The sequence below is a fragment of the Ursus maritimus genome, unplaced genomic scaffold, assembly GCF_017311325.1.
Source record: "Ursus maritimus isolate PB19 unplaced genomic scaffold, ASM1731132v1 scaffold_11, whole genome shotgun sequence".
NCBI lineage: Eukaryota > Metazoa > Chordata > Mammalia > Carnivora > Ursidae > Ursus > Ursus maritimus.
In genome coordinates, this window is record NW_024423453.1 from 40,857,745 (window position 1) to 41,001,923 (window position 144,179).

General features: G+C 36.4%; 1 protein-coding gene, 1 long non-coding RNA gene and 1 other non-coding gene across 6 annotated transcripts; 1 reads left to right on the forward strand and 2 right to left on the reverse strand.

Moving 5' to 3' along the window:
* Positions 1 to 16,654: 16,654 nt before the first annotated feature.
* LOC103658023 lies at positions 16,655 to 26,394 on the reverse strand. Its single transcript, XR_567024.2, has 3 exons — positions 25,902 to 26,394; positions 18,945 to 19,052; positions 16,655 to 18,209 (listed from the first exon to the last, which is right to left on the reverse strand). It is a non-coding gene; the product is annotated as an uncharacterized LOC103658023 (long non-coding RNA).
* A 2,212-nt stretch (positions 26,395 to 28,606) lies between these two features.
* FBXW7 (F-box and WD repeat domain containing 7) lies at positions 28,607 to 119,727 on the reverse strand. 4 transcript variants are annotated; one of them, XM_008685479.2, is made up of 11 exons: positions 119,194 to 119,727; positions 58,099 to 58,181; positions 54,993 to 55,134; positions 45,540 to 45,674; positions 40,821 to 40,944; positions 38,830 to 38,966; positions 37,519 to 37,632; positions 36,124 to 36,305; positions 33,697 to 33,922; positions 31,674 to 31,884; positions 28,607 to 30,575 (listed from the first exon to the last, which is right to left on the reverse strand). In XM_008685479.2, the coding sequence occupies exons 1-11, from the start codon at positions 119,689 to 119,691 to the stop codon at positions 30,307 to 30,309; spliced, it is 2,121 nt and encodes a 706-aa protein (XP_008683701.1). In that variant the 5' UTR covers positions 119,692 to 119,727; the 3' UTR covers positions 28,607 to 30,306. The 4 variants fall into 4 exon arrangements, 3 of the variants coding, with proteins under 3 accessions (XP_008683701.1, XP_008683702.1, XP_008683703.1); XM_008685480.2 differs by lacking the exon at positions 119,194 to 119,727 and adding an exon at positions 60,617 to 61,377; XM_008685481.2 differs by lacking the exon at positions 58,099 to 58,181 and having other exon boundaries at positions 119,194 to 119,565.
* On the forward strand, positions 77,682 to 77,786 carry LOC121101911. The gene has a single exon (XR_005833950.1). It is a non-coding gene; the product is annotated as a U6 spliceosomal RNA (small nuclear RNA).
* Positions 119,728 to 144,179: the final 24,452 nt, after the last annotated feature.

The window sequence follows — 144,179 nt, forward strand, 5'->3', positions numbered from 1 at the left end:
CATGTGCCAATGGGTCTGCCCTGTTCTGAGCTTTGAGGATGGGCACCTGGTTCAGGCCCGGCCTTGTCACATGTTCTGTCCTCCTGGCTACCATCACTGGTTCAGAGATGGACACATGAACTAACTGGTCCCAGAACTTTTTCCTAAATCTATTGATAAAGACATGCTCTTTTCACTGGAGTGGCTTAGCTGCTTAAGTTATAAGCTCAGATCTTCTGGGAGTGAGATAAAGAAAGTCTGGCTGAGAAACAAATCAACACTAAGAGATAGAGAAAGGAGACCAAGCTTTGATGACACCGTGTGATTCCCTGGATCTAGCCATTCCTAAAACTTCACTACTTTTGGACTCTGCAGCTAAATGAGCTAAAGAAATCTTTTTCTTTTTATTGTTTCTTAAACTGATTTGAGTTGGGTTTCCTGACACTTGTTCCTAAGTCTTCAAGTCCTGACTTGCCTCAATTCGCAATGCTAGACTGGGTAACCAAAAGAGGGTAATGGTAGTTCTCCTCTTCCTGAAGGTTTACATAAAAATAAGTACATAAAGAGGGACACATGCACATACATATATTTTTTCCCCACCTACCTTCAGAAACTGTCTACCTAACAGTGTCAGGCAATAAGCCCAAGAAAATGGAATAAATTCTCTTCTTGCCCTCTCCTTTGTTTGGGGTTTTCCCGTACTTGTGACAGAGCTTCCAGATCTAAATAAAATAGTGTGGACATTCTTCATTGCTGAATGCTTACAATTGTAAGACTGGTTTTACTAGGTCAATTTTGAGCGTAGTAACTAGGAAGGCTGTAGAGAAAGCTGTAAGATAAACACCATTCTCAGAGGCTCGCAATGTTATTTTGACCCCCAGGGGGGTTCCAAACCCCTCTAAGTGTCCACATCGTCATGCAGGTAAGTGCCAGCAGATCGATGCATTTCCCTTCTTGAAAGAATGGTGTGTGTGTGTGTGTGTGTGTGTGTGTGTGTGTAATCAATCAAATAGGCAAATGAAGCCTCCAACATTAGAGCACATAAATGTGGGTATTTTCATTTCCCTGGGCATAGACAAATACAGCCATGAGAAGTTTCTTGGCAATTCTGTCATCTGCCATTTACAGAAAGTGGGAAGTTGTGCAGCCATTAGCCAAGGAGGGGGAAGCATCACCCACCAGCCCGTGAAGACCCTTCTGCAGAGTTCACAGAGGTCAGAAAGTGCCAGCACATGTGAGCACTAGCCACCCCCAAAATGCACAGATCTGCCCAGAAAACAACTTGAAAAATGTAAAAAATGAGTTCTACATTGTGAAATTACACTTTGTTCTTCTGCTTGCTCTAAAGAGCAGTCATTTGGCTGCTATTGTGTTTTTGAAACTCACTGTAAAGAACATTTATGCCACCGGAAACTTAATTGTGGTCTGTTTCAAAGACTTGTCCTTTTGTGGGAAATTATAGTGAAGCTTTCTGAGCCCTGTTTTCGATGGGCCGCCACTTGCACTGGGCCTTCGTCCTCAAGTGAGCAGTTGGAGCCCAGACAGCCAGGCTATCTCAGCCGTAGTGAGGGGCACAGGGCCCGAGGACACCTGCACCCAGCTTGGCTTTGCCATTGATATGTATTCGTGTGTATAATCATGACCCATCGCTTATCCTTTCTGAGCCTTGGTTTTCTTACATGTAAAAAATAATAATATCCATTTCACAGCTTTGTGATTAAAAATAGATCATAGATTCATGATCCCTTTGTAAACAAAAAACGCACCACAGACATATGAGATATAATTCTGCAGACTCTACGGTCATTTTTTAGAACACACACACATACACACACACACACACACACACACACACACACCATAAAACCAGCCATATGTGGGGAGAATGTGATTTTCTGCCATGGAATACGTTTAGTAAAAATATAATGGGTAGACTTGAACGCTTCGGGGTGTAGCCATTGAAAACAATCAGAAGGGATCCAATTTTGAAGTAGGATAAGGATGCAAAAGATTTTAAGTCCCTCAAAATGCTGTAGAGTATAAGAAACTTGCTGGAAATTACCCTCCTGTGCCTTGGTATTGGGTAAGCATAGAATCAGAGCGAGCACACGATTTTGGGAACCAGCACAACCAGAGTTTGACTTGTTGCCTATGTGGCCTCATTCACATTTCCTCCCTCGCTGCCTCCGAGTCGTCTTCTCGTCTGTAACACTGGAATTCAAAGACATCCCAGAGAAAGCTAGCGTGAGGATCAAACGAGATAATGCAGGGAAAGCTCGTAGCCCCATGCCTGGCGAGAAGTGAACACTAAGAATGGCTATTATTTGAGCAAACTTGGGATTCCAGGAGAGTTAAAGAAAAGTATTTTTTTTCAAGGCAGGGGAGAAAATAGAGACATAAAAACTATTCAAGGTTTGTCAGCAGCTTAGGCTCTATCTTTTCTGCTTTCAAGGTACTGACGATTTTCTCTCTCTTTCATTGTCACCTCAACTGCATGTTGCTCTGATTTTCTAAAAACCCTGGATCCCAACAGGGAAACCCTGTGGAAATGAAACACTTAATGATATTTCCAACTTTCGGAAAGATTTCAGTAAGGGCAGCCGTGCTCTGGGTGATGCTTTGCATTAATCCAATGGATGAAGAGTCTATCCGCAGCATTGAGACGGTTAGGGGAAAGGTTTGAACAGAGGGGCAGGCGAGGGAAGCTGGATGGATTCCCAGACCCAACTGAGTCAAGTCTTTCCAGTTCTGCTTCATCATGTTGTTTGAAATAAATTCCCAGAACATAAAATTCTGCCATAGTCAAAAAAAGCTCCAAAGCCCCATGTAAACGTTATTTGGGCTGATCAACTTCTTTAAGATGGTCAAAGCTGTTTTCCTCGCCATCAGTACAAATAATCAAGAGCTGACACTGGTTAAATGAGGAATATTTTAGAAATACCATATGCAGCATCTTTGGCATTCAATCACACCTCATTTTCAGATGTCCAAGTACCATCCCACTTGCTTGCTTTCTCACTCCAAGTATGCGTTACAAATCACAGTTACATAGGAAAATGAGGGATCTCCTCATCGGTTTGGAGGAGAACTGAGGACTCTACCTTACTCAACTTTATGTGCCCCCAGCACAGCTGCTGAAATGGCCAACAAACGGCATAAGCAGATAAAAGTAAGATGTGTCGACAGAACGGTTCTGCCTTGGACAAAAGTACTAGCAAGTTAGAAAGAGTTGTACACGGGTCAGCCCATGTAGACGGCCAGCACATGAACGCACGTCCTCCATAAGCAGTTATGGCGCGCCCACCACGTGCCGTGCACAGTGTTCAAGGCCCAACGGGACAAGCACGGAGCAGTTCCTGACTTCACCAGGTGCAGTGCGATAGCAAAAAGGCAGGTAGGGGCCACTGTTCTTGGTTGCAGATAATAGCATCCACTCCAGCTACTTTAAATTGAAAGGAGTTAATTAAGTTACAAACATCTCACAAAATCAATGGGGAGAAATAGGCTCTAGGCTGCGCTTCCAGGATTCCACCAAGATAGTCCACCAAAAGATACCATGGGCCACAGACGGGAATGTGTGGACGAGGCAGCCACCGTCCCCACCACCATTGGCTCCGTACGTAACCACACCACAGCGGCCGCTATCGAGGCCAGTGCTGGAAACGAGTGGCCCATGTCCGGCTTCCTTTCCCGCGAAGCTTAGATCCGAATCCATGTCCTGCAGGAGTGTATCTGAGAATACGAATCCGTATCTGCACTGCGACTCGAGAGACTGGGAACTACAGGCATTCTTGGATGGGAATTTGAGCTTTAGATCTTGGGGAACTATCAGACTATGGAGAAACGATTCAAATGATTTCGGGCTGCCGCAAATGGCAATTGTTCGTTACCATGCTTAAATGAACAACTACAGCATGACATGAGAATGCTGGGACAGATGCAGACCCGGAATGCTCGTGGAAGTGAATCTCCAGATTTGGCCCCTGACTGAGGAGGATTTAGCCAGGCAAGGAAGTGTAGGGAGAAACTATTTCAGCAACATTCAATATTCCAAAAAATATTCAAGTTCATGTAAACCAACTGGCTTTGTCCTCTGTACTGAGGAGACAGTTGTGAGCAAGAAGACCCTGTTTCTTGCCCTGATGGCGCTCACAGTTCAGGCCAACAGGAGAAAATCTGCAAGCATTTCGTTAGAAGGCAGAATGTCCCTGACTGGTCCTTGGTATCATGATGCTGTACTTAGGGGGTTGCCAAAGGTGGCCTTCTTTCTTCTGTCCTCAGCCAGGGGCCTCTGGGTTGGCACGGAGCAACACCTTTCCCAAAGAGGCAATGGTGACCAGCTGCTGAAATCTGGTTCTCTTTCTATGGATTGACCTGGGCGTGGGGAAGGGCGTGCTGGGATGAGATCATTCATCAGTTGATGAATGGAACCAAAGGCAGAAAAGACTCACCCTCGCCTCACGGAGCAGGAGCTAAGTGGACCAAGGGAGAATCCAACAGAAGACAAAAGATCTATGAGGTACAGGGACGGTGTCCCGGCCAGAGGAGGCAGCTGTTCATTGGAAAAGCAGGAAGGAGAAGTTGAGGCAGAGCGGGACTGAGTCTCAGTAATGGCAGAAGATCTAAACTCCTGCCAAGGAGCACAATGAGAGAACCCGGTTCCAAGAGCTGCGCTCGATCCTTCCATTTCCTGGACTGTGTTTCACTCTCTGTGAGGCCGGCTGTGTGCCTGCCCCTCTGCTCCAGGGAGGCCCTGCCTTTTGCTTTCCCACCTGCAACCTTCCCCGGCCATGCTGGGAGCTAGCTTCCCAGCACGTCTGTTCCATGCATCAGCTACCACAGTGGAAGTTGAAAGGTGTGGAACTGGGCCCAACCAACATGGAAACACCAAAATATTTTTCTTCAAATGAACAAGAAAACCAGAGTCTAACATTTATTGACAACCATTCAAGTTTAGATGTCATTATATTTTTAATTTATACCTCTATGCTTATTTCTAAAATGCTATATCGTTTATTGACTCGAGTTCCTATGAAATGTACGAAAATGTTACTAACAATGAGTAAAATAGCGTGTGCTGTGGTCACCTCCTCCCACGCCAATATCCTCTGACCCCCGGGCTCCCTTCCTGGAGATGAAGCTTGAGTGCATAAGGGACCCGGGTCACCAGGAAAGCAAAGAGCAGGAATGCATGTTTTATTTTATAATTGTAAAGGAAACCCACTTGATATTCAAAGCAAGGCAGTCCTTCTTTCTTAGCCCCAGCATGCAGTAAAATGCTAAGCACCTATCTGGTGCTCTTAAATGCACATTGATTGATAATGTTTAAATCAAAGGACGTTCAAATAAAAGTTTTTGCCTCGGTGTGAAGTTAGATTGGAGAAAGAAAGGCTCTGGGTGACCGTCTGAAACAGGACAGCCGTATCTCATTGCTGGAACTCTTCCCTTAGCGGAGGCAGCTTTATTGACCCTCTGCCATCAGTGAGCCTCAGCCCGTGTCTGCCTCAGCTTCCGCTGCTCCTGCCAACGGAGGGGCGGGCGGCTCCAGGTGGGAGGCTGGGGGGCAGATGGGCACCCAGGACAGAAGAGAGTCCCTCGTGCAGGAGGACCCAGAGTCACATCAAGCGGGGACCCAGCCGGAGTTGGAGAGGATGGGGAAATATGACTAGAGCTGGAGCAGGGTCCTTTTTGCATTCATTCATTCATTCATTCATTCAGCAAAGATTTATTGAGAGTGAAGATACAAACCTAGAAGACATAATCCCTGTTCTCAGGTCGTGACAAGCCAGGAGTCCTGCCCTCAGGGTGTTCAAGGTGTGAGAAGATAGTCGGGTGCTTAGGGGACAAGTCCAGCCTCCAGAAACCGTCTGGGAGGACTCCCCAGCGGGAGCTGGGTTCATGTATGGGCTTTAGTGCCATCCATTGGGAGCCTGTCAAGTGCAGCAAACAACAAAAACACAGGTACTGGGGATCCCAGCAGAACATCAATTAGGATAATTGATAATCATTATAATTATTAGCCAAGCGCTATCTTTCATTGGGTGCTCTCCCTGCTTCTCTTCTTCAGTCCTCACAACCGCCCTTTGAGGTGGGGATTTTCCAGGAGAGGCCACAATGGGCCATGGGCAGCTGTGCTCCAAGTCACAGTCGCACAGCTAGTGAGCACCCCGGCAGGGATCCAATCCAAGACGGCCCCCGTCGGCTGTTCTCCCAGACCCCAGGGCTCTGTTCACATCCAGGTGCATGGGCATCTAGAAACACAGCTGGTTCTGACCCCACTTGCTGTGGTGGAAGTGACTAGAATTTGAATGGCTGTTTTCACACAGCTTAAGATCAATGGCAGCTGCGATTGGGCAGGGACAGGAAGAAGGGGCCAGCTGTCACATCTGGAGAAAGAGAGGTGAATGGATTCTCTGAGGTCTCACCTCCCACCAATAGTCTATGCAAGACGTTATGGACATTCAGAGGGGGGAGGACAAACCGAGGGGGTGAGGCGGAGCTAGAACAACAAAGGTCATCCTAGATTTCTGGGATCTAGAGTTTGCTTTCAGCGGTTATGTTCCTGAAATGAGCGGTGCAAATGTCAGAGAAGGCTGGGGAGATTAGATGAACCTTGCGAAATGGAGCGTGGTCAGGTGGTAGAAAATTAACTCATTTTTAATCACACAAAGGAGCAACCCGTGCCAGTAGCAAAAAGAAACATAGGGATGGATGTCTTTGAGACGAGGGAAGTAAGTCTTACAGAGATAGTTTTATGGATGCAGTCAGTTTTACCTTTAGTGATTTCCCATCTTCACTGAGACTTTATTCTTTTTCTCCTAATATTCTGTTCCATAGGGACATTTTATTGAATGCCCACTGTGAAGAAATAGGCTCATTTAAATAAAATTTAACATTAATGTGATAATCAATCTTTAAACTGGAAACAAGGGGCCCAATTTGTCTTGGTCGGTCATGTCACCATTTAGATGCTGATTTATTTCTGTGGCTTTTCATTCTCCTTCACTCCAAGTCCTCCCCACCACTCTTCGCTGTGATTTCTTACTCACTGCTCATGGCATGCTCAGAAAGGGGGGGCTTCTCTTTCCTTCTGGCACAGGCACGATTGTGGGGGTGACAGAGGTGACTGCCACGCAGAGCTTGCTGTCCTGGGGCTCCCAGGGCTTCAGTATACTTTGGACCTAATGCCATGGGAGTTCAGCCGAGGGAGCGAGGCTTCCCATGGGGGAGAATCAGGATAGGCTTCATGGAGGGGGTGGCTAGTCCCTGAAAGGAGGCATTCTTTAGGATGGAGGGGACATCCAGGGGCAAGGAAAGAAAATTTAAGAGTGGGAAGAGAGGGATGGGAGAGATGGTGGGGAACTGGGAGAGAGGGAAATGGGGCAAGAGCCAGGGAAGGCTGAGTTTCTTTTAGAAAGATGAGCTATTAGAGCTGCCTCCGGCGCCCCACGGTATTCTGATTGGGCACTTGGGTTCCCATGGGGGTGTGAGCAAGGTCTTTCTCCCAAGTCTTCCCAAAACGAAACTCCATCAGAATGGGCTTTGCTTGCAGCCACTCATAGTCACATCCTCGGGAGCATGTGATCTAGGCGACGGTCCCGTTGGTCTGGGGGGAGCCGTAACTTGCATGTCTGTCCCGCTGATGCGGTTGTCTGGGACCATACTTTGAGAACCGCCGCTCTCAAGTATTCCTAAGGAGCGCTAAAGGCCCAGTAAAGCATCTAAGTAAAAACTACCTTTGTTTTTGTCAGGATAACACCTTTATTATTCCTTTTAAAGAAATCTTATCCCATCGGATGAGCCGACTGCAGTTCTAGAAATCCTTGCAATCTTCTGGGCCTGCCAACCACCGAGTTAGACCCAGAGCTCATTCTCCTAAGTAGGAAACACTTGTGGGCAGGACTCTTTGGGCCACATGGGGTCAGGAGGTGGGGTGTCCCGGTCTACAGGAGCTCTTCAGCGGCCACCATAGCGGGGGCTCCCCCATCTGTCCCAAGGGCATCCTCGGTAAACTTGCACTGAACTACCCCGGGGGGCCAGGCAGTGAGACCAAAGAAGCTACCAGAATAAGGGCTGCATCTGGGAGCCAAGGCTCTGGAAACCGGGTGGGGTCCTCCTGAGCCCGTCCGAAAACCTCCCTGCTCGCTTCCCGCAGAGGGGAGACCCCTCACCTCGGCCCCATTACGTCTGCTCCTGTTTGCCTCCCATTCTCCCAGCAACCGCTCAGCCTCCGGACGAACCCAGCTGGAGCTTATTTTCCATTTATGATTGTTAAAGAAAAGAAAGAAAGAATCTCTTTCACAATAACTTCCTCGAAGCTTGGGAAGCTGGGGCCATCTGACAGGTCATGTTTGTACAAAAGAAAACCTTTGAAATGTGTGGCGAGGTAGTAATTTCCTTCACGCGCACCACGGAGAATCTGTAAAGCAGTAACCTCGCTCGCTCTCTTTCTCCGATCAGCTCATGAGTCTGTGGCACACCCTGTATCTGGAGCAAATGGGGAAAGGGGAGGTCTGGGGAGGACTTGGGGGAAGAAGATGCCTTCAGAAATCACATTTCGAAAGGATTATATATTTATCTACGCCAAGGAAAACTACTAGATGGTAGAATTATCACGTTAGTGGTCACTATCTCGGGCGGTAGAAGCAAGCACAGTTTGTGTCTATTCTCTGCTCTTGTGTGGATTTTGCAGTTGGGAAAACAAAAAGCAGGAGTTTTTAAAATCAATCTGAGGTCCCATCGCCTTTGGGGTGTGGTACATGTGCAGGACCCAAGAGCCACAGGCAAAGGCCAGTAAGAGAGAAAGGTTCAAATAGGAGAAGAGAGTCCGCAGGCCAGCCAGAGAAGTGCAGGAAAGATGGGGGTTGGCTCGTCCCTGGGGGGATCTGTTCTGCAGGCTAACGACGAAAAACAAACAAACAAACAAAACCCATATAACTTTATTCCCAAAACGAGAATCAGCATTTAATCTAAAGAAGCATTCTCAGGGGGCACCTGGGTGACTCAGTGGGTTAAGCTTCTGCCTTCGGCTCAGGTCATGATCTCCGGGTCCTGGGATCGAGCCCTGAACCGTTATAGGGCTCTCCGTTAAGCAGGAAGCCTGCTTCTCCCTCTCCCTCTGCCTGCTGCTCCCTCTGCTTGCACGCGCTCTCTCTCTCTGACAAATAAATTTTGAAAAAAATAAAAAAGTTATTCTCAGTCCTGGGCAGGCAGGGTGGCTCCCATCCCAGGGCATGAAGCCCTCCCCTTCCTCCACCCCTTCCTCTGAGATGGGGTGAAGAGCCTCGACAAGCAGTCTAACAACTTGGCTGAAGTAAGCCCTGACTGGCATCTCCCCCCCCACACCGCTTCTCCACCCCCACCACCCCCATCCCACCCCCACCCCCGGGAAGGATCTGAGTTCCTTTTCCTCTTTCCTCTCCTATGTCTCCCTGGAAAGAGGAATTTACCTGTGATGCAGCTGGGTCTTGTAAAGCCTCCCCTCCCTCTGCACCCTGCTCTTTCCTCTTCGGCTCTTTCCTTCCACATCCCAGGCCAGGCTCCAGACCCGTGGGAGGCCATGCACCTGCCTGACTTCCTGACTCCCCCTCTCAGCCCACAGGGTGCCCCACACTGCCCTGCGGCCTTCAGGGTCTGGCTCATCTTCCCCAATCACTTGGGGTCGGCGTTCTTCATGGTCCTATCGATTTCTCGGACTAGAAATAACCCATACAGGTCAGTGATGGCCACTTAACAATAAAATAAAGGCACGTTAGGACAATGAGAGCGTATTTCCTGCCTATCAGTTGGCAGAGATTTTTAAGTGGCCACAGGCCTACGTGTTCTCATGCGCACGTACTGGGAGTGTGAACTGATGCCACGCCAGTCCTGGAGAGCAATTTGGCAGTGGTGTATAAAGCCTCAAATCCATGCCATACCACTTCACCTAGCAAGCCCACCTCCAGTAACCACTCATAGGGAAGTGATCAGAGAGGAACATGAACAGCGATGCCAAGATGTTCATCGAAGTGTGATTTATATTATTTTTTAAAAGAATAAGTTAGGGGGTTGATCAAGTAAATGCATACCAAACGCATACGATGGAATACGATACAAAGATTATAAGTCATGTTATAGAAGAGTGTCTAGTGCCGTAGAAAATCGTGCTCAATCGTCCAATAAGATCCTAAAACGTACACCCAGCAAATACTCATCAACAGCTGCTAGCACGTGTGACATGGGCACCTCGTCCTGCCACCCCCACTACCTTGGGCCAGAGGTCTGTGGTCTAGAAGATGAAGACAAAAATCAGTTTTCCCCAAACTAGATTTTTTTCTTTTTTTTTTGAGCTGTAGGTGAAAGAGAACCCAAACCAAACAGGCGAAGGTGTGTAATCAGCGAATAACCCAAAGTCAGGGCTGGACTCAGTTGAGAACCCATCCCGTAGTTCGACAATGTCACCAAGGACCCAGTTTCTTTCGGGGGCAGTTATTTATCTCTCCCCACGTTTTTCCTTATGAATGGCCTCTGAGTTGGTCATTGACAGGGATCATTGCCAGTTTTTTGTCCTCTGCCAGGAGTAGTCTCTCATTTCGTGATCCCCCTTGGAAGGGTAGGGTACAGAGGCCAGAATTTCTTCTCTGCACTCCAGGGAACCAATGGCAAACTTGGGTTTGTTTTCACTTTATAGCAGCAGCAATTCCATCTTCACCATGCATCTTCCGGAGGAGAAGAGAGAACCTGTTTGGTAGTTTTTGTGCAGGCTCTGGGGTCAGTGCTCTCCTTTCCATCACGGGACCATCCCTGACCCAGTGAATTCAAGGGGATGGGTTGGGATGCCCCAGTTGGCTAGAGCCAGGTCATGAGAAGTGAAAGAAGGAATCCACATGGAAAGAGAACCCAGTCATTAACTATGGGAATCTTGAATAAAGTTACTCAAATCCTTCCTGGCTTCTAATATGCTAATGTGTACTGTAAACCACCAAAAAAAGAGGTGTGAAGAGGAAAGAGATAATATATAGTGGGACAGTCTTGGTTTATTTACACCTTGGTTGCTCCGGCTTAACTACAATTAGCTTTCATGTCACTCTCAAAAGGTCAATTTGAATGACGAATTATATAGTCACCTCCAGTGACCCGGATTGAGGATTCCATGGTGCTCCATGTTGGATGTGAGTCACTGACCCAGTCAGATCTTCCCGTAGAAGGTTGTAAATTTAAGACTTAGAAAAAGAGGGACATTAGGAAGAAATCCAAAAAGACCAGCAGAAACAGTAATAGCATAGACAGAGAAAGGCCAAGTCCTGAGTCTGGTGGGTCACCAAAGTAGGAGCAGCATGGGAATGCTTCTCCAAGAATGGCAACAGTGGGAGAGGAAGGGACATGTGTGAGGGAGATCTGGCACTCCATACAGCCTGACTCCCTGACTGTTCGGCTCCCAGTTCAGTTACTCAGATGCTGTCCCGTGGCAGCTTTCTCCCAGGATGTTTGTGTAATCCTCATCCCCACAGCTCATCTGAGCACATCTGCACAACCCAAGATGGCCTTTCTCCATGTGGTTCTCAACTATGGCTGCACATGAGAATCACCATGGAGTTTCTAGGATACACAGACTGTCCGAACACCTACACCCCCTGCCCCAGGTTTTTGCTTTATAAGAAAAAGTATTTCAGAAACTTTTAAAACTAGTTTTCAAAAACCTGGTTTTCTCTAGATGATGAGACTACAGCACATTTTAATATAGTTTTTGTGGTTGTTGTTCTTTGTCATATTTTTTTTAAACTTCTGCAATAAGCAAGTATTTCTTCGCAACAAGCAAGTATTTCTTCGCAACAAGAAAACAATAATTATTAAAACACGAGGAAGTAGAACTAAACCCTTACATTTATGGTGAGTTGGTCATCAATAAGCCTGGCAAGGTAATTCAATAGGGGAAAGAATAGTTCTTTCAACAAATGATGCTGAGACAACTAGATATTTACATACAAAAGATGAATTTCGACCCCAACCTCACATCATGCACAAAAATTGCCTTAAAATGGATTATAGACCTAAATGCAGGATCTAAAACTATAAAACTCTTAGTAGAATACATAAGAGTAAATCTTTATTACCTTGGGTTAAGCAATGGTTTCTTAGATATAACACCAAGAGCATGAGATTAAAAAAAAATCAATTGGATTTCATTGAAATGAAAAACTTTTGTGCTTCAAAGTACACCATGTAAAGAGTGGGAAAAAAAGAACCCATGGAAAAACTATGGAATTGGAAAAAATATTTGCAAATTGTATATCTGATAATTATCTATATCCAGAGTACATGAAGAACTCTTATAACTCAACAACTAAAAAAGCAAAAAATCCAATTTTAAAACTGGGAAAGGATTTCAATAGACATTTCTAAAAGGAAGAAACACGAATAGCCAATAAGCACATGAAAAGGTGCTTAACATCTGGCCTGATGGATATGTTAATTAGCTTGATTGCGGTGATTATTTCACATATATACACGTATCAACACATCAAGCTGTACACCTTAAATATAAACAATTTTTGGTTTCCAATTACACCACAATAAACCTGGGGAAATAAGAGAAAAGGTGCTCAACATTACTAGTCATCATGGAAATGCAGATTAATATCACAGTTGAGATTCCTGACTTCACACCCACTAGGATGTCTACAGTGAAAAAAGCCAGACACTAACAAGTGTTGGTGAGGAGAAACTGGAACCCTAATACATTCTTGGTGGGATTATAAAATGGCGTATCCGTTTGGAAAACAGTTTGGCAGTTCCTCAAAAAGATAAACACAGAGTTACCATACAACCCAATTAATTCCACTCCTAGGTATCTACCCCAAAGAAAAAACATATGTCCACACAAAACTTATACATGAATGCTCATAGTAACATTATGCATAATAACCCCAAAATGGGAACAACCCAAATGTTCATCAACTGATGAATGGGTAACACAAAATGTGGTATATCCATACAATGGGAAATTATTCGGCCATAAAAAAGGAATGGAGCACTGATACATATTACAATCTGATTGGATCTTGAAAGCTTTTTGCTAAGTGAAAGAAGCCAGTCACAGAAGATCACATGCTGTAGGAGTTTGTGTATATGAAATGTTCAGAATAGTCAAATCCATAGGGCCAGAAAGGAGATTAATAGCTGCCAGAGAGTGGGGGTTGAAGGAGTGACTGCTGATGGGTATGGGATTTCTTTTGGGAGTGATGAAAAGGTTTTAAAAATTAAATAGTGGTGATGGTTGTGCCACTCTAGGAATACATTAAATACAACTGACTTGTACATTTTATAAGGGCAAACTTTTTGGTCTGTGAATCGTATCACAATAAAGCGGTTATTAAAAAACAAACCAACAATTGCTCTACCTCCTGGGGCACCTGGGTGGCTCAGTCAGTTAAGTGTCTGACTCTTGATCTCAGGGTCATGAGTTCGAGACTCGTGTTGGGCTCCATGCTTGGTGAGGAGCCTGCTTGAAAACAGCAACAAGGATCAAGTAAGTCAGTGGCGAGACTGTGGGGTGAAGCAAGGGCACTTCCAGAGGTGCTGACATTGTGGGAAGACCTGGGAATGAATACAAATGAGTGGAGGCGAGAGGGTGGGGGTCCCCATCCTGCCTCGTCTGGTCCACTGGTCCACTGATCTGAACTTCTTTAACTGTCAGAGTGTTCTGGAACATTTTTAAAAATCAAAATATAGTTGACATGGCAATTCTATCTTGCTAATGTATTTGCTCCTATTTTTTAAAATACATTTTGTTTTTTTAGAGCAAAATCATGAAGCTAGTACAGAGACATAGTCCACTCCCAGTTTCCTCTATTAGTAACATCTTACGTTAGTATCATGGGGTGCATTTGTCACACTTCATTCAGGTTTCCTTACCTAATGTCATATTTCTGTTCCAGGATCCCATCCAGGATACCACGTTTGGATTAATCACCAAGTCTCCTGAGTCTCCTCTGGGCTGGGACGGTTTCACAGACTTTCCTTGGTCTCGATGACCTTGATGGTTTTGAAGAGCCCTGGTCAAGTATTTTGGAGAATGGCTCACTATTGGGATTTGTCTGATGTCTTTCTCATAATTAGACTGTGGTTATAGGAATTTGGGGGAAGATCACAGAGGTCGAGTGGCATTTCTAACATATATCAAAGGAACCTGTGATCAACATGACTTCCCACTGTTGACGCTGACTTCGATCACCCTCAGGCTGAGGTAATATTTGCCAGGCTTCTCCACTTGGAAAGGTAGTCCTTCCCCCTCCTTTCCATGTTCTTTGGAAGGAAGTCACTATGCACAGCCCACACTGTGACATTCCTCCTCCTTGGGGGCAGAGTATACACGCACACAAATTATTTGGAATTCTTCTCCACAGAAGATTTGTCTCTTCTCCCCAGTTTAATGATTTATACAATCATTCTTTATTATCAGTATGGACTCAACAAATATGTATGTTATACTTTCGGTTATATTTAATGTGACTTTTGTTGTCATTGTTGTTCAAAACTAGTCCATCGTTGGCCATTGGGAGCTCTTTCAGTTGGCCTGCTCTCATAATTGTGGGGGTTTTGATTTGTTTTCTTTTTTTGAGCCCTTCTTTACTTTCTGCAGCATGAGATCCCATATTTTTTTATTACGAAAATATCTCATTCAAACAGAAAAGTAAAGAGAATAGTATACACTTCACTTACTCATCTCTGGATTTAAAAACTGGTAGCATTTTTTTAACATATCTACCTCATTTTTTGTTTTTGCTTTTGTTTTTATGTCTAATAGATACTTTACAAACATAGCCACGATATCACTATCACACCCAATGAAATGAATACCAATGCCTGGGCATCACCTGTTATAAGCCATTGCTCCATTTTCCCTGTTTAAAGAAAGCCATTTTTTCAGTTGGTTTATTCCAATCAGGTTTGCACTGGATTTGGTTAATTGTGATCTTCATGGTGCCGCATCAAATATTCATCGATCTTCAAACTGTTTCTTATAAATAAGAGTTATACCTAGGAGCCTGATTATATTGCCCCCAGAGTTTAAAACACCTAATAAGGCAGCCCTCACATGACTCGAACTTTCAATTTAGATGGCTCTTACCTCCAGGGGAAGCGAAGGCCCTCGGGGACCCATGTTTAGAAGGAGAAGGGGAGGGACAGCCAGTGATGCCGAGTGCAAATGCTGGGAGACTTACAACCAGGCTCCTCTTTTATTAGGGTGGTGATTGTTTTTGCTAGTGTTCTGGTTACCAAGTTTCAGAGATTTTTATGGACTGTCCCGGCTCTATTTTTCCCACAAGCCCTATTATTTTTTAGCATGCTATTTTGTAGAACTCAGAGTTTTTAGCAACGTGTATGTGACATTAGAGCAGAAATTAATGGAAAAGAATGATAGGGCATCAGGACAGTCCCGGACATCTCAGAACAGTTGGTGTCTGTATGTGTGAGGCCCCGTTTCTATCTCTGCAGCTCCTGGCTGTCCTCTTGAGGGGACTCCTGGGCTTCCCTGCTGTCCCCTAGGAGGGCTCCAGGCTGAAGACTTAGCTCGAGTCTTCTTCGGTGCCTGGCGGGGCCTTGCCTCTGTTCCTGGCCTCTCTCGAGGCTCCTGGCTCTGCTCTGTTTACTCCCACAGGCCCTGGGTCCTCAACTATGGCAGCAGAAACGGTCTCCTTTACAAAACATCGGGGATCAGCTGCCTGATGCCCGGGAGAGCAAGCTAAACACCCTCAGCTGTCACCCTGGAAGGGCCTTTCGGAACTGGTCGTGGATGAGGAGGAGGCCAGCCACCGACAGGCCCAGCCCAGGAAACGCTCGTGCGTGCCAGGTGCTGCTGTTCCCAAGCGAAACAGCAGTATCGCTGCTTTGGGAGTTTTTTAATGATTCATTTACGGTGCTGGCAGAAAGGACTTTTTTTTTAGTTTTCTCTATTTCCCTATTGCATTCTCTCTCCCTTCCCCCCTCAATGTTTCAACAAATGAGGGTCCAAAGTCTGGTGCACGTATCTTAAAAGCCATTGAAAAAATTCAATTTAAAATGCACACTTTATAAAACAAACAAACAAACAATGCACTATGGTGCTCTCAGGAAGAAGGCCTTGGGGGAAAGACAGATGTGAAGTCAAACAGCCATGAGCTGACAGAACTCCAGAAAGAAGCGCTTTGTGTGATCTGGCCCTGGCATCGCACCTGTCCATTTGGGGCGCCCCATCTCCTCCCTCTTCCAAAGGCCAGTGAGGCCCCACCAGCACCCTCCTTTGGAACAGGGATTTAAGTAAACAGAGACTGGGTGTCAAGACTGCTCCCTACTGCTCTGAGAGAGTGTCCCCAAGGAGTGTCCCTAGCTATCCTCTGGGCAGGGGACATTGGGGGTAAGGGGGTCTCAGGCTCCAACTGAGGTTTTGTCACTAGGCCAATAGCTGCCCCACTGCCCCATATTCCATGACGGAAGGACCCTCCAGAGTGGTCTGTCCCTCCACGTTCCATCTTGGCTACGGTTCCCATACTCAAGGTCCCAGGAAGTTTCTGAGGTTCTCGACTCAAACAAAATGGGGACAGAAGTGGAGAGCCTCACTGCTCACTGCCCAGAACTTGGGGCCATGAACTCCCTTCCATTCCTAATGCCCTCTCTCCCTTCTTGGGATCCTTCTTTCTTTTTGCTTCTTCCCTGCTCTCCCCTATCTTCACTTCCTCCATTTTTCTGGACATTCTACTCCCTCCCTCAGAAAGAACATCCCAAGTTTCTTCTTGTGTCTTACACGTTTCCCAGCTTCCAGAACACCCTGGAACTGGGCAGAGAAGGAGGCCAGCTTTGGTTTCCTGTGTGGAGGCTAATCTCCAATCCCCACCACCATCTGTTTAGGTGACTTTAGGCAAGCGGCAGACATGCATTTAGCTTCTGTTTGCTCACTGGTAAAGAGAGAGAAAACTCATCCATTTCTCAGACTCACTGTAAAGTCACAAATGGATTCGAGTGAGGTGCTTGCCGTGGAATCATCCCTCAAAAGATAGAAACAACAATTATAAACAGGCAGCTGGAACAGCCTTGCTGAGAGCGTCCCCTAAAACTGTGGGTGATGGGTTTTTTTTCTGTATTTAAGGCCAAGTCGCTAATTTGACTGATTCCTCCCAGTAGAGAATAATGAGAAAAGATCCGTCACTGGACACTCTGGTCCGCAACATCCGGAAAGAATTGACGCTATAAATAGTCCAAAGCAGAGAGAGAGAATAATGTAGAGGTGGAGGTTAGCACTTTTATGAATTATGCTTCTGTTTATTCATCAAGTCTTGAGTCTGTTTAAATCCGTCCTTTGATTATTGCTGTGTGTACGGGAGGTATTTGCTGAACCCAGTTCCTGCGGTGTCAAAGCAGGACCGAAATGCAAACACACTTGTAAAGTGGAAACACACTTTTATTTCCTAAGGGTCCCATCATCAAGGCAAAAGCTATTACTTGATCACATAATTAACCTTAGGAATGGAAGTGTAAACAGCGCAATTCATGAATTTGTTAATTGGTCTTCCTGCTACTGATATTAGCCCAAGTTGATCTGTTGTTCTCCTCCGTTGATTATCTTAAATAGGAAGTTTTCCAATTTGGATTTCTCCAGGGTAAGCAAGGGAAAAGAGTGAAGTAAGGGCTTTTTAACAATTCGAGAATATGCTGTAGGTAAGTGGTGTTTTTTTCTTAGGGGCGGACACACTGGAGGGAAGAAACTCTTGCAGTGGAGTGGGAGCCCTGTCCCACTGCTGCTCTGTGCACCGATTAGCCAGATTGCTGGTTACTGATGTGGGAGCCCCCCGCCAGTCCCCCTACCAGGCAGCAGAGACATAAAACAACCAGTAAGGCTTATCGGCAGTCACGCTTCCAGGACTGTGAATCTCAGTCTCATTTAGTTCTAATTTATTTCCCCCATTGCAATGACTCCTTAGCTGAGGGGAAATGAACAGAAACCCTCGGTGGGTGTCGGCTCAGGCCCTGCACAGGGACGGGCCTGTGTGTTCGGGGGAGGTGGGGAGCCGGGGGAAGGCCCCAGGGAGCGAGTCCTGAAAGAGTCTCCTCGGAGTCTGAAAGAACTCTGTTCCCCAAAGCTGGAGAATTGCATTCTGAGAGAAGAGCCAATGTCCCGGCGTTTCTCTCCTGCCAACACGGCACACCTGGGTGGGAACTCGGGCCGATTTCCAGAAGCAGCACATCAGTACCTAAGACATTCTTCCATTGGAGCCCTGGTTATGAAGCAGAATCGTTTAATTAAATTAGACCCTGAGCCTCTGATGGCTGCTTTAATTAAAAAAAAGGTACTGAGGATGGTGATACTAGGCCCGATCTGTTCACACAGACTTAAAACTTGAGGATACATCTTACAAATAGTCACTGAGGGCTGGAAAATGAAGAAGCCACCCACTTTAACAGATAGCTGATTTCGTTTGATAAAGTGATGGTGAAATAGCTCTCGAAAAAAGAAACACTTGCTCATGGTCCCCCAGGTACTTTGCAATCTTCAGGAATCTCACTGGGTAAGAGCCTAGACGGCCCACGGAAGCCACAGTGCAATGAGCAGCCAATGCAGCCGAACACCACCAAGTGCCACGGCAGACGCAGACTGTCTGATGTTTGGGGGCTTCCTGGCACCCCAGGATGTGTTGGGAAGGATCGGGCGGCTGCAGTGGGTCTGTCATTTAGACCTTAGGAGTCAGTCCAGACGGCTGAGCTGGCTGCGGCAAGCCCCCTCCACCCACCCGCCCCTCCTGAGCCTGTGGGCCTCTGAGGCTCCCCCGGGTTCTAGAGCCTTTAGAGAGAGCAGCCGGGGCACATGGTGATATCGGTTCCAGGTAGGTTTGGAAGGTCAGGAGCAACTCACAGTGACAGCCCACGCCGTCACGGCCGCACCAGGTGCAATAGGCACCGCGGGGTTCCCAGGTATGACAAAGCCTTTGGCATCAAGGGAATTACACACGTACCCTCGGCACTCCGTTTAGCAGGACCCCACACAGGTACAAAGGACATTCTTCTGACTCATTGCTCCTGTTCATCCACTTGCCCCACTCTGGCCTTCTTGCGATTTTGGTCTAGAATTTCAAGGAAAAAATCGTTTCCAAAGAGATATCCTGAACTTCACTTTATGAAACTTTTAGTCCTTTTCATTTGCTGAGAAGTATTTTTTTTTAAAAGATTTTATTTATTCATTTGAGAGAGAGAGAGACAGAACAAGAGAGCACAAGCAGGGGGGCGAGGCAGAGGGAGAAGCAGGCTCCCCGCTGAGCAGGGAGCCCGATGTGGGCTCCATCCTAGGACCCTGAGATCATGACCTGAGCCCAAGGCAGGGCTTCACCGACTGAGCCGCCCAGGTGCCCCTGCTGAGAAGAGTTTCTAAATAAAGGAAAAGTTCAAGTACCTGGTGGGAGAAATTGGAAGTAACACCCAGTGCCGGTTAGAAAGAGAGGATGGAAAGACAGGTTGGGGATGGGGAGAGCGGGCTCTACCTTGGGGGCTCCAGAGGCGGCTCCCGCCCTCGGTCCAGCATACACAGGGCTGCAACGCCGTCTATCCGTGTCTACACGCTCAGATCAGAACCTGAAGTCAAGAGCTCTGGATCCTGCTAGTTCCAGATCTTAGTGTCAGTTAGTTTTCACTCTGGGACTGAGGGATGGTGGTTAAACAGAAAGTACCCTTTATTAAGAACCCATTAGCCAGAGACAGTGCTATGCACATTGCGTGGCTCATTTAGTCAGTCCTCCAATGGCCTAATGAGGAGGGATTGTTATTGGGCCCCTGTTACAGATGGAAAAAAAAACCAAAGATGAGGAGAACCCTGTAAGTTGCCCCCACACAGCTGTCATCTGAGCCTCCGCTTTGCTGTGGACGCTTCCAGAAGGAGTGGCCCTAAGCCCCTCCTTGTGCCATAAGACTTAGTAACTTCTGGTGACTAGCTAGAGCAGAGCCCTGTCAAGAAGCACGCTGACTGGCCTGGGCAAAGAAATGTCATTTCTGAATCTCCCACATCGACTTTTTTGATCTTGCTTTAAAAATAAAGTTTTAGCAAAGGAATGCAAAAATGGAAAGCATATGCAAATGCTGCATCCTCTTCTTCGCCCAGCCACAGAGGAAACATTGGTAACTAGCAAATTCTTCTGTGTATCTCCTATCTTTCTATAAAATGTGCTTATCCTCTATTTTGATTTTTTTTTCATTTTAGACATTGATAACTTCTAATTATGGTAGATGAGAATTTAGCTCTCTTTCCCTCTGCCCCACTTCCCTCCCTTCCCCCCACATACATTTTAGCAAAATCTTTCATCAGTATTTACATTTTTATGGCTAAACATGGTTTACTGCAGGGCTAAATAGTGCACTATGCTTATGTTTTTTTCACAGACTATTTTGAATTAATAATTGTTTCATTTTTATATGTTGCATTGCTTTTAATATATTGAAACGTCAAAAAAAATTTCTAACTTTATCATCAGATGTCCTGAATACTGAGGTCTTTTTTTTCTTCAAATGATCTATCATGATAACGACATGGTGTTTATCACTCTGTCTTATATTCGTGGAGGACTTCCTCATAAGGCCCTCCCTGCTCAATCCCCAAGTGATAATTCCTGAGTCCCAATGCTTATTATCATCCTAGAAATCCTCTCCTGTACTGAAACCCTTATTTTCTGCCATGTTTCCCTCTTTCATGGCTCATTTCACTGTTTTGTTGGATGGTATTTTCCACAAGCTTCTTAAGACAGATTTTGTGAGAGGTAGTGTTTGCTGTCCTTATATGTCTGGAAATATCTTTATTCTCCCTCTCACTTGATCAATAATTTGGCTGGCTGTGCAATCCTAACTTGAGCATAATTTGCCTGTAGAGTGTCTCAGACCTTTGTCTTCTAGCAGCAGATGTTGCTACTGAGAAGTCTAAAATTGTAATTCTCATTTTTTCTCCCTGATCTTCCCCTCTCCAAAAGTTTTGAGGGCTTCTTTTTAGCCCAAGTGTTCCAAAATTTTGTAATGATGAATCATTATGGTTTTTTTTTTTTCCCATTCATTTATTCAAAGGACATTCAGTGGGCCCTTTCAATCTAAGGGTTTTCTTTCAATTCTGTTAATTTTTCTTGTATTTATTTTTGAATAATTTATTCTCTGCTATTTTCTTGCTTGAAACTGTTATGTAGCCGTTACATGCTCCAGACTGATCCTCTATTTTTTTTCTCTCTGTTTTCTCTACTAATTTCCATCTCTTTTAACTTTTGTTTGATTTCCTCAATTTTTATTTTCCATTGAAAGTTTTTCTTTTTCTTTTCAAATTCCCACCACATTTTAGTTTCTATGAGGCCTTTTAAAAATTGTATCCCATTCCTGTATTATAAAAGGCAGTATTTTATCTTTCTGAGGTTGTCATTATAGTTCTTTTTCAAAGTTTATTTCATGGATTTTTTTTTTTTTTTTTTTTTTTTTTTTTTTGTTTTTTAAAATTGGGGTTTTTTTTTTTTTTTTTTTTTTTTTTTAGCTTGGTCATTCAAATTGGAGATCTTTCTCAGATACTTGGTGATTCTTGACTATTCATATTTAGGAAATAGACACTGAAAAGTGGATAGAAAGCTCTCCATTTGTGATTGAAGCTCACCAAATGAGACATTTCTCCTTTGATTGGGTGGGGAGCCAAGTTTCACTGGAGCCAGTTTTCATTTGCCTCTGCCTAATGCCAGTATATGGAGACTTTTTTTCTTGGGTTATTCAGTTCACTGGGGAAGAATCCTCTGGTAGATGCCAGATTGTTGGCATTCCAGAGAGAGTAGACTGTAGGGAGAACGGCAGACTGTAATTTAATCTCCATCATCATTTCTGAGCCTCACCCCTGCTCCTTTCTTTGGCTGTATACTCAGTTTGGATCATACCCCTTCATAGTTCTTGTAAATGGTGTGTGTTTGGGGAGGTTGGGGGGGCTCACAAGGTATGCAAGAAGATGAGAAAGGGAGGTAAATTTCATCCTTCCATGTACTCTTACTTCAACCAGTTTCCTAGTTTTCAGCCCCACGTCATCTTGCCTTCAGAAAAACAAGAGCATTAGCTCACTTCTCATTGTCATCCTCCTCTTCATGGGCACTTTAGATTGTGGTTCCTCTAATCTACTCATCTGAGACAACTTCTTCATCTGCTTTCCTTCATCCGAAGTTGTTGAAATATTTTGTCTACTTGGTTCCCCTGTCCTTTTCCTGTTTTAGGGTTGTGCCTTTTTAATTTCTGTACTATTATTTAAGTAGGTCTTTGGAGAGAAAGAGGTAATTTGTCATTTTAAACTGGATTACATATTACTTTCTAACAGAGGGAGACTGTTCTCAGGTTCCTGGCACATTTCAGGAGGTGGTTTGGGCATTGTGTTCTGTCAGTCTCACAGATCTTCTCTTCCAGCTTAAGTTTGAAATGATGGCCTGAGACATGGTCACCAATACTATTGTTGGTGGTAGCAACAGTACTAAAGATGGCTACCATTCATTGAGTAGGCTACCAGCACTATACCAGGTGCTTCATGTTATTTCATGCAACATTCACAAGTTACTTTCTCTTTTACAGATGATGAAAGAGGTTGAGAAAGATTTTTAAATTCTCCCAGTCACACAAATGGCTGAGACAGAATTTGAATACAATCGTTTTTCTCATTGCAGCAGCAGCTGCTGCTACTACTACGGGCTGCTAACACTTACTGAGGATTTACTGTGTATCAGTCTAAGTTCTGCAAGGCCTGCTTCTCCTCATGACTGTAATAGACTGCAGGTCTCGCTCCTTATTAGCCTAGTTGTCTGAGACAGGTACATCAATGGTGGTTTAAATGGGTGATTTAAATGGGTGGCTCAGTTGGCTAAGCATCTGACTCTTGATTTCGGCTCAGGTCATGATCTTAGGATCATGAGCTCAGGTTGGGCTCCCACTCAGCGCAGAGTCTGCTTGAGATTCTCTCTCCCTCTGCTCCTTGCCCTGCTCACATGCACACTCTCTCTAAATGGATAAATAAAATCTTTAAAAAAAAAAAACAGAAAAAAATTTTCTTATATAACTAAAATAACTCTCCCCCTCCTTCTTCTTCTTCTTCTCCTCCTTCTCCTTCTCCTTCTCCTTCTTCTTCTTCTTCTTCTGTAGAAATAGCATATTTTTACCCCTGAATGATCTGGAAACAACCTCTCTTTTAATAATACATTATTTTACCCACCTTGCCTACAGTCTCATTGCTATGTGAACCTCTTACAATAAATCCTGTCTGTACAGGTAACTCACTCTCTTTTGACTCTGCAATTGGAAAAAGTCAGAGGGGATTCAATGCAGCCCAGCCATGCCAGGAATTGCTACACACATGTTCTGCAAGCATCCACAGCTGAAATCCAGGACCTGGCCTCCTTTATGGCTTCATGTCAGCTCCCAGGTTGACAGGCTATGATCCAAGACACACGACATGTTCCCATACTTGCAGGGCAGTTGTGAGTCAATAATGTCATATAGTAGTTGAGAGCCTGGGCTGTGGAGTCATAATGCCTAGGCCTGAATCCCCGTTTCTCCAAGTTTTTTCTTCCCCTTAACTGTGTGGCTTTGAGCAAGTTACTTGACATCTCTGTATCTATTTCCTCATCTGTAAAATGGGGTTAATAATAATACATCATGAGACAGTTGAGATTAAATGAATAGTAAATGATTTTAAAATCCTTATAACCATAGGGATGCCTGGGTGGCTCAGTCAGTTGAGCCTCCATTCTTGTTCTTGGCTTGGGTCTTGATCTTAGTGTCGTGAGTTCAAGCCCTGCATTGGACCCTACCTAATAAATAAAAATAAAATGCTTATAACCATACTGAGTTCTAGAAAGTGTATATAAGTGTGCAGTGGCAGCTAGCTACCACACTTCATTACTGGTAATAACTACAAAGCTTTAATGAATACTTACTACACACCAGGCACTCTGATAAGTGTTTGACATACAACATCTCACATAATCCCCATGACATGTTACCCCATTTACAGATGAGGGAATTGAAATTGAGAGAGGCAGAGATGGATTTTCCTTGAAACTGATGAAGCTAAGCTTCAGGGTCCCTCATTTAACAGATCCCTGTGAGAGCTAGGGGAGGCTGGGAGTCCTAGAGTGTTCCAGGTGGGAAAGAGGAGGCAGGCTGCAATTAGAAGCACTTCTCTTAAGTAATTCTGGCAATTTTCTAGAGAGATCTCAGAAAAGAGGAATCTGCAGTATCAAGCCTCTGGTAATTTGTTATATTCTTTATTGTTCTAAATGCTCACTTTTGGATCTGATTATGTGAGGTCTTTTCTTTATGAGGGTCCTTAAGTTTATAAGCTTTATGTCCCCCAAAACCCACATCTGCCTCTTCCCAGAAGTGCATATGGTTTTACTTTTAACCTCTATACTTTACTGTGTCCTTGCTGGATTTATTTAAGCTGGTCAAACTCACTTTAAAGAGATAGAAAGCATCCTCAAATTGAAAGGCCCGTGGTAGCAGGGGATTATACTGTCTTGCTGATTGCATTTAGCAAGGCATAAGAGTTCAGTAAAGTCTTAACAGACTTCATCGATATAAGTTTAAGAAGTCTTGCAAGTAACCTTCCTTTTATGGTGAGTAGTGGTTTGACGTCTCTTTTGTCATCCCTGAACCTGCTAGAAAAACGGTAAATTGGCAATATATTTTTGTGGTCTATTATATTTGAACCTTTGATTTGCAAGTGTGATTTCAACATAATTTTTCTTTTGCAGACCATAACTACTAAAGCAAAACAAACCCCAAAGATAAACAGCTTTCATAGGTTTTTGCCACGATAGATTTTTCAAAGCAAGGAATGAAACGTCAAAACGTCCACTCAGTGATTCTTTGTCCTTAAAAATCCTGGGGAGAATCAGATCATCTGAAATAGAAACTCTGCTATTTTTATACCCAATTGCAAATCGGGACGTTGCCAGGCTTTCATTTCAGCAACGAGTCTTCCTAGGAACTGGATCTAGAATTTATTTATACTTTACACTTTGGGGAAAGGTACATTCTGAGTCCTTTCAGTTTTTGGTGTTCCCTTTCCCTGAAGAACCTTTGAAATTACCTTTTATATTTTTTGGTCTCCTCTACCTAAATAGAGAAGGTGGCAGAAGGAGAAAGCTGGCGAGACCCTCACTCATTTGGGCACCCCTAGTATTAACCGAATGGATAATGAAACACGTTGGCTAGTGAATGATGCCATGTTATTTTTGTTTGTAATTTCAGTCAATGACTAGGCACTCCCAATAAAAGAGAACTGGGTGCAGCCACTTTGGATCTAACTCAAAATCCATCTCCTGGGGCAGGAGAAAATGCCAACATCAAAAATCAGGCATCAACTTTTCAAATAACCATACGATTGCTTACTGCAGGACTCCAGGAACATTGTGTGAACACACACACATCCTCTTTAGCCACTGATCTATCCCGGAAAAGACTTAGGAAATCTACTCTTGGCTACCAACACCTTCCCTTTATATGGCCCATTCTTTTTTTCATGGATGAAGAGGGAAAAGGCTCATGGGAAATGATGTTATTATGACCGCGAACATGAGGCTTATTCAGAGGTTCCAATATATGTGTATGTGTGTGTGTGTGTGTGTGTGTGTATGTGTAATCTTCAAAATGCAGTAAGGCAGGGAACATAAAACCACCTGCGCCAAAAGCATTTATTCAAATTAATTCATCAGCAACACTAAATCCCTTGACTATCAGTAGAACGGCCCCACACACAGGAGGCTCTTCTAGAGCTGCCATAAGGCACAAGGCTGAATCCTTTACTGGCTGATGAACCTGGTGGAGTATAGGTTATAATCCCGACTGATTTTTATCGGGGGTGGAAGATGGCTAAAGAAGGAAAATGAATAAAGCTGTGTGTGAGAGAAGGATTCAGGAAAAAAATGTACCGTGAACAACTCCTGCCACGCAGACCTGCTGGTTCCTGGTTGCAGTCTGGAGTGGGAGGCGTTACAGAAGCCGGGATGGAGTCAGGCAGGCTCCTTCCAGGTGTCCGCTCTCCTCGACCTCTGCGCCTTTGTTTCGCCAAGTGCAGTGAGCGTGTCAGGGAGAAGTGTGCCGAAAGCAAGGCACAGCCTGGGTCTGGGGAGGCTGCCCTTGATTTCCTGTTTCACTTGGGGAAGAGAAAAGCAGTCATTTTTGTTGTTTGATTGTAGCTTCTGGTCAATTCGGACAAATAGAAAGGAGACTTTATAATAACTAGCTCAAAAGGCACAGAAAAAGTGGCTCAAAAATAGTACATATAATTGAATGTCAATTACTTTTTGAAATTCAACAAATAGGTAGGCTGGAACATTTACTTAACCATTTGGTATGCATTGGCTGTTGCCGATTAATGAAATAGATGTGGTTATTGACTCTCAGTAAAGGAGTTTCAAAGCATCAAAATTATAAACAATCCAATAATAATTTAAAAAGACAGTAAGCTTCCTTTGCTCAATTCAACAAGTACTTACTGAGCACCTGTTATGGTGCTTTATGGCCTTTATGGGTTATTTCTGTGTCCGAATTTTAGCTTTAGTTTCAGGCTGTGTTTGATCTTTAGGAATTGTAACACCTAAATGTGGGAACTGCCTGTTATTCTGGTGTGAAGATTTAAAAATTCAGTTATGTAAGGTGCTGAACTTCTTCACTGAGGAGGCCACAAAGCAGGGTTCCCTTCGTGACCTTTCTTACCACACTGACAATAATTTAATTCCTATAGCATGAGGTTAACATATTCCCTTTCAGGAACAGATCCACTGCAAGAAAGATTATTCATTTACTCATAAAATAGTATTTAATGAACACCGAAGTGTGTATAAAATCACTGGTAGTTGCCCCATACCAGTCTACCTCACACTGTTTCTGTAGGACTCAAAGGAGAAATCTATGTGACGCCACTTAAAAAATGTAAATTGCTATATGTATAGAGAAATGCTATTTTTTATTACGTACCTGAATGAGTCACGAACACATTCGATTGTTCCCAAATATAGAAAGTTACAATTATCTGGGTCTCTTTTCCTGAAGTTTTAATAGGAGCTACCATTTATTGAGTGTGAAGTGTCACTGGGGTCTTACATGCTTCATAACATTTCACTTCATCCCTCCAATAACCTTAGCAGGTGGGTATTCTCTACATACTAAAAGATGAGGTCAAGAAATCTGATGAAATTCCTATAACTAGACAGTATTACAAAACTGGGATTTGAATTCCCACCTATTTGTCTGCAAATCCTGTGAGCTCAATTCTATAACGTACGCTTATTTTTAAAGATGATGTTTTTCTTTAATTATATTACAGGTAAGCCACATTTGTATTATGAAAAATCTAGCAAGTTCAAGACTACCAAACAGAATTACAACTTCTTGATCCTTCAGGACTGTCGGTGTGAACAGTAGTAATGGCTCTGGGCTATGCCCTGGTTTATCCCAAAGCAGGCAGAGCTGCTCGCCCCTGCACTCCAGACCTAATGTGATTTTTGCCTATTTAGCCGTGTGGTTTTTCTGTCTTTTCCTTTAACCTGTCACTTCTCCCTGATGGTCCTGGCCTGTATTGTGCCGGGGACTGATAAACCAAATGGCCAACGGCAGGGATCTAAGGGAGTGGTTCTTAAGCGGTGAACATGACTGGCCGGGCGAGCTGGTTTACATGCAGATTCTTGGGCCCCACTCCCTGACGTTCCGCTTTAGTAGCTCGGGGAGTTTGAGGCCCAAGCACTGCTGCTCGAGGAGTAAAGAACACATACGTTAGGACTGTGAGAAATGTAGTCTCTAAGCAGCATCTGTTTTTATTAAGTTTTAGATTTTCATCTGTGGCCTGGGGATTAAATGTAGGGATTAAATAAAATGTTAAATATACAGACGAGGTGAGTGGGAGACAGAACCTGCTATTTGAGAGGCTACATAATGAGAATAACTGAACTTCATTTTTTCACTCATATTATAAAATGTTAGATTTACTGACTAAAAAAACAGCAACAGAAGAGCCTGAAAGTACCACCAGAATGACTTCCTTTTTCCAAAAGTCTGCTTTTGGAAAGTCTGTCAACATTCTAGGTCTCTTTCTTCTTCGAGAGCATGGGTTTTCCTGAAAGCTGGCTCTCTGCTAGTTACCCGACTTCCGACAAATCCCCTAACCAGTCAGAGCCAGTTCCGCCCTCACCTTAAAAATGGAGAGAACAGTACCTACTTCTCAGGGAGGGTGGGCACTTTCGAGATGACACACAGAACGTTCCCGGTGAGTACTCAATATGTGGTCAAATTTTAAAAATGAACTTTTTTTTTTTAATAGGAATTCCAGTTGTAATGATCACAAAAGTTTTGTGACTCTTTGAGGGACCCAGATTTCATATTTACACATCCAGTGTTATACAGAGATAGGCAAGTGGAGTGTCCTCCTTTATAGTCGAAGGCGATAAACCAAATTTACATTCTAGGCACATTATTCTTACTTAAGCTGTATGAAACGGGCCTGGAAGTAGTGATCTCTATGTCACACTACAGGGAATGCAAAGAAACCAACCGAGACTTTGATATCTTATATATTAGAGGCAAACCCTAAATATTTATAATGAAGTATTATTTACTTCAGTGGAAGAAACAGGCATACTAACATGAAAAAACACATTTTATTGCACTTAAGTTATAAGAAAATAAAATTTCTAAGTGAATCAAACCATAGACACAATCCCTTTAAAGGCTGTTTTCCTCCATCATGTCAGGTTGTTACATAACTAAAATTAACGAACTTGAATCTGATTGTTTTAAATCAGACTATAAATAAACAAAAAAAAAAAATAAACAGGAGGAGGAAAAAAAGATCACCTAGGATACAGTGTTAAACCACTTTCACAGTTCAGCTTGAGTTGTGGCTCTTGGAGAATGAGGCAAACCATTTGACTTTTTCATTCATTTCGCTTGTTTGCATATGACGCCTTTACTACAAAAACTGAATAGTTTCTGCTTTGTCAGTTTCTCAGAGCAATAAAACTGTAACAGTTGTTTTCCCAAATACTGTAAAACACTAAGACTGACCAGCAACTTTATTTTGTTTTATATATTTTTAAAATATTTTGTCAGTTTTATTATGTACGTTCATCCATTCACCACAGCCCTCAAAAAGAAAAGTTTCTCCACAGAACAGGCGGCAATAGCTCTGTTCCAAGGAATGTGTTTTAATTTTTGCCCAGATAAAAGAAAATAAGCTTTGCACACACTCTCAATTCTTTACTTGCAGGCAAACTTCACTCTTTATTATCTGAAACTCTCCCATTCTCAGCCTCTTAGAGGCACAGATGGTTCAAGTTTCAGTGGCAAAAAGTCTTTTTTCTGTAACCAAACTAGAGCAAATTTGGAATTCAGTCTGGGACTAAAACGTCACAGCAGAAAAAAAATAAAAAAAAATAATTTGCTTTTTTCTTTCTTTCATTTAGCAGCATAAATAAGTTTGGCCACTGGGAGTACAGTACAGGGGTGGGACAACAATCCCATATTTGAAGACCTACTTCTAGCACCAGCATCAAGAATTAAATCCATCTCAGGACTCACGGAACCCAGGACAACTTTCCACCTTTGAGCAACATATGCATTGAAGAGTGTATGTGGAAGCGACAGTAAATAGATTAACAGAGGCTAATACTGTGATTGATTGACATTGGCAATGGTTGGCAAAAAAAAAAAAAAAAAAAAAAGCTTTTCATGATAACTGTACAAAAACAATTCACAGTAATTTTTTTTTTTTTTTTTTAGCTTTTCCACTCCAGAAAAATGACTTTTTGTTGCAGATGCTCTCTACTGAGAAAGTCAGCCAGTCCTTGTTTGGGTGTTATTGCAGCCCCTTCCTAGGTCTCAGTGGTGAAAGGACAGGCTAACAGAATCTGTAACGAAGCTTCAGCGTTAACGCTGCCCAGTGACCACTGGAGAAGAAAATAAAGAAATAATTGCACCTGGTTTGATTTAGAAAGTCTCATTTTGCAAAGCTGCCCTCAGTCAAAAGTGAAGCCTTTTATGTGATGAGACGGCAGACGCCTCTCTTGTCAGTTACGGTTTGTCATGTCTTCCTCTTTTCCTTCTTAGTCTGTAGATCTTTTCACTCTGTTGCCCCAAGCCAACATCCTGCACCACTGAGAACAAGGGATTTTTTTTTCTTTTTCTTTTCTTTTTTCTTTCTTTTTTTTTTCTTTTTTTCTTTTTTTGCTTTTTTCTTCTGTTGTTTTTTTGTTTTGTTTTTTTTTTGTTTGTTTGTTTTTCAGGGGGAAGGGCAGGGAGTATATCGTCTACACATTTGGACAAATTTGTCTTTTCTTCTCTTCACTTCATGTCCACATCAAAGTCCAGCACCAGCAGCTTGGTTTCCTCAGTCCCATTCCGACTCCCAACTGCACACACCAGCTTTGTGTTTGAGGCTCTGATCCGCCACACAACTCCCCCACTCCCCCCACTCTCCAATGTGACTAGGTTTCGAATAAATTCACCCGTTTTCAAGTCCCATAGTTTTACAGTTCCATCATCTGAGCTGGTAATTACAAAGTTCTTGTTGAACTGTAAACAGGTCACAGCACTCTGATGCTTGTTAGGACCTAGGCAAAACCAAAGGAATTAAATTACTGGTTAGAAATCATGGGTATGGGCAAGTTACATTGTAATTGTAGCCTTCTACATTAGAACATACAATAAATGAAATATTTAAAATGCTGCATATTTAGAAACTGTGAGTATTTTAGGATCGGCAGGGTTGCAAGAAAATCTGGTAGCTATTTGTAACTGAAACATTAACTTTCAAGAGTTCTGTCTTCCAGGAAGCTTGGTTAGCTACCAGGCACACGTTTTGCTTTCCGGCTGTGTAAATAAGAGCTTTCTTTGTGGTGATGGAGATAGCTCTGCTTCATGTATTCTGCTGATGGATGAATGGGCACGAAATCTACTACCCTTACCACTTGGAACTGACCGCTCAAGGCGAAGGCTGAATGACCACAATTCCAAAACTCTGAAGAACAGACACAACCAATGAGTAAAGAGTTGCAGTAGAGCCCACCAGATGGCCTCACTTAAAAAAACACTTTTCAGGGCTATGACTGAAAAAAAGAAGTTAATCATGACATAAAATGTTAACACTGGTGTGCCTCATTTAATATTAGTGACTTTCACATGTTTCTTTCTTCACTTTACTGGGTGCTATTATTCCTTCCAACCTAGTTAAGAAGATGGTTAAAGGGTCTAAGTTGAGGCCAAAGCAATTTTCTATCAGATTAGAGATGCTTCTTTTTTTTTCCCCAGTAAGGTAGGTCTTTAATTTAGAATTGGACTACAAATTAAAAAAAAAAAAAAAAAAATCACACACACACAAAAAAAGAGTCTGTTGCTTCTATGATATAGCCTAGATCTTTCTTCACATTGTTCTTTAAGGTTAGGTTGAGTTAACTGTACATGTAGGAAGTGATTAAACAATTTTATATTTAAAAACACAATTATATTTAAAAACACAATTTAAAACAATTTCTCAAGGGTAGCCTAGTTCTGTCAAGTTAGAATGAAAATGCTCAGAAACTTATCCAAAATAAGCATTTTCATTTTGTATGAGGTTAATTCTTTCTGTGACATAAAAGCTCCATATTTCTCTTTGGACGAACAATCCCATTCTTAACGAACACAACTAAAGCTGAGTAGCCAAGACTTACCTTGCAATGTTTGTAAACACTGTCCTGTTTTGATATCCCAGATTTTGACTGTAGAATCTGCATTCCCAGAGACAAGAATATTGTCTTTGAGTTCCATTCCACTTGTTAACGACTGGTGTCCCGTTAACGTGTGAATGCAATTCCCCGTCTCCACATCCCACACTCGGATTGATGTATCAAGAGATCCACTCACCACATGGATGCCATCAAACTACAACAGACACAGCTTATTAGACTAGAAGTGTAGATATTCTTGATATTATTTATTGACCTTAATCCTACAGGGGAGAAAAATAAAGCATGGAAAACAGGTAATGCCAGGAACAAAACGAGGTAACAGGATAAAGTGCAGGTAATCAAGCAAATCTACAGTGTTATGTTCTCAGAAGCTTCTATCAGAATTGCTAATTTTTTTAAAGATTTATTAATTTATTTTTGCAGGGGGGTGGAGGGAAAGGAGAGAGAGAATCCCAAGCTGACTGCCTGCAGAGCAGAGAGCCCAACACAGGGCTTGATTCCATGACCCTGAGATCATGACCCAAGCAGAAACCAGGAGCTGGATGATCAAGCAACTGCGCCACCCAGGTGCCCCCAGAATTGCTAATTTTTTATGGCCAGTGGCTTCAAACTAGATGCAGAAACAATTAAAAAGAAACAAAACACCTAAAATGAACACATTACTTTCAGATCATCTGGCCACAGATGATCAGTTAAATATCATGGATCATTCAAGAAGGATTGCCATTTGAGTCTTACTTCCCAACAGAAAGTTGAAACTACTGACATAGCTCATGATAAAGGGTATGTTTATTAACACACCTCCGGCACAAAAAGACTAGAGATAACTCTCATAATGTTTAAAAGTAAGTTCCATTAAAAACTGTATGTAAAACAAAAATTTCATTTACAAGAACCAAATGCTAATTAGGAAATGCACCAACAGATAATTCCACCTGGAATTATAAGAAGTGGCATTCTGATAACAAAAGCAAGCTTTATAGCACCTCTTCTCCAGCTTCCCAGCTATACCAAAAGTCAATAAATATCAATTCCCAGAAGATCTAGAATAATATTGCTACCTCTTTTCTCAGTCTAATGGTTTACTTAAATGAGAATATTATATCGTTATTATATTGTGAACATATCACAAAACAGAAAAACAACTTCAGCCAATTCCCTCTCCTCCAAATTCATAACCTTTTCTAAGTTAATATATCTTTATTATATATCAGTATTTTGTGACAAAGGTAGTATTCCACGAATTAAGAAACAAATATTTCAAGAACAGAGAACTGTCAGCACTGGGACTATGTACTAATCTGCTGATCATTAATGGGCAGTAACTGGTAAACAAACTATGAAGAATGGAAAAATTTTCAAGCTGAAAATGCAGTCTTGCAGGAAATAAAACAAGACCTATTTTCTAAATTTGCTATTAATCCAGCTATCTATTTCAAAATACGACAACCCACTCAAGAATATCATGTTCAAATGTAAACAAACAAAAATAAGGTTGGTCAAATTTACATCCTATGACTACCAATCAGTAACCCTCTGACGGGAGAGCAGCCTGATGCAGAAAGGCTCCACTCCCACTTCGAATGGGAATGGACCACAATCACAGGGCCCAACAACTGTCAGCTATCAAGGCAAAGGGGCAGCTTTTGGCCAAATTAATCCTCTGCTAAGGAGTTTCTTAAAATCCAGGTTATTTTCCTATGAGACTATCTACCCGTTAATCAATATAGTAAAACTCAGGGTTCCAAAGTTTCAGGTTCCAAGAGAAATATTTGTGTTTTAGAGGAAAAACAAATCACAGAAAAATTGAAACAAATTATTTAAGTAAGTTAAAAATTTATGCTTTCTTCATGCCAATTTTAAAGCATGTGTAAACAACAGGATAATTTGATTTGTCTTTTTTGGATTGTATTGAATCAGCAAGTTGACAGTGATCATCCGAGTAAAACAATCTCATGATTCATCAGTAAAGCATCTAAGGGATAGGAGAGATACCATCTCTTACCTGTAATGAATAGACTCTATTAGTATGCCCCTGCAACGTGTGTAGACAGGTCTCCGTCTCTGGATCCCACACCTTCACCATAAAATCATATGCTCCACTAACAACCCTCCTGCCATCATATTGAACACAGCGGACTGCTGCTACATGACCCATCAGAACATGTAAACACTGGCCTGTTTCAATATCCCAAACCCTAAGCGTGGCATCTCGAGAACCGCTAACAACTCTGTAGGGGGAGGAAAACAGAAAAAAAAAAGTATTAGAATTTTTAATAGCATGAGAAAACATGATATATAAAGTCAGTGATTATTGAACTTTTTTTCTTGAGCAGGAACACCTGTTTTCAAAGAAATCCTATGTAAAACCTTGATATATAAACATACAAAAGTCAAGTTACTCTGGTTGGGATGGGAAGTTGGGAAGCCTAGAAATCCACCTGCTTGGTTCCCACATTTATAAGCGGCTGTGTAGCACCCAGGGTTCTGGGGGGCGGTTTGAAAACTGCTGTATTGTATTTGAGGCAGCAGCTGCCAGCTCCAAATATATACAATAAGATCTTGATTTTAGAAATAAAATGATCAATGTGGGCAACATGTATAAAATGTTAATGGGAGAACTCTGGTGGTAGTATTTTGAAGAATTTTATATTTTTTCTTTATTCTTTCTCCATTTCCCAAAATTTTAATTATGAACATACCTTCTCTTTGTGACTAGAGAAAAAATTTAATAAATGTTACTCAACAAAACAAATGTGAATTTGGAGTTTAAACAAAGATATGTGCCTTATATAATTATAATTCTGGTAAAATTAACCAGTTTTAGAATATCTTCAAACACAGGCTGCTTATGCTTATAATGATAGTTAATAGGCTATGGAGGAATTAAGATATGCAGATTTTAGAAGATACACACGGGCAGGCAACAGAATTCCCGTAAAAATTTGGCCCAACATTATTAAAGCTGTGCTCTTCTGAAGACCGGAGTGATACAAATATCTCAATCACCTTTGGATTACAAAGGAGAGCTGAAAACTCAGGTATCTTCATGTCATTCTTTTTTTTTATTTTAAAGATTTTATTTATTTATTTGACAGAGATAGCCAGCGAGAGAGGGAACACAAGCAGGGGGAGTGGGAGAGGAAGAAGCAGGCTCATGGAGGAGCCTGATGTGGGGCTTGATCCCATAACGCCGGGATCACGCCGTGAGCCGAAGGCAGACGCTTAACCGGCTGTGCCACCCAGGCGCCCCTCTTCATGTCATCCTTAAGAGAGAAAGATAGGCCACAGTTTCTACATTGGAAGAGTAGAAAGGAGCATTGAGAGATTTAAGTCAGAATATAATGGAAACTGAAATACAAGATCTCTTAATATCACCCCCCCCAAATTTTAATAATAAAGCACACTGTTCAAAGTAGATTCAAATTACAGATGAAAAGGTACTTTTCTTCACATATTACAAATCTAGTGTGAAATCTGCTTAATGTAATGGTTCTCACAAAGAAGATGTTGTGGACAGAATTAAAGGTAAGGACCTGAGCGGATTCGTGGTAAGGACCGCCAGAGAGACCTTTTTTGACAAATGAAATCAGAATCACATTTGTTGAACGAGGTACTGTGAAGACATGCCAATAGAAGATCGGAAGGACTTTAATAGAAGGGCTTTGTAGGAGGAGATCAAAGCAACAGCAAAGGCACTGAGAAGAAAAAAAGGCAAGCAGTCTGGTTTGGCTGAAACTATTTTGAAAACTGGATTGAGGATTTCTTCCTTGATTCGATAGACAACAGAAGGCTCTCAAAGGGCAGTGATACTATCATAATGAGAAAAGGACTCTCTGTCAGCTGTGTCACCGGTGAGAAAACCGAGTGTGAAAGCTAGATCACTAGTTCAGGTGATCAGTAATGAGAGACTCAACAAAAACCCAGAGACCTCAGCTTTTGTCTGATATAAAGGGATATGATGGAGTGGGGGGTAGGGTGGGTGGGTAATTAAAAAGACTCAGAAGCTTGAAGTCTGATTAACTGAATTTGTCCCGCTAGCAGATATATAAATGTAAAAAAAAAAAAAAGAGAGAGAGAGAGAGAGAGAAAGAGAAAGAGAAAGAAAAAGATGTTTTTGGAGATGATGAGTCATCAAAGATACAGAACAATAAATAAAATGCCACCCAAGATTAGAGAACAGAGTTTCAAGGAGGAAGCCAACAACGCCATTAAATGAAGAAGGAAATTTAAAGATACTCCCCCAATTTTAAGCCAATACACTACTGCTTTGCTAGTACAGAAACATCTGAAGTCTAATAATTAAAGTCTAATTTAAGAGCACACTATCTCTCTAATAAACACTGTATTATACAAATGAATTCTGCACAAAAGCCTCGAATTCACAAATAACAGAGGAAGAATTCCCAACCACTGCAGGATTTTCCCTTACCTTTTTTCATGGAGATGCATACAGCGGACAGTGGAAGTGTGCCCGTATAAGGTATGTATACATTCTCCAGTCTCTGCATTCCACACCTTTAGAGTCCGATCTGTAGATCCGCTAATGATGATATTGTCTCTCATCTGTGATGACCATACTCCACCTGTGTGTCCCACTAATGTTCTCAGACACTGGAAAAACACTTAAGATGATTACTTTTGGGTAGAAAGAAAACCGATTTACACAACATTGCAGTAGCTCATTAAAATTTGGGGTAAACTTATTTACAAAATTTGGCATATCAGAAAACAATTTTTCACATCAATATAACACGATACCATCCCTATTTATTGCTTTGCTTATGCAGTAGCGTTACATATTAAACACACAGATGCAACTGAGGAACAAGGATGTGGAAAGTAAAACACTTCTCATTCAAGTATGATAGCTCCAGCCTGGTCTCTTTGATGAAATGACACTAAAATTGCAACTTGGTCCCTTCCATATGAATGGATTCAGTGAAAGAATGCCAACCGTGTTAGGTGTGGCTACATACCACATTTCATCTGAATCTGCCCCAAGGCACTAGTTAGGAGCCAGGCAAGGTACTTCTAGACAAGTAAAGACAGATAGTAAAACGCTGAAATAAATCCAAAACTACTATTACACTATGGAAATATGAAGCTGCTTTAAAAAATTTTAACAGATGACTTGGAATATTTAGAAGATTCTTGCCCAAGAATCAGCGTGCTGTAAGACATTTTAAAAGACAGTTTTTTTTCCCTCATATTTTCCTCTGTGTTTTTTAGCTGGTCAATTACTTAATTTATGAAAACATTCTCCAGTGGACAGATAAAAATAAGTACTCACCACAGAACCATTAAAGTATAATATTGCATGCAGTGAAACTGATTGCTTGGACTGCTTTTTTCTTCAAACTCCTATCTAAATACTGTCTCTGCTTTATTTTCATCTCACAGGGCTTGACATAAGTCTAAATTAACATGATTTATTTAACTGCTAAACTATAGGTAAGTTATCAACAAAGCAGTTTACAAAGAAAAACAAATACCCCTCAATCATAGTTTCGAAAAAGATTAAAAAGGACAATATAACCGAGATGGTTAATAAAAGTGGGAAAAATTAAGCCAAGAAAAAGACAAAGCACATCTGTAAAAATCATACAACAGCTAAGTCACAAAGATAGACGAACTGTTTACAGGAAGAAACTAATGACATCCCTATCCTGAGAAACATTATCTTTGTGCCAGGAGAAAAACTAAATTAGAAGCTCTGATATTTGTTATCGAAATAAGCTGCGGTCAAAAATGAACCCATGTTTTCCCTGGTTGATCCTGGCAAAGACATATACAAAAAGTGAAGTGTAGAAAGAAGTAAGCTTACTTTGCCTGTGACTGCTGACCAAACTTTTAAAGTGTTGTCATCAGAACCACTAACTATTCGGTTACCACAAAACTGCAGGCATGTGATCACATGATCATCATGTCCTTTCAGAACCTACAAGATAAATGTACAGATTAGAAATATGTTATTAAATAATGTTTTCAAAATTCTGGTGAAAAGAAAAATTACGCCATAAATAGCAGCAATCTACAGTCTATTTCTAAAATTATAATTTATAAAAGACACAAAGTATCATCCTTCCCGAATGATGAATCAAGTATTAAACATTTTATTTTTTCCATATTCTATGACTTATACATGAGATATCAACTATTAAAATTGACTGAGTCAGGACTTTTATGAGTCAAGACCTCATAAAGATGGTTCAAATACAAATGTATTTTATAATAATCTACCTGTTCAAACCAAAAAAATATGCATCTATGTTTTTGCAATTTTCACACACAAAAACAAAAGCACCTACAAACTAGAAAGACAAGAGTAACAATAATTATCAACTTTTTCAACCTAAAACAAAAAAGGCCTCAGGGTGCCCAGATGGCTCAGTTGGTTAAGCGTCTGACTTTCTTGATTTCGGCTCAGGTCATGATTTCAGGGTCATGAGATCGAGCCCCAAACAGGGCTCCAGGCTAGGTGTGGAATCTGCTTGAGATTTGCTCTCTCTCCTTCTCCTTCTGCCCCTCTCCCCACCCAGCCCACTCGTACCCGCTCACTCTCAAAAAAAAAAAAAAGCCTGTTAAAATCTATACATATTAATATCACAGTATCTCCCCTAAATGCTTTTTTCCAGTTGTATAAAACATCTAAGAATTTCAAGCATTTTGCCACTATTTACATACTTGCAGTAAGACAGAAAATCAGTATTATGCTTAAATTCATAAAAATAAAACTCACAAGAAACACCCAAAACACAAACTATTTACAAGAGACAGCCAAAACACAAATGGGCACGCCTCAAAAAATCATGTTCTAACTACATGGTTAGAGAGCAAGCAAGTTCTTAGGTAAAACGTGTATGACATAAAATTCAATAGGATATTCAGAAATTTTCATTTACCTAAGGTGGGGCAACATACAAGTCAACTCATCTTTTATTCAAGTACCATCAGTTGTCAGACTGGAGAAATTAGTAATAGGGAACTATTGACCATTACATTTTCAGTTATTTAAAAATATACTGTTTTCTTTCTACAGGCGATAGGTGTCAAGTTATACTGCTGGCCAAGAAGAGCATACTAGGTACCAACACTGATCAGTGGTTTCTGTTACGTCGTGCAAGAGTTCAGTTACCTTAGGAGATTTGAGTTCTCCTCGCCTCCAGTTAGTATCAATTCTGTGCTGCCTGATATATGCACTTTTCCATGGACTGTGTATGAAACCTGGTTTTATCACTTTTCTTCTCTTGATGTGCAATGGTTCATCAATACCTAAAGTTTTAAAGAGTGAGAGTATAACTGCTGTCACCAGTAATAAAAATTACACATTTTATAATATATCTTTCATTTCCCCCTATGCTCAAAACCACTGAAATGCAGGACGCTGTCCAATTTCTAACACTGTTATTATGAAACAATAATGTAAAGTTTGTATTCTCTATGGCATGTTTTCATGTTGACTTTTCATTTCTTTCTCTAAATAATTCTATAAAATGTTGGTGAGGATGTGCAGAAATTTGAGCCCTTATGCAATGCTTGTGGGAATATAAAATGGTATAGCAGCCATTGGAAACAGTACGGTGGTTCATCAAAAAAATTAAACATAGAATTACCATATGATCCAGAAATTTCAATTCTGGACGTACACCCGAAAGAATTAAAAGCAGAAACTTGAACAGATATCTGTACACCCATGTTCAGAGCTACAATCATTCATAATAGCTGAAAGGTGGAAGGCACCTGTGTCCATCAATGGATGAATGAATAAGCAAAATATTGTGTATATGTGTATCTATATAGACTGTATATAGAATAGACTATTCTATTATAGACAACTGTAACCTCCTTGAAAGGGAGGATAACCTATAGAGTATCTGTCTCATGCTCTACGATTGTTTCTAAAAATTTTTGCTTATTAGACAAATCACATTTTTATATTTTTTTCAAAAATATAATTTTTCTATATGCCTGCTGGGAAAAAAAGTCATTTCTTTAATTAATATGGATGATACCTTCTCCTCTACTAAGAAAGGAGATTTTTTTATTTTTTAAATTTTTTTTTTACAGTTTTCAAGGACGTAAGTTCCTTGATGGAAAGAAAATGGGAGTTCACTACAATATCCCCAGCATTTAAGAATGTCTAGCCCGTTGGAGGTGTTCAATAAATATTTGTGGAAGGAAAGAACAGAATATGGAATATTTGAGTACTGTTAATATAATTTTGGGGTTTCCCTTATTCTATTTTATTTACTTAATGAATGAATAAGTAGTCATTTATTAGTGTGAATTCCAGTCAGTGAGTTTCTCTCCCAAGACAGTTTGCAATTATAACTTATCTCTAATTGTAAGTATTGGAGAGGCAGGACACCTTTCTCATCCATAAAATCACTGGTAGAAATTCATGTATAATTTTAAGCAAAGGTTTAGGTCTTTTGTTCGTCTTTTTTTAAATTGAAGTGTAACTGACATACAATATGAATAACGGGTGTCCAGCATAGTGATATGATGCTTATATACATTGCAAAATGGTCACCACAATAAATCTAGTTATCCTCTGTCAACTTACCAAGTTACTACAATATTATTGACTATATTCCCCATGCTTTCATTACATCTCCATGACTTACTTATTTCATAACTGGAAGTTTGTAGTTCTTAATCCCCTTTACACCATTTGCCCCCCCAAACCTCCTTCCCTCTGGCAACCACCAATCTGCTCTCTGTATCTATGGGTCTGTGTTTTGTTTCGCTAGTTTTGTTTTTTAGGTTTCCGTTAAATCATCCTCATCTTGACCTTTTCATTGTTTATTAATTGTAGTAGAGACTGGGAAGTAAATCAGATATATTTGCTATTAAGGTATTAGTGCTCATTAAAGGGGTTAGCTCCAAAACCTGGCTCATTTGAATGTGCGGAATAACCAGTGGATTTTTATATAAGTAGGTGAATGTAACTGAACACTCATTTTTGATTCTTTGATAGGCTGCCGAAGTTCTCTTTTTTCAATTATCCACTACTTTATTCTACATGCACATAAAACTTCTAATTTTTACTTTTTCTATTTGTTTTCAGAATCACTTTGCTTTTTCAAAGTGTATAGATTTTCTCTTTGTGATTTTGAACCTTACCCTCTTCTTTGCATTTCTCTCTCCAGAGAAGGTTGTCTTCAGCCAGAATTCTCCAGTAGCGACACGTCTGAGCCGCTTGGAGCAGGTCTTTGGGTTCCAGGAATGAAAGCACATAGAGTGCCAGCTGTGGAAAGGAAAAAGCATAGTATACCCATCTTTTAAATATATATACGTGTGTGTGTGTGTGTGTGTGCGTGTGTATATATATTTAACACATAAATAATTAACTTCTATATAACTATTTTCTATAGAATGAAGTACAAGATCAACATAATATAATTCTACATTCTAATTTTTAAAATTATAAAAAGCAGTACTTTCTAATAGTCAATCTTAAATATGTACCAGACTTCAAAAACTTACTTTATTAGTTTTTATGAACTTCACTCCACCAACCTCACCTCTTCAAGGAATACTTATTAAGACTCTCTGCCTCTGCTCTTGCCTTTGCTCTGTGAGCCTCAACTTGAGAATTCTACCATTTCTGTGTATCGGTATACTTTATTAGTTGTTTAGAGTCTGTACTTTTCTCTCCCCATGACCATGTAAATTCACTGAAGACAGGGCTTATATTAAGAAATGAGATTTCTAGATATTCTGTGTGGTATGATTTCAGATCACTTCTGATAGGTATAATTAATAGTTCTTTATCACATCGAAGTGTTTATTATCACAATGATGAACTTTTCAAACATTTATACCCTTTACTATAAATGATAATAGGGGACAATTACTAAACTGCTCCATAGACACATAAAAGTAATTAGGTTCTAATTACTTTATATTGCTTACAGGGATTTTCTTGATGGGCCAGATAGATTTTTGTATGTTTGAACTAGCTCTTTAGTATATCACTGATTTTAAAATTTTGTTTCCAATACTTGCAAACCATCAATTTTTTTTCAGCATGTATAGTCAATTCAAGTAAATAAGGGAAGAGGAAAGAAGAAAGAGGGGAGTGGTAGCTTCAAGTATGCTTACCCAAGTAGCCTCACCAATCACATAAAAATTTAAGTTATGATATTAGAATCAAAATGAGCTAAATAAAGCAATAAAGTTTAGTTTTTACAGAAATTAAATTGCAAGAATTAAAACAAACTATCATTCAAAGGGCCAAAGGCCATATGGGGAGTAAAAGCACAATTTGAATTATTTTCTGATGCTGAACAGTAATTACATGACATAAATTATGCTTAGCCAAGAACTTTGTATATAGAGAGTTCATCATTAATCATATATTTATTGAGTACATTTCATACAGAAAGTACTCCAACCAGCCAGTACTCAATTTAATACTACTACTAATAATTGACAGTGAAAGGCTTTTTGCGGAATAATTATTTGATCAGAGAAGACCATTCAGTCTGAGTCATTTTAAATAAAAAGGCATAGCTATATTCAACAACCTACGTATGTATGTATATACATACACATATACAAGTACACAAACACATATATATCTCAACATTGTACTTTTTTAATGGATACTCCATAAGGCACTTAATTTTGAAATTATCAATCAATCAAAGCCTGGGCAAGTTTGCTCAGTGTCAGTATAACAGTACTGGGATAACACCATATTCTTCTTCTATGTGAAATTGATATTTAACATAGAAATTATCAGGCACAAAGTTATACTGGTGGAAAAGAGATGTTATTTAGTGCCCAAGATATTTAATATGGTCATATGAAAAAGTCTATGCTTTGCTTTAGTTATCCAACTGAAGTAGAAATCAGGTAATTCACAGAAACAGTCAATGGATCTTAAAGGCTAGAAAACAAATCCAGAGCACCTTAGATTTCAAAGGTACATCCCAAATCATAATACCCTTCATTACTGGTGATTGTGAGATCACCTAGTCCAGTGTCTGCATGCATTAAAGAGTAAAGAAACACTTAGGTGCTGAAGAATGTTGAAGTGCTAACTCCACAGGTAACTGGCACACCTTCCTTTAAAATAGCAAAGACCCTAACTCAACCATGAACTTCAACTTATTCTTTCGGAAATCTAATCAGTTCTATTCAAAACATCTAAGTATTTCAGAAAATATACACAGCAAAATAAAAAATATGAATAAGAAAATCAGAACCAGTAAAAATATAAATCAGAAAAGAAGGTTTAAACCAAGGGAAAGTAGAACACAAATATACTGGCAACAGTATCTTACAGGGTTTTTAAATTAAACTGCCAAGCAAAAAAGGAACGACAATTAGTTACACAATTCTTAGTGTTTACTATGGGGGAAGTATACCACCAGTTCCTCAAAGGAAGCAAGGTCTTGTCACGTGGGGTTCCTTAAAGGGCACAGAGAGTGGGCACTGTCCTGAACTACATCTCTAGAACACCAAAGCAGGGGCTTACAGGTTTCTAGCAGCCAAGTAAAATGGTCTGGCTAATACAGTTTTCTATCCATTTGTCTTAAAGGTACAATCTAGATTAGTAATTCCTCCTAAGGACTTCCACTGGACAGAAGCTCTTAAATTGAAAATCTATTTCATATAATTAACTTTTCCTTGGCCAAACTTGAAATTTCAGTGAGAGTTGCTAGTTTTTGTTTTTCTCTTATATAACCTATATGAGACCCACCATGTTATATTCGAGAGGTAGCTAATACTTTCCCAGAATCGCTATATTTCCATGGACTGAACTAGTGAAGGGCAGGGTGGGGGGAGGGGGAAGAATAAAGAAAATGTTGGGTGATCCTATGTTAAGAATTTAGGTTTTACTCCGGGTCATCTACTGTATCATGATGCTTTTCTCGGTATTTACTTACAAAATAAGGATAATGCTGTTTATCACAAGCCTCCCATGTGAGACTAGTGAGATTTTTATCAAAGTTTTGAGATTAATACATGTTGGTAAAGAGCTTTGAGATCTGTTGAAAGGAATTGTAAGAAATTTTTAAATAATAATAGTACATAGTCTCTGATAATAGTTTCCTTAAGGATTTAGATCTAAACCATTATTTTTCCACATATAAAATAAAGCATTTCGTTTCCTAGTAGAAAAAAAAAGGAAAGGGCAGATGATCTGCTAAGTCAGGGCCCTGTCTCATTCTATCTAGCCTCCCTTCTTTTTCCTCAGGCAACCTTTAAAAGAACAGTTAATCCAAGAAATCTTTATTGCATTTACACCAGTTATCGATAATTTGTGCTTACTTCTTAGACTCTTAGAAGTCTTTCATATTCTCCTGACTTAAAATCACATTTTTGTGTGTTCAAAAGTTACTATGGAAATACAAATAAAGTAAAACAAAACAAAATACTCACCATTCTTAGAGATAAGGGGACAAGTCTATATTTTAATAAAAATACTACCTTCTAAAATAAGGAGGATATCTAAGGAAACCATGAAGAATATATTAGAGGTGACTAACTTTACTTTCAAATACTTATAAAAGTGCTACCTATTATGAATGTCCTTCTGGAAGCAAAGAGAGCTTATGTCATTTCCTAAGCCAATTCTATTCAAAGCATTCAGTTTTAGAATGAGCGAGCAAGAATTTAAAAAAATTGTTCTGGGACAATGCAATTTTTTTTTTTTTTTTTTTTTTTACCATTTAAAAAAATCATTCCAAAGTAGAGACATTTCAGTTTGCTTTTTCCTGGAGTAATGCTTAGTTTCATACATTAAATATGATAAAACTATTTTATTCATATCCAATGTGAAATTATTACTGAGACTATGTTTAATGCCCATAGGATATTTAGAATGGTTATCTTAAAAAACTGACTCCTTTTCATATTTGAAATTTCAAGATCATTTCAGTGGTATATTATCGTTTTATATATTGTCTTCTTAGCTGATACATAATTAGTGGCACATATATAATTTGTGAAAATATAAACCATGGTGACATTGATTATTTAATCTTACATTATTTGTTTGCTGACAGAAATGAAACTGTGAAGCCTCTAACATCAATAAGAGAACTACATCTAAGTTATGCCTCATTTATACTGCCAAGAATGCCCATATGATCATAATCAATTTATGATAAAAAATAATGTCAGTTCACATAAAGATATAAAAACAAACGTGCGTAATTCCAAAAGAAATGCTATTAAGGATGTAATCAATGCAGGAAATCTGTGATTGTGAGTGGGTGTGTGTGTATGTGAGAGAGAGAGAGAGAGAGAGAGAGAGGGAGAGACATGGCAGCAAGAAGAGGGATGATTAGTAGAAAAAGATATACATGTGAAATTCCATATATTTCAAAACAATTACACAATGTAAGTTAACAGAGAACTACAATTCATAGAATCACAAAACTATTAGGGACTAATAGGGACTTTGGATAAACAAACAGCAAAATAAGAAAAAAATTGCTGTTTCAATAAAATCAGAATTTCTAACAAATCTACTACTATATATAATAAATGTATCATGACAGCTAAAGGTTGGACTTCAAATAACCTGGGGAAAAAATCGTGATAAAGAAATAATCAAATTAATGGAACTCAATAGATTACTCTCATATATGACTTATTGCAATGGTGGAAAGAAGTCACTTAATCAGTCCAGAAATATACTTTAATCTGAAAATGATATTATTAAGTCATGGCAGCTTATCATTTACAGCTCTCTTTAACACTAATTAAGAGTGTTAGGCTGACAATACTGAATACCGTAATTAGCATGACCATATTTAAAGGTGGTTGCTGTTGAGTTATATTTTCAAACAGCACCCAATGAAGAATATAATTGACAGCCCTTACCTCTTTAGGGAGCAAGGAAATGAAGTCTCGTTGAAACTGGGGTTCTATCACTTGCATCATATGTTTTACTTGGGTTGGTTCACAACTATCAATAAGCTCATCTAAAGCAAGCAATTTCTCTGGTCCACTCCAGCTCTATCAAAAAGGAAGTAGAAATTTGTATTATATTAATAGATGTATCAAATTATAAGCTCATAAACGAAAATCCACATTTATACGGAACATAAAAGGTGGCTGCTTATTGTGCAATTTTCTCCAGAAGTCACTGACGTGAAATCAATTGTCTCATCAAATTTACTAGCAACCTTTATTTTGTAAAATAAAAAAAAGCCATGGTTTTGACAGACAAATATTTTTGCACCATGTTATTTATTATAAGTGTTGCATGTTTATCTACCATCAAGATACTGGCTGAGAAACCGAAGTTTTACTTGGAAACATCAACTTGGCTACTGAATAAACAGGATATTTTGAAAGATGATTTCTCCTTTCTCTATATTCTTTCTAGTGGGCACCATAAAATTTCATTGTGTTAATAAGGCACTCATCTGAGAGTTAAGAAACTGGCAGCATCATGTAGAGAAAAATTAAGAACTGGATATACTGCGCGTCTGATAAGTGCCTTCCACAAAATAAAAGAGCTTTGACTTATTAGGTGAAAATAATTTCAGATAAAAAACAGCAAAAATATAAAACAGTAACTAAGTAATAAAATTAGAGTCAGAACAAAGTACTACATTATGGAAAAACAAAAACACATCATAATACTTAAAAAAATATGAGCTATTTTAAACTAGACTAGAGAATTATTTAAAACATCTTTTTTTCTTTTTTGCCAGTGAGGAACATCTGCACAAAAGAGTCATGATTCCTAAAAGGAAAAATTAAAAAGCCATGTGAATAATTTAGAATGTTAGAAATTCCCCTCACAATAATCATGTAAAACATTTAAATAACCTTGTGATATTTAAGTGAAAGGACATCCTTGAGCAGGACGATTTAAGTATATTTGTGAATTATTATGTCCATTTTGGAAGCAGGTGAAAAGAGAACAATAGGTAGGGTTTGGAGCTAGAAAGATCTGGATTTTGACATTCCATTTCTTGCTCAAACCAGGAACCTGAATTTTGTAACATGTGAAATAGATAATAACTGAAAACTGAGATATACATACTGAGGATACAGGAAGCCTTAATTAGAATACTTTTTAAAGTACTGAAAAAATTTTTACCCCTTTAGAATCTACAATGAATTTCATTTCTTCTTTTCTATCATAAAGTGTAGATTATGTTAATACTATCAAACATTTCAGTAGTATTCCTCCCACAGTACTTACCACAAACATTATCTTATTTAATCATAAAAACCCTAGGGAACATTTCCATTTTACCCCTAAATATGAGGAAACACAGGCTCTAATACATCATATACTTTCATTTCTACATATACATGCCCCTAGAACATTCTCCTGGAGTACTCATCTTGTATCCTTTTCAGTTAGGGTGAGGACTGATACATAGAAATAAAAAATACTCATATACGTGTATGTGCATACACATGATCAATTAAAAGCAGTTAATTTGAAGTTAGATTGTTTTGTTCAGTTTTCCTCACAACAACTTCAAATCCTGGTTCAAAACTTAGCTCTTTGACAAAACTTACACTGATCAATCTCCACTCATCTCTGATCATTTAGTATCAATACTATAAACTCTGATTTATTGATTTACATTCCTCATAGGACTGAAGGTGGGTTTCATAACATGTTGTTCCTCTGCATCTATATTATAAGGATTCATGGACACTAGTATAAGGATATGCCAATTTGGGTGATGGACAACTTATGCTGACTAAATTAAAATGCAGCTTTAATTAAGTCATTTGATAGCGTAATAATTTTTTAAGACTTTATTTATTTATTTGAGAGAGAGCAAGAGAGAGAGAGAGAGAAAGCAGGAGAGGGGGGAGGGTCAGAGGGAGAAGCAGACTCCTAGCTGAGCGAGGGAGCCTGATGTGGGACTTGTGCCAGGTCTCTGGGATCATGACCTGAGCCAAAGGCAGACGCTTAACCAAATGAGCCTCCCAGGTGCCCCTTAATGCAAACTTTTTAAACCCCTTTGCATATATGAATGCCTGCCCTAGAAATAGTTTTTGGAAGTTTTTATGGTTAAATTTTGATATAAAAATAAGGATATCATATGTAAACATCACTAAAGAGTGAAAAACCTTCTAACATATTACTACTCTATATACTTTACATAGATTAATGACATTAATAGCTATGATGAATATTTCTACTTTAAGGTAATATACATGTTTGATGTTTTCTTTTACTTTTTTTTTTTTTCAGTTAATGTGCTGTTACTGGTTTCTTAAGAAAGAAAGGAATAGGAAAACCATTATCAATACATGATATATAACCGCGTCTTTTATCAAGGATTTTAGAGGATGGGGTGTAGAATGGAAAAAGCCAAAACAGAAGATAAATACTAATTCAGATCTTAAACATTAAAAACTGTGTCCAAAATTTCTATATATTTCAGGAAAAGTCCATGACAAAAATTATGCCTGTATAGCACAATGTTTCTAGGACTTTAAACAATGTTTTGTTTTTGTTTTAAGATTTTATTTATTTATTTGACAGAGAAAGAGAGTGAGAGAACACAAGCAGGGGGAGTACCAGGGGGAGAAGGAGAAACAGGCTCCCCGCTGAGCAGGGAGCCCGATGTGGGGCTTGATCTTGGAACCCTGAAATCATGACCTGACCCAAAGGCAGATGCTTAACCAACTGAGCCACCCAGTCGCCCCAACAATGTTTTTGTTTTAAACACTATTTGATTTAACAAGTCAAATAAAAAGCATACCTTGATTTAAATTATACATACATTCAGCAGATGGTACTTTGTGACATTTTATTGAAAAGTACACGACTGACAAGGATTAGCAACATAGGCTATAAACCAGATAGTAAATGAGACTGTTTCCACAAGCACACATATTCAACAGTCTCATTACTCATTAAAATCACATCTCTTAGATGGTTCCAACAAAGGTATGAGCCATATAGACATTTTCCTCTCTCCAGCCTGGATTTCTTCCCTGAACTCCAGACCATATATAAAATTGCTTACTCAATATGTATTCTTAGATATGTAATAGAAACTTAACATTTCCATGATCTTTCTCTTCAAATATGCATGTCCACAATCCTCCCTATTTCTGTAAAATGTAACTCCATCCTATTAGTTGCTCAGGCCAAAAACTCTGGAGTCATCCCTGACTCTCCCATTCTCACCGCTGTCAGAAGGTTCTGGTCCATCAACAAATGTAAAAGTCTTAAACTTCAAAATATATCCAGAATCTGACCATTAACTACATTGCTCTAGCTACTATCATCTCTCACCTGGATTATTCCTACAACCTCTTACCCAGTCTCTCAGCTTCCCACCTTGGCCCTCCTTGTTCTATTCTCCACCAAAAAGTGATACTCACTCTTCTGCTTAAAACCCTCTAGTGGCTTCCCACTTCAAAGCAAAAACCAAAGTCTTTAGGTTGGCCTACGAGGTTCTAATTTCCTACTCCCACCCCTCTTGTTTATTCGCTTTAGCCAGAAACACATCAACCATGCTCTGCTTCAGAGACTTTTCACTTGCTGTTCCTGGAACATTCTTGCCCTTAATATCCACATGGCTTGCTTCCCTACTTCCTTCTGAGACCTACTCTGGGCAACCTTTCTAAAACTGCAAACCAGTTCCAACCCCCTGCATTCCATCCCCCTTGACTATAATGTAAATTCTGTGAAAAAAGGGGTTTTGGTCTGTTTTGTTCACTACTGTATCCCAAATTCAAAGTAGAACCTAGCACCTGACAGGTGCTCAGTAACTATTTGTTGAATAAATAAATGAATCCCCAAAGAGTCAGGAAATACTGCACCACCATGATCTCAAAATTCTCTCCAGAGAGTATTTCTAGTATTTATACTTGACGGTATTACTAGGACTTACTTGTTTAGTCTGGTTCCAAGACAGGTTCCAAATTTTGTATACATACATGATTGACCAGAAAGGGAAGTATGTATTAACTTGAAAACCTAGCAGTTAATGACCATATTAAAACAAAATAACAACCCACACCAACCTTTAATGAGGAACAGTAGAAAGAGTACTGAATTGGGGATCAGAAAACCCAACTTTTGGAGAAGATACTGCCACTAATTAGATTACAGTTTAACCTCTGTGGGTCATAGTTCCTTTACCTGCAAAGTGCTGTGTAATTCTGTAATTCTGATAATTCTTTTATTTCTGTTTATTTCTGTTCTGAAAAACAGTTGTCCTGGATAAAAGCATCTTCCTTTGGTCTTTCATGGTAAAGTTACGTGAGAACATATTTAAGGGGATAGGAAAAACATTCCAAATTCAGAGAGGATCAAGAGAAACAAAACTTACTTTGTGGACAAAATTGCAAATGCAAACTTGAAAATTCCCCATGGAAGTGGTATTTTATTTCAGATAATTAGAGCATGCAGGTAGGAGAAAAGAATATAAGGAGCACTGAACTGTAATCAGGAGCTTGGATTTCACCAGTAAATTCACCACGGAACCATATGAAAGTCCCTTAATTAATCTGAGTCTCAGAGACCCCACCTGTATAATAAGGGGCTTGGTTCAGATCAGTGTTACCCAAATGCTGGTTGAGGAGTGTAAGATCAGAGTCCTATGACTCACCATCAAAGAGTCTGATTCAGTGGTCAAGGTGGTGCTGAGGACATTTTATGTTTTAAATAAACAACTCATTCCAGTATTGATGCAAGTGATTCATAAACCAGTAGTGGTTAATAGTTTGGATGATCCCTGTAGCCCATTCAGACAAACATTTTATGACTTTGGGCAGTACTGTGCCTGAATTTCATGTGGTCAATAACTCACTTCTCATGACTTTCTTAAACTCCTCCTCACACAAGATTTCTTCCTCATACTGCCTCAAATACAATTGCAAAGTAATACTAAATTCATTTTCTTTTGGCATTATCCTGGTTTAATATTTTGTTGACTAGCAAATAAAAAAGACCTAAATAAAGTAAGTTAGAGAACATGTACAATTTCTAAGTATTAACATGGAACTTAATTAAATCCTTCAAGAGAGTATTTTTATTCCACTTTTAATTTCAAAACACGTATTTTCTGCTTTATCATTTAAAAAATATTTTGAGTATAAGTATTTTCAAAGTACATTCACAGTTTTAATGCAATGCAAATTTGTTTTGATTAAAATAATGCTAATAATGTTAAGCTAATAACATTTGTATAAAGCGGTTTTTAATAGCCCCTTTTTAGACCTGAGAAAACTAAGGCTCACAAAGGCTATTTCTTGACCAAGAGAGGAAACTAACATTTATTGAGTCTCCACTATATTTCCAAATATAGCTTTAAGCACATTTAAATGTTGTCTCCTGTTTGACAACTTTTTAGTGTTACATCTGTTTTACAGAGAATGAAAATAAGGCAAGAGTGGTTACACAATACCAACAAAATTCCCCAGTATTAGGAGGCAAAGCCAAAATTTGTTCTAAGATCTTTTTCTTCTAAGTCATATGTGTTCTCATTATATCAGCATACCTCTAAATATAAATTTCAATATAAGATAATGTTAATGTAATTGGTGCCTTTACTTACTCAAAAATTTTCAAGTGACAAACCCATATATTAACACCCAAATGCACAAACAAAATGACCAATCCTCTGCCCCGAAATTAACAACCTGAAACATCAATCCAGTTGCCAAAAAAAGCAGAATCAATGGTTACTAAAAATTTAAACAGTACAAAATTTCTGGTTTTTTGTTTTGTTTTGAATCTCCACTTCTATGTTGCAGTGGCATTTTGTTTCAATTTCCCTTTATCCAAAATGGTGTATCATTTGTTCTCATTCAATTTATAAATTGAGTACAAAGTACTTTGTCAGAATAGATGGAGCTGGACCAAAACAATGCTGTATCACTGCCTTAGGAGCAATAGCAGAACAGTAAGGGGACAAGCGCTCCCATTTTGCTTGTTATGCAACGGAAAAGTCCTCATTAAATACCCCCACAGCACATCTGCAGAAATCATGCCAGCTTAATTATCCCTCAACTATAGTAAGGTCAACTCATGACTCCCCCACTTTACTATGAAATTATATCTCTCTACATGTTAGGCATGAAAGCATTGTAAGCTTTTAGGCAAGTGATTCATCTCTAGTTCCTTTGGTGCCAGCCCTGAAAATAAAGGGCAATGCCCAACAATGGGGCCCTGGGTGTGTCAGAGATGGATACAGTACTCAAAGGATTAAGGTCCTGATATACCTGTCTAGTTGGCCTTTTGTTGCTAGTAGATTTCTTTACTGCAGAATATTTATCTGAAAAAATACATAAAGTACTATAACTGCAGGGATAATTCTACCTATTATTCCTATTAGCTAAGAACAAGTTTTCTTCCCTGCATCTACTTGTCACATGAAAAGCAATCAAAAAGAAAAAAAGCTAACCTAATATTCTTTAGTTTATTGAATCTCATTAATTCTAAGAAATGATTTTTTTTTTTTAACAAATAACACTTCTGAAGATGGACTGCTTCTAATAACCTATGGTATCTCAGATTTGATGACATACAATATGTGGTAACATGTGGACATTTCATTAAGAAAAGCATGAGCGAGGGGTCCCTGGGTGACTCAGTAGGTTAAGCATCTGCCTTCAACTCAGGTCATGATCCTGTCCCGAGATTAAGCCCCACATCGGGCTCCCTGCTTGATGGGGAGCCTGCTTTTTCTTCTGCCACTGCCCCTGCTTGTGCTCTCACGCTCTCAAATAAATAAATAAATAAATAAATAAATAAATAAAATCTTAAAAAAGAAAAAAAAGAAAAAAGCATAAGCTAGCTAAATAGGCAAGCATTATACAAAGAACTCCCCAAAACATCCTCCCTGCTCAGCAGGGGGCCTGCCTCTCCCTCTGCCCTTCCCCTGCTCATGCTCTCTAAATAAAAAAATAAAAATAAATAAAGTCTTTAAAAAATGCTACGAAATCAGCTTCTGCATTACTCTCCCGGGCTGTGCTGCTCGCGCTGTATGTGACTACAAGCATGACAACATGTACCTATACTCCCATCTCCTTGGCTTAATCAAAGATGATAAAAATCTTTAAGGTATTTCTTTAAAAGTGTGAATGTCTGAGTCCTATTTTCACCTCTTACTGATGGATAGATTTCGTATCAAAAGGATATGGTAAAAAAGAAAAAAAGAAAATTCTGAGAGCATGCATTGGAAAAAATTAAAATTTTTTAAAAATCAGGAACCTAAGGTAAAAGAACTGGGAGGAAAAGAGGTAATATCCTTGGGGAAAGGTAAGTTTAATCAATTTGTGACTATGAAAACAGAAAAAAAAAATTTTTTTGTAATTTTAGTTGTTCATAACATTACAGTAAGAATAATACACAACTTTAATTCCTCTAACCCACAGATTGCCAGTCTCACACTGGTGACATTTTGGGCCTGAGAACAGTTTGCTATAGGAGGCTGTCCTTTACATTGTCCCTACCCACTAGATGCCAGCAGTGTCCTGCCCTGAAACAACCAAAAATGTTTCAACAGAGGGAAAAATCTGCCTCCTGTTGAGAACCACTGCTCTAACCTTTCCGTTACCAACTGAAAAAAAAGGTTACCCTAGTTTCTCTGAAATCACCTGAAGGACAGAAAACAATTTTAAAAATCCATTTAAAAGCAACATTGATTCAAGTGAATTTTCTAGCTACAGAAAAAAAAGATTAGGACATTTATTTAGTTTTTGCCCAGGAATTTAAGGATTTACATAATGGACATCTTAAAAATCTGAAATATCAAATAGTCAAATAAAGTATCTTCTTTTTCCCTTATGCATTTTTATTCCCTTATGCATTCATAAAATACCGGAGTTGGAAGAAGCCGGAGTTGGAAATATATTCATTTTACATTAGTGCCATGGTTAATATAAGAGATAGCTTCACTTTACATAATTTGTATTATTTAGTATTTACAAAGAATAATTAAGCAAGTGTTTAATCTAGGTTAACTATTTTGCTAAATACTTGATTTATATGCATTATCTCATTGGAAGAAGAAATAAATCAATTTACTATCAGGAATTATAAAATTCATAACAGAGATTTGGTTGTAGCCAACCTTCCCGGTAAACTTTCAAAGAATTTAAATGCCAGTAAAATACAGTAATCAGTATTGGAACACAATAAGCCATACACAAGCATGGCACAGATGAAAAGAAGCTGTATCGGGGCGCCTGGGTGGCACAGCGGTTAAGCGTCTGCCTTCGGCTCAGGGCGTGATCCCGGCGTTGTGGGATCGAGCCCCACATCAGGCTCTTCTGCTATGAGCCTGCTTCTTCCTCTCCCACTCCCCCTGCTTGTGTTCCCTCTCTCGCTGGCTGTCTCTATCTCTGTCGAATAAATAAATAAAATCTTTAAAAAAAAAAAAAAAGAAAGAAAAGAAGCTGTATCAACTCTTGGAGACTACTAGGGTAACAGTGATGGGTAGGTCACCACCAGTGACTAATTAGCAGAGTCCCTACATTACTCTTAAATGCTTAACTTCCAAGCACTATATTTATTTTTCAAAAGATTTATTTATTTGAGAGAATGCATGCGTGTGCACATGAGTGAGGGGAGAGGCAGAGGAAGAGCGAGACAGAATCCTCAAGCAGGCTCCCTGCTGAGCATGGAGCCCAACAAGGGGCTCAATCCCAGGCCTCTGAGATCATGAGCTGAGCCGAAACCAAGGATCGGCTGCTTATCCAACTGAGCCACCTAGGCAACTCCCAAGCAATAAATTTTAGAAAGCAAGTACATTCTGCAACCCCAGAAACCCAAACATAAAGGGGAAAAGGAAGAAAAGTCTTATTATCTAAAAGGCAATAAAAAATGCAAATGCATGCTAATACAAAATAAGCACTGGATTCTCTCCATTGATACACTTAAAAATTAAAATGAGCTCCCTTATTTTCAATAGCATTTTTTGTTGTCACATGCTTCACATAACATAAAACTCACCATTTAAAATGCACATTTAAATGGTTCCCAGCACACCTATCTTGCTGTGCAACCATCAGCACTAACAACTCTAGAACACTTCCATCACCCCAAAAAGAGATCCTGTACCTATTAGCAGTTAGTCCCAATATCTCCTCACCAATCATATTGCAATCACTCATCTACATTCCGTCTCTATGGATTTGCCTGTTCTGGATATTTCATGTAACTATAATCATGCAATATGTGGCCTTTTGTATCTGGCTTCTTTCACTTAACATGATGTTTTCAAGATTCATCCATGGTGTAGCATGTAACAGTTCCTTCTCATGGCTGAATAATCCCTTATTTTTTGCAGCAATTAAGTGAAGCATTTCAAGTACTATGTTTAGACAGGTCACCTGAAACATTTTCAGCCATTCCTGGAGGCCTGAAGGTGGTTGGACAGATGTAATTCGGCGTCGTTGTTGCCCTTGGCCATTGGCTGCTCTCAGGTCTCCAAAAGTTGTTGGTGTTGCTGAACATGGTACAAGCCCAGTGGTACTACAAAACAAAACAAAACAAAAAAACCACAAGAGTGGAAACAAAGATAGGCATTTATTAAGAATAATGGACTTTAATAGGAATATGATTTGGCATATTTCAAACATCAAGAGAATTATTACTTTTATTTGCTTATTCCCAGAGAGCAAGGATACACAAAATCTAGTTAGCTATTCTTAGAGTAGGTTTCCTGCCTCCTACATAGCCACCTGTTATTATCCCGGCAATGCTAATTGCAACCAAATGACAGAATCTCTATGGCAAAATTGCAACTTGTTGATACATATAAGTAATGTTAAAATATATCCTTAGAAGATATAGGTCCCAATCTATTATGGCCACTCCTCAGTGACTTAATTAAGTAAAGGTTTAAATATCCTTAATAAAAGGAGTTGTAAAACTTACTAATGCTTTGAAAAATTCATATGTAGAAGCAGTATGCTCAAATATTTTGGACATTTCACTAGACACATTCTAAACTATTCATAATACTTATTTCTGTCCAACTTTCCACTATTGTTTACAAAGCTTAGCCTAGATGACATTTGACAGGAACAAGCCTTGATTAGACATATATTTACTCAAAATAGTTAAATATTGAAAACTTACTATATTATATGTAAAATTAAATAAAATGAGACAATCACCTTTATCCAATAATTTAAACTCGGAGACATTGAACAAACAAACCTGAAATTCAATTCTGCCACTAGTAAAAGGAAAGAGTTAAGACTAGATGATCTATCTCTAAAACCGTCCAACTTTCTTAAAAATGACTAATAGCAGGAAAAGGATAGTTATAACCATGTTATTAATATTTTAAGCTTTACTTTCTAATTTCAATAATAATTTATTTAATCTTGAGGTAAATACCGAATATCTCTATTTTAGAGACATTTGGGGGAAAAGTGCAGGAAGACTCATAATTACATTTGTAAAATAACTTCAATTTATTGGGCTATGATAATAAAGTTTTTAAATCCAAAGAACATACAAACTGTGTCCTAAGAGCTCAATATCTAGCTCTGATAAATTACTAATGAAACAACTCCCCAATTCTTCACTATCCAACGTATCTCATTATTTTGTTAAAAAAAAATGTATCTTAGTCACCCGATTTTACAGAAAATCTACATATCTACCACCTTCAAATCTTTTAACATTATACATCAATGATAATCTCTAACTACAATAATCAAATCCACCTTCCTATCTATCAAATTTCAAAGGTAAGCTCTATTTTCTTCTCCAAAATGAAACAGAATGTGATCATAACTTAAATTTTCTAATACAGAAGATGGAAAATCAGTTTCATTCTTATTATTACAAAATCTGTCAAAAAAATTTAAAAAACACCAAATATATACTGACAAAGTCTCCGAAAAGACATGGAAATCAATATGTTGCTTGGTTTGCTTTGGTAAGGTTATGTTAAAAGGCTGAAAATAGAACTTGTACCTTTTTAGGTGTTTTCTCAATATAAAAAGTGAGCAACTAAAGACCAAATTTTATTAAAATGTGTTCTGTAGTAAAAATTCAGCATTTGTTTACAGGCGGCCTTAAAAACAACTGAACAATTCAATACCTTTGTCCTGGTATCAGCCATATTAATAGAAGACCAAAATGATATGGCTCACTGGAATCTACACATTAAAAATAGTACATTTTTAACATTAAACTCAACTTTCTCATCTAAGAAATACTTTATCGAGACTAGAAGAAAAAAGCAAAAATGAAGTGAAGAGTTTCACTGTCTATCACTCCACACCCTCTGGTGGAGGTGCCCAAACACACTGAAATTGTGAAAAGGCAAAGGGGAAGTAAGAGAGGGGGACGGACGGACAATTAACATGTGGAAATCTCACAGAAACCATTTCTTGAATAAATAGGAGATAGTTTTATTTTTCTCTTCTGTATGATCTCTGCATTTTTGCATATAAAACTAATTATTATGATTTCTAAATTTCATGGAAGAACATTTGAAAAATTTTTTTTCTACAACTGAATGAAATAAAAATATAAACTCTTTGGGAAAAAAAGAGATGCAATCTCTAACAGTGCTCAATCACAGAAACTTAAGTCTGAACAATGTTAATTTTATTGCATCTTATATAATAAGCATAACTTCAAATCACAATATTTAGGGAAAAAAGAAATGTCACCATCATGAAGTTCTGACGGCTTCCGGAGCTAATTTTTAATCAGTAATTTGAAGAGGTGACAATTATGCAAAGAAGACCAAAAGAAGCTCTGAAGATACTTTTGTCATTTAAATTTTAAAATACCAAATTCCAAATGACATCCAAAGCTATTTTTAATTGACTGGGTAATAGATATTGTGCTTAAGTTAGCCTAATTAGCGTGAGAATGGGAAAGTTTTATATTGATGCAAAATCCAAAAACGATGGAATCGTGCACAAAACAAGACTACAATTGTATTTAGTTGTTATGGAAACTATTTTACTGGTGTGGAAATGTATGTGTTAAAAACATGAGATCTACTAAGCAAATAAAAGGGGATTTCTAAAACAGTAAGATTTATTTAGTAACTGTGAGGTTTATTTCACTGCTAATAAATGTATCTTCAGTTTTGCATATATAAATATCTACCCTAGAATAGCTGTTGCTATAGTAACAAGATATATTTGCTCATATTCATATTTTAGAATTTACTTTTTAGAATTCCTTAAAATTTGTCATTTAAAAATTTTGTTCATAAGAGAAATTCTGCTTTTGTCTTATTTCAAAGTATTAGTAAGAAAATACAGGCTATAGTGGTAGTCATTCTTCTTTAAAATTATGTATTTCTCAATTTTTTAGTATCTCAAAATGTGTTACAGAGTCAACAGTACTAGTGACATTATAATTCTATGAGAATAAACTGGAAGAAATGCTTTTGGAATCATCACCTCTTTGAAGAAACATAAAAATCATGAGAGAATCCATTATTATACTTAATATTACCTTGTATATTCTGAGACTTTGCATGGTTTCTTTCCCAAAGAAAAAGAGCGGACCTCAGAACCATGGTCTAATTTTCTTTTCATCTATAAGGTAAAGCAAATAAGATAGATTTAAGAAAAAAATCACTTGTCCCCACTATCAAATCTTAACATTAGCACTGGCAATAGTGAAAAAAATTCTTAGATTTTCATATGCCTAAATTTTCATTAATTAGGCATAGTCAATGTATGTAGAAAATAAATGCTTCATGGTTTCTTCTATTAGTTCTACTTTGTTTTACTCTAAAGACTAGAAAGGTGAATTTCTCTCTCTCCAATATTTTGTCCAGAAGAACAGCATATGGTGATTTAAAAATTGATATTCATCATACATATTCCTTGAGAGTGATATACCTTTCACATTTTCCAGTTTAAGAACCAACATAGGGGAAAATGTCATGTTAATACACATATTACAGAACCATATTTAACATGTCTCTCTTAGTGATCATCATTTTCCTTTAAAAACATATTTCAAGATAAACAAAATTCAAAATTTCAAAACCTGAATGGAAGTAACAGTAACTGAATTTAAAACACACAGATTATTACAAAAGTGTAAAGAGAACAATGTAAATAAAATGATCTGGAAAAGTAATTATAATAGGACATAAAGCAATGAATATGGGCAATGAGGGGAGTAAAAAAGTAAATCTATAACAGGAGAGAAGTCTGGAGATGGTATACCAAAGGTGGAAAAAAAGTCCTCAATTGATATTTACACAGAATATAACTTCACTGACAGATGCTCACGCAGGACAAAATCTTCTAACTTGAAAAGCAACATCAACAAAAAGATTTTACAAGAATGAGTTAAGTATCTTTGTAAGGTATATCCAACATCTATAGTTTTCAAGTATTTCCTTATGCTATGTATGTGTACTACTGTAAATACATTCAGAATGGCATTTTGTCAACATCAAAATTGAAATATTTATATTTTACATTTTACCATCCCTTAACTGAGGTAATCTAGCTATAGATCTGTTATAAAACTAGAAAAAACGATCTGTTAAGATTCAACTTTTTCTATTTCAACAACCCCCTCAAGATTTGTGTCTTCTAATTAATTACCGTACTACTGAAAATTATGGGGGAGGGGGAGACCCAGAGTGATAGAGAGCTATCCTCGTTTTTTTTTTAATAAGGTGAAAACCCTCGCTTTGCAGCAGACTTCTTTTCTTACCTACTGCCTCACATGGGAACATCATAACACAGCATGCTACATTATAAATACTAAAAAGAACCAACAAGACTCTAAACATTTTGAACCACACTGTGCATAATAAAGACTATGTTTTTATTATCATGAAAAAGTCTTCCAAAATACAGGGATGATCTTTTTATATCAGGGGCTAGAGTGGCGGTACAACAAGCTCATCCACAATTTATATCTTAGTTCAAGAAATAACTACTGGAAAGAAATGGAATTGGTCTTATTTCAACCCTTCAGAAGTTTCTGTACTCATTACATCGTTTTAAAGTGATTCCTCTCAAAAACCATTATTTTCTTTCTCCAAATAATTTTAATAAAAAGCAAAAATAAATATATAAGCTTTAATATATAGATAGCCACGTGCTTCCATGTATATAAATTATAGACAGGTACACATATACGCAAATGTATATATCAGGAAGGTCAGTCAGTACAGATTACCTTAAAAATCTAGTTTTTTTCATAACTTCCACAGATTCTTATTTTCAAAATTAACATGAGAAACTTTGATATTCATTCTAATTAAGTTGTAATACTGGCTTTCAGAACTTCCCTGGGTATCTTGTAAATACACATTGGTGCAAATGCCATTTGCCACCAAAAGCAAACTTTATTTCTATCTTAGAAATCCTTCAATGGATAAAAATGCCCAAAAGACATATCGAGAGAACCATTTGGAAAGGATTTTTTTTATCTTCAGAATATTTTACCAAATAAAGCACTTTCTGTAGGACTATAGAAGTCTTTTAAATATTATATTGTTTACCGAAAATCCTGACTTTAGAACCAAAAATTAATTCTGCAATTTTTTAAGGGGCACAGAAAGTAAATACGATCTTTTAAAATACAAGTCCTAAATATTCTAGTGATTCTAGACTTCGAAAGAGTCAACTAGATAAAAAAGAAAAGAAATATATATAAGGTATAGAAAAATTAAAGGCAAAAGATTCACTAAAAGCCAACTAAGGGTAGAGTATTTCCAGGTCAGCATTTAACGGAGCCACATTTCCGAAGTCTAAATATATTTTTAGTGAAAAATTCCCAGATTACAATACACATTTTATTTCAAATTTAAAGCTGTTGACAGCTGACGCTGTCTTTGCATTATTTGCTTACATTCACGTTATAAAACAGAACACCAGCCATCCAGCCACCCACCAAAATTAGAGGATACTGCAGCCATCTCTGATGATACAGATTTTCCTTCCCAGGCAGGCACACACACACACAATCATACAACACAGGAAGAAAACAGAATACTTACTTTGTAAAAAATCATTTTTAGTGTGCCGTAGAAACCCATATTTTCTGTATTTTTCCCCTTCAGTGATTCTGTGCCCCCGTGTGTCCGGCTGCTTGGCAGTCTCTGACAATATAAACCTTTTTCAGGTAGGTATGTCACAGATTCTAATGTGGACATGCTCAGGCACGTCAGAAAGGGAAGATTAGGGAGCAGAACCGGCAACAAAACTCCACAGCAAAGGCAAATGCAGCTCAGTATCAAACCGCTTCTCGGGACACACATACATACATGCAGCTTGACTGAGGAGAACTCGAGGGAATAATGAGAGAGAACCGAGAAGATTATTGGAGGAGACTATGCCCTGTCAAAGCCTTGACTGAACAGATTCCTCCCTCAGCAGCAGAGGGATCAGATTACATCTTCCCTTGAACACAGAATGGTGCAGTCCAGGATTCAGCAATGCAGACTGCACATCAATTATATGGTGATCCGCTCCAGGGAACCCGTAAGCACACAACGCACCGAACAGAGGGAGGAGGTGGGCAGCAAATGAGACCGCCCCCACACGACAGCCCCCTTCCCCTTTCAAACTTTCAGGAGATTATTTTGTATTTTGTCAAACCTGCATTTCTGAAGAGTTTTAAATGGCAAGCATCCTTTCCACAAATAAGTGCTTTCAAAAACATTTTGAAAATGGAATATATTTTCCATACAGTCCTCCCAACAGAAGCAAAGCAGGCTATTTCCACTAACTGTTATCCTATTGCAGTCCTGGCACAGACTGATCACATTTTTCAAGTAGCTCAGATGATACAAAATGAGCAATCCCAAAGGGAGAAATTAAATATTCTTTGGGGGGATTAACAATAAAGTAAACCAGTTTGGAGAATATAACATTTCCAGAAATTACGTAATAAGTTACATTTCAACCTGCATATTTCTTATATTAACATTTAGTGAAAATATTCCCTATGTTTTTCCATTTCACTCATTTAAAACATATCAAAAAAATTACCACACACTTCATCAATTCTTGGTAATCATGACAATTTATTTTTAAGACTATCAGATTGGTATTAAGTGTATAAAGTTTGGCCAAAAGGTTCTATTTCTCCAAAGAAAGCAAAAACTGGGCTCGTTGGAGAGTCTTAATCTTATTTGTGAATTTAATCTTGAGTAAACAGGAAGCACTGGACTTCTACCTCCAAAATTATTTTGACAGTATGTATTGCTTATCTTTAAAAAGGCATTTTACATAATAATAAAAATACCAAAGTTTTCCTGAAGGCAACCTTTTTCTCAGAACAACTACTTCACAAATCTAGATATTTTATCTCGCAACTTGTTACATGAGCAGCTTCAGAGGCAATTATAAGATTCCCTGGACTAGAAAGGCCCATTATTAAGGGTCTAGTTAATTAACTCCTACCCTCCCCATTAACATTCTTTATTACAAGTAAACTGTGTGTCTATAGTCATTTAAGTACTTAAAAAGTTTCCTCAGAAAAAAAGAAATACGATTTGGACTTACTACATTTTAACACTCTCTGCTATGGTTAACAAATGACTTTCATTAGGTAAATGATTCTAAATGCTGCATAAAGTAGTTATCATAATTTAAAAAATAAATGTTTACCTTTATAACTAAGACATTAAGTCAGTGTAATGTCTTTTACTTGAAAACATAAATAAGATAGTCTAAAATTTTATGAAGATATACATCTTGGGTCTTCTGAAGTTACATTCTTTATATTATATTATCTTTTTAAAAAATCTGACTCTTAAATTAATTCTTACCCTCAGAAACAGTATGTACATGTACCCAGCAAAAAGTTAGTTCTCTAAATAAACAATTAGCTTACTTCAAAGGAAAGGTCTTTTTAAAAAGAAATCTCTCTCATCAAAAAAAAAAAAAAAAAAAAAAATCCAACTGTTAGGAATGGACCCATAAACACTTTTGTTAGAAGATTCAGAGCACTCAAGATTTTTAAAAAAATACATAGTAAAAAAAAAAAAAAAAAAAAGTAATTTCCCCACCACCACCTGCCTCAATTCTGGGCTATGTGAAGAAACTAATTATAAAATAACACCTGAAATTTTCTCTAAAATTTGTCAGTGGTAACTAGCTTATTAGAGGACAAATGGACTACCCATCAGTCATATAACAGTATATACCTTGATTTCAATTGAAATCATGTCCTCTCTCTAAACGAAGTAACTTTTTCAAATTAAATCTACTCAGCTGAGGACACAAACCAACTTTAATAAACCAGGGACACTCTCAAAATCTAGGATATCTAAAGAAGAAAATAATTTCGTATATTCGAAGTAATGGTCTTATGTTTACATAGCTCCTTCGTATGGTATGAAGTTATGGGAACACCTGATGCTCACAAATGTGTATTTATATGTAGGTATGTACATTCATGTTTTATTTTTGAATAGGCAAAATATTTACATGATTCAAAACTCAAAATGATAATCAAAAAGTATATATTAAAAAGACTTTCCACCACCCGATATCCCCATCTTTCATGGGTCCCATTTGATAATTATTTTTATTAGTTTGTCCTTTAAGTGAGAATGTGTGTATTTATAAGCACTCATGAAGACTTTATTTTCCCAAATATTTCAACAATTCTCCCTACTATCTTGTTTACAATGTTAATTTGAATTATGAAGAAAGAAGTTGGCAAGCAAAACTAGTCAACCAAACCTCTAACCAGATTTCAAAAAATTGAATAAAAATAACTTTCAATATTCTCTGAAGTACTATTAATGAAAGTTATTAATTTCATCTATTAATTTCATCATTTCACGTTTCATGTGATCTATTAATTTCATCATGATCTATAGATGAACAAAGCAAATGAAATCATTCTCTACTCCTATTTCTGAGAGTCTTGGCTAAAATACAGATGTTTAAAACTTTATTCAAAAATTTAAGTTTTTGAGTAGTACGACTGAAAAGGCCTTTATGTGTGTTATCTATATCTTTTTTTTATCCTTGTGCTATACAGAAACATTTCAAAACTGAGATCAATCCATAATCTATGTTAAATAAGTTTAGGAAAAAAAGTATTTTATGCTCCATGCTAGAACGTTAACTAGTAAGTTCACTGAAAAAAAGACTAGATAGTCAACTATTACAGCTAGACAATACTTGTCACCAAATTTTTAGAATCACTATCTCAATGTATTAAGTATATTTTCAATACAATAAAGTACATCTTCATGTAATTTCAGCTAAGCAATAATTTCCCATTCTAAAAAAAATTATTTCCTGTGCTGATTGACAACCTATAAGCCTTATTAGAAATCTATTAGCAAGGGGAGTGACTGCTAATTCAGACCCAACACAATCTCATCTCATCACAATTCCATTCAGCTAGATGTATGAGAAGAATGGGTGAGAGGCGCAACAAGAAAAAAAGAAAAGAAAAGAAAAGAAAAGAAAAGAAAAGAAAAGAAAAGAAAAGAAAGAAAAAGAAAGATGTACTATTCCCAGAGTCTAAGCCTCTGGGAAATAAGGCAGTAGAATGATTAACCTGTGAACTAGCAAAAGAGAAATGGCTCCTGAAAAATTAGTTCGAATGACTAAGTTTTTACAAGGGCAAGTTGTAGTTATGGGCATAAACCAAAACTAATCTACATGTAAATAGTGAGAATAATATAAACGGTAAAGCAGTCTTCACTGAATCATGTATCTTTAGAGAAGTATGTATCTTTATACATAGTTGTCAACAGGGGAAGGAATAATAGAGTAACTTTTCCCCATCTTGACTCTCAGAATTCATTAGTTACATTTTAAATATATTATTTTATTATTGCATTTACCATACCTCACTGTCATTGTTTTAATACATCTTTCTCCACTACTATCTACTCCTTGAAGGTTCCCATCTTACTCTAAGACACAGTAGAAAAGTGATACATAAGAAATACTGTTTTTGAATAACTGGCCATATAAGCAAATAGTAGCAACCATGGCATCATTTTTCTAAACCATAAATATGTTATACTTAGTACTAAAAAGTCTATCTATTGTATTAGAATTGATATTATAATATTATTGGCTCTTTTCATTATCTTGTTAACATTTCTTTTAAGTAAGCTCCACAGCCAGCATGGAGCCCAATGTGGGGCTTGAACTCACAACCCTGAGATCAAGTCCTGAGCTGAGATCAAGAGTTGGACACTTAACTGACTGAGCCACCCAGGCACCCCTATCTTGTTAACATTTAAAGATTTACTTCCATTTTATAATAGAAGAGCATGCTTATATTCTTACATCAGTGATTTTCTTTACTATTATCACAACATTCTTTACTCTGATATTACACTAGAAAAACTACCTACCACAATTAGCTGTCTTGCCCTAGCACAGAATTTAGATTAGAGACAGCTCAAAACTTCAACATCAAAGAAAGGAATGTCAAGCATGCTGAGGCTGAAACAAACCTTGAAATCTCACTAACCCACTGTCATTAACTTTCTGGGATGTGAATTCTTTTTTTTTTTTTTTTAAAGATTTTATTTATTTGAGAGAGACAGAGAGCACAAGCAGGGGGAGTGGGAGAGGGAGAAGCAGACTCCCCGCTGTGCAAGGAGCCTGATGTGGGGCTTAATCCCAGGACTCTGGGATCATGACTTGAGCTGGGGGCAGATGCTTAAACAACTGAGCCACCCAGGCACCCTTGGGATATGAGTTCTTATTAAAAGGTTTACAACTGAAATTGGCAAGTTAATAGCTTGTCCTATCACAGGTACTATGAATTAAAATAGTATGCATGCCCAGCATCTACATTTTTCCTAGTGCAAGCATTTTCCTAGTGCAAGTATTGATCAATAAGGTATTTCCCACTCTTATTCATTAATTAAGCATTTATTTAGCATCTACTATTTGTCAGGCACAGAACAGTATACAATTAAGAAGACTTTTTCTTCCTCCATTGAATTTATGACACAGAATAAGGTAATATATACACACCTGACTTTAGAACTCACACTGAAATTAGTGCTAAATTAGTTTTTTGAGAATATGTAAAACAAAACAAGGTGACCCAGATTTAGTTTGAAATTACCATCCAAGTAAACAAATACTGAAATATTACCGTATTAGAAAAAAAAAATCACAAACACTATAATATATGTAACTTTAAAATAAACTTGTTTGGGGGGGTAGTGTTTATAATAATAACAGATACAATCCTAACCTCAGTAAATCAAAATGCAAATTACAACATAGCTCAGACTGGTTTAAAGAATTTTTAAGTTAACTATAATTATAGGACTAGTACTTTCATAAATTTTTCTTTTTCTTGAAGTTTAAGGTATTTATAACTGTATTTACAAAAATGTAGCCCATAAAGATTTGACACAAATAAACTGCAACATTAATTCAAGCCATAAAAGTTTTTTTCATCCCTTCTAATTGCGCCAATTAGTTATTGGATAAACATATGTGCATATGTATATATCTACCCATATATAAATATACAAACATGCAGAGTTTGACACAATAATGCAAGTTGAGTTTTATTTAACCCAGCCACAGAAGAAAACAACGAAGATGGGAATTTTGCATGTATGCTCTTCTGAAGTTCATATTGTCGTAGAGCTATCAGACTTAATGCATGTACCACAACATTCCTTACAATACCTCCATATGCAGACAAGCAATACCTGCAATAATTTGACAAAGTTAGCAAGTCACTCCGGAGTTCATGCAGATTTATTTAGAAATCAATTAACCTTTACATCTTATGCTTCAAATCCAAAATAAAACATCTGTAGGCATCTTAAATTCATATGCAAAAATTTCCTCTCAAAATTTTGTTATAAATTTTTTTATAGTTATTCCTTCAATAAAGTAAGGAAAATATAAAAATAAGGTTGACTTTAAGAAAAATGAAGCAGCAAACATGACCCAGGAAAGAATTTAACATGAAGATTTCCATCAAAATAAGACCTACAACCCTATTCACTCTTCTACTTTCTTTATCCAGTTCCATTTTTACTCCTGCTGGTTGTGATGTTCAAATATACTTACTTGATTTGAGAAAAACTTTCTATAGGTGTGGTATATCGATCTTATATTTTAGTACTAAAATAACCTTTCATTTTTAAGATTTGTTTAAAATTCTGGGATTAATTTCTTACATTAGTCATGACTTAAATTTAGTCATGACCAAAAAGTTTTTAAAAAGGGACTAAAGGCTAAGAAATAAAAAAGTCATATATACTGAATCAACAACAACAAAAACATTAATAGCAGGAAGGTGAAGCCATATGTTTAGAACTAGAAGGGAACTTGGAAGTCATCTAATCTAATCCCCCTTCATTTGTGAAGTGAACATGAACTTTGGAATTGGAGAAACCTGAATTTAAACACTGGCTTTGCCATTATTAGAGTGCAACCTTGGTAGGAGTTATTTGACCTTTATGAGTTCTGTTTTTTGTAACGGTAATTACCATCTACTTTACCAACCTAACCCAGAGTCATTGTGAGGACCTAGTAGATGCCCAGGGTATAACAGATATCCTATAAAATAGTAACTGTTATTAACAGGAGAGAAAAGTGAGGTAGGGAATTAAGTGTCTTGCTCAGGGTTATACAGCTATATTAGAACCTCAGACTCTGGTCCCAAGTTCACTACTTTTAACTGATTTCTATCAGATATGTGATGGCTTAAGTTAAGCTAAAAAAATCAGATATTGCTAAAGAAGGGGAAAATAGTGTTATATTTTGCAAATGGCAATTATAGATGCAAACTATAACTAAATCTTGATTATTCAGTTCTTGGAATAATTATCTGGGTCCATATGACTATGCGTCTGCTACATGTGGGAAATCTGAGGCAAAGACATGGTAGTGACTGGGGAAAAGGTGACAGAAACTGGAAGATTTAGGTTAAAGAAATCAATTAAGAAATAATCCCCTATATCCCAATATCTGCAAAATGCTACTGAGGACAAATAAAAACATTACAATAATAACCTTTCTCCCCCCAAAATCCTTAAAATCCAGCTGGCAAGACAAGAAACTAAGAGAGAACAATATCTATCAAGGGCCAAATTGGGTAGTGTAGGAGGTCAGAAAATGAAGAAATCATTCAAATAGTCTGAGAAGATTTCATATAAAATGGTCTTGATTCTAAGCTTAAAAGACAGAAGTTTGGTAGATGTTGAGGAGAAAAAAGGAAATCATCATCTGTGGGCCAAAGATGTATGTGGAACTACCACTGTCATTAGCTTGAAGAATTAACATCATCTGTAAGTAGTCACTGGTCTTGTAAGGTTCAGAGGGTGCAACCTATTTAGCAATATATCTCCTAATCCAAACATGTAATATTACAGTTAAAATATTCTTTAACTTACTAATGGTTTCTTCTAAAGTACTTTCTGCCATGACTCACTCTCCCATTTTAGGGATAATATGTGTCTTTCTGTACAAGGAGAACTTTACTATGTGGGTGTAAAGACTGTTGACTTTTTATTTAGTTATAAACACTGACTAATAAGGGTTCCTTCTGTTTCAATAGGCACTTATACCAAATCATACATACAAGCAGCTTGTACTCAAGGGGAGAATGGTGCAGAAAGAAGAGATTTCTTAAATAAATATTCATTCAAACCTTATAATCTCTTCCAAACTTGATGAAAAGACAATAAAAAAAATGTAATTCAGGGCAGTAGGGTGTATGATTCATTGACTTTCACCAATATGTGGGAAAAGGACCTCTGATATTTAAAAAAAAAAACGCATGACTTGCTTGGAAAACTAAACAGTTTGTCTTGTTCTACATTCAGTCCTTTTTCCCCATGCCCTGCCCCTCCGGCCCCCAGATTCAAAGCCTCCTTTTAAGAAAAATAACTTCATTGTACAAAATTTTAAAGTTATAGAAACTGTTCATCATGTCCAGAGCTAGGGGAATGGCTACTGTAAAGTAGAAGGTATGTAAGATTCAAACACATGATATAAAGTATGGTCCTTTATAGACTATGTATGCAAATATCTAACAGTGTGTGTGTGTGTGTGTGTGTGTGTGTGTGTGTGTGTGTGTGCATAGAGAAAAGCCTATGTAAATACACAAAAATATTCACAATGGTCATCTAACTGGCTTAATGAGAGATTTTCCCTCTTTTTTTTTTTTTTACCTGTCAATAAACAAATTTGCTTGCATAACATTTTGAACACGACTATGTGCTAACAACTGTTCTAGGCTCTAGGTAAAAGATGGCAAAAAATGCAGATAAACTTTCTACTCTCATATATTTTACTTTCTGGGAGAGGGGGAAGACACATAATAAGTAAACAATACACGAGTAAGATAATTTCATACAATGCTTAGTTTTAAGAGAGAAATAAAACAGGGTGCTATGAAAGAAGTAGGTACTAAGGGTAGTAGAGAAGTGTGGCTAATTTTGAATGGCATCACCCAGGAAACAACTTTTAAGTCAAAATGATAGAGTAGAGCCCAGGATCAGCAAGAATAAGACCAGTCTGGCTAGGATGATGGGACTGGTACAGATGATGTCAGACAGGTAACCACGGGCTAGATCATGAAGATTTTGTAGGTCATGGTAAAGCGTTCAGAGTTAATTCTAAGTGCAATGTGAAGTCATTAGAGGATTTCTAGAATGAGAATAAACACAACAGAACTTCTGTATATATTTTTGCCTATATTACTTTTTATATTTTCAAAAATGTATATAAAATTAAAGACTGCTCCCAAAGTAATTCTCACTTGCTGAAATCAGAAATACAGAGAAAAGAATATATAACTGTATTTGAACTCTTTTCAACTCTTTCATGCAGCAATTACTCTTCAATTTCCCTCATACTTACTCTCAAACTCAGCACCTATCTCAAAAGATTCCAAAACCTGGGAAAGAGAATTGGAATAGCAGGTAATTCTTAGTCTACACCATGTGCCAAGCACAATTCTAAATCTTTGTATCTAGTAACTCAATTCTGTAAGAAAGGAGGAATATCTACTGTATCATATCTCTATTTCATTGCTCTTCTACTTTCTATGTTTTGATTTTACCTTTACACTTGATTATTTACTCTTTTTGAGAAAGACAGAGATGTTGGGCTCAGATACCTGTAGATGGATCTGCCAGCCTTATTCGAGCAAGTGTCTACGATGGTGAAAGACATGGTTACCTTCAGTTATTAGAGACAAAAGGATTTTACCCAAGGTATACTTTTTACTTCTCTATAATCATAAAAAATTCCAGAACATAATCATTGAATCTCAAAGTTGGAAAAAGCCTTCAACTAAAGCTTAGTACAGCCTCACGTACAACCCCACTTAGGTACACCTCGTTAGCATATAGTCATCCAAGATCTGCTTAATCTAAGATCCATGTTATTCTCAACTCAGTAATCTTCTATTGGTTCACTTCCCAATTCTTATAATTACATCCAATTATAAAATTTGCAGATACATAAAGTCCAGATTCAAACTTATTATACTTTTTAAAATATAGCATCTCTTCTCATCTCAGTCACAAATTTTCCAGAAGATTTTAAAATGAGAAGGGATAACTTTAACCAATCTTTTAAAACTCAAGTTATGAATCAAAGTCTGTAGACTAGAACTTACTTCACTTACTCAAAAACACTAACCAATTCCATATTGGTGCTAGGCCAGTAAGAAACATAAATCACCCCAGGTTCTTGCTCTAGAAAGTGTGCATCATGGAGGTCATGGTGATCTTTAACCCATTCTTTACTTACTTTAGAGTAGCTTGCCTACTCTTTAAGTATCTGTGTTTGATGCAGCTGTCAAGTAGGGAAGAACCTAGTAATCATGCCCCCACTACATTTAAATAGGAGAATTCTAAAGATTCATTTTAGAAACATCAATTTACATTTTAAAGCCATTACTGTATATATAATTTAACAAACTGCATTCTTTGCTTTGAAAGAATCAAGAATTATCTGAGTAGCAGAATGCCTACATGATCCCCCACCTTTTTAGGAAATTTCAACAGATTGTAAAGATTTAGTACATAAAAGCAGAGTACAAAAAAAGGATTGCTAGAAATAGATGGGTCATGAGTAGGGTTTGACATAATTTTGCCTGTCATGGAAATCTTTTCAAAAGAACTATTCATCTGAAAAGGTATACGATCTATAGTAGTTTTTTATTCGCAGTGAACTGTAAGATCAATGGTCAGGAGGACTTTGACATCTTGGCAAAACTACTATAATAGAAATATTTTATTTATAAGTTCATTTTCTTTATTAAAAAGTTCTTTCATATTTAAGAACGTATTTATCTATAAATACTCAAGGCCTCCGAATGTTTAAAAATTAACTTTGAAAGTTTACCACACTTGATACATGATTCTAAAAAGTTCTTTCTGCAGGATGGCTATCATGAGTTTCCTTCCAGCTGTGTGAACTCGTGGTATGTAATGATGGCACAATGACTACTAAACAAATGTGCATTACAATTTAAGAACTGTTCTGTGCATACAGCTGGCCCGTTGAGAACTGTTACATGGTGATTTGAGAACACTCTTGAAAAACTGAATCTTAAATTCTTTTTAATTGAGTCAATACATGTTCAAACTTTAACAACATAAAAAAAATCCTATGAGGAATAGCTTAAATCTACTAAAGCATAGAAAGTCAAAGCTAGCAAAAAGATGTTGAACTATGGAATATTCTTAAAGTTGTAATATTTTGTTAGCCCTTGGGATAAAGATACATACATACACACAACCCTCTCTTCACTTTCAGGCTTTCCTTTAAAGTTACTCTATCAAGAGACAAAATAGCATATTAAAAACATATTTTTCAAGAGATGTTGAATGAAAACATGTTAATCATCATGATCACAATGTAAAGGGCAGATTAAAATTAAATGGTATTTTAAAGATTTTATTCAACTAGCTCTTATTAAACAATTGCAAAAAAACAGATTTTGTTAGACCAGGATGTAATTTACTCCCCACCAATTCATTTATTTAACTTTGTGAAATGTACTATACTTGTTTTTCCATATAGATAGTGTAGAAAAAGGAAATTACGGTGAGAAAAACTTATGGTGAGCCTCTAACCCCAAATTCCACTGTAATATTATTAGTCTCATCCAAATGAATCCTGCCTCATAAAATGCTTTCCTGTTTTCTAAACAATGAAACAAGATGGGAGAAAGAAACTAAACAGAAATTCAAACATTTTATTTTGATAGATCCACATCTGCTCCATTCAAGAAATATGTAGCCAGGGCTCTTGAAAGCCAAGACACTAAGCACAAAGTAGGCAAAACTGAGCAAGATGTAATCTCTATCCTGGAAGAACTCCCAATTTAGGGAGAAGGACAGATAAGTCAATAAAAAAATGACAAATCAATATAATTGATAAATGAAATTGCTCAATTTATACGACAATGCATAGAGCTAGAAAGAGGAAGAGAGATTTCCAAGAAACACAAGGCAATATTTTAAACCTAAAGAAAAAAGGGAAAATAAACACTACACTTAATCTGATGTGAGCGCTCCTTTACAGCCCACCATCAAAAATATCATAAACTATTCAAGCTTGAATAAGCAACTGTTTAAAAAAAAAGTCTCTTAAGAAAATGAAGTATACAGAGAAGAGAACTTACAGGCACTCTTCTAGGTATTTATATAAATTCACTGAAGCTGTCTAAAGACCCTATAAAGTACGTACTATTATTATCCCATTTTACAGATGAGGAAACAGGCATGGAGAGTTTAAGTAATTTCTCCAAGGGCACACAACTATTAAGTAGGGTGGCTGGAATTTGAGCACAGGAAAATCTTGGTTTCCAGCTTATAGAAATGAAAATAGGGTTTTCTACCTACACAGCAAGAAGTATTGGTAGTTAAGAAATCTCTAGGACGTTTCCTGAGCAATTTCAGTATGCAAATGTGTGATGTGTGGATGCAATCTATGTTAGAGTCACAGCAGACACAGAGAAAGAAGAGACAAACTAGATAGCTAATTGTGTACTCTTCTGATACACTATACTGCTGGGAATTTACCAAGAGCAGCTTGACAAAGAATTAATACGCTACTGCCAATGCCTCCTTGGTGAAGGTTGCTCCCATTATCTTTGACATGATGTTGAGGGTAGGCAGCCATCAGTAGGCAGAGTGAAAGAAAATCTATCTGATGAAAGGTGCTTACAATAATACATGGGTTTTGCTTCCTTTTCTAACCCCTCCCCCCTCAACAAGAACTATATCTACCCTCACTCCCTCATGCCCTATATTTTTTATCTCTAAAACATGAAATAATGAAAAAAAGCTGAGGACAGAATACACCAATGTATCTCATTGGAAAGTCCTTTTGAATGGGCTGCTAGGTCTTTTTCCCTTACCCAAATGATCTGAACACTATAGAAAACTGGCAAAAGTTAAGTATCCCAATACTAAAGAATCTGTTTTAAGTGCTCTTTATTGGTTATTACAACCCCAAAATACTTAACAGGGAATTATGACTTCCAGTTGATTTTGAATTTTTTAGTTTAATAGACAGCCTAAAAATACTTATTAACTAAGTAGTAGTGTTGGGGGGGACTTTTTGGAGCATACATACAACATATGCTTCAATATGTGGTTATCACTTTGGTCCTGTTTCTTAATTTCATCACAAGATCTTTTTGTAAGGGCCAATCCATCTTTAAAAAATGTCAATTTGATCCATGTGTGGTTATCACTTCCTAGCTGTAAACATCAGTGTTGACACATGCATATCTCTGTGATTCTATCCTATACTGTTTCAACTAATTATTTGTATTCTACCTGGGATACATAATTAAAAAAAATGTAGATTTAAATGGTTATTTTAATTTCCTGCAGACACTCATTGAACAGTACTTATTTGGGTGTCTATTATACCTAAGTTAAATTATGGATGGTCTCAGCTTCATGGATGCAGTAGGAGCTTTTATAGTGTGGTAGGAGTGAAAGACAATGAAACAAAACAAAGCAAAAGTAAAATTGTGGTAAATGCTTCAGAGTGCTAGGAAAATGCATAATGTTAAGGTTTTAACCTAGTCTGGGGTTTCAGAGACTTTTCTTCTCTGAAGGAACGACGAAAGTCTGTTGTGGTGGGGGAAGGGCACCCCTATGGCTGCAGTGCACAGAACAGAAGTTCTATGGCAAGTGTAAAATAGAGGCTAGAAGAGTAGACAAGGGTTAGATTATACAAGACCTCATAAAGGATTTTGGTCTTTACTGTAGGAGTAATGAAAGCTTATGCTGGATGTTGGTCAGGGGAAGGAAATAATCAGATATGCCTCTTGAAAAATCATTCTAAATGTAATATTAAAAGCAGAATGGAAGTGAGAGTGGATGTGGAGAGACTAAGTGAGGAAATTATTCCACGAGGCCAGGCAAGAGATAATAGTGGCTTAGACTAGCTAGGTGCAACAAAAGATGGATTGAAGTGAACATTTAAGAGATATTTAGGACATAAAACTAATAGGATTTGGTGACAGATTGATTAGTCATGAAGAGTATAGGAGGAGGAGTTATCAAGGATGACACCTAGGTTTCTTTTGCAACTGGATGGGACAGGAGAGAGGATACTACACAAGAGTCAGCGTTCGCTTGCTTTTGTTTCCTGGGGTAGGGAGGATCACAAAGTCCATGTTTGGTCATATTTGGTTTGAGGTGTCTTTGAGACATCCAGGTGAGGATATCACGCTCCAGTTAGCTCTGGAGCTCAGAACACAGATCTAGATTGGAGATAAAAACATGGGAATCATCTGTGTATAGGCCATCTCGAATTTCCTTCTCAGAGCTACCTTCTCCTCATTTTAAAGCTGTTAATCACAGTGCTTGAACCAATGCCTTGTCACAGTGTAGACACATTAATTATTTGTCCATCTTCCCCATTAAACCTGAAGCTCCATGAAAGCAGTGACCACTTCTATTTTGATTCTTTTACCTCAGCTCCTCACATAGCCCTTACACTTATCAGGGTATCAGGAAATAATATTTACATGAGATAATGAACAATGTAACACACACTTTAATCAATGACAGAATTAAAGAAATAATAACTGGAAATTATTAATTTTCAGTATAAGGTAAGGTGATAAAGGTGAACAGCACATTTTATAAATTTATTATTTATTTATGTTATATATAATATTATTTATAATACCTTATATGTCTATATACATGTATTTCCCCTTCGGGGAAAAGTAATACAATTTTCTAGATATTTATCAGTTAACAATTAAAGCACAAACTAAATTAGAAGAAAATACAGTTTGATACGCAACAAAAATGCAATTATCTTTGTTATTAAAAGCCAACCTGGCTTAGGACTTCCTGTACCTTTAAAAATGTCCAACAGAATATAAACTTCTACTATTAAAAGGGATATACACACTTTTAACTTAGTGTACACCATTTCCCACAAATCTCAGTTAAAGTACTTTATTTATTATTGGTATTAACCAAACAGATAGCATTTTTGTATCTCCATTTTACTGATAAGAAATCTAAAGCATGAAAGTTTTTGAGAGTTACCCAAAGCATTGCAAGTAATATTTGCTAAAAAAAGAAAAAAAAGAAAAAATCTTTTGGCAATATATACTTTAATCTCTATGAACAAAATAACAGGCTAAGTGCCATTTCCATTAAAATTAAATGGAATACTGCATATTTTACATATAATTGGCTATCTTTATTTTGCTTTAGCTGCTTTTTATCACGATCTCCCATTGAGACAGGATTTACCAAGAAACAGTACACTTAATGAAAAAGGTCAAAAGGAATAAGATCCCACCAAAATGCCTTTGTTTTTTTTTTAAGTTACTGATAGTTATTTCATTACTACTTCATTTGATTTTGTGAATATGGAAGGCATGTAAGTAATAATTTTAACAAAGATTCGTTTTTGGGGCATACCATTCACTTCTAACTTTGAATGGAGATAGAACATAATTCATCTTAAACTTCAATGTAGTCAACAATATAAAAAAAAGAGGCATTTCTAAATCCTCTTTTGGTTTTCATCTTCTAAGAAATATTTCAACATTTATATGTTAAAGCCGAAGAATGTTATTACATTGCTCAAAGTATATATACTTTTGTATATAACCACATCTGGGAATTTTAAGTAAATATATTAAAGTACAAAATACAGTGAAAGATGATGACAGACACTAGCAAACAGTTATCGATGCTTTTTAAATTACATTAAAGAGAAAATATCCTAAAATGAAAAAGGAAAAACTGATAAAAAAATATTTTGGAAGAGGTTGTGGCTGGCCATTTATTACTTTTTTGTATTAGAGTTAATTAATATTCTAAAAAGGTCTACAAAAAGCTGAACCACCTCTCGAGCTCTGAATTCATGGCACTGACCTTAGAACTTTCTCAGAATGATTTTTAATGCACTCTGTTATTAGTAAAACCTGTTCAAACACATGCCCCATCTGCCAGCACCCCATCTGCAAGAGAGCTTCTTATTCTTGTAGACAGTACAACTTCTGCTTGCTTCCTTCTCTTCTCTACATACCAGCTGTATGGTAATGAGTATGAGCAGCTGAAAATACTGCATGATAACAAAGCTAATATGAAAACAGCAGAACACCACTTCCCCTCAATGCGGCAGTTGCAGCATGAACATAGCAGATAAGCTACTATACAGAGGAGGGGTGGGTGAAAATTTCGCTTGTGTGTATGGGGGGCTGGGGAGTGCGTATGAGCGCGCATGCGTGCACATACGCGTGCACATGCATGTGTGTTAAATATGGAGTTTCCACATAATTAAAAAAATAAAGAGAACTAAAAGCAGCACAGGGTACCAAAGAAAGATCTAAATTTCTAAGCACTTTTGTTAAGACTTGTGAATCAATTCTTTAAATGTTTTAGTGTCAATTCTTATACAGTAATGATATTCCAGGGGCCATTTTGACAAGGTAGTTTTCAAAGATGTTAACAAGTATGTTCCATTTCCTAATTAACTTATTTAGGGGCCTCTAGGGAAAGAAATGGAGTCAGAGCTTAAAATCATAATGGAAACTATTTACTAGACATTTTAGCAACTAACATGTGAATCGATAAACTCTGTTTTTAATTCTTATACAGCAATTCAAATGGTTTTAATTTAATGGTATTTGAAGCCAACGTATTTATTCTAAACATCTGAGAAACTCCAAACAAAATGCTAAGATGGCACATGTTACCTTAATTTAGTAAGACATAATGGGGTTAATTTTTACACATATGATAGTCACACTGAATGAATCTACATAATGTAAGTAGAACCAAATCACATTAACTTTTTATGTGCAGTTTCTTTCCATTTACAGATTAACAGTCACTCAGGAAACTATTTAAGAAAAATGACTATTCAAAATTGGTGCTATGCATTTTCTTTCACAATTTGAAGAAACTAAAAATGAAAAAATATTCAAAACACTAACCATAAGTAAAAGAAATAAGTAATATCATGTCAGGCGAATTAATTATAATTTTTACCAACATATCTAAAAGAAAAAGTCTTTTGTGGACCTCATAACAGTTTTTAAGTTCTTATTATAGAACCATACTTTCTATAGGTTATTTCATTTTATTCTTACAACAACCCTATAAAGAAGGTACTTCCATCTCCATTTTACAGATGAGGCTTAGTAAGTGGTGAAGCTAAGAATGTAATCCTAAGTCTAAATGACTCTATCATCTATGCTGTTAAGCATTCTACTATTCTGCTATAAACTTCATAAAGGTGAGGACTTAAATTTGTTTCATTCACTGGTGTACTCCAAAGGCCTAAAGCAGTCCTGGACTCATAGAAGTTACTGAATGAATAAATGGAAAAGAAAACTACTCAGTTGTTTTTAAGTGTAAATCAATTTAAATGGAAAAAAACTATCCATTTTGTAATAACCCTAATCGTTTGATACTGAAAAAAATACCACTTAGAGAATCTTAAAATAAGATTGTTTAATAATCTAAGTTTCGTTCACTTGTCAGACTGAAAAATTAAGACTTTATTTAAAAAATTCTCATAGTTAAACGTCCATTTTTTAAAAGGTTGGTACAGAATGAATAAGAGAAAACTGCACTAATTTTTGTGCTCGCTCCAGCAGCACATATACTAAAATTAGAACGATATAGAGAAAATTAGCATGACTCCTGCACAAGGATGACATAAATTTGTGAAGCATTCCGTATTTTTTTTAAAAAGGAGCAAAATTGCACTGATTTTAATATTTTCCCTATTTTTGCAAATCCACTTACCTGTCCTCATTTTTATTATCTAATGATAAAAGTACATTTTTTCTTGTTTACTAACTTAACATATTCCTTGACTTCAAATATAAATCAAGGCCATGAGCTTCCATAATATAAAAAGCTTTTGTATAATATATAAGAATCTGAATTGAAAGAATCGTTCCAACTTAAATAGTCCCATTCATCCTTTAAAAAGACATACAGCTACATTTTTGCAAAGAAGAATGAACTTTTAACATCACTTACAGATTCAAAAATCCCATAAATTCAGACAAGATTTACAAAAACAGTACTATACTGCCCCTACATGTTCAAACTAGTAGCAACAATGACATTTTAAAATCCAAAGTGATAATGCAGAGATTTCTGTGGATTATTGAAAAGCTGTTTAAGCTTAAATTGTTCCCAAGTGAACTATATGAAATCACTCACACATAAAAATGTAATTAAATACAGGACTAACCCACAGTTTCAATGTTCATTTTCAATACCAGCAAGGAGAAGAAATTTAAGAATTTCATCCAACATTGTATTTTTCCTCTCAAAATAGATTTCCCTATTATTACATGAAAATATCATAAAATAACGATAAACAAGTAACTAGCCATGTGATTTTAGAGTCAGTATTAATGTATTAATGTTTGAGAAATACTTACTCCTACTTGCTTTTCCTCTAGACCTAAATAAATGTCAAGAAAGTTTATAAATATATACATAAACATTTATATAGATTACCAAAGTCACAAGAGAAAACTTTATTAATCTCAGGTTTACTTTTTTTAAAAATCAATTTTTTTACAATTTAGTAATAAAACACTATAAATGGGGGCGCCTGGGTGGCACAGTGGTTAAGCGTCTGCCTTCGGCTCAGGGCGTGATCCCGGCGTTATGAGATCAAGCCCCACATCAGGCTCCTCTGCTGGGAGCCTGCTTCTTCCTCTCCCACTCCCCCTGCTTGTGTTCCCTCTCTCGCTGGCTGTCTCTATCTCTGTCAAATAAATAAATAAAAATAAAAATAAAAAAACACTATATATGCAAATAAAGAGATGTGCTCCATCCACAGTTATTTGTAAATGGAAATAACTGAATCGTAACTCCTAACATTTAGAATGTTGTTGACTTTACCACAGATGGTAGTCCTTTCTGCATTACTTCTATGGTGAAATTTCTACCATATTAAAAAAATCTTAAATTACATCTTCATTACTTATACCTACCATAAACAAATCGACTATAAATTATATCTACCATTATTTAACTGGTTTATATGTGAGATACACGTTAATTTATGCAACTTTCCAAAAGTCAGAGATAGGGCCAAGAACTCTAATTCTGACCCAGGAACAATCCAGACAGAAATCACTAGGTGAGCCCAATAGGATATTAGTCTCCTTCCAAGAATATGAAAAAATTAAATAAAGTAGAATCATATTTAATCTTTTGGAACCTCAAAATACTACTCCATACTAGATAACATCTAACATTATTTGAAAACCAGTAGATTATACATATCAATAAAGTCACCAACATAATCTTATCAAGTCACAGAAAGAGTGTGTCTATATACGCATGCGCATGTATGTAAGTGCCCATCCATACGTGTGGGAAAACTACAAGACAAATTATCACCACCTGATTTAGAAAAGTGTGCCACTGAATAAAGGAGTCTGGTGACACACTGTATACTGGAACAGACCAAACATGCTGTCCATTCCCAGGCAGATTTCTCAGGGTCTCTAAAATGTTAAATTATATAAAAGGCTGGACTTTTTCTGCTTTGTTCAGTAATGTATCTAAAGTGCCCAGAACTGTGCCTGGCAATTAATGGATGCTTATTTGTTGAATAAGTTAATTAATCCATGTTCCTCTGATTTTAACATTGTGACTATGAAATGGGGACAATGAGGTAACTAACTCTCCCAGAGACAGAAAAGGGAAGGAAGGTCTCTGCCTTACTCATCTTTCTTACACTAGCAACACATACAGGAAGTATGCCTAATACATATTAGCAGAATAAAAATTAATTTAGTGGTATTAATTTTCCGTTTAGTAAAAAAGTGGTAGAGGTTCTCATTCCTCATTTAACATTTATGTCTGCTAACAAGAGTTACATTTACTCACTGAAGAAAAATAATATTATTAGCTCTGAACTACCATATTATATGGAGCTGCCTATAACTAGGTCAGTAAAATTTAGGTATTCATTTATATAATGTATGTTTTAAAGCATTTAAATATGCATGTACTCAGAGACTTCAGGCTTTGACTACTTTGACATTTCAAAGTGTATTCCATTTTTTGTATGTGGGTGATAGCTGTAAAACTCAAAGGTCTGTGGAGTTAGTTCCACAATTTTGGAGAAAGCTGTGTTGCTGACTTCAGAACTTTTTGGAGTTTAGAAAAGTAATATGGTGCATATATATTACTGAACACTTCCAGTATATTATACATTAATATTTTTTGCAGCAAAATTCATGACTATTCGGATAAATAATAAAACTGACTATCTTAAGTTACTCAGAGTTAGGTTTGGCTAACCTGAAAAAAATTCTTAGCTCTCAGGACTTGCTGCATATCTGGTCTGCAGACAAGGAACAGTGGGTTTATTTTTTAGCATATTTTTCATCTGTCTCCCATACTACATCTTAATAGCCTTGCCCTGTGATTTTAAAGTTACTGAACTATTTGAATAGATTATTACCTATCAACAACAATAACAATTCACGGCAGTTATTTCTACAATGTAGTTGTGGATTTTTACATCACATAATTTGTTTTACATTCATATCTGACAACTGAGGCACAACCTAATACTAAGACATCATTTGATGACAAAAATATCTAGAAAGCAATGTTATCAGTAATTAGACACTGAGGCCATCATGAACTGTGAGAACAAAGTAAGAATTACTATTTAAAAACGCAGGATTACACAGCAAAAGTTAACCCTTACAATATCTGGAAACTACGGATCTGTTCACTCAACAAACCTTACCAAGGTCAGTTAATCACAGTGTTTGTGACGCTCAAGCCAGATGCCTAACGTAGAATCTCAGCTCCGCACTTACTAGCTCTAGGGCAAGTTATTTAACCTTGGTATGCCTCAGATTCCTCATCTGTACAACAGGGATCATATAATACAACACCTACTTCACAAGGTTATCTTAAGGACTGTATGAGTTCATATGTGGAAAGTATAGTGCTTCTTCTGCATCCCAGGTTAGACTCTATACTATTACCCTATTTTATTGTCATCAAAACATTAGCATTAGTAACTACTTTACTGTTTCCCTAAAGTAGAACCTAAGCTCCATGAGGGCACGGCCTCTATCTAATTCACTGTTAGAGCCACAGGTTCTAGAAAATTTTTCAACTCTGTCCTAAGTGCTCAATACATATTTTTTGGCTGATATTAATACCGATAAATGTCATGTCAAGATATAAATGAATAATCTGCAGCAGTATAAATAATGTGAAAAGCCCAGATGTGAGCGCAAGCAATAATACAAGTTCCTTCTGTCCATCACTTCTCTGATCATCTGCTTAGCAAACATCCTTCATGTTTTAATTCAAAGTTACTGTGAAGCCTTTCCTGAGTCATTTGCTTTGAGACTTGGGTGACCGTCTCATGCTCCCACAGTACTTTGTACATAGGCACATTAGAGCAAAACTATACTTTTGCACTATAAAGGTTTGTTTATGGTTTTTACCACTAGACTATCTAAGATGCATAAAGGATTGTGATTTTTCACTTTTGCATATCCACAGGTACAGGGGATGAAGAATCATCACCTTTTTATTTATAGCTAGTATCCTGCACAGTACAGAGAATAAGACTACAAGAAAATTTATAATTTAAACTCCGTTTACTCAAGTTTATGCATGACACATGAAACATTCTTAAGAAGAACAGGACTGATAGGATTTAAAATAGAATGGTCTGATATGTGGTAACTAATTCCTTTATTGATAAAATAGTGACAATAAAGCATATCAGATCAGTTGAAAATGCCAATTTTCCCCCAATTCCAATGGAATATGTGTGTAAGGAAAATAACCAAAGGAAGTCACATTTTAGTTTACTCTAAAAAACAAAACAAAACAAAAAACAGGTACCCTATTAAAATCTCTCTCCAAACTTGCTCATATCACCACCCTGTTATTTCTTCTCTCCAAAGTATTATAATTTTTTTCTTTATTTCAGCATTTTCTGACATTTTTGGGTTACTGTAGAACCTCAAAAGTACCATCTAAATGACTTTACCCTATGTTTGTTTCTGCTTCGTTTTCAAAATTGGTAAGTAGTAATTACTTTTAAAATTAAGTGTCAAACTGTATCTGAGTTTATTTAAATTTAGAAAATGAAATATTCAAAATCACAGCTGCACAGTCATTTAAAAACATTTAGTAAACAAAAACATGCCATATTCTTAACAGTACAAAAACTCCTTCAGAATCTTCCAAGTTTAACACATACTTCAACGAATTAGTCATAAGAATATTTATACTAACTTTCTCCTGCATATCACTAGGAGCATAAAAAAACATTAAAGATAATTTCTGAACTCTAAGAGTTTATAGCCTAATTGAGGAGACAAGATAACTAACTATACGGAGACAAGATAACATCACCGGGCGGTACATATTTGCCTAAAGGCCAAAGGTAATGGCAACAATTACAATATGTTCCACTGATGGATGAGGACAACAGTGGATGCAATCAGTGCCAGAAGAAAGGTTCCAACCAGAGAGGGAAGCTAGACTGTGAGGTTATGGAAAGGAAAGAGGCACAAATGTAACTGGTGGGCACTTGAACAGACCAGTCTGGGGGAGAAATGGAGGATGCTGGCTTTTTAAAGGTTTCATATTTCTGTATGTTAGCGAAAACATCCACGTGTTTCTAATTGGCTAAGAGTTCCACGAAACGGATATTGAGTTTCATGAAATGCCTTTCAGGCATCAAGACATTTTAAAAGAGCAGACTTGCTACAACTACTTTCAGTAAGAATTAATCATGGCTGGACTAGATTAAAAAAAAAAAAGGTAAACCTGGACTGGGGCTAAAGGCAAAGCTATGTCAGAAATGTAAAACTAAGTAGTAGTGCTATAAGAAATAGGCAAGTATTTCTGGCAGCTGCTCTTGTTAGTATGAGAAGTACTCTTGTAGATATTATTAACAGCAATATACTCTGGGAGGGGCTGTCACTTACACTGTGCAACTATCACACTAAAATTCAGAAATATAAAAAGATAAACCAAGGTGATGCAAAAACTGAAATAACATTAAGACTTGCAGTAAAAACAATATAATAAATCAAAACTATACATGTGGATCATCTGTTTAGATAAAAACACAGATTATAGTTTTAAAACTATAGGAGGAGTAGAAGAAAATTATAGTTGAAAACAGTATGGGTGACAGGTCTATGACAAATATTTTCTAGAAAGAATAAAAAATAAAATCACACGAGCAACAAATAATTTCTTGATTTACAAATTTTCCTCCTGAAGCTATAAGTATAAACCTATCTCATTTTCTCAAAAGGAAAAAAATTCCCTATGATAAAAAACCTAGAATACAATTACAAGTGCAATGACATAGTATTAACTAAATAAAATCCACAAAACTTTATCACATAGGAATAAATTTTCTTAGAATATGATTTATTTCTCTTTAAACAACAATGGAAATCCCTCATGCTGGTTTTTAATTGGTACAGGCTTTCTGGAAAACAATTTTACAGTATTTTTCAAGAATCTAAAGAAGTTCATTCATACTCCTTGACCCAATAATTATACTTCCAGAAATCTGTGTGTAGAGATGTTAAAGATTCATGTATAAAAAAGTTCAAAGCAGTTCACTCTCTAAATTAACAACAGTAGGAAAATTATGGAACATTCAGTTAGCAGATTATATAATTTTTGAGTAATTACAATTATGGGAAATCAACAATATATTAAAAATGAATTAAAGTACCAATATTGCTAAAAATTATTTACTTAAAGTTATTATTGTGGTTATTTTTGAGAGTTGGAATTACTGATACTTTAGGAAATTGTAAAGGAAAATATCTTTTTAAAATTTTACATACTGAGTATGTCTTATTTCTATAAAAAGAAGTAAAAGATATTAATTATTGGAAGAAAATTAAAATTCCCTATATCGCCAATTTGGAGAATTCGGGGGATTATTAAATTCAGAAGGGTAATAATTCACAAGTTGGCTTTAGCAAAAGAGTTTATGATGGCCCACATTGGTGGTACATACAAAATCTTCCCACAAATGCAACTTATTGTAGGGTAAATAATTAGACATGTTTGTTTTTTTTTTTAAATAGAGGTAATACAACTATTTGACAAAACTGGCAGACCTTTGCTGAAAAGGTACTAAAAGACTGGTCAATAGTCTATGAAAGGAGCAGCATAATAGATTAAAATTATATACTGCTTAAACTAACTGAATATTATACATACAAAAACCTGGCTACTTAGATTATGCCTGAATGAGGTTAAAAGTTTGAATACAGGTTTGTCTAGTATCTTCAATAACTCAACAATGAAGAAAAAACTTAAACTCAAAACAGCACTGAAGCTAAAAGATGTACACTGCTGTTGTAAATGCCTGTCCTCATTGTCCAAAGTGCTGGTTGAGCAAACTGATGAGAATGATACTGCACTGCAGTGTGAGGATGGCTAATCTGTCCAGACAAGCTGCTCTCAGTTGCTGCCTGCCAAACACAGACCCTGAGGTCTGACAAAGATTCTTTTCTTGCCCAAACTCTAGATAGGCTCCGCTGAGCTCTTTTTCAACTAGGCCCTGTCCTTGGGCATGTTGTCAAGAGCAAGAATCCCACTCAGTTTAACCAGAATCCTCCCAATTTTGGTATCTGACGACCTTCCATAACTGCTGGGTTTCTCATCCTTAATCATCCTCCACGTGATATCTGACCACCTTGGTTAAACTGGTTTAGCCAGAATCCCCCCTACCAATGTTCCCTCTTAGTAATTTTCCACCCACTGACCCCCCCAAACTGTTCCTTGGCTGTAAGTTCTCACTTGTCTTTGCTGTATTTGGAGTTGAGCCCGATCTCGCTCCCCTGCTACAAAACCCCTTTGTAGTAGTCCCTATACCTATATCACCACAGTACCCCTGAACAGTGTATCTTGCCATTTTAACAAGTGTCACGAATAATTTTTTAACAAGCATCATCCCTCAGCTTACAAAGACAACAGACAAACATGCATACTGTTCAAATACTTCCAGTTTTTTTTACTATAATTATTGCATAATCTGTAGGATAACTTTATAAGTGAAACATCTTAGATTACACCAAAAACCCTGTATTTATAAATGCTCTATGCTATCAAAAGTTATTTGTAAGTTGCTTGTTTTAATCTTTGAATCTATTTTCTCACAGAAACAATGTCAACAATGATAGCTCTCCGGCTTACCCTCCAAAATACTAATAGTAGTTGAAAAGTGTTAAGTTCACATGAAAACAAAATGTATAAAGAGAATGACTACTGCTATTAGCTGCAGCATTAGTGAGCTCTGTGGCTAAATCCCAGCTTTACTATTCACCAAGAAAACTGGGGAAGATTAGCTGGTTTGAGCCTCTGTTTTCTAGTCTACTGAATGGAGAGAATACCTAATTTAAAGTACTTAACAAACATTTAAGTCATTTAAAGCATTAAGTGGGTTAAAATATACAAAACAACTAAACCAGTGCCTAGAATACATAGTGGGTTCTTTTAAAAAGATGGCAATTATTAATAGCTTTATTATACTAATATTGTATATTGAGAAGAGAAATAATAAGCAGTATGCTAAAATTCTAGCAGTTAGCCACACAAAGATCTTTTTCTACATAACTACAGAAGAATTAGAAGAGAGGATGACAGTTTAAAAGGAAATGTAAGATTTAAGGCTTTAACTAACAATCTCATTCTAAAAATTTCCCATGAGCTGAAACTTACATACAAGCAAAAAGATAAATGCACAAGATTTACTGTAGTATCATTATAATCACACAAATCTAGATTTCACTCTTTTGTAGGTTAAGATTTATTAAAACACCGTCGTGTCCATTCACCCATTCATTTAAGTATTGTCTATAAGCTGCTTTCATACTCCAATGGCAGAGATGAGTAGTTCTAACGGCAACTATAGGGTCCACAAAGCCTAAAATATTTATTGGCCCTTTGCAGAAAGTTTGACTTAAGCTAACCTGCAATGATAACAATACACAGGAATGACATTAACATTTTCTCAATAGACACAAATATTCTAGTTTAATTTTATTTCTACTTTCACTTTAAAGAAAAATTATTTTAAATGTGGTATTTTAAATAGAACTTGATATGAACATAATTCCTACACAACTGTTTTCAACTATCAGAAATCCCAGTCATAATTTCATTATTGCTGGAGCTCTTGTTTCTCAGGAGAACAAGTCTTTGTCCCATACTGACCCTACCTCACCACCCCACTATCCCACCAGCAGTTCTCCACCACTCTCTTAGCTGTGCTGCCAATACTTATGCTACACAATCGGTACACGGTTCAAGCCCAGGAATATATACGGCACTCTCAAAACAATATTTTGTCCATAAACCAGCAGAGTCAGATATTTTGAAAGCCCACATAAACCATTGTCCTTTGCGTGTCATCTGGAAATTTCTACCAAAATAGTAACACTGAAGAGTAACTTTATGAGAATATTGTAAATGCTTAAAAATTGCACAAACAAAATGAGTTAAGAAATGAGATTTAAGCACTGAAGTACATTTTCTTCCTATTATTAGTTGTAAGATGTTATTTCTCTTATCTCTAAAAAGAAAAAAATGCTGCCAGATAAACTATAAAATTCCATCAAAATGTATCTAAGGTACATTATTTTCTCGCATTTTAAGCATATTTAAGAAATGTTTAAAGATAATTTAAAGAAAATTTCTTACTATTTCTTAAATATGTTTAAAATGTGAGAAAATAATGTACCTTAGGATTTAAGAAATATAGCATTACCATAATTAGGCAACATTACCACAGTATTACCATAATTAGGCATTCCAATTTCAAAGAAAACTGAAAATTTCCAGTGATTTTATAGATTAAATAAGTTTTTTTTTTCCTGTAAAATTTCTTTTCCTCTAAAGGACAGTCAGTTCTTCTAAAATAAAAAGTTATGTACTCAACTAGTATTCTCAAATTTTCCTGATTCAATTACCTATAGGACTTTTAAAAATATATATGGATCCCTGAACCTTAAACCAGATCTCTTACATAAGACTATACAAAACAGGGAACCCAGGATTCTACATTTTTTAAGATTGATTGATTGACTGATTGATTTAGAGAGTGTGAGCAACCAGGCGGAGGGGCAGAGGGCGAGGGAGAAAGAGAATCCTAGATTGTGGAGCCTGACAGGGGCTCTATTCCACGATCCTGAGATCATGATCTGAGCCGAAATCAAGAGCTGGACGCTTAACCAACTGAGCCAACCCAGGCGCCCCATGATTCTACATTTTCAACAAGTTCCAGGTTTAACAAGTTCTTAGGCAAGAATGCCCAAGCCAATGTAAATAAATAATGAGTACCTTAATACTAAAAACATTTTGATTTACACTAACTGGTTAACAGTTACTCTATGTTAGTATTAAGTCCAAAGTACCTCTGATGAGAGACCAGAATAATTTATATAATAATAAATTCGACTACCAGTACCAATATTACACTTAATAGTAGGTAAATAAATTTTCTGAAAACATTTCAAGAGATATAATTTGAAGTAGTTATAGCAACTAAAGGATTTTTCACAATTTTTGAAGTTATTTTATGTGCAAACATCAAGTGGCTCAACATCTATGAGGGATGGAGGGACAATATCATGTTTTCCAAATTTTAATAGGTCAAGACTGCTACGGTCTTATAAGAGATCACTGTAGTGCACATTAGCTCACTACTTGGAAGAAAAAAATGGCCTACGAAATACAGAAATCGATCTGCTTTGTGTACTTTGTTGTCAGTGCAGAACGATCTGCTTGAAAGCAAAATATACCTAGTTTAAGAGATACACTGGATGTTACACATAAAATATGATTAATTACATACCATACCAAAAGTCTTCCTTAAATCTTTGATAAAGAAAAATAATATTTTAAAAATGTTTACTATCAATTTGCCAAAGGAAAGTTAATAAATTAAATAACAAAGAATGTGCAAACCAGTCAAAAACTATCTAAATAACCAGTCATGAAAGGCGAGGGGATATAATTACACGATCCCTCTAATATTTCTAGTACTCAGAGTCAATGAGTTATGCAATAGTCAGTTGCAGGCAGGCAGTCTAAAACTGAAGGTGTTTTTAGCTATCTTCCCAAAAAACTTTCTCGTATGATTTTTATTTTACGAATTTAGTTCTCTTCTGTTACTATAAATGCAAGGCTATAAATTAACATAACATAGTAACCTAGAAAAGTCAAGCTGCATAGTGACCCTAGGAAGCCCTCAGGGAAAGCCTTGAAGTTTTCTATTAATTTTTCAAATAGAATCTGCTCCTGAGCCTTTTAAATTTCATGTACATGTTAGAAAATAAAGGTAGAAAACATACATTGTGATATAATGAAGTGATCTACCATATATTGTACCTAAGAATTTATTAGAAATACTCAACAACAAAGAACAAGATTACCTTGATTGTTAATATCTTAATCCTTTGATTTAAAAAACCCCACACTTCTTTTTCTCTCTTTAAAAATTTACTTGTGTTGGTATTTTCTTTTATAGAAGCGTTAAAATAATAGATTAGTTTATTAATGACTTCAAAGCTATTAGAGGTCTCTGTGTAAATGCTTAAATCAGAACAGTGACCTCATTTAGAAGTTATAAAAGTGACAAAGTGAAAGAAGACAAAACACTTTCTGACAACATAGTAAAGCAGAAAATTAGAGGGTGATGGAGATATTTGTATCCCATATTCAATGCTGAAACTGTATTATTTAAACCTCACTAAAAATGTTTTTCAACATGGCTACCACTTGTTTGGAGTGGAAGTGGAAACTACTCAAAGGGAACTAAGATAATTAGTAAACATATTTTTACAAAGGTTAAGTAATATTCTTTTCACTAAGGACAAAAAATACTTTTCAGGTGTTGTGTGTTGATCTATTTGTTTAGTAGAATATTTCCCCTTTATTATTTTTTTTTAAGGGAACTAAACATTAATTGCACTATTACATGCAAATACCCACTTAATCTCAGGTTTTTCTGGGGATTTTTGGTTTAATGTGTTTAGGATCATAAACATATTTTAGATCTAAAAATATATCACTCTAGTTAATAATTCAAACTAGCAATACCAAGTTAACTCAAAAAATACAATAAAACTGCTAATATTAACAGGGTCAGAACTTGGTGAGAGAGAGTAGAATGTCATCCTGAAAAACATCCAACAGACCATAATTTGATTATACGTTAGCACAAGTTCTACAAAATGTTTGTTAGTTCAGGATTGTCTATATATAAACTCTATCGTAACTGCCACACAATAGCATGCTATTTTTATTTTATATAACAGCAAAAAGTAAAGTCCCTATTACATTACGTTTGAATTAAGGAAAGAGCAATTTAAAATAATACAGCTCTAAGGGCCAGATAAATCTAGGGAACTTGGAATACTCAGAGAGCTGAATACTGTAATTCCCATGTATAAGAAGAATACCACCAGCTTCTTGCTTTTCCCACAGAATAAAAACTACAAATTTGGGGTTGTAGTATTTGCTTACGTATTTTAAAACATAGTTTTTACATTTACCAATTTTAAATAAATTTGAAGGATTCTAATATCATGAAAAATAAATGAGAGAAAAAAAGGTGGATTGGGTAACCTTGCTCTCTAGGCTTCTTATTATACTAGTATAACTACCATTTATATAAGTTTTATCTGGCTACATAATGCACTGATAATTTTATTTATAAATATTAATTGAAATCTGAAGCGTTTCCTCACTAAAGGAAACAGAAGTACTTCATTTAAATAAATATTCCTATTTTTCAAATGCAAAACTTACCCGTCTTCGACAAAAGGGGAGGCCTTGGGCAATGATGCTAATGCTAAATATCTTCATCACAGTTTGATGTGGCAGAGGCTCTTTTGCACTTTTAAGATCAACAGGAACCAAGCCATGGTTTAAAGTAGCCTTTCCTGGTTTTGACATTTTAAAACTCCTCTTGGTTGATGAATACTTTCTACATGTAATACAGGCACATTACTAAAAATTCTAACCACCAAATTAAAATATAATTTTCTAATTAAAAAACAAAAAAGGCTGAGAACCCAAGGCCTGCTGCTTTTGTCTTTCAACCTTCTCCTACCAAATGTCCTGACCTGTCTGAGGCTTGGTGAAGTGCAAACTATCCTAGAATAGCCAGGAATTATAAACTACTGAAGTGAAAGCTCCTGCTCCTGCCAGTCAAACAGCTGGTGAACCTCCCATACAAAGTCAGTAATGTGAATGCAGCCAACGCAGGGCAATGCTGTAGGGTCTCTTTTAAACTTCTCCAACTACTAACCCAGGTAACTCCCTAGAAAGTGAAAGTAAAGTTTTCTTTACAAAAATCCCCAAAAATAAACATTGTATTTTCTCTTAAATATCTTGAGTCTTCCTTACCCAAATATCAGCATTAATCTTTTAGGAATGTTTTGAAATGTGCTTCAAAGTTAAGGACAGTATTTATGCATGCTCAAAAAACATATATACACATTTGTTCTTAGGTATATTCAGAATGAGCACCATATTTTCAACTGATCGTCTTAAGCATGTTCTCTTTTCCTTTTCCATACATACCATTCTTTATCTCCTACTAAGACACTAAATCGACTCTATCTCTCTAAAGCTATTAATAGCCTTCACATTAATCTTATCAGTAGACATTTTAGTTGTTTGCAAATGTCAGTTCAATCTCTAGAATTCTCAAAAACTCAGTGATTCCACTTGAAAGTATAAGTCATGTGATTAAAGATATATTTTTTTAAAACCCCAGGTATTTATAAATGTAGCCTGTGATGGGAAATAATTATAGTAAAATAATTGCTAACCAGTTCATCGCAAATCCTTAGTGCCTAATTTCTCTAACATACTATGGTCAGAAATATCTTCCTAAAATGCACAGAGAGACTATGGTGTACAATCCACTCCTCAAAAACTTTCGATGGTTCCTCAATGCCTAAGATACAATATGGAGATGAAGATTCTCCTCGGAGTGGCTCCAAACTAACCTTTCCAGCATTACCTCAAATAATTTCCTAAATTAAACACTTATGCCAATGTTACTTAATACTACACTTCATATTGAAACCGATGAACTAGACTGTTATGAAGATGATAAGAAAAAAAGCTCAGTGTAAGAATTAATGGAAAGTAGTTTTGATAGATGGTAAGTAATGGATGTGAACCGTCTGTTTTCACAATGCTTGGTTAACTAGTTTGTTCTCTCCTTCCATTGTATTGTCCTCTTCCAAAAGCCAGTCACTCAGTTATCTCTCCTTCCAATAGCTTTTATTGATCTCTATAAGGGAAACTTAGAATGTGCTATGGAGAGAATGAGAAAGGAGAATGTCAGAAATGAGTTATTTCTTTTTTTACTTTGGAAAGATCTGTCTTACCAAATATAAAGTGGGCTACTGGGAAGCCAATCCATATACTAGAAATACTCCCAATACCACCAACGTGCACTTTATTAAAGTACACTTTCCTTTTATACCATAATTTAAAACATAGTCAAAAATGCAAAATCATTGGGGTGCCTGGGTGGCTCAGTCGGTTAAGCGTCCGACTCTTGATCTCAGATCAAGTCTTGATCTCAAGGTCATGAGGCCAAGCCCCATGAATTCAAGCCACTTTAAAAAAAAAAAAAAAGCAAAATCATTATCAGAGAGGACATTTTTAATTATACAAAAAGTAAACAACCAAATTTCTCCAAAGAAAATATACAAATGACCAATAAGCACATGTCAAGATGCTCAATATCACTACTCATTAGGGAACTGCAAATCAAAACCAGAATGAACCAACATTAGGATGGCTATTATTTAAAAACAAAACAAAAAAATAAAAATAAAACAAATACACACACACAAATACACACCAAATAACAAGTGTTAGCAAGGATACGGAAAAATTGGAACACTTGTGCATCGTTGGTGGGAACATAAAATGTAGGTAGCTCCTGTGGAAAATAGTATGGCGGTTCCTCAAAAAATTACATGATCCAGCAATTCCACTTTGGGGTATACACTTCCCAAAAAAGAACTGAAAGCAGGGCCAAACAGATATTCATACATCCATGTTCACAGCAACATATTCACACCAGCCAAGAGATGGAAGCAACCCAAGTAACCACTGACAGATGAATGGGCAAACAAAATACATAAACACAATACTATTTAACCTTATAAAGGAAGGAAATTCTGACACATGCTACAACATGGATGAACCCTGAAGACGTAATGGTTAAGCGAAGTAAGTCAGTCAAAAAAGGACAAATGTACCTCACTTACATGAGGTACCTAGCATAATTTCATGGAGACAGAAACTAGAATGGTGGCTGCCAGCAGCAACTGCGAGAAAGGACGAGAAAGTTAGTGTTTAATGGCTATAAGAGTTGGAAAAGATGAAAGTGTTCTGGAGATGAATAGTGATGGTTGCACAACATTGTGAATGTATTTAAAGCCAGTGAACTGTACATTTAAATACAGTTAAAATGATAAATTTTATGCTATGGATATTTAATCACAATAAAAAATTATTTTAATAAAAAAGTAAACAATTACAAACCATGAACACCAAAAAAACAAAACAAATAAACAAACACACATCAAAGACCTAGGGATAGAAGAAAGTATACTGGAAATCTTTAATTTGATATGGTAAAGAAAAAAAAAGCCAAGGTGAGTCTGTTATCTAAGATCACCATGTGTACAGCCCCACTTAAGGGGGGTGGGGGGACACGCTTAACATCTCCAGCCCCATTCTAGTCTCAGCACCTGTTCTGATGCTCTATTTCTTAACACTTTTTTTTAGTGTAACATAATCTCAAATCATATTGCATCTTTTTTTTTTTAAAGATTTTATTTATTTATTTGACAGAGAGAGACAGCGAGAGAGGGAACACAAGCAAGAGGAGTGTGAGAGGGAGAAGCAGGCTTCCCGCTGAGCAGGGAGCCCAATGCAGGGCTCGATCCCAGGACCCTGGGATCATGACCTGAGCCTAAGGCAGACGCTTAACGGCTAGGCACCCAGGCGCCCCACAAATCATATTGCATCTTTACTCCTTATTAGAAAAATCCCTTTGTGGCAGAAGCTCCCATGGAATCCCCCTCTCCAAGTAATAATTAGCTCTACTTCATTAATATTACATATAGTTTTATGTAGACGGACATTCTTTATTCTCAAAAAAATTCTCAGTGCTATCTTTGAAATCAGTTAATTAAACCTTCAAAATTCCTTTCTCTGAACCACAAAGAAGATATAATTTAAACTATGTGTTATTTCAATGCAGAAAAATTAGAAGAACATACTACATTCCACGAGTTTAACGTATTCATTCTGCACAGAAAAATAAATGAAACAGATCAACTCCAAACTTAACTTTCACTTAATCCAGTAATAGAGATAACATACTGAAAATTCTAATTTTATGTTTTAAAGCCCTCAAAGAACTTTATAGTTACATGTATTTACATGCAGATAGTTTAAAGATGAGGAAGATATGAAGCTCTCTAATCAAGTTGGAGTCTGATCCTAAAAAGAGAGAAAAAAAAAATTGGGGACTAAAAAAAATTGGACTGAGAAAATTAAAACTAAAATGAACAATGTTCTTTCCCCTGCTTGTAAGAGGGCATAAAATATGAAGTAGAATTAGTTTTTCATTTTCAAGAAATTATTTATGATGATAATAGGAATAAAAACTAGGGCTATTTGTAGATAACCAAGTTCTGGCAAACACATAATGACATTCTAATTCAACTCGTTTTTTTAATCAGTAAATAGCTGCCCTCAACTGGATAGTATAGAGCATTGCAACTCTAGCAAACCAAACACTAAATCTGATTATGTGTCTACAACACTATATTTTTATAAAAAAGAGACATTACTAGTGATTGAGCAAAATAGGTACTAATTTCCAAAAGTATGTACTACCAAGTTTCATCATTTTGGAGGATTTAAGTTAACAGTACTTCTAAAGCAATGTTCTTAATCAACATGAAAACATTCAAAATAATGAAATTTCAAATATAGGAGAAAACCCCAGTCAATGAGGGCAATCATAGACAATGCACCCTAATTGCTAACTTTAAATTGCACCTAGTTCCACGTGCTCAAGAAAAAATAAAGTCTTAGTCTCAATCATATTTTTAAAAACATTTAAGATACTCTTAATTATTAACCCCCTCTCCTAAGCTGCAACTCTGCAAAACAAACTCCTTTTAGGATGACACCAACAAATATTAATGAAGTGTAATGTACGTAGGTAGGAGCATCAATGCTAGAACCAAACTGCCTTAGTCCAAAGCGTGGTTCTACTACTTATTTGTAGTATGACCTTAAATTAATGCCTCTATGCCTCAACTTCATCTCTACAAAACCTCCTCACAGGGTTTTTATGAGTATTAAATTAGTTAATGCAAGTGCAGCCCACAGCGTAATGATTCACATCTAGTAAGTATTCAATAGTGTTAGCTGCCCTTACTGCTGCTGCTGCTGCTGCTGCTGCTGCTACTACTACTACTACTACTACTACTACTGCTACTACGTTAGGATCAAAAATCACATACCACTTTGTAATATATATCAATTTTAAAAGTCAGTTGGAAAGCAAGCAGAGATTCTAAAATCCATCTGTAATAACTTTAAAATATTTTAAAATATAATCATCTATAAGTCTTATAAAGGCTTCCATAATTCTGTCAGAATTTTACCTAAAAATTAATTTATAATATCTTAACTGTAATGTCTTTTAAGATTCCAGATGTCATTAACTATCCATCCAACAATTCAACATTAGGGAACTTGAGGTAAAGAGAAGATCTCTATAAGGTATTTTGCCTACTAACCACTTTCTGATTTTCTTTCTTCTAAAAGTTTGTACTAGTCAAAGATGATTATAGATAAATGCTAATGCACCAAATATCCCCAATTTGTTATTTCTAAAATGTATTACAGTCCCATACATTCCAATTCTCTTATGATGACAAAAAGATTTACAGCTATATTTTCTGGATTTCTACCTTTTCTTTCATTCATTATTATATAGAAGGCTAGGATTTAACTGCCCCTGGCCAAAGGCCAGAGCATATATGTAGCATAAAGATTTTCCATTTTCATAAACTACTCTTGATTCAGCTGAAACTCACTTGGAAGATAAGTTTATCTACAAGTATGAATGATTTTACACCAAGAGTTTTCAAAGTCTCATACCAAACACTTCTGACAGGGAGACTATCAGCCTATGTCATTTTAAACACAGCATTATTCACTACTTCTATGAATTTAAGCAAACAAGTGACTTGACTTACTCTTCAGTAGAAACAAACAAAAAAAAAATTCCAGATGCTTAAAATTATACCACTACTAAAGCGAAATAATCAATATCCTTTTGAGACAAGAATTTGGTATTATAAAGTATACTCATTTATTCAGGGATACAGAGTGAGACAGATTATTCTCTGTATCTCAGTCATTCTTTTCTATCTTTCCTAATACCTTAGATACCAGAGTGTTAAAGATCTTCCTAGTCTAAGCAATTCATGTATAAAGATAGAGCAATTTAAACAGAGGAAAACAATGATAAATCAAGAAATTACTTGGCTTAATGATAAATGAATGGTCAAACTTGTATTAGTTAAAACTGCGAAAAAATATAATAATTCCAAACAAGAGTGTTACTTCAACTGTAGAAACAAAAATACCACCAGATTTAGTAAGAAAGAAAAATATAAATAAATGGCAGTGCTTTTAAAATGTGATTATTCATAAAAGGCATAGATCAAATAAATAGAAACATTTTATTAAAATTAAAAACATTCAAAACAATTCAAAATGATTTCTTAAAAAGTTCTAAAAGACATTTATTGTTTTTTTTAGAGAGGAAGCGAGGTAGGAGCACAGGGAGAGAGAGAATCTTAAGCAGGCTCCACATTGGGTTGACCTCACAACCCTGAGATCACCACCTGAGCCAAAATCAAGTCAGACACTTAACCAACTGAGCCACCCAAACACTCCTCTAAAAGACATTTAAATACTCAGTGTTCACTATGAAAGATTACAACTTCCAGCTATAATGTACATGAGGCATTATAAGCATATATACATTTAACAGGTCATAACATATTATAGTACAGTAAGTAGTCCCTTCCTTATCCACCATTTCAGTTCACCATGTTCAACTGAGGAAGCAGATGATCCTGCCATATCGCCAGAAGGTCAATAGTACCTTATGTTCCACCACAATGCCTATGTCATTCACCTCTTTCATCTCATCATGTAGGCATTGGATCTTCACATATCATCACAAGAAGGGTGAATACAGTACAATAAGATATTTTGAAAGACCATATTCACATAACCTTGATTACAATATGCTGTTATAATTGTTCTATTTTATTATTCTTGTTGGTAATCTCTTACTGCGCCTAATTTATAGATAAACTTTATCATAAGGATGTATGTATAGGAAAAAACACAGTACTTATAGGATTCGATACTATCCAGGGTTTCAGGCATCCACTAGGGAGTCTTGGAACGGAACATACCTTCTCCATGGATAAAGGTAGACTGCTAATTTTCTTCATCTGGGCACCAAGGGCAGCCCCTTAGTACTTAAGAGAAATTAGCCTGGGTTCTGAAATAGCACATACAGTTTATGCAAGCGTTATAAAAATGTGACCTGGTGACTGGACATTTGCAAAATAAAAGCTTTATGTATAAATGTCAATGTATATACTTATACATTGTCAAAGTAAAAATGCTACAATCGCAGATTACATAAAGTACTATAACTGCTTCATTTATACAGCCATGGTCTAACTGCTGGACATTTTGGTTATTTCTGAATTCTGCTGGAATTTTCCAGTTATTTCTAAATAATTGGCTAAAAATAAAGTTATAAAAACTAAGATACAGAAAAACCAACCAAACAAGTCCTTCAAAATGATGACAAAACCACCCCATGGTACACTAGAAATTTCATGATCCAAAACCCAACATTTATTAACTTATTTACAACTAAATTTATTTACAACTAAATTATTTTTGACTAAACTGTTGCCTCAATCAACTGTCGGCAAATTACCCAGAGTTCATACTCCAGGTAAATTTATCAGCATATGAAAAAATACTGGGTGAATTTTAAGTTCTAGTTTCAGCTCCACCACTAACCAGTGTCTCTAAATAAGTCTCTTAACTTGTCTCAGATTTCAGATTTCTAGAATGAGGAGACTGGACTAGATGACGGAGAATGAAGTTCCTTGCAGCTTTAAGAGTATATTCCAGTTCCGATAGTACCAAGTATAGAGCCTTCTTGCAATATTTTTGGACTGTCAATTTGGTGAGCCTTCCTTTATTATAGTTTGGTGAATAGTATATTTACAGTTCTATAAAATATATCTTTAAAAAATTCACTACTTCAATTAATTTGTGTATACCTCTAAAAATAGACATCCCTTTGCTGTAAATATATATTAGTGTTATATAACAATAAGAAAATATTTTCATTGGAAAAAAGTTTCAAGCATAAATTATTTTTTAAAATGATTCAAGAAGAAATTCAAGAAAAATAACCTCGGGATTTTTCCGAGTCCATATTATACCATAATAATTTGTATATATTTTTTCTTTCCTACTTACCATAGTGGCCTAAACAGTGACATCAGAATATACTTGATTTTTTTTTAACGAGTAAACTTTGGATTTTACTCCCATATTTGTGTCTTTGTTATATTAAAACGATACTTGTCCTCATTCTTTCTTTAAACATTTAAAGAAATATTTGAGATAAAACAAAAATCCAACTATTGGATTGAATTTTTTAAGTATTTCAGAAATGCCCAGTATGAAGTCCTTAATGACTTTAACATACCTTGCCTCATGATTAAGTTTAACTCTTACAGTCTGTGTTGAGTTAACCCCAGCTGTTAAACTGGTCTTATACAGCTGCTCACCAAGAATTTACTTGATGATTATTATAGTTATACCTTGAAGTCAACTATGACAAAAATTACCCAGTAATTACAGGTATTTCAGTCATGCAAAAGCCTCATGTGAAGACGAAGTAAGGATTTAAAGCAACTTGATTTTTCATAATCTTCAAAATAAAATTAGGTGTAAGAAAGGAGACAAAAACTTCCTTTATATTAGTTTTTTAAGGTCCATCATTTAAGTTCTTTTACGAAAAGCTTAAGCATTAAAGGTTTGTTAACCTTTCAGTTAAAGTCAGTATTACTTATCATTTATTCCTTCTATTAAAATTCTAAATGTGGGCTAGGGAGTCATAAAGAAAGATATAATACTAAAAAGTCTTTTATTAAAAATAATGATAATAATAATAATAATGTAATGCAGGTGGTTTTTCAATACAGCTTTAAAAAAATTAAACTGAGCTACAATGCAGGAAGTTCACCAAACTGATGGTTTAACACATTATAGGAACCTATCCTACAAAAAATAAAAAGCTGGACCTATGGAAATATAAGATATCTGACAATGTTGACAATTTAAAAAGTAAAATGGAGGGGGGAAGATAATTATGTTTACTATGCTGTTGAGTTTTGACATAATTATAAACAAAAAACAATTATTTGGAGTGAAAAGAACATAGTTCCACAACTTCACTTATATAATTCTCAGTAACATCCTACGAGAACATGTGAGATTTATCAGTATTCACTGAATACTGATAAACCTCAATGTTCAGTGAATATTGATAAATTATTTGTTGACATTCATTTATCAATATTTACTTCAGCATCAAATTTAAGCACAGAGTTATTCATTAAGCATAGCAAATACTTTTAGAATCAAACTATAGAAAAGACACATATAAGGTTTCATTCTTACATGGGCTGACAGTTGATACCCCTGGCCTTTTTTTTATATTGTCAAAATTACACATTCAACAAAATACACTAGTAAACATCAACATTAATTTTATAGCTAAAGTTTAAATTAAAATGATAGTTCAAGTTTTCATACTTCCAAGTAAACAAGAAACTAACTGGTTATTAGAAAGATTAAAAATAATATTCAATCCCTGAATTCTTGATTATGCCTGAAACAGAAAGATCTCAGGATGGAAGCAGGAAGTCCAGGGATGCTAGGAGACTAATGATCAGAGACCAATAGGAGATGTAAAGGAAGTCTGCAGCTCTAGGACTTAGAAAAAATGATGCATTAACTTCAGATTGGTACAGTGATATGGGAGGAGGATTAAAAACTGACAGAGCTCCTAGTAGGTCATGTTTTATTTTACTTAAATATCATGAAAAGACTGGGAGGTATCATGAAAAGAATGGGAGGTATCATTATCCTACATTTTACAGACAAGGAAATTGACGTTCCAAAGGGTTTAAAAAATTGCTCAAGGCAACAAAGCTGTGAGGCAGTGAAGCTGAGATTTTTACCCTAGGATATGCAATTTCTAAACTCATGCTTTGTATTAGAACATATACTCTAATCTATAAATTCTGTTCTGTAAATTAAGCCTAACTTAGTTGTGTTACTTTCTAATCTAGTTGCTTGGAGATTTACTTTTTATTATATATGTTTCCAGTATATAAGTTTGCCAGATAACGGAAATACGGTATTCTGTAAGACACATATAATATATATCGAATCGATTTTAATGAGCCTGAATTTTATAAAGTCCAAATAAAAAGAAAAAATAAGGAGTTATAAGAGCAAAGATATTATGACCTCCTGTGTTTTTCAAAAATGGTCATAGCAATATCCCCCATCTTATATGCTCTTCTTACAATGTATTCTGATACTCCTTCCATTGACAAGTAGAATCTGTTTCAAACAAAAAAGAATGTGTAAATTACATTATGTGACTTCCTAGGATAGGTCATAAAAAGGAGATTCAGCTTTCACCTTACTTCCCGAAATACTCACATGGTAGCCCTGTTTTAAGTAGTCTACTTAACCTGAGGCCACCATGCTGTGAAGAAACTCAAACTAGCCCAGGTAAAAAGACCATATATGTAGAAATCCTGAGACTATATGAAGAGAATAAGATTCTCGGCCAGCCCCAAGCTGTTCTAAAGCCCTGCTACTTCAACTCTATAGCCACCATCTGACTGAAACCCTGAATTAGCAATGCCCGAGTAAGCACCTCCTGAATTCATAACCTACAATAACAATGAGAAATAATAAAATACTTATTTGTTATAATCTATAAAGCATTGGAGTGACTGGTTAGGTGGCAACAGATAATTGAAACATCTTACAAGACAAGGAGCTCTAAGAACACTGGTTTACTTTTGTGATATGATAAATGGTCATCCTAAGTAGAGTGTAAACTTCAAAACTTAATAAGAATGGAAAAGATAACAGGAGATCCAGATGAAAATTTGGGTATTTGGGGGTGGCAAAAGTTTTGGAGACAAATTCTCACCTTGATAATATCCATTTGAAATGAGGTGTTAACAAGTCTCTGGTTGTTTAAATAATAAACCTGATAAACTGTTACATATTATGCTGATGTTTTATATCCAAACTAGTTTGATAAGTGACAAATAAAGGAAAACTCAACTTATTTTTGGATTTCCTACAATCGTGCTTGTCTTTCCAAACAAACTCAAATGACTAGAGAAGCAGGCAAGGATAATGAAGGTAATAGGTCAGGTTTAAGACCTGGAAACCCACTTAAAAGGTGCAAATGATTGTTATTTTGTAAGCACATAAGACAAGTAAAGCCAGATACTTCACATTTGCAAAAGAAAAAAGTCAATATTTTTATGGGAATTCCCCAGATTTTTAAATATTGGCAACAAATTTAAATGTGTTAAAAAATACTATATAAGATACCAGTTTGCAATCTCTGTTTGGAGAGAAAAAGCATAAAAATTAAATATAAGATTACTGATATCTAAATGATACACAATGTCTCTCTCTTAAAATTTTAATCTTCTTTTCTATACCAGTTAACAGAGTGAAAGAGTAATAAGAAATAAACCTGAAAACTGAAACTGTAAGTGATAAACATTACAGATGTAACTCCGCATATTTAAAATTTTCACTCATTAGACCCTAAGACAGATGGCAGCATATTGGTAAAGTACAAACGATTCATTCTTGAAAACTAAATTTATAATGTAGACATATAAAACCAACATCTGTAGCTAAGCAAATGAATAACTCTTGGCACTTACTTCCCAAATTCCTAAATACTTTCTTCGTACTTCATTCCTCATTTGCATCTGATTTCAATAACCACAAATTTCCACTTAAGACTAACCAAAAACAGAAAATTAAAGCATTTTCACTTTGGAAGTAAAGTAGCCTCTAAAAGCAATAGTTATTTCTAAAGCAGGGAAGCTACTTTTAATAAGAGCAACAGCAAAGACCAAATGAACAGATGGACATGGTACATTTGAACTAAGTAAATCCTTTTATGAAAAAAAAATACAAAAAAAAAATCTTATACATTATTTTTGGCCCTGGTAATCTATAAAAACAATTATCATTCTTCTATTAACATTTTACATAATTAGAAGTTAAAGTTTACATGCAAGATGCTACTCTGACAACAATTCTTACTACTAGGAGGAATCAAGTTGGCATTCTGTATCAGATACAGCTAGTAGCGACACCAATATTTTACAAAATGTGTTCTCTAAAATGCATCCTTTTTTTTTTTAAGATTTTATTTATTTATATGACAGAGAGAGAGACAGCCAGCGAGAGAGGGAACACAAGCAGGGGGAGTGGGAGAGGAAGAAGCAGGCTCCCAGCGGAGGAGCCCGATGTGGGGCTCAATCCCAGGACTCTGGAATCACGCCCTGAGCCAAAGGCAGACGCTTAACGACTGAGCCAGCCAGGTGCCCCATCTAAAATGCATCCTAAATAGAAGTGATTTCAACCTGGCTCTTCTGCCATTCATAATGACTGCTTTCATTTGTTTATAATCATCTCTTAACTGTGAGAAATTAAGGTATTCCTGTAGTAGTAAGCAGTAATTCTAGGATTGCTATAGAAGCATTAAAGAGAATCTTCCCTTGTATTTATTCTAGTTCCAGCTATTCAGTTCAAGAGCACCCATGTATTATTACAGAACTAGCACTTCCATCTCTTCTGAACATTTTCACGTGAGGACTCAAAGCCCCAATACTACTAAAAGTTACTTTAGGTTCTCTTTCAAATTCCTTCTAGGTTTAGCATTAAGCATTAACAACTAATTAGAAGGGGGAAAAAAACCTGTCAGAATGTGAAAGTGCTTCATGGTTGACAGTGGCAAAATTTACAATATCAAACAGTTGGATGCTAGGTTAAAAGTCAGTGTTTTAAAGAAAAATCAGTGGAACAGTTTCAACTTATCTAAGAGAGTAGGTATCTTCGGAACTAAAGGTATTTTGCATAGCACATTATGTAGCCTGGAATAGTTAGTTAAGATAGTTTTAGTATGATCTTAAAACATTACAAAAATAAATCTTATTAAAAATAACAACGAATACTTATTAAGGACTTATTATCTGTCAGTCACTTTTCTAAGTACTTTATAGATATTATCTCATTGAATCCTCTCAATAACACTAAATTTTTGGTGATACTAATACCATCCTTAAGATCAAGAGAGGTCAACAGTTTGTCCAAGGTTAACTTGCCATGAAGTAACAGTTAATATTTGAAAACTTCACACAGTCTGACTACAGAGATCACAGTCTCTACTTACTGCTATTCATAAGTATTTGCATTTGTTACAGATGTGTTATTGAGGGCACAGTCTCCTCAATCACTCATGAAGCCCATGTGAGAAATTCCCTTTATTTGATATTAGGAAAAGGGGTTACGTGTGTGTGTGTGATGAAGGAATGAATCATAATTCATTCCGTATCTTTTCTCCTGGCTTTGTCTTCATAGTCCACTCCAGTATTTTCCCTGGTACTAATTCACGTACATTTGATCATTTTATTCTATGTGTTTCTCCTACATATAGGCCACCTCAAATTCCCTGTGGAAGTTAGGATACACATTTCTTTGAAATGAGGCCAATTCATTTGTCAGTTTAACACCTAAAACCAGTATATCAAATTCATTAAGAAAAAAGTCCTTAGGTCACTGATTAAGGCATTAATGTACTATGTAAATGTTACACTTTTACTCCAAACAACTCCATGCCCTTAATGGATCTGCACTAGATGCAAACTATTTTAATTATGCAATGAGTGATGAACAGCATACTCTTCTTCCTTATATCATGTCTAATGAAAATGGGTGGTTCATAGGTCAAACCAGCCTACAGAAATGCTTCTGAAAAACTTGAACACCAACATACAAAAAACTGAAAAATTCCAGAATTCTAATGACTTTCCAGAAATTGGAAAATACGGCAATATCAGGATTGCAATTTCCACAGTAACCCCCTTTAGAGATGCTCTGGATCCCTGGGTCTTATGTTTAGTCAATTACATGCATTTAAATTACTTTTCTGACTCTTATTATCTCTCAAATTTGTGTTGCCTATAAATTGTGATATGGGGAAGTGAGTTTAAGAAAGGTTTCTGGTTGAAAACCATTTCAGTATGGTCAAGGAGTCACTGATGGAAACTAGTTTTAATACAGGTGAATGATATTCTAGATATGTTTCTAGTATTCATACTAACCCGATTTTCCCAAACCTTCTGACTTTTGAGGGAATCAAAGTAATCTTTTACCTTTGTAAAATACCACATACACTCAATTCTGTACTTGCCCCTCCTGCATTAACCTTTTAGAAATGAAATGCCCTTACGATGGAGGTAGGTATCTAGCATAGCAATGTAAATGCAACACTTTCTTCCCTCCCACTCCCATAAAAGTTAGTTTTAAATTGTGATACATCTTAGAAGGAAAATGACAATTCTTTCAGTGCAATGATAATTGCTAACCCGAACCAAATTTCAACTAGTAAGACAAAGTTTTGTCCAGATGCATGGTGAAAAGACGATACTTTAATGTCTTCATTAATAGTATCTAATATTTCTCCTTCTCAAGGAAGAAGCAGTTCAGGTGTCTCTCACCATAATCAGATACTGATTTCTTTTTTTACTTGTTTTACACTCTTGACCACATAATATTTGCCAAGGGGATTATGCTATGAATAGCTAATTTCATTACCTGAACAAAAAGATCAGAATTCAAGCTCAGTGTTTAATCACTTAAGCTCATGTCAATCTGTCAAAATACAGCAATAAACGTTTTTAGAAAACTAGATAGATAGAAAAAACAGCAAACACAAAAAAACATATAATTTTATCACAGTTAATCATTTACATAGCAATGATTTTAAACTGAAAAGAAGGTCATCACTATTCAACAGGACTACTTCCTCAGTAAAAGTTAGAACTAAAGACCACAGTTCCATCACTGCATTATAGTACTAATTTGAGGCAATGATTTAAGATATTAAAATCAGCAAATCTAAGGAAGACAGACTCAAAAAATAAGGTTCTTTTAAGTCTTTAAATGTAGTATAGTCCTGTCTGTCACATGATCCTCTTACAGGCTCTCCTCTAGGTATAAACAATGTGTCTCCCCTCAGTTCAACCTAATCTTCCTTCACAAAAAGTAAAAATAGTAGAGAGAAAACGTCCTCATTTTCCCCCCATAATATAAAAATTAATAATGACAAGTACTCTCTAAAGTGTATCCAGGGGAGAAATAAAAATTTATCCAAGGTTCTTCTTAAGACATTGAACTTCTTTATAAGGCATCAAAGATCAATATGTCAATTATACTTGAATAAAAAAAAGACAAAAAGGGTCAGTAGTAGTCTATTGGTTAAATGTAGCTCAAAGACAGTTTTTTGGAGCCTGCACAATGTTTTTCCTTTTTTAACTGAATATTAACACTTTTTTGGGAGGATGCACATGCACGCACACACACACACACACACACACACACACACACACACACACACCCTGCAGTACATAAGAGCCTAAGCAATCTTACTGGCTCAATCATGATTCACCCTATCTATTTGGACCCTGTAGATTACATTTTTCATTTCCTCACTCCAAGCAACCAAAAGAAATTGAAGAAGAACAATCATCTGTTCAAATATTCTTTTAGTTCAGGATGCTGAGGTGGTTACACTACGCAAAATTACCTTCAATGCTCACACAAGAGGAAATTTGGACAAGACAGCTTGGAGAGATCATTCTTTTTTCACATATATGCTGAGGAAGCCCAGAGCAGTTAACAATGACAAGACTTTCGGTTTTTACTGTATTTCTATGCAGATACTTGAGAAATTTCCTAAAAGTATTCTTATATTCTCAAAGCACAGTGTGTGCACATGTATACATTTATCCTACCACTTGCTCTTTCTTCACTTTTTATTATTATTGTTGTTGTTTTACAATAGCAAAATGAAGATTAAGTATATAAGTATACTAGTTGCTGGTTAAAAAAAAAAGGACAGATCTAGATAATCTCACGTATCAATGCACATAACCACTCTAAATATTAGTTTCAAATTCTGAGCAAGAAACAGTGTACCAGAACACAAAATAGAAGAGAAGCAAGCAATTACTAAATATATTTAAATATGTTAAAAGCAGTTCCATCAATAACAATAAGGTACTATATGGCCCTCTAGTGTTCAAAGAAGAAACAGATGAATTCTTAATTAATTCTTACATGATATTTCATAGTAAAAAATACTTCCTCTGATTTACTAAATATGCTAAACATACTCATGTATGACTTCTACAAAAACCTAAATAACTTGTATCTCTTGTGGCTTTACTTCTCTATGCCTTCTTTTGAACTACCACCCACATTTAAAGAATTCACTTAAAGGATTCTGAAATGCTTTTGAACGTTTTCTCATTAAAAAAAAAAAAATTCCAACACTAAGCAGAAAAAAAATAAAAACAAAAGCCCTAGCACTTCTCAATTAAAACTAAACAGTATTGAATTCAAGGCAATTTTCAAAGAAGAAACAAAAATAATAGTGTCATTACTACAAATTAGGTATTTAAAACACACCTAATTTATATTCTCTAACCATATTTTCTTTTCCCTATGTTCTACTTCTATAACTCATCCAACCTGGCTTTTCTCTTTATCATAATTTATAGATAAGAGATTCATTATAGCAACCAAAGCAAAGAAATAATGCGAAAACTGTGTTGCCCAGAAGAGAGGTCAAAGATGGTACTGAAATTTTAGGATAAGAGTCAAAGTAAAAAGTAGACTTATAAGCAGAAAAGAATCTTGTTAATAAGATTCTTAAGATTGTAATCACTGATGAAAAGGCATTAAAATTGATATTACTGTCTAAATTAAAGCTGGTGAAACACTAATTTCAAAATGGACCCAAGTTTATTAAAGATTTTTAAAATATTTTTTAAATTTATATTGTCTTATATATTGGAGTTTGGGGGGAGGAAATGATGGCGGGGGGACAACTGGTATATAAGCAAAATCTAAATTAAACTCCCTGCTCTATCATTCACTTCATGTAACATTAAGCAAATAATATTTCCAAGTTAAAACTTTACAAACTATAGGAAGATATTGTGAAGTTCCTGTTCTTGGCATCAAGATCAATCCTCTAAATGGCAAGGAAAGGTAAGTTGCCTATGGCATGGAAACTCTGGAAATAACCCTCTAAAGTACCAATCAGCTATCGGTAAACCATTAAGAAACAGAATATAAACAAAGATGGGTGATGGACATAAAGGAGGGTGCGTGACGTAATGAGCACTGGGTATTACATAAGACTGATGAATCACTGAACTCTACCTTTGAAACTAATAATACACTATATGTTAATTAAATGAATTTAAATAAAAATAAATACATAAAAATAAAAATGAGGAAAAAGCTTAAGCAAAGGTATCAAAGTAACCTAAATTCCTCTATGCTCAGAAATATCAAGTAAACCTCTGTTCCTGAGGTAGAAAACAGGGTCGAAACAAGATGAAGGAAATAAGAAAGTTTTTGAATTTTGTATATATTATACATAGAATAATTATCTTTAAAAGAATAAAAGAAGTGCTCTCACCAAACTAGGAATTGAGGGAAAATTCCCCAACTTGACAAACATCTACAAAAACCTGACAGCTAATACCACACTAAATGGTAAAAAACTTTTCTACTGAGATCAGGAACAAGGCAGGATTGTTCTTTCACACTACTATTTTTTAACATCGTACTGGAAGTCCTAGTTACTGCAGTAAAACAAGAAAAGGAAATAAAGGGTATGCAGATTATGAAGGAAGAAATAAAACTGCCTTTATTAATATATGACATGACAATCTATGTTGAAAATCAGAAACAAGAAAAGCTCTTGGAACTAATAAGCAATTACAGCAAGGATATAGGATACCGAGGCAATATACAAAAGTCAATCACTTTCCTATATACCAGCAATGAATCAACAAATTTGAAAATAAAAATACTTTACCTTTTACATTAGAACCCCCCAAAATGAAATACTTTTAAACAAAATATGTACAAGATCTGTATGAGGGAAACCACAAAATTCTAATAAAAAATACCAAAGAAGGGCCAACTACATAAAGAGACGGTCCATGTTCTTGGATAGGAAGACTTAATATTGTCCAAATGTCAGTTCTTCCCAACCTGATCTATAGATTCAATACAATCCCAATCAAAATCCCAACAAGTTATTTTGTGGATATTGACAAGCTGATCTTAAATTTTTTTTAAAGATTTTATTTACTTACTTGAGAAAGAGAGAGAGATAGCCAAAGAGAGCACAAGCAGGGAGGAGAGGGAGAAGCAGGCTCCCTGCTCAGTAGGGAGCCCCATGTGGGGCTCGATCCCAGGACCCTGAGATCACGACCCAAGCCGAGGCAGCTGCTTAACCAACTGAGCCACCCAGGTGCCCTGATTCTAAAATTTATATGGAAAGGCAAAGACCCAGAAGGGCCAACTCAATATTGAAGGAGAAGAACAAAGTAACAAGATTGATACCACCCAACTTAAAGATTACTAAAAAGCTACAGTAATCAAGACAGTGTGATAGTGATAAGAGAACAGACAGATCAAAGGAACAAAATATCTTCATTTTCCTTTCCAAACTTGCTTTCTTAAGCATTGCTCCATGATAAGTAGGTCTTGAAACTTGCAATAATGAACTTATCCGCACTTAGGTTCACCTCTTATCATGTTGGAAGGAATCCCTCACTGATCACAAGGACAAAGATGCATGTCTTGACTAGAAAAAAAAGGAACCCTATCAGTAAATGAATATGAAAAAATATACAAAGAACAACACTGGATAAATCCCCACCTTGATTACCATCATGTCACCTAACATGAAGATAATAAAGACAATGAAAATGATCATATATGTTTGCACAGCTTTTTATAATCTGCAAAGCATTTCACTTTTATCACCTCATTTAAACTTTCATACAACATTTTGCAGTAAGGACAGCTACTCCATTCCTGTTTAATGGTGAAGAAACTGAGGCTCAAGGAGGTTAGTAGATGAGCCCAAGGACTACACCTATTCAATGAGAGAGAGAGAGAGAGCAGATAGACAGCTCTTCTTTTCTCCTGTTCTTTTCAGCACACAACTCTGCTTTGTATTACCTACCCAAACTATACACTAAGGTTGTGATTCAACAGAAAAGAGCTATGCAACGATGAATTCCACAAGTCACCCGGAAAAAACATTGTGGACCCAAGAAACAAGCAAACAAGAAAGGAACATAATAAAGAGCCCAGAAACAGACCTACATAAGTATACTCAACTGATCTTTGACACGGAAGCAAAGGCAATACAATGGGGCAAAGACTATTCAACAAATGGTGCCATAACAACTGGACATACACATGTAAAAATTAACTGAAAATCGATCATAGACCTAAAGGTAAAACACAAACTAGAAAACTTCTAGAAGATAACATAGAAGAAAATGTAGATGGGGCCTCAGTGGGTATGGTGAGGACATTTTAGATACAACACTAAATAAATGCACAATCTATGAAAGAAATCATTGATAACCTGGACTTCATTAAAGTTAAAAACTTCTGTGAAAGAAAATGTCAAGAGAATGAGAATACAAACCACTGACTGGGAGAAAATATTTGCAAGAAACAATATGATAGAGGCCTGTTAACCAAAATATAGGAAGAACTCTTAAAACTCAACAATAAATAAATGGACAATCCAATTAAAAGATGGGCAAAAAAAGATCTAAACAGACACCTCAAAGAAGATGGCAAAAAACATACGAAAAGATATTGAACATCATGTCATTACAAAATTTCAAATTAAAACTACAATGAGATATCACTACACACCTATTAGAATGGCCACAATCAAAACACTGACAACAAAAGGTGACAACAGGAGCTCTCACTTGTTGCTGATGTAAGCGCAAAATGGTACAGCCACTTCGAAAGACAGTCGGCAGTTTCTAACAAAATTATACATACTCTTACCATATGATCCAGCAATCACTCTTGTTGGTATTTATCCAAAGGAGTTGAAAACTGCCTACACAAAAACCTGCAAATAAATGTTGCAAGAAGCAGGAATAGGAATACAAAACAGTATATACACTGACCACTGTTATACAAAATATGTATCCATGTAAAAAATTTATTCACTAATTATTTACTGACAAATTATTAGGTATTGGGGCATCTTACACATGATAAATATTATTAGGCAAGATAAATAAGAAATCAAAGGACTCACATAGGAGGGAGGCAGCAAACAATTTTAATATAATGTGATATAATAATAAGTATGCCATGGGAGCAGAAATTAAGTTGGGTTAACTTCTGGTAGCATGAAAACAGATGTTAGAGTGGTAGCTTTATGGGTTACTCAATGGCCCACCTCCTCCCAAAATTACTATTTCACTGAATTTTCAAATTTTAACAGAAGTGCAACCTGGACCCAGAATGCGATCTGGGTTCAAATTCTAGCTCCACTACTATAAATCAGCTGACTGACCACTGATGAATTAGTTTACCTCTCTATTCACTTGTTTCTCATCTCTGATATGGGGATAAAAATTAGAACTTACTCATCAGGACTGTTAAGACTAAATGAGATTATATATGGAAAGAATTTAGCACAGTGTCCTAGCACACAGTAAACAGTGTTCAATAAATGGTTTACTTTCATTATTATTAATATCATTATCAAGGCTATTTTCAACTGTATTGATGAGGTTCAGAATAAGAACAGCTGATAGTCTGGCTCTACAGCATGTCAGCAGCACCACACTGACTACGGAACAAGCACTTCAAGAGTAACTTGTCCAGAGAAGAGCAACAAGGATGGTGACCCTAGAAAACTCATTGAAGGGATTCAAACTGGAGAAAAGATTATGGAATGTGACGGCAGTCTTCTTTCATAAGAAGGGCTGTCACTGCTCTTGATAGAACAAGGACCAAAGAAAAGTAATAGATGTCAACACAAAGAACTGTCTAAAAATATGTTAACTCACACTGCAGTTTTTCTTCACGATGACTTCATTTTTAAGCCCGAGACTATTGATAAAGCCACAGGTTTGGACTTGGTGATCTCAAAGGTTCCCTCCAATTCAGATTCTATTTCAGGAGACTTAAAATTAGGATGGGAAACCTAAGCAGTTTATATACATTACTTAGTTTGAAGAAATAAGGGGTTGGGAATAGAGGAGGGGGAGGGAAAGCACTGGTGACTTCCTGGTAAAACACTGTGGAAATACGTTCTAAAAGACTGAAATTGTTCACACAAAGATTTTGAAATGAATGATTTTCATGTTTCATGGACAGCCAAAAGTGCTATCAAGGCGACTCTAAATAACTCTGTAAAGAAACCACATATTAAATAAATGTCCTAAAAACAAGGAAAGATACCATCATACTAATTGTTATTCTTCTAATAATGTGGGAAGTTACCTTAGAAAATTGCCACGGTGACACCTGAGTTCTAGAGATATGAAGAATTGGTTACACAAAGAACTCTTTTTAAAGAGTTCATTGCCTTTTCCACTACATTCAGTTGCATTTTCATGAAGAGATCATTATGTAATGCCCTTCCTTATGAGGGATCCTCTCTGTCCAATCCTCCACTGGAGCACCATCATTATGGAAGTTTTCCAAAAAGACTAAAGAAAATAAGAATCGGTTTCCAGGTGATAGTATTTTTTCTTAAGAAATCATAGTAATATATGCTTGCTGTAGCAAGCTTGGGAAATTCTGAAAAGTATATAATAGAAATAACTCAACCATATTCAGAGAGAATTCCTAACATTTGGTTTCCTTCTGATCTTCCATGCATACACAGGTTAATGCATCTTTCTTTCATAATTAGGATCATATTGCACACACAGTTTTGAGTTCTACATTTTTAGTAAACATTTTATTTTTAAGCATTTTCCTGTTAAATTTTCTTCAAAAAGATGACTGTTAATGGTTATAGATTAATGTCTGCATCTTAGCGACATGGTTCTTAAATTGGGATTTTAACTTCTCCTCTGGAGAGTCTTACTCTAGAATGGCTACTTGTATTATAACATTTCTCAGTGTAACTATCTTTATATTAAACATTTGAATTTTAATCTAAACTTAAATGGCATGCCTATTTATAAGTCATAGTCTAGCCTGGGTACATCTTAAGAGGTGAAATGAAAATTGTTCACATTAAAATTTGTGAATTGTAACTCTCAACCTAAATCAGCACTGGAGGCAAATACATCAAATTCCTATTGTTCAAAAAAATAAAAGAAATAAATGTCAATTTAAGACAAAACCTACCCAGAAAGTCACAAGGCAATACCAATTGAACTCTGCAATGTAAAGAACCAACAACTGGTTTAATGACTTTTCTAATTTTAAGAAGCTATAAAAATAGAAATGGAATCTGACCTGGGTTTTGAAGGATCTGGCTAGCTGGAGAGAAACAGGGATCATTAAAAGCAAGTGGAGGCATGGAAATTATATCAGGTAGAAAGACACCATGGTAAGACTCGAAAGACTTCAAATGCCCACTTATGGATTTGACTTCATTAGTGGGAAATAGGCCACCAGATATTTATATTGAGGTTTCTTATTTCTATGGAACTAAAAAATCCATTTTTTAAAAATTTATCCAATCATTCATACTGCTTTATTCATTGTCAAACACATGGCATTATAGCCTGGTACAAACAGAAACCTAAGCAAAAACGGTATTAACATTTTTATACACTGACTCTCCAATTTGGATCTTGCAAGTACCTGGGGGTAAGTAAACGGAAGACCAAGTATTCAACTCTGTTAAACTCTTCAGCAGATCCACAGGCTTAGATGATGAGAAAAAGTCAAACCATTTTTCCACCAAATGACTAGAAGATCAGGATACTAACAGAGACTGGAAAATCCAGGGAGGAAAACAAAAAATTGGTATGAAGAAAGAAATAGTAATTTTAGTTTTCAGTGGATCACTGAGATGACAATGCCCAAGAGACACTGGAAATGCAGGACTGAGGCTTGGGTGAATTACAGTTTTGGAGTTATCTACCAAAGTGAAAACAGAACCCATTATACTCTTTTATCCTCTTCATACCATCTTTCCCAACACCAACAAACACAATATTAACATAGATCAGGTTATCGTAATTATATACACATGAAACAATTTACATCAGGAACATTTTGAGGATAACTATTTGTGGATACTTCAGAGAAGTTTATCATCTGCATAAGGCAAAAACCAATGGAACACCACTAAAATTTTTTTTAATTCTCCATTCTATAGGAAGACTGCTTTTTTTGGTGTAGAGTGAAAATCCATAATTAAAACAATTTTTAATTACTTGCAGGGCAGATACAGATTTAAATATGACTAACACTTAGACTTATGGTTTAAAATAAAGTCAACAAATATTTTTTAAACTGCACTAACAGGAATTAATTAGAAATTGATAATAAACAAAAATTCATCTTAGTATCCAATTGTAAGATTCACAAAGCATTTAAATATACGGATGTTTTAAAAGAACAAAGTTTAGAGAAACTTGGCAAATTCTAAATTAAAGGAAATGGTACATACCTATCAACTGGGAAGATCTGTGAATAGCATCCCCTTGGAAATTTAGGTCATGGTTTCAGTTTTAGTTTTATTAGAGATGGGCTTAGCTTACTATAGTATGTTCCCAATCCTCAAGTGTACTCTTTAAAGTATTTATCTATTTCTCTGTTTATATTTTTTTCCACTAGAGGGTGATATGATGACTGAACTCTAAAGTTCAGTCATTAAAAAATACACAGATTGGTATCTGCTGTGGGGAATGAAGTGTATTCTGTGAGATTAGGGAAGGGAATAGGAGACAGATAAACAAAATGAGGTCACAGGCCTACATCTGTAAACTACCTGAGGGTCCCAGGCGCTACAGTACTTGCTTTACTTTATATTATTTTACTTAATCCTTACAAAAGCCCTGAGAAGTATTATAGTCTTATTTTACAGATAAGGAAACAGTCCAACGAGATTACGTACTTATTGTCATATAATAAGTGGCAAAATCAGAATCAAATGTGAAAAGCTCTTAACACTCTATCATGTTTGGGGAAAACCCATCTTCTCTAGTATGTTCCCCTCCCTCCACCTCCACTATCCTCCCCACGTTTATTTTTTTAAAGTTTTAATTTAAATTTCAGTTAGTTAACATAGAGTGTAATATTAGTTTCAGGTGTACAGTATAGTGATTCAGCACTTCCATACAACATCTGGTGCTCATCACAAGTGTCCTTCTTTGTCCCTACCACCTATTTCACCCATCCACCCACCCACCTCTCCTCTGGTAACCATCAGTTTGTTCTCTATAGTTAAGAGTCTGTTTCTTGGTTTGCCCCTCTCTCTCTCTTTTCCCCTTTATTCATCTGTTTCTTAAATTCCACATATGAGTGAATCCACATGTTTAAAATTAGGTTAAACTGGGCTGAGTGAATATTTCTAGTGTGTCCTCCTTCACAAAGGTGGGAAGCATGGCTCTATTCATTGGGCTATATTTTCTAGTGGATATTATTCAAGATAACTGCCTTACATGGCACTTTTGGTCTCTGTATGTGTTTACACCTGATAGAATACGAACTTAAGTTCTTTGTCTTAAGAACAAGACAAGGTGAGGGACTGCTGAAGCAGCCACCACTCTCTAGAACTCTACCTACCACAGAGTAGAATTTAGAGCCTGTTAGATGTCAGACGTTAGCCACGTTGTCCTACAAAGTTTCCTAGGAGCTCTGGTTCAAGGGAGTGGTTGGAGGGTGGTGGACTAGAAACACAACTGTTATTCTGATACCCTGATTCGCTAGTGATCCTTGTGCCTAATTTCTCTATTGTTTAGATCCTAGATACAAGAAAAAGCCTCAGACTTTTGTCTATTTTAATAGACATTTATTTCTTATTTGACTCAAAAAGGATAAAAAAGCTGTTTCGTTGCCAGGAGAAATCTAAGAATCGGAATGGGAAAAAAATTAATTTGAGGTAAAGAATGAAACTATATGAGAAAAATGGAAAGCAACAAGAGAGACATGGAAAAAGCAGAAATTGGTGATCAAACATAGTTCTCTTCATGAAAAGATCAGAAGGATAGAAGGCTTGGCCTAATAATAATCTTATCTTCTTTTCATTTTAGTAGAAAATGAGTTGCCACTCCATATTAAACATAAAAGAAGTGTTACGTATGGGCTAGGCATCTCTTTAGAAAACAAGATCTTTTTTAATACGATAAGGCTGTAGAGAGGGAATCAGGACTGAAAAGATGGGCATTCCTATCTGAGGAAGCAAGTGGATTTTATAATTTGTAGGCAGACTAGTCAAATTTACAGAAATAGCCAGCACACAACCCCTGGTTAAGAAGGACGTTTGGCGTACTCTCAAAAAAGTAGTATCTGTTCTCCCATCTCAAATTTCACTGTCATTTCATTACAGTTTTAGCCTTGAGCCTTAGTATCTCCAATAATCTTTGTTAGATACCACACAGAAAAGCACTTAACTGAGCCCTGTGCATCCTTTCCAAAAGGCAGCTCTGATTATTTAAAATGTGACATAGTATTAGAAAAGCCATCACACTCCAGAGTCTAGAACCCAAACAGACTTGCAGCTCCGCTTAAAATCTTCTGTAGTACTGTTTGCCAAATTCTACCATAGGGGGCAGCATAGCACATGGAAAGAAAGGGGTTTTTTTTTGTTTGTTTTGTTTTTTGAAATTAGGCAGATCTGGATTAAAATCTCTAGTCACTTACAGTGTGATTTTTGGGTGACTCATTTGGCCTCTCTGTAACTTCTACTAACTTATCTATCATAGGGACTTTCAAACAGTATGGGCTTAATAAATACCGATTCTTGACTACCAGTACCCTTGACTTTTAACATTATGATGGTTTGAAATTTCTAATGCGTATTATTGCATAGCCTCCCATATGAACAAATCTTTGGTGACGAGAGGGAAAAACAGATTGTCCTAAGAGTTTTGATAGTTTTGATTATGTTTTCAAAGAAAAGACCAATGCAAGGAAGGACCAAAAATGTTTTTTCTCATTAATATCATATTTGAAAAATAGCATGTTCAGGAATGACCAATAAATAAGTATAGCTGTCCACAGGGAATGTTTAAGAAACTGCCAAAATAATAATAGTAATAATAACAACAATAATAATAACACTTGAAAGCTATGTTGGGTAAAACTATGGCTAATCCCATATTAACATGAAAAAAAGGGATATTTTTAAATGATTCTCATACCTCTACTCTTCTCAAAAGTTAGTTTAAGAAGACTTAAACTGTGGCCTAGGGTAATGTCTGTAGAAGTGTTTTATGTTTATAATGATCGAGAATTTAAAGCTGTTCCAAAATAAAGTCTTTGAAACAATTGAGAGCTCTTCCTTATTGACTATATTAAAAAGATTTATATACATCGGTGACTGACATTTTTTTTATAAGCAATGAACTAATAGGAGACATCTTTAAAGTGTTGGTGAAAATAAAGTACTCTGGGAATAATCCTAAAGAAGAGATCCAGGAATAGAGAAAAAGGAAAATGCGACAACTTCAACCTGAAATACTTCTTTGTAGAAGGGCAACGTTGCCTTGGCAGTCAAATAGTTTATATTCTTCTTGACATATTTGTGCAGGAAAATGACCTCAAGATAAACAATATATCAAGTGTGTGCACAAGCACACATACATATACATACACACATAAACACTTATGCACATATATACATCTCTCCCTGCTGTCACTAGTACTCAGTCTACTTCTGTGGCCTTGTATGTACAGCACAATAAGTTGCATTCATGACTCAGGAGACACTAAAAAAAAACTGACTTAAAATTGTTACTTTGTTTTTAAGGAGATAACCATATAACTGCATAATACATATCTAAAAGTTCTGTTTACAGTTTCATCTTGAAGGGGGAAAAAAACGATAAAGCATCTGTCAAACCTGTGTGTACTCGTAGTTTTCCTACAGAACAATCTGATGACTTTTCCTTTTGGAAAAAGATATGTTTTGTCTAGATGGCTTTCTTGTTTTTAATTTAAAATATAGCAGAACTTACTGATAGCTCTGCATTGTTCAACAAGGCTTAGTTTTGATTAAACTTCTTTCTTAGATAAGATAATGCAATAAAATACTAAACTCCGTTCCCCAACCTGAACCCTCAGAAAGAAGAGAGAGATAAACCCCCTCTGTTGATGGTAGTTACCTTGAGGCTCTGAGAAAGATCAAGAGATCTGGGGGACAAAAGCTGGGTGGACTGCATTATAAAAGGTCTCAGTTTACCAACAAAGCAGGGCTGTAGCTATTAGTGGTAGAGCCATCTGGCTGAGATTCAAAGCACTGCTTCAACACCTTGAGACAGAGATAGTAAAACGAATATAAACCACTATTGAAGCCAGCTTCTTCTTAGATCAAACCAACTAAATAAGATCTAAACTTGCAGACAGGCTAAGGAAATTAGGGATAAACATGTTTTAGTAAGAGTTTTAAGTTTCACAACCTTAAGCAAAAATGATATAGCAATTCAAGTATTAAACCTAGTGTCTGAGATTTTTTTATTCCAGGTCAGGTTACATTAAAGGAGATGATGTTACTTCTGTTTGTATATTGTTTATGGGCTAAATCGATGATTCACTGTAAAATTTTAAAATAAGCAAATAAGAGTAAGAGGACAAACTACTATGGACATTATTTTAATGTCTATAAAATAAGCTATTATTTGAATTAAAATGTTCCATCCCAAATAATTGTTTAACTTACAAGTCTACTCTACATGGATACTCATGATTTTTATCTAATTTTCAAATGATAAATAAAGAACCAAAAAGCATGCAAACATAAAGATCTATGAATGTAGAAGCCTAAGGGGGAAGGAAAGGATAGAAGTTGCGCTACATACCTCATTCATTCTGAGTATAATTCTTTTTACTTTTTCTCCTCTTTAAATAGACCAGTAGATAGCAACACTGCCTAAAATATTGATTAAACTAAATTCTAACTGCAGCGAAAAGTACATGATGTTTTATTGAATTTCCTATAATTTCAATAGGACCAAAATACAGAGAAAATAGAGAAGTCAGCACTTACTTAATTAGGAGCTAGTCAACAAGACCAGAGTATGTAAAGAAAACTCCTATTTCCAACCCTGATTATCATTTTCTGGGGTCTGTGTGTATGTGTGTATTCATATTCTTTACAATTTAAAAATGTTTTGATTATGGAATATTTTAAACATACTTTAAAAACCACACAGAAAAATACCCATGAACCACCCCCATCTCTGCAACCCAGCTTCAAAAATCAGCAACTCATGGCTAATCTATACTCCCTTTCCTTTTCTCCCCTTCAGGATTATATTGAAGCAAAGCCCAGGCACTACTATATCATTTCATTTTGACTATAATTTGATGGGGCGGGGCGGGGGGGTGAGAATACAATAGAAAGACTGGGGGAGTGAGAGAAATAACGCTGCTTCTTTTTCTCTACAATCCCCGCCTCTTGTCATAACCATAAGTTTAAGTAATATAACATCCAAGAATATTTTGAGGAAAGAAGCCCACATGCCATCCCAAAGAACAAGCACGGGCAAGTCCAAATTTACCGCAGTTACCCAATCACTTCCTCCTCCTATCTCAGACTTCAATGTTTCAGGACCTCGCTGCCTTCTAGTAGCAAAGATAATACTGGGAAGCAGTGACAGTATATATTCCAGTCCTTATTCTCTGGTATAGCCTCTAAGGACCATATCCAACAGAATTGTTTTTCTCAGCACTGGATTAATCATCAAGTCCTAGAGTTGAGAAGATGTCTCTGGTTTAGACAGGAGTCTTTTTAAAATAGGTCTGTGGCTAAGGGGCACCTGGGTAGCTCAGTCAGTTAAGCCTCCAACTCTTGATTGAGTTCAGGTCATGATCTCAGAGTCGTGAGAATGAGCCCCAGTGTTAGGCTCCACGCTGGGCATGGAACCTGCTTAAGATTCTCTTCCTCCCTCTCCCTCTGCCCCTCCCCTCAACACCCGGGTGCATGCACACACCCACTTCCTCTCTCTCTCTTAGAACAAAAGCAAAAACAAAAACAAAAAACATGTCTATGGCTAACTCCCTGGGCTACCACAAGCTGAATGAGATAAGGTGGCGCATACAACAGAGCTGTCTCCTAGGAATGGGAAGCACACGAAAACTGCAAATAAGGGAAGCAGTGGCAGAAACTTGACAGTAACTTTTGCCTTGGACTACTACCTGTGAATACACAGCCCACCCCAACCTCCTGCATTTTGTAAATAAGAAAAGATTCTTTGCTATTTGATTCACATAAATCGTATTTCACTTCAACCCTCTTCACTGCCCACAAACTACTAACCCCTGTCACAGGGATAAAATTTATAATAAAATTTGATATTAATGATTTTTCATAGTAATAGGATCAATTACCTTCCCTCTATTTGTAATAGGATTGTCCCATTATCAATACTTCTATTTCTAATACCTTCTGTAAAACAAAACTTAGTTCATTTCATTATTACACATCTGAAGATTAATTTTGCAGCAATAACAAAGACCGTGAGGAAAGTTTCATTACAATTAACATGAACAGGTAAGTGTCTCAGGAACAGCAGACTAAATATACTCACTTTTGTTGTCTTTGTATAGAACGGGGAGGAGAGTTGGTGAATAGGCAGGTCCACGATACTAGTGGAGTTTGTGACACTGTTACTATGTGTATGTTCATCTTCCCTGCTACTGTCATCAGACTGATCAAAATCATCACTCTCCTGGTCCATTTCCTCTTCCTCTTCATCCTCCTCATCTTGTTCACCAGCATGTTCTTCATCTTCTTCTTGCTCTTCTTGGTTTCCTGAGGAGTCCTCATCTACTGAAATGAATCGATTATTGTTTTCTTCCAACTGTGCTTGCTGGGAATCATTTTGGTCTCCAGGCCTAGGTTCAGCTCCAACGACTTCGCCATTCCTTGCAGTGTGCTCCTCCTCTTGTCTTAGCTGCTGCTGCTGCTCCTCCTCCAGCACACGATTCATCTGTTCCTCATCTGCCTGGCTTGAGGAAGGGTTACCTCTCAGAGAACCTCCAGTTCGTCGTCTTTTGCTGCCCACAGAGAGCAGTTCCTGATTCATTTCCAAAAGCCAGCTTGCTACTTCTTGGACCTTGGCTAGACTGTAGGGAAAAATGGGGGGGAAAAAAAGGTTTGTACAATCTACATTATCCTCCACTTTTATGTTCTATGTCTATACTCCAAATTTCACTAAAGACTGTAGAAAATATTTGATGCTATCGAGACATTAAGATGTTCTTTAGGAATAGAAAGTTCAAAATGCAGAAATTGAGACTTTATAAAGACATACACAAAAATCACATAGTAAACAGCTTTATTTTAATCTTTTAAAAAATAATTTAAAATGAAACTATAATTGCTTTCACCAATTTAACCAATAAACATAATTTAACCAATAAAATGATTTTCGATTTTAGATCAGTCCATAAACTATATCTTTTATAAAACTTCCAGAAAATGTTATGAAGTATATCATAAAAAAACTATTCAATGATCAGTTAAGTTCAGGAACTACTCAGATAAACCAAGATAAAGAGGCTTTTTTACTGTAGGAATTTCCCAAACTTCTCTGATCATAGAACCTTGCCTTAAGACATGGTTTTCTGATAGGTACCAAATATAATCATTATGATTTTCATTTTTCACAATGAATACAAATCAACCAGAGTGCAAATAAACAAGAAAATTTTATTTTCATTTTTTTTTAAAAAGGAAAAAAGTTCATAAGTTCATACCCTCTGACCCAGTAACTCCACTTCTGGCAATCTATCCTAAGGAAGTAATCCTAAAACAGAAAAAAAAATTATGCAAAGGATGCTCACTGCAGCTTTATCCATAAAAGCAAAAAATAAAAATAAGTGTAAATAAAAATAATCAAAACTCAAATGTTCAAGACAAAGGAATCCATGAGATGGGATATATATAGTGCAATCCCTAAACACAATGTGCATTTTAAAAAATTGTGAGAACACGGATGTTTGAATTATGCTAAGGGCAAAATACAGGTAATTATATGATCACAGCATGATTTTTAAACTGCATAAAGACTAGAAGACAATATTTCAAAATATAAACTACATTTAGGCAGTGGTATTATAAGTGCCTTAAGCTTACTTTTTAGTCATATGTCTCAAATGTTATATATCAAACACATTTGCTTTTATGTTTTATAGACTCTAAAATTTGATCTGATATAGAATCTTTTCATAATGCTCATTCTTAAATTTCATCCTTTGCAGATATCTATAGGGACATGTTTGAGGTTACATGAAATAATGCCAACACACTGCCCAAGTTCATATAAAATTCCTTTTAAAAATATCTTTAAGATTTAGGAGATAAAGAAATACAATATCCATCTTATATCATGTCCTAAGAGTAAGTACATTATATTCTATCGCAATGGTCTCTAAGATAAAATAGCCTTATTTACTTTTCAAACCCTTGCCACTAGAAGTGAATCCCCCAAAGGGCCACAGTTCTCATTGCAAGTTTTGAAATGGGGTCTGAAAGTCTAAAAGATAATTTTAAAATAGCAGTATTTCATTTTATTTTCTATAATCCATTTCTAAGAAAAAAGCTGTAGTGTGTGGGGGGAAATAGAAAGAGAAGAGTTCCAATGACTGAGTTGTGAGACACTCCAACATTCTGAGAGAAAGAGTAACCAACAAAGATGATTAACAAGGAGAACTGGGAATGAGTGACATCCTCGAAGTCCTGAAGTAGAGCAAGCATACCCAGGAGGAGAAAGTATAAAAATGACAACTGTTGATGATACATCAATAGGATGAAGAGAAAGAACTGACCATTGGATTCAGTAACGTGGAAGTCACTAGTAACAGGACTTTTATTAGTTGAAATCTGATTAAAGTAGATTTAATTAAGAGACTAGAAAGAGAGAATAGAGATGATGGGTACTAACAAGTTAGGAGTTTGCTGCAAAAAAAGAACAAATGAAAGGGAGTGGTAATTGGTAGGGAAAACAGAGTCAAGGAAGATTTTTTATTCTTCAAGATTGGAGAACTAGCAGTATTATCGGTATACTGACAAGAATGATCCAGTACAAAACAAAAAGCTGATAATGTAATCGAGAAAGAGAAGAAATGGTGAAGTGATTTCATAATTAAAAGGGGATGATGAGAACGAGTTCAAAATTGGAAGGACTAGTTTTAGTTTAAAAATGGATACTTCATTTATTGTAAAAGATGGGAAAGAAGAGTGGTATTATTGGTACTTCACACTTATTTCTTTTTACTGTATTTCTCAATGTGGAAACAGTTGGAAACAGGTGGATTTTTGTAAGTCGTGGGAGTCTTTGGAAATTCCCTACTCATTCCTTCAATTATTTTCCTTTTCTTTTTAAAGTAGGAAGCAATACCACTATTATCATCAGAGTGATCTTGGGAGAAGAGGTGTTAGAAATTTGAAGAAAGGGGTTTGAAATAGTCCTCTAGGGAGAGAGGAAGGAAACTTGCCTAGGTGCGTGAGATGATTCTGATGATCAAATATAGTCAATAAATCAAGATGTAATACATATTAAATGTGGCTTTTAAAAGTCAAGTGATTCTTCTTTACAACTCAGATAAGCACAATAACAAAATTTCTATCTGAGGTGAAGTAGGGTTTTCAAAAAAGCACATTAAATATATTTGTTGCTTTCTACAAAAAATAAAATAATATACTACAGAAAATAAAGGTTATCAAAATTTTACTGGCTCATATGTGTAAAAAACAAACTATGAAAACATCACAGAAAAGCAGGTTAAAAGTAACATGCTGAAAACAATGACCTACACAAATGAATATATATACTACCCCAATGTGTAGAAAGGTAAATCTTCTATTCATAGGTTTCCTTCAAAGAATTAAAATCTTGCTTTAGTAATTGCATCTAAAGTCTAGCTCTCCTGACACTAACAAGAACATTTTTCACTTGGATGTTTATGCATAGAACAGCATGAAATCAGGGTCATTGCCTAGAACAATGCAGACCCCAAGCAAATTGCCCTTTGTGTGTCAACCAAACAAGCGTATTTTTAAGAGATTGAAATGGGTTAAATGACATATTAAGAGCAACTTACAAGGTGAAAAAAAATGAAAGAACAAAGGTCGTAAAACTAATCATAAAGAATATGTGCAAAGTAGGGAGGAGACTGTTGGTAAGCAGTTAGCCTATCGACAAATAGAAAGTTTATGACCAGCATTACTAAAATAGTATTAGTACTGATCATCAGTGAACACTTCTGTTAGTAATTAGGAATAATAAAAATTCAAATCATTATCATTATGTAACTTTAATGTTATATTGGGAGGAACAGAGAAGAAAGTGTCTTTAATTTAAGCCAATAAAGTTAATTGAGACAGACCTGATCAAAAATAGTAAATTCAAGGAGAAGGATCAGATTTAAATCATTGCCAATACAAAATATACAACGACAAAGTTAAAAGTCAGATTCTAGGAATTCCAGACTATTTGAAGAGGCTGAAAATATCTGACAGACTTACATAAAAATTTATCCAAGTAGTACATATATGGGACTGGATTTCTCTGACCCATTTTGGGAATGGAAAATGGAAATGAAAATCTCATTTTCTGTTGATATTCATAAACTCAAATCTCAACAAAAAAACCCAATATTTTTAGGAAATTAGTTTTTCCTAATAATGATCTATGAAGTAAGCTAATGACCTAATTAAAGTAATAAACATTTATCCAATAAGTAATAAGAAGTCAGAATCAACAAAATACTCTTATAAGGGGAGGAATCTTTTAAAAAATAGTTTATAAAGCCCAACATCAAAAAAAAATTTGATCTAAAACTTGAAACTGTCATACAGGAAAAGTTAATACAATATTAACCCCCAAAATGCCCTCTTTCTTTCTTTCTTTTTTGATTTTTTAATTTTATTTTATTTATTTGAGAGAGAGAAAGCACATGCAAGTGCATGTGAGCAGGGTGAGGGGCAGATACTGGCTTCTCTTCCGAAACCAGAATCACTATAATGCTCAAAGATTATTACATAAAACAAATTATTTACTGAACATTCAAAATGTTTCAGGCACATTTTAATTTTCTAGAGGATAATGTTCAGAAATGTTTCTTTACAAGTTAATCAATGACTCTTAACCTGACCAGAGCCCATGGTAAAATAGGATTTTACATTATAAATAACTGTGGATGTATGTATTTAAATAAACCCTATAACAATGGTTTAGAGAGAGGGAATTATGAAATATTTCAGATACCTAAAGTCTCTCTAAATCACCACCCTTAACAAACACAGTCCATTCTCATTATTTGTAGTAATTGTGTTCTATATAAAGTTATCACAAATACTGAACCACTGTCCCTATGGGAAACACAGGGTTAACTTCCTGCAAGCCTTGGTTACAACATTTTGGCCAACTGATCAATATATAATCTTTTCATGTATATATTTCTATTTAAAGATATGTATTTAATATATCTTGTTGATTAACACTGAATTCACAGCCAACAGCACTATAAGCCCATGCCTGAACAAAGCTTATCTAACACCTATATGCCTTCCATAAGGTATATTATGACACTAGACAGTACCTCACTACTATGCTTGGGGGCCATTTTCAACAGCCAAATATTTCACTAAATAGACCATGAAAAGGATACTTGTTTACAGTATGAGAGCTGAAACAAGAAGGCAGAGTGTCACTTTGTTTGACCTCAGATGGGAATGTGCATGCCAAGTGATTTTTTGCCACTCTGTGCATGCTCATGTCCACAAATGACTGTGAAAGCATCATGAATATTGATTTTGGGTGTCACAAACAAACTGTGGGGAGTAGGCAAATTCGCAAATACAGAATCTACAAATAATGAGGGTGGATGGTACCTACTTTATCTAAATCCTCCAGAGAGAGCACTACTTGCAATGCGAGATTCACATAGTATTTTGAGATACCAACAAAGAAGCCACAGCATTACCTATTGGCTGCTTCTGGAAATATAACAATGGACAAATGACCAAAGAAACTGAAAGCTCTAATAGATATTCATCACTAAATTTTTCAAATAAATCAGAAGTTTAGATAGCCCATATTAAATAAAGTTAAACTTTGTATAAAGTAATTGCTAGAAATAAAAGGGGAGAGAAAGGCATCACTTTTCCCTTTGTAGGTGGGCAGAACAGGGTTCTTCTGGCAGCATCTTTCATTATAGTGACAGTTCTGAACCTAAGGATGCCTAGAAGAGATGCCTAGTCACCTCCATCCTAGGATGAAGTATTGTAATAGTTTTGCTCTTCAAAAAAAATCAGAAATAAGGTTACTGTGATAGAAGAGACTAACTCCCGGACTTTACCAAATCCTAGAAAATATTGGGTAATGTTTAGTCATTATACCTTGCTGATTTAGTGACACTTCAGACTTAATTTCAGTGCTTTTTAAAAACTAGTTTCTCAGAAACTTGTTAAATAGTTTCTCATGAACCTTGCTTTTCAAAAGATCTTTGATTACTCAAAACCATTTGAACTTATTTTAGGATGCTTAAAGGAATCAATGTGGGCAAGTACACATGTTAAACAAATTGAGCTCTGAAAACCTGTCTCCGAGTGAAGTAGGGCTGTTTCCATGGCAAACACTAACCTTGAAATTACCTTGAAATCTAAGTAACGGGGGAACACTAGTTACAATAATAAAACAAGGGGTGACTTAAGCAAAGAGCCAAAGCCTCCAAATGACTGTGCAATTTTTAGAATTTTTAGACATAGAATTACATGGCAGGGTATGATCCATTGGACATGAGCAACAAAGTCATTTAGGAAGCTAAGATGTAGATGGAAGGAAAATAAACCAAATTGTACTGATCACTGGGAAGGATAACTCAAAGCTCAGAATCACCTTCTGCAAGCAGTTTAGGATTTTCCCTGAATCCTAAAGGAAGCTCCCTAATCACCAGGAGCCCTCTTGTGGCCCTACCACTTACTAACACTCCAAGTTCATATTATGAACTTTCTATAGTCCAAGTTATTTATTTATTAATTATTATAGCCACTGATTAACAGTATCTGGAATACATGATAAAGTAAGTCACATCATATCAGTGAGTGACTCAAAATCCACCAAGGGCTTCCCATTTCACACAGAATAAACGTCAATTTTTATGGTTGCCTGTCGGGTCTCTGTATAGTAATCTATACATATCCCCACCACTCTGAGTTTATATTCTATTCTCTTTTTTTCATTTTGCTTCACTCTTTCTAACCCTGTTCTTTCTTGAAGAAGAAAATATGCGCTATCTCAGAGCCTTTGCACTGGCCATTCCCTCTGCCTGAATGCTCTCCTCATATAACCACATGGTTCTTCCCATTACTTCCTTCAGGACTCAGTCAAATGTTCCCTAAGCGATGACACTTTCCCTAATCATCTTATTTAAAATAATAAGTCCCTTGCATCATATTCCCTTTCCCCTCTGCCCTGTTTTACCCTTCTCCAGAGCACTGTATAAAAGCACTAGACTAGTGTGGGCAGTACAATAAATGCCTATCTATCTATCCACCCATCTATTCACTTGTTATCTGTGTTATCTTCCTACTAGATGTTAAGCTCCCTAAGGAAAAAGACTTCCTTTTTCACCAAGGTTATCTTCAGCACCTACCCAAAGCCAAAAATGGTCAGCATATTCCTCAAAACATTTTTAGTGAGTAAATACTTATTAAATCTTTTTAAAGTCAATTATGCACTTTCTTCACCAGAGAACATCAAGCCACGTCACAAACACAGTCAATTACTTTTAAACACATTTTTAAAAGTTGTACTGAACACGTTCTGTGTTGTATTTTTTAAACTGAGTATAAACATAGCCTTAATATTTATTTTATCATATTTTTCCTTTTATCAAATTTCTTGTTATTTTAACACGAGCTATAAAAAAACAAATATGTGACTAAAAAGACTGATACTTCAAAAGCACATAATTTGTTGAGTAATTCTAATTCCATGTCACTTATACTATGGTTAGCTGGGAAAGCACTGGTGTAACTTCAGGTGAAAATCTTCGAAGGACTACAAAATTGGCTGAATAGGTCCTTAATAATGTAGCTTAACAAAAGCAACACAAAATGAACAATATGGGCAGCACGCTGCAAGTATTCATGTAAGCAGCAAATATTCATTAAGGTTTATGGTTTTGAACAACATTTTAAATCCACATGGTTCATCGATCATATGTATCTTTACTAGAAATTATACAGAACACTAGTTCTCAGTTCACATGACAATACCGATTTTTAATGTTTTTTAACAGATTATTTTTGTTTTGGCCAAATTTAATTCCTCATTCCCATTTAACTCTACTACCTCTGCAATCTGTGTTTACTCCATTAAAATTAAATTTTAAACTGACTGCTAGGGGCACCCGGGTGGCTCAGCTGGTTAAGCATCTGCCTTCTACTCAAGTCATGATCCCAGGGTTCTGGGATGGTGTCCCACGTCAGGTTCCCTGCTCAACAAGGAGTCTGCTTCTGCTTCTCCCTCTCCCTCTGCCCTCCTCCCTCCCCAGCTCATGTGCACTCTCTCTCTCAAATAAATTTTAAAAATATTAAAAAAAAAAATGATTGCTAAATCCCACTGGATCTTCTATCATTCCTGTAGCTTTTTACATTATTGAACAAGCACTCCCTCTTCTTCACAACTCTCTTGTCCCACAGTTTCCCTTGGTATCATCCTTTTCTTGGTATCACTCCTCAGGCAGCACTGTTGTTCTCTGTTGCTAGCTCCTTCTCTGCAGTTTTGAAACCTAGGGTTTTGGGGTGCCTGGGCAGCTCAGTCATTAATCCTCTGCCTTCGGCTCAGGGCGTGATCCCAGCGTTCTGGGATCAAGCCCTGCATCAGGCTCCTCCGCTGGGAGCCTGCTTCTCCCTCTCCCACTCCCCCTGCTTGTGCTCCCTCTCTCGCTGGCTGTCTCTCTCTGTCAAATAAATAAATAAATAAATAAATAATCTTTAAAAAAAAGAAAAGAAACCTAGGGTTTTAACTATCACACAGAAGCTAATGAAAACCAATTCTATTATCTCCAAACTCCTCTACTGAGCCTACTAGTTTTACCAAATTGTCTCAAAATCACCCCAAATCCATTATCTTAAAATCCAAATTCCTGTTTACACACACACACACACACACACACACACACACACACACACAAACACACAGACTTGAGGCCCAAATTAGTTCTTAGATGCTCCTACTATTTTCTCTCTCTCAGTGAATGGAACCATATTCTAGCCAATTGCACATTTAAGAAACCTGGTGGCTCTTCCTCTTCCTTCTACTATCCCTTCCCTCAACAATTCAGTCCTAAAGTCATTTGGTGGAGCCAAGCAGGTAAGGTATATGTGCAGAAGGCAGGGTAGCAGTACAGCAGGGGGATCGATTTAAGCAGAGTGAGAAAGGCCCCTCTGTATATGGGGGACGGTAGGAGAAAAGAAAGTGGACCAGCACAGGTGTCAAAGCCTGAATAACAAGGGTGAGGAGTGATCCAAGAGTGGAAAAGCCCAGCAGGTCAAAGGTAGAGCAGAACGACAACATCTGTTTGGGTGAGGGTATCAAACATGAGCAGGGTAAGAAAGATGTCCACATGGCAGGATGGTGTCAAAGACCAAATGGGTTAAGGAGGGTGCAGTGGCCACAGTGGTGCCCTGCTCAGATATCCCTTCAACAGAACCTGCTCCCTTATCTTGGAATCCGCTGCAACATTTACACCTGCCCATAATGCCTCTACGCTTCTCCCAGCAAATGAATGAGCATGGGAGAAATGCTCCAACAGCCAATTCTGATGGGGGGCTACCTGCCCATCATATCTTGTCTTGGTATCTGCTTCTCTGGGGACCTGCATTAACACAGAGGGCATCTACGCACTGGTGTCAAAAACTCTTGAGACAAAATAAAGAAGTGTGGAAGACACTACAAAATGGCCAACTTCATTAAACAAAGGTCATTTCACTCCAGAATGCTGAAGAACATTTTCTACTACAGAAAGAAATCCAGTGGCTCAGCAGAGGAAAAATTCTCAACAGGGTATTGGAGCTAAAAGGGGTCCTTTTAAGACAACAGAAGGCTCGATTTTGTTGAATACTTTGAAGATGAAGAATAGCTGCAGAAACCAGCCAGGGTAGCGCTTACTCCTCAGTCTCTGTAAGACATGAAGAAAATGCTTTGCTTTCAAGGGACAAGATTCTTGGATTTAAAAGGAAAATGCACTTTTGGAAAACATCACATTACAAAAAGGAGATTGTGAAATGTTTCCACTGCTGCTTGGGCTTAACTAAAGAAGGATATCATCAAGTCTCAACTCTTACTAGAAACCACCTGGAGAAGCTACGAACAAAAGTGAGCTGATTTTCTTCCCTTTCAACACAAATGATCACTGGGCAGAACTCTTTTTCTGAATCTTCTGATTATGAGAATTTGCCTTGAGAAAAAGGGAGAGCTGCAGTCTTACACAAGATGAGTTTTACTGATCTGCCCCAGACAAGTTCTGGGTTTCTGTGGAGGAAAGAATATCCTGCTATTCATAAGAAACCAATGAACACTATGTTTCAGTTTTCAACTTCTCACACAAACAACCTTTTTCTGACTCAATGAACATCAAGAGTAAGCTAAGAAACAGTCTCATTTCAGCTGAAAAGGAAATTTGTACGTGTCAGCTCATCTCTTGCTTGACCCTGAACTGATATTTGTGGAGAATAAAACACGCACACGAAGGAAATATAATTTTTACATTAAAGAGGTAAATACACAGTAAAGAAGTCAAAATAATTTTTTAGATTCAAAAACCACACTTTTATGCATAGATGAGCCTAGTGAAGGAAATATTTTTCTAGCTGGTAGGCCTATATTTGAGCATGATCATATCACTGAGTAAGGAAATGTTTTCTCTAAGTCTTCTATAAAAAAGTGTCTAGGCAATATTTTTTTCATATTGATTTGGTTTATGGTTTTAGTAGCTTTACTATTCAATACTGTCAAAAAATGTTCATGTTGTAAATCATATTAAAATCAATTTACAACCTTTATTTAAATTAAATCTGCTGAGCCTACATTAAGAAAAATTAAGCCCCATTTTGGTTTAAGCTAGTTATGTGAAATTTATTACATTTCTTAATGAGTTTGCAAAATTTATGCCAAGGTAAAAGAGATTTATCCCAAGGAAAGTAAGCTAAGCTTAATTTCCAGGGGGTTGTATTTTCCCCCAAGAAAAGTGGGCTAATGTCATTTTTAGCTGTAAATATGAAGGGAAAACTACTCCTACATAAACCCTACACATATCATATCCAATCTGGATCTTATACAGAAGTTTATGGTAAGGTACTTGAATAAGGTAAAAAAGATAAAGTAGTAAAGTCAAAACAAAACAAAACAAAAACTAGAATCTCCTCTACCTGTTCTGCTAACTTGTATTATTAATACATGCCTGCTTATCTCATGTTTGACCCCGAACCGATATTTGTGGAGTGTAAAACAAACACATGAAGTAAATATAAATTTTACATTAAAGAGGCAAATTCACAGTAAAGAAGTAAAAATAATTTTGAGAATACTCTGTGGAAAGAAGGAACCATATAAAAAGAGGGGACTAATGAATTTGCCAATATAAACAGATCCAGAGGAAAAAATCTCTACTCAAAAGAGCACTGACAGTTACCAATAAATTATTACATCTACAACTTATTGATCAAGCTGAGGTACTGTGAGCCGGAGATTTAATCATTTTTATGTGATTCCCAAGATAAGATTAAGTGTTTCCCCAATGTAAAAAGATTGCAAAAGGCTGAAGTGAACATCAGTAATGGTACGAACTGATATTGTGTTTACCTAATAAGAAGTAATGAGAGTAACACAGCTCACTTCTTTGACATTCTTGCCAACAATGCATAACCTGAATCCGCTAATGAAGAAACGCTAGACAAACCCAAATTAAGGGTCCTTGTTCAAAATGACCATCCTACAATCTTCAGAAGTGTTAAAGGAATGAAAGTATTCAAGATCATGGGCTGCCTGGGTGGATCAGTCGTTAAGCATCTGCCTTTGGCTCAGGGCGTGATCCTGGGGTTCTGGGATCGAGCCCCACATCAGGCTCCTCCACTGGGAGACTGCTTCTTCCTCTCCCACTCCCCCTGCTTGTCCCTCTCTCGCTGGCTGTCTCTCTCTCTGTCAATTAAATAAATAAAATCGAAAGAAAGAAAGAAAGAAAGAAAGAAAGAAAGAAAGAAAGAAAGAAAGAAAAGAAAAAAAAAAAGAACGAACGAACGAACTCAAGATCAAGGCATTGTTCCAGATACAGGATAACTAAATGTAGTCCATGATTTTTAATGGAATCTTTTTATTACATGAGATAATTATCTGAACAACTAGCAAAACTCAAATGGAGTCTGAGGAATAGAAAATCTAATATATTGATGCCAATATCCTGATTTTAATGATTATATTGTGATTATGTTGGAGAATGTCCTTGTTCATAAGAGAGTTTAAGGGTGATGGTGCCTCCCGTTGGCAACTTATCAAATGGTTCTGGGGCTAAGTAAGTTCTTAATACTGTAGTTGGGACTATTTTGAAAGTTAAAAAAAGGCAGATGGGGGGGGAAAATCTGGACATCAATCTGGTTCCCATTATCTGCTACAAACTACCTTTGCCTTGTCCTGACACTTTTGTCACCCACTCACATCACCACTAAGTCCTAAGTGTACCTCTTCAGTAGATCTACAATGGATTTCACTTCTCTAGTGCTCTTTAATAAGCAGATACTAACTGCCTCTTGTCCAAACTATTTTTATTTTTTTTAAAGATTTTATTTATTTATTTGACAGAGAGAGAGAGACAGCCAGCAAGAGAGGGAGCACAAGCAGAGGGAGTGGGAGAGGAAGAAGCAGTCTCCCAGCGGAAGAGCCTGACATGGGGCTCGATCCCAGAACTCCAGGATCAGGCCCTGAGCAGAAGGCAGACACTTAGAGACTGAGCCACCCAGGAGCCCCTGTCCAAACTATTTAAATAGCATCCTTAGTAATCTTCCCATCTTTTGTGTGCCATGCCTCTCACCTACCCTCTATACTGCTGCCAGAACATGAAATGTCATCACCTCAGTGGCAGTTTCTAAACTTTTTACATGCTGAAGCCTTTGTTCAAATGAAAGCCAGATATTAAACAGGTAAAGAAAGACCTTGTGAGGGACAATGGGAGAAGGGGAGAGAAGAGTGTTCACAGAAAGAATGAGCAACCCCTGAGTGACTCTGCAAAACTTCTGAAACTATTATTCTATAGAATAAAATCTGACCTCCTAAGCATGGTACACAAAATGTTCCTAATCTGGTCTTGCCTCCATCAATCTTCAATACAAACTGGTTTATCTTAAACTGTGCATTACCCAACAATATTGATCTACTTGTATTCTTCTTATACACTATATGTTCTCCTATGTCTGTATCCTTGTAAAAGATGTTTTCCTTCTCTCTGACACATTCTTTTTTTGCGCACCCTTTATTAACCCTATCTGGCAATGTAAGCCACCTTCCTTCATTCTTCTATTCCTCTGTGCCACAGAACTTGATGAAATTGGCAAGCACAGGTCTTGAATACAAGGACCTCCCCCTTCCACTTGTAAAAAGAAAACAGTGGTAGAACATTCAGGAAAAAGTTGGGAACAGATTTATAATAAAAGAAATGCCGTAACTATCAGGTTGATAAACGGGTAAGCTTGAGCAAAGAGGACCGACATGTTGTGAGTTGTCTTTTTTAATATATTATAGAAAGTAGAAGGCTGGAAAAGTGAACACGTTTGCTATTTTAAGTGTCTCACCTTCCAATTCCAAGAAGAAAACAGAACTACTTTTGCTTTTTTTTCTCTTTTGATGTTAACTGACAACACATAACAAGTATATATTACAATGCTAAGCTTTAAAATGCAGGGATACACCAATGATCATACATAGACAATATATATAGACTTTTTTCACATTTAGGAAGTGATACTCAACTGAATATACAACTTTACTATAGTCCATATAATCTATTACTTCCTATAATTTCTAAAATCAACGTTCAGAAATTAACCAATGATAACCAACAAATACAAACAAAATCTATACGGTAATTTTTCCATTTCCTAGAATATATTCAATAGCTTCTCATACATTGTAAAATAAATAGCATGGGGAATGGATTTTAAAATATGAAAAATATAAGTGTCCATCTTACACTGTTACCAGATACTTCTATTTGTGGTAGCTCAAGATTGAAGTCTACTTCACTTCTACTGAAAAACACACCCTGTCACTGAACAAATAGATCCCTCCTACAGGTCTTTTAGGTAGAGAGGTGTTGTTGACATCAAGACTGGGAGCAGGAAGGGTATCAAGTTTGCATATAAATGCTGAAATCTGTGTGATAAAACTCAACAATCACTGAAGTCATTCATGTACTAACTAGTCATTCAACATTCAAATATTAAATGAAAAAATGTGTGAGACACAGTTGACTAAAAAAAGATATAAAAGCACTGATGAACATAGGAAAATGTACTCTAAAATTAGCCATCAAGGAAATGCAAATTAAAACCACAATGCAATACAACTTCCCATCCATAAGAATTGCTAAATTAAAAGAGACCAACCACCACCAAACGTCGGTAAAAATAGGAAACTAAAACTCTCATATGTGGCTAGTGGGATTGTAAAATGTTACTACCACTGTAGAAAACCATTTGGCAGTTTCTTGTAAAAACGCACACCCTGTGAGCTAGCACATATGCTCCTTCGTACTCCTACCCAACAGAAATGTCTACAAATAGGCTGGTACAAGAATGCTTGTAACAGCTTTATTCAGAATAGCCAAAACTGAACCCAACTCAAATATTCATCGACAGAAGAATGGATAAATAAATTCAGATATATTCATACAATGGAATAGGTACACAAAAATGATAATATGCTTCTGATACATGAACCAAAATGAATATCGAAAACAGTGTGTTAAGAAGCCAGAAAAAAAAAAGCAACATTATATGATTCCATTTCTATGATGTTTAAGAATACAAAAAACTAATTTACAGTAATAGTAATCAGAGCAGTTGTTGCCTAAGTTTGGATTGAATGGAATGGAGCACGAGGGAAATTTGGGGAGCGACAAAAAGTATTCTACATCTTGACTGAGGTGTTGGATACACAGGTATATGTATTGTCAAAACTTATCTATGGATTGCTCTTAATAAAAAAAGCACTTTGATTAAAAATGTACATTGGGGACAAGGCAAAAATTTCTCTGCCTTGACTCTCCCCTTGCGAGCCTATTAAATGCTGAAAAAGGCTTTGGAGCTCTTTGCTCTGGGCCCATTAGTTGGGTCTTCTCTACACTAATACCAGATACGACCACATCAGAGAGCCAGGATAAAAGCCCAGAATACCGATTTTTCCACTACAACAGGCAAGGTGGCAGTTTTCCCAGAGGCCACAACTCCTGGCATTGAGGAATCAGCACATCATTCACTGTGAAGCATTCTATAGCAGGTAGGGAGAACTTTGAATGAAGAATGTGAAAGAGCTAAAATAGCAATTGTACTAGCAGGAAAACCAATCTTGAAGCCACTACCCTAAGGAGCCGATGACCACAGGACCAAAGGATACAAGAATCTGCTAAATTTCAGAAATAACTCAGCATCTTTAAGGAAAACAACACTACCATAATGAGCAAGCACTGACTCAACTCCTTTTAGCTCTGGACTCCATTCTGCCTCACTATCATTTTACAATAAGGTTTTGAACTTCAGAAAAAGCGCACCACTATAATACAGAAAATTTATTATCTACAGAAAACTAATGAGTATATTTTTTTAATAGAATTCCCATCTTAGCATAGGTTTAGCATGGCAACTAATGTGGACCACAAAGGGAAAAAAAAGTCTTCTTGTTATCTGCTTTTTACATTTAGGAATTCTATTTTCATTTGCTACTGCTTGATGACCCTTTGCCTGGGTTTTTGGGGGGTTTTAGTAGGTATGTCAGAACTCAGGTAACAGCTGCCTGGATTTCTTTTCTTGCTGAGGAAAAACAATTACTTCATTTAGATGAATATGGCAGAGAATCACTATTCACAGACAGACTAAGAAACATCACTCCATCTCCCTCTTCAAATTCTTGTTAGGAAGGTTGAGTAGGCATATTGGGGGAAAACACTGCCTGATCACACTACACAAAGTGTGGTTTCAGAAAATGTGTATTTGAATTGAAAAACAGAAATATTAAAACTCTAACATGAGCTAGGTACTGGTGATAAAATGTTGACCAAAGACATAAGCTCTGAATTATTAAAAAAAAAAAAAAAAGAAGAATAGCTATAAAAATACTGTTTTCAAAAAGTTATGGAAAAAAAACTATCCTAGGTAGACCTTTGTAAAACATACAAACAAGAAAAATTTCCAAAAGTTACGTAATTATAGTGAAACCAAATAAACTTCATTCTAGCCTGGCTCCATCACTGCCCACCAACGTCCTTATCTGTCAATACTATGGTGACTGAAAAAGGAAAAAAAGTAAAAACCATCACCACCACCAAGAAAACAAAAAATCTAAAACATCTAAAACATTAACTCTAATAACAAGAAACATTTATAATCCACTTAAAACTATTCTTTTTCCCTTCCTTTTTAGTAAAGACTGAGAGCTATTATTTTCTAAATGGTAAGAAGTATCATGATTTTCTTACAAAGATCTTCTCTATTTATGTAGAAATAAAGCAATACTGTCATAATGATTAAATTAGTAAACTAGATCCCTTACGTAATGATCTGTGATTTTCAGACAAGAAATTTTTAAAATTTTTCAGGTTATAGAACAGTATTTCTGGACAAACCTAACAAGGCAGTGGTTGTAAAACACTCTCAAACTTCCAAACACCCTCAATCTCAGTACAATGCTGTGTTGTACACTCAATCTAAAACTAAGAAGAACCATTGTGGGTTGGTCACAACTCAAATTCCTTATCACAATGAGGACTGCCTAAGGATTTTACCACTAAACTCAGCCATTCAAATAACTAGGAAGACAATAACAGTGGTCACTGCTCTCCAAAACTAGTGATTTTCACATTTGTTAGGAAGAATATTTCTCAGAACTTCAAGTTTCTAGTAGGATTCCTTTACTCCAAAGTTATTCTTCCCACCTAGACAAAATTAGATCGCTAACTCAGAAGAATAATAATTGAAAGCCATAAAAATATGCCTTTTTTCTACTGCAGCAATTCACCTACTCCAGATAGAGAAACAAAAATATTAGGAAGAAATCCTATAAGTTAAGAAGTCTGTTTTATATTCAGATTAGTAAAGATGCTTCCACTGCATTCATGTAATCAGCAAACATTGACAGAGAGCCCCCTACAAACTAACACTATGCTAGATACAGCCTATTCATCTAATCGAGAACCCTGAGATCATTATTCGCATTTTACAAAACAGGAAACAGGCCCAGATTAAGGTCACTTGCCCAAAGATTTATAGTTAGTAAGATTTGGCAACATGTTTAAAACTATGAACCAATGCCTGAACCAAGGCTTATGTTCATTCCACTAGGCCAACTTGTCTTCCAACAAGGTATAATTAAGGATCTTACAGCCACAAGGGAAACAAAAGGCACAAGTGACAGTAACAGGACACCATTACAACTATCTCTTTGATATAAAAGCACCTTCTTAAGATAGAGACCACTCTTCTTCCCCAGACACCTACATACCACCTTTCTTCCAATCAGGGCCATGGACTGTGGGTCTAGGCCCTGTCAAAAAAAAAAAAAAAAAAGGCTTTTAGGCTGCCCCAGCAAAGTAAAAGAAATCATATGAGACTTTTTTGCTAGGCCCCCTTTAGGAAAAAGGGGGCACCCCATTATCTACCACACACCCCAAAACTCATGCACACACTCTAATTGCTTTTGCCCACTAGTTACAAAGTGCTCTTAAAGCTATATTTATATCTGTAAATGTGGCTCCATAATTACATATGATTACAAGTATTTTGACAGCTTAAACTGATACGATTTTAAGCAAAACAATGAAATCAAATTCTAGACTATAACCCAAAGTAGCTATCCAACTTTGTAATCTCATTTCCTTATCAATTCTCAACACAACTGCAAAATAAGTATTACCTATTACTGAATCTTACTTTGTGCCAGGCCTTGCTAAATGTTTTACATATGAAACCTGATTTCATTGTCAAAACAAATTTATGATACAGATTCTATTTTAAAGATGAAGAAATGAGGTTCAGAAACCATGCTACACTGCCTCCTAAGCACTTTCCATCTGATACGTAATTTCTCTGAACCTCTGTTTTTCTGAATCACACTCCCAGGGCAGTGGAAATCACACTGTCCTGTGATCAAAGATAAACCATTCCTGGCTCCAACAGTTTTTCACTTGAGGTAAGAAGAAGGAATAATATTAGTATCAAAGAAGAACATTAAGAAATGGATTGTTTCAGCACAATGTCAAAGCCAACTTGATAGTGAAACAGCTGCATAAATTTGAATAAAATCCAGTGGGGTAACGTAACAGCTCAGGTTCAGTAGTTAGACTATACAAATTCTAAATCTACCACTACCTAGCTTTGTAACCTGAAGCAAATTTACTTAATATCTTTAAATCTCAGTTACCTCATCTGCAAAAGGGGATTTTAAATGGTACTTCTATTTTACAGGATTATGTAAGGATTACAGAGATAATGCTGTTAAATGTTTAAAGATGTGTCTGACATCTTTACTTAATATGTACTTAATATGTTATTTTTATTAGCTATTAAACAACTTTCAGTTATTTTTAAGAAGGCTTAAATAGGCTAGCTTCATCATGAGTTAAGTATAACAATAGAAAGGAGATCAGCAATCATTAAAGATACTCAAATTCAAATCTTTACTCAATTTGAGTTAGAGCACTCACAGGTTAAACCATCTTCCAAACCAAAACATACCAAAGCTTGGTTACATGGGGAACGATGCATTTCCACCTCTTTTTTGGTGCCAAGAAAACCATTCTCTAACCTCTCAAAGGACAAGAACAAGGTCAGTAGTATTTAAAGTGTGGCAGGCGGATGGACCCCTGAGAGTTGCTGAGACTTTCCAGATCTTTGAGGTCAAATCTACTTTCATAATACCAAGAGGTTATGGGCTTTTGCACTCATTCTCTTCCAAATGTATATAACCTCTGACTATGTAACTTGTGATGATGCCATTATTTTTTTTTTAAGATTTTATTTATTTATTTGACAGAGATAGAGACAGCGGCGAGAGAGGTAACACAAGCAGGGGGAGTGGGAAAGGAAGAAGCAGGCTCCCAGGGGAGGAGGCCGATGTGGGGCTCGATCCCAGAACGCCGGGATCATGCCCTGAGCCGAAGGCAGACGCTTAACGACTGAGCCACCCAGGCGCCCCGATGCCATTATTTTAATGGCTGATACAGCTATGTTTATGCTTTTAAAATTTCTCAGTTTTAATTTCTTTTTTTTTAAATACTGGGTTGGTGGGGTTTTTTTAAGATTTTATTTATTTATTAGAGAGAGAGAGAGAGCACGCGCACAAGCAGGGGGAAGGGGCAGAGGGAGAGGGAAAAGCAGACACCTCTTTGAGCTGGGAGCCCAACACAAGGCTTGATCCCAGGACTCTGAGATGATGACCTAAGCCGAAGGCAGCACTTAATCGACCGAGCCACCGAGGCGCTCCCAGTTTTAATTCTAATGCAATAAATATCAATAAATAGAATTTATATAGCAAAAGCTATTTGGGGTCCTCGATAATTTTCAAGAGTGTAAAAGGTTTCTAAGACCAAATCTGAAAACTGCTGCTCTAGGTGATCAGAAAAGTTATGAGCCATGCAAAGATGAATAGATTCAACCAGAAAGCCTTAGAGGTATTCTTTTCTAATCCCCTTATTTTAGAACTTCAGAACTTGGGACACCTGGGTGGCTCAGTCATTAAGTGTCTGCCTTCAGCTCAGGGCGTGATACCAGAGTCCTGGGATCGAGCCCTGCATCAGGTTCCTCTACTGGGAGCCTGCTTCTTCCTCTCCCACTCCCCCTGCTTGTGTTCCCTCTCTCGCTGGCTGTCTCTCTCTCTGTCAATGAAATAAATAAAATCTTTAAAAAAAAAAAAAAAAGAACTTCAGAACCTGATTCTAGAAATTTAGGTACCCTGCCCAACATCACAACAGCTAAGGAAGGGAAGAGCTGAATTAGAAGCGAGGTCTGAAGACTCCCAGATTCTCTTTAATAGGTCATAAGCATGGCATATGGAAAATGTGCCTCAAAGGTATTATAAATATTAATTAACAGAGGTCAAGTGCTTATATTAGCACCTGACACCCAGCAGGTGTTCAATAAATACTAGTAGCACTGATGACAAAGGACCAAACCTCTGCTTAAACACCTTTAGAGATCGGCAGTCTCCACCACCTGGACAACATGTTGCACTTTTTGATCAATTTTATATTTACTTCTTCCTTTACTGAAGTTGAAATTCTCCCTCCTGGTATTTCTACCCGGTATGGCCTCTCTGGTTGCTACACAAATGAAATCTAATCCTAATGCTATCTAGCTTATTTTTCAAGCATAACCACCCCGATTTCATTAAATCATTCCTGATATGGCATGACTTGAACTTCCTCACCATCCTAAGAGCTCCAACTGACTACTCCTCTCAAAGCGTAACACTCAAAACTGAACAGTCTTCCACATGTGGTCTCAGCATACTTTAGGTCTCTGGTTTTCCTTTCTCTGGATACTGTTGGTCTATTCATGTAAATGGCCTAATTTTAACAGAACTCCCTATTCTGTTGTATACAGTGTATACAGCAAGTGCAGCTTGCTTTCTGAGATGTCTTGGCTTTATTCTCCCCAACTTTTATTTGGCACTTCTCTTTCCTTCGTCCCTAATTTCACGCAATTTTGATTCCATTCCCACAGCTTCTCCTTTAGGGTAAGGAGGCCCTACTTTGAAAGACAGTCCTGGTAGGTCAGTTTAGAGAGTTCACAGCGGTTAAACTACCCTTGCCCTTATAACTCTGAGGGCCCACTGTACTCATTCATTGTTGGAGTAGGCACTTACCAGTTTCATCTGTTAATTGGCTTTTCCAGTTAACTATTTGAGGGGGTCTCCTGTTGCGAAGTTTGATCCCCACTGTTTCCCTTTTGCTTTTTCCTACTAATAAACTGATTGATATATTCAGGTCTTGTAGCTATTGGTGTTTTGCCCTTAACCCAGTTGTATTTTAGGGTCCAGGGAATACAATGTCATGGGTAAATGTTGCCCACAAGTTGTTTTGGTATCTTGTTTATCTACTTATAGGTATATTCAGAAAGATACAAAAACTGGATTGCTGTATTCTTCCCAGATTTTTCTGTTTTAAGTTAACTTAAAGTTTTAAGCTAATGTTTTAAGCAGCTATCTCATAAAACAGGAAGCAATATTTAAAAGTTCTGAATAATATAACAATGTTACTACTACACAGATAATTTTTAAAGTAAACTAGAGTTCTTTATGTATACAAAGACACTTTTTAAACTTTTTGAATGTCAAATGTTGAAAATCTAAGTCTACTATTAACAGCAAATTTAACAATATAAAGGGAAGTGAGTTCCAAAGAGAAAATTTCTGTTAATTATGCAGGTATTATCATTCTTTGGTCCTGGTAACCCAGCATGAAGGTTAGATCCTTCCCTCTGGTATGAAAGGCAGCAATTACTTCAAGGGCCTGCCAGTGGTCCAGAATGTTATGTTAAAAGCAAACACAGATCAACGTGGGAATAATATATTACTATCACAATTTTTTTCCCCCGAAAAGGTTTTCGCTTTTCCTTCTTTCTTGAAAGACTGCTTCACTGGGTATGGATATATGACTGACAGTTTTCTTCCAGCAAACTGAAGATATTATTCCACCCTCTTCTGGCTTCCACTGTTGCTATCAAAATTCAGCCAAATGCCAAAATGCTATTCCTTTTTAAGGAAACTGTCTTTCCTCTGTAGTTGTTTTTAAAATATTTTCTTTACCCTGACTGTTCTATGTGTTCTACACTATGATGCATGTAGATGTGAATTCCTTTTTATTTATCCTGTTTGAGATTCATTAAGTTTCCTGGATGAGCTTCAATGGTTCTAGAAAATTCATAGCCATTATCTCTTGAAATATTTATTCTCCATTCTTTTTATCATCTCTTTTTGAAACTCCAATTAAATGTGCTAGACTTTTACATTCTGTTTTCCGCATCTCAACCTTTCTTTAAATTCATCTACTTGCCTCTCAAGCTGCATTCTTCCTTAGAACTTTATCTGTAGAATTCCCTGAGCCTCGGGTTAAATTTACATTGCTCCAGAGAAAACTCAGGTTTTTTCAGCAAGTTGCTCAGAAACACTACCACCTCTGATTACGACTTTAAGTTCACTGCTTGAGGATTTCACAGCTACATAGGGCTCTGTGTGAGAAGCTAGATATGGTTGTAAATTCAGGAGGTGGGGGGAGGATTCTGCTTCTCCTTTACCCAAAACTAAAACTGAGACTGAAAGGCCCTTCACTGCATATTTTTGTGTGGTAGGTTTATTTTCTGTTCATCCTTATAGAACCTTTTGGGCTCCCACTTTATATGTGGGTCTCATATTAGATACCCATCTTATGTGGCCTTCTAATTTGCCTCCGTGTCTCCAGCACTTAAGGCAGCCCTTAAATTAGAAGCCCAAGGTCTCTGAAAAACTCCCAGGGCAAAAACTTGCTTTAGCTCACTCTTAGCTCCCAGGGTCTCTTGTTTTAAACACTGTGGATTTCTTTCTTGTCATGTAAGCACTATGGTTGAATCAGTAAATTTATCTACCCATCACTATCTATACTTTATCTGGCATTTTGGTTGCTTCATTTGAGACAGTTTTCACAGTACCTATTTAGTATTCCACATTACTGCCAGGAACAGAAGTCATTATCAATTCCTTGAAGTTAGACCTTGGATGATTTTACAAAGAATATAATATTTAAAATGAGTACTAAAGTACTATTAGGTGGCACTCTGGGATGGAGAAGGAAAAACATATTACAAAAGTAGCTAATTAAAGACATAAAGATGTGTGAGATGTTTGGTTTTGCTGGGCTTAAAACTGAATTGCAGGGTACAGAATTACTAGAAATGAAAGTGATGGACCAGAAGATGAGGCTCAAGACACATAGGATCCAACTGTTGAGAATCTCTGTATGCCATGATAAGGAAGGTGAACTTGAGACCGGCAGTCACCAAAGGGCTACAAGCAGAGACCTGACACTGTCATATCTATGCATCAAAAAGATTATTCTGACAGAAATGAAAGAGAGCAATTGGAAGAGACAAAGTAGAGCCTTGCTATTCAAAATCTGGTCTTCCACCAGCAGTGTACTGTCATCACCTGCGAGCTTGCTAGAAATGTAGAATCTCAGGCCCCACTCCAGACCTACCTAATCAGAATCTACATTTTTAACAAGAACCCTAGCAATACATCTGTAAAGTCAACTGATGTCAAAACAATGATCTACAAAGGCAATGAACATTAGCTTTATTTTAAATTTCAGGGGAAAAAAAGTCTTAATTATTCTGGAGTACATGACATTCATTTGATGTTCAATGTTGCTTTATTTGCCTAATAACAAGCTATTAATATCATAGATCCTTAATAGGTTTATATTCGTTAGGTTTAAAATTGAGGTTTTGGGGCACCTGAGTGGCTCAGTTGGTTAAGCGTCTGCCTTTGGCTCAGGTCATGATCCCGGGGTCCTGGGATGGAGCCCCACATCAGGCTCCCTGCTCAGGGGGGAACCTGCTTCTCCCTCTCACTCTGACACTCCCCCTGCTTGTGCTCTCTTTCTCTGTCAAATAAATAAATAAACTCTTTAAAAAAATAAAATAAGTTTGAGGTTTTTGAAACTAGACTTATGATATGCAGTGATTAGTTTAGTTGTGACATAAATTTGAACCCATTAACATGTTGCTGTCGAAGAACAAAACGTTAAGTGAACAGCAGTAGACTTCAGAATCAAAGTAGCTTTTTATTTTTCCACTCATTGTTACTTATGCGGTAACTCTCTAAGAGGATATTTAAAAAAAAAAAAAGTAGAGGGGGTGGGGAGAACCTTCTGTTTAGTGACAGAAGTAAAAAGGTCTAAGAATCTGATGCTTTTAATTAAAAATTATCATAAAAAACGGAGAGAGTTATAAGCTATAAAGCTATTCTGCATTTTGGATGTTTCATTTAACGTCTCTAGCCACAGTCCTATTTAATGTGAAGTGCATAATATATCTGAACCACTTTATTAAATGTAATAAATATTATACTAGCTCAAATTTTAGAAGAATGCATTTAAAAAAAAAAAAAAGTCTGATTCTCCAAGTAAGCTGCATCAAAATCACTGGGTGGGGGAGCTTAAGTGTAGAAACTTGAGACCTCGTCTAGATCCACCGTATCCCAATCTGCATTTTTAATAAGCAGCTTCCAAGTAATTCTGTGAGCATACAAGTTGTTTTATTCCCAAATTTGGAAACCATAATTGCTCATTTATTGACCTTTTTATTTGAATATAAGACTTATACTAAAAAGTGCCAGCACCAGGTCAAAAAACAGAACATTCTCATAACCCTAGAACCCCTCTAGTGACTCTAGAAACTAGCCCTCTCTTCTAGAAATTAGCATATACAATGGGGACAGGACACTCTCTTCACTTAAATGGGAAAAGTGAACAGCCATAGGCAAAAGAATGAAACTAGAACCCTATCTTATACCACACACAAAAATCAATCCAAAATGGATTAACGACTTAAATATAAATCTGAAACCATAAAACTCCTAGAAGAAAACATACAGGGTAAGCTCCCTGACACAGGTCTTGACAATGATTTTTTTTGGATTTGACACCAAAAGCAAAGGCAACAAAATAAAAGATAAACAAGTGGGACACCATCAAACTGAAAAGCTTCTGCACAGCAAAGGAAATAATCAACAAAGGACTTAGACAACTTATGAAATGAGAGAAAATATCTGCAAATTATATATATCTGATAAGGAGTTATAATATCTAAAATATATGAATAAGTCATACAACCCAACAGCAAAAAAAAAAAAAAAAAAAAAAAAGGTTAGAATACGGGTAGAGGAACAGAATTCAAAAGAAGACAAATGACCAACAGATCCGTGAAAAGGTGCTCTACATCATAATCATCACGCATGCAAATCACAACCACCTCACACCTATTAGAATGGCTATCATCAAAAGACAAGTGACAACAAGTGTTGGGGAGGATGTGGAAAAAGAGAACCATCGTGCACTGTTGGTAGAAATGCAAACTGGCACAGCCACTATGGAAAACAGTATGGAGGTTCCTCAAAATATTAAAAATAGAATTACTATATGACTTAGCAATCCCACTTATGGGTATATAACCAAAGGAAATGAAAACAGGATATCAAAAAAATATGTGCACCCCCATATTCACTGCAGCATTATTCACAATAGCCAAGATATAAAAACAGCTTATTGT

What these genes read in the sequence shown, in the direction of transcription:
- FBXW7 (XM_008685479.2), bottom strand. Translation starts at nt 119,691, where the DNA reads ATGAATCAGGAACTGCTCTCTGTGGGCAGCAAAAGACGACGAACTGGA. An exon ending in AAAGTCTCAGAATATACAAG is followed by an intron (nt 55,135 to 58,098) that starts GTAATATTAAGT and finishes TTTGTTTTGTAG; the next exon opens with TACCACTGGGCTTGTACCAT. An exon ending in GAGAACTCAAATCTCCTAAG is followed by an intron (nt 37,633 to 38,829) that starts GTAACTGAACTC and finishes TTTATCTTGTAG; the next exon opens with GTTCTGAAAGGACATGATGA.